Below are 144,179 nucleotides of genomic sequence, written 5' to 3'. Positions count from 1 at the left end.
TGGCCTGTGAACTGAGGTGCGCTGAAATTCAGTGTTCAGGAACTAACTTTCATATTAATGCTGCATGACTGGACGCTTTCCACGTATCGGCAGTTTAACGTGCTGTGGGTCAGGGTGGTGAGTCTCCAGAGTCAAGGCAGCAATGAAGGCGCTCTCCACTTCACGGGTCAAACGCCACCCCAAAAGTTGTTGTGAAGTTCAGGGGAAGAGAAGGGACTCATCTCCTTTCTGGTCGGGTAAAGTAGTTGCTTTAGACTATTTGGTACAGCGCCGGCCTCCAGACCAGAAGGTCCCCAGCTGGAATCTCATCACCGCCACTGTTTCTAGATTAAATTCTAAATTGTGTACTGTCATTTGGAGGCCTTCTGTGCAGGGTCTCACTGAGTCACCAGTTATTAGGAATGCCTCCTATTATTGCAGCCCTAAAAGCTATTTGAACAGAAGCCTAATGCGGCTGTGATTTCCAAGGTCCATTTGCTGTTATTGCAGCTCTGCTTTGCTGTGAGTGAGAGAAACAAACCAAAGTTGCTTTCAGATCACATGAAAAGGAGGGACAGGGAAGCAGTGGAGCTGGAGTGACATTCAGCTGCCAAGAAATGTAAATTCACCAAAAATAAACAATCCTTTTATTAACTAGAGCAGGGTCATTTTGACTGCGAGAAAGCAAACAGGTTAATTTTCTTCAAGCAGATATATTTCCAGGATTTTGTAATTCTTCTCGTTTTTCTAAGTGGCTGCAAAAAGTAGCTGCTGAAGAAGTAGGCAGAGCTTACGCACTGCTCTACCCTGTGGGCCGGAGGGACCTTCTCCTCCGCAGAAGAGGAGGACATAGCAGAAAGGCAAATGTCTGCTCTCTGGGAGAGGAAGGCGGTAACTTGTGTGTACAAAATGGGAAACCACAAACATAAACATTATTCTGAAGGCACACAGATATATGTGAGAAGTCCATATAATGTGGGAGAGTTTGGAGTCTGAATAATATAATTTAGGGGCTGGATTTCAGAGCAGTCCTGATTCTACTTTATTGCTGACTTTATATGACTTCCTAGTCCTAAGTTCCCTCCATAAAATGAAAGCAGAATTTTGCCTGAAGAAGGGCCAATTAAGGTACTAGGAAAATAGGTCTTTCATAAGGGATTTTAGAAGTTCTCCTGTATCTACAGCTAAACGTGCTGTGAACAGCTTGCTCCTGTTTAGGAGGACTGATGTGAAATGGCATTGGTCCATTACAGCTAGTGGTGCTAGGTTCAACGCTGGTTGAATACATGACCAAATATTTGTATTAGTCCCGGGTAATAGTCGTATACACAATTCGGCCCTGGCTCTCCCTTATCTAGCGTAGTGCTGGGGTGTTTGGCAAGGATAAGGGGCTACATCAGAGAGCCTATTTAGAGCATGAGGTGCCAGACATCTTCCTATCAGATGGTCTGCAGCCAGCCACGCTTGCAGAAGAAGGACAGACGGCTGGCGAGGGAGAAGACAACTGAAAGCTAGGACCATTAGAGGAAGGCAGTGGTGCTGCCAGCTATTTGCCTTCCCTGTTCCCAGCTGGATATATCCCATGCTGCTGTACTGTCTCTAGCAAACAGATTAGCAAACTGGGAAGGGATTACAGCTAGCTGTGGGGTAATGAATAGGTGGCCAGGCAGAAGAGAGAGCAAACATGTTTATTTGTCCATGTTATGTGCCTAAGTGCTCACAGCACTTCAGCATGGCTGAAGCACAGGGATGCTTTCAGGGCTGGCTTGCCCTGAAATCTCTGAAACTTAAGGCTGACATTTCAAAGATTTCTAAGTTGCAAAAATCCCACCTATTGCAGCAGAGGTCACAGCTTCTGGCCGGCCCGAGCTGCAAAGAGGCCATTCCTGCCATGATTGTCCCCTGGGACCTAAGAGCAGCAACAGATCCAATTCTGTTGAGAATTAACAAACCAGCCTGGAAGAAGCCAGGCCTGCACGAGCAACGGAGCTGCCTGGGCACCAGCTATGTTATGTGTTTTAAACCACCTGCGGGCCTTGCTGTTACTTAACTGAGGTCGAGCCTGGAGCAATTTGCTCCTACCCACACAAGGAGGTGGATCTCATGGCTTGGGGGTGCAGGTGGGGTGGTCGCCCCCATATTGATGATGAAGCAGACCTACCAGCCTTATGGGTTGTGTCCATGGTCAGGGCCAGCGTTCTGAGTGAACGTGGTGGCAAGCTGGAAGACTTCTGGGGCAACTGCTTTCCTCCTGGAGAAAGGTATGGCCACTGGTAACACCCCTCAGGGGCTGCTGGTAAATGAAGAAGTGCTGTGACTAAAGCTGTGATTAAAGCTAATGAGTGTCTCAGTCATCCTGAAATTCTTAAAATAAGTTTGCTCAGCAAGCGATTCAAAGGCGCCTACTGGCATTATCAAAAACTTCTGAGTGCCCAATTCAGGAGGATCTGAATACGGGCACTTTTGGAGATTGCTGCCTGTTATCATTCTGCTGTCTGCATCTTTAGGTGTGTAAACAGTCTGATGTGTCGCTGTGTTTAGAGTGTGTTAAAGATGGGACTTGAACAGCCCATCGCCCTTTCTGAGAGGTCTCATCATTCAATTTCTCATCATTGCAGCAGCTTCTTTCCTCCTTTTATGAGATTGTGAGGTACTGCCTCCCGCCGAGGTACACTTGTGTGGCTTTCAGCAGAGCTGGTTTAGACTGAGGTCCTCCCGAAATGCAAGTAGTAAACAGGAATAAGTGCATGAGATATGTATGCAACGACAAAAGTGAGATGCTCACAGCTGGCAAGTTGTGTATCAGAGGTTTGAAATGCCACTTATTTCTTGATTGTTTGTCTCAGTGCACTGACTTTGTTCCCATGCCAGGTGTTGCGTTTGGCCTTTGGCATCAGCCTGTGCAACCATCACTGACTTCATCCGAAGCTGTGCTAAAGTGCTGCGCTGCATCATCTTTTCTTTCCCCAGGGTTTAAGTTGTTTGAATCGCTGTGTGTGTGATACTTCTCCCACCCAATGACATGTGGTGGTTGCACTTTTTCTTTTGTCATCTTGGAGTTTTCCTTTAGTCAGGTACAGCTGTGAGCTGCTTTTGAGCCCTGGTGTTTGTCCAGAGACGGGCGACGAAGCTGGTGAGGGGTCTGGAGCACAAGTCTTGTGAGGAGCGGCTGAGGGAGCTGGGGTTGTTTAGTCTGGAGAAGAGGAGGCTGAGGGGAGACCTCATCGCTCTCTACAACTGCCTGAAAGGAGGTTGTGGTGAGGTGGGTGTTGGTCTCTTCTCCCAAGTGACAAGCGACAGGACAAGAGGAAACGGCCTCAAGTTGCACCAGGGGAGGTTCAGGCTGGATATTAGGAAAAGTTTCTTTGCTAAGAGAGTGGTGAAGCACTGGAACAGGCTGCCCAGGGAGGTGGTGGAGTCACCATCACTGGAGGTGTTCAAGGAATGTGTGGATGTGGCATTGTGGGACATGGTTTAGTGGGCATGGTGGTGTTGGCTTGATGGTTGGACTTGATGATCTTACAGGTCTTTTCCAACCTTAATGATTCTGTGATTCTGTGAATGATTCTGATTCTGTTTTTTTTTCACTAGTCCCATAAAAATCTGTTGCCATTGCTGGAGAGGACACATTTGGGAGCGCAGAGCACTCAGGATAGAATTTAAGCTCTGATCTGCATTTGAGGTGCTTGTTATGTCCTGCTTCTCTGTGACACCGGCTCAGGAAACCCTACAAACCCGCTGCCTACAGGAGTGGGCTGAAGGGGCCGATGGCATGCTCCATGCCAGGCTGCTCCTGCCGCACTCCATCTGCCTTGCTTAGCTGGAGCATTTATTGTCGAAAGCCCTCCTGACAGGAAACATTCTGGCTGTAATGAAGTATCCAAAGAGATTAATATGGTATTTGTTACCAAAACGTCTCCCAAAACCGCAGTACTGACTTCTGTGTCCTAATTGTCCCGCATCTGTTTCCAGCCCCAGAATATTACTTTTAGGTAGCAGGGCTGATGTAACCAAACTGTCTCTTGGCGTCCATTGCTTACTAATGTGGCTTCTGCATTGTTCATGAGCTGAGGAAATAAGAGTGCTCTAAGGATGCTAGGAAACTCAGGACAGTCTGGGTTCTTTATATGACTAGATGTCTTCAGAAAGCATTTGAAATCCTTGTACTATTCTCCTGATATAAAACCCATTTCTTGAGAGCACTTATTTTATGGCTCACACTTTTTTGTCTCTGAATATAAATACGTGTATATACGTATGCATTTGTCTGGGTTTGTGCATGACATATATGAGAGATTTTTGTCCCTAAATAGGGAAAATGTTGGTTGGTCTGTGTTTTCATGAGCCTGTGTGTCCCATCCACAGTATCAGCTCTTACCCTAATGAGCTGAAGCTACATTAACAAAATTCCAGGCAGATAAATTGACTTTAAACCTTGGTTTGATGATCCTACTAAGACATTCAATTAATTCTATTTTGCTACAAGCTAATTTATGACTTTGTGTTTATTCCAAAAAAAATGTTGAATGTACAAATCAGTAGGAGACAAGGTAATGAATTATTCTACCTTCCTTCATGCTCATGTTTTCACACTTCACTACTACAAGAATGGAAGAGGAAATATGAAAGAAATGTCTTTTGATGTATGAAATGTGGGTATTTTCTCATACTGAGCTCTATCTAACTGGTGTAAACACATAATCAAGCCCTCTAGGAGATGCTAATTAGTGCAGTAAACGTTAGTTTATTAATTGCCATTACGTTTCTCTTTGTTTCACCAGTGAATGTGTCTTTTCAGGAGAACAGATTTGATATGGTGTGTCTGTAGAATTTGTTTGTGTTCACGGCAAATGAAGACAAGTAGCCTAGCAAAGCTGTGATGAATTAACAGCAGTCCGTGCGATCAACGTTTCTGTAACGGAGTCCACAAAGTGCATGGGCTTCTGTGTGATCTGAGAAGAAAAACAACACCAAACAAAAAGCCCCAGAGGATTTGATAACAATTTTATGCTCCATCTCTCTACTTGGTGTGTTTTTAATGAGCCCTCCAAAAGCACAGGTAGTAAAACTTTCCCTTTTTGATGTGGCAGAATACGCTGCCAAGACATACTGCAGGAGAGGTACTTCAAAGGCAAACAGCCAGCGAATACAATTACATTAGGTGAGGCTGCTGGGTGTAATTGAGTTCCTCCCATCCTTGGAAAGTGATAGAAGATGGTTCCTTAACAATTCCCTCTTCCTGCTCCTCCAGCTTGTTATTATAAATCAATACTTTCCCTGTGATGTTCACATTTGTAAACTATACCATTATCACATGCTGCGTCGCCTGTGTTGGGTACCGCGAGCCAAGATTATGCCTACTGGTAAAAAATAAAGGACCAAGTGAGCGGTTCCCCAGTACGCAGCAGCAGCATGGGCTGTGGAGAGGGCAGAAGCAGCACCCAGTGGTCTGCCAGCCTGGAAGCCATCCCTTCCCCGCTGCGGAGGCTGCCAATAGTTGCTGGAAATGCCCGTGCAGGGAGGTGCTGGTGCTTCTGGGAAGCAGCAGCGCGGGCTGTGCCTGTCAAAGCAGCTCGGTGGAGGTCCCAGGAGGACCAAGGTGGGAAGTGACTTTGCTGGGGGTGGATCTAGGGTATGACTTGACCAAGCTCTCAGGACCTACTTTCAGTCTTGGTATGGGGAGAAGGGCTTTGCATAGGAGAAGGAGGCTTTTTTCCTTCTGTGTGGAACATGAGCTTTTGTTGTGTTTTCATGGACTATGGTTAGAACACACCAAAACCCAGATATCTCTTCATACTCTTTCCCCTGTAGAATCAGCTCTACAAAGCCTTACAATACAAAACAATGAATATCTTTCACCCAGACACTTGGAAATGCTTTTTCATTGTTTTCTTCAATTATTTGCCTAGATAAGTTTTAGTAGGCCACTGAAAATCTGAGGCTAGAATGCTCGTTTGATCTTTATCCTTGAGAGCAAGGTTGTTTTGCAATGTCTTTGAATAGCCTGCATCCCTAATCCTGTTCAGGGCAGCTTCTAGTTTACATTCTTATACAAATAACAAGAATCCCATGTCAGAAACTTCTAGCTTGGACTTCTCTGGATGTCTGTTCAAGACACAGGATCCTTCTTGCTTCTTTCCGCTAAGGCAGACATCTTCCCTCTGCGCTTCTTTCTTTTCTTCCCTCTTCAGACGTCAAAGGCAAGCATGGCTGACTCCCTTCTGGGACTCTGCATGGCAACAGTGGGTGTTGCTGCTGCAGGTCTTAATTAGCATTAAGTCATTGATTTATTTTCTGGTGATAAATAATCATAGCTAGCATATAAATACGTAGTTCTGCTCCGATTGGAGGACTGAATTAGAAGGTTCTGCCCAAATGTTTGCATGATGAGTGAAAAGAAAAAAAGTATCGGAGAACCTTTTATTTTCCAGACTGGGAAGATTTAAAAAAACCTGCAAATGTTGTGTTCAGTGTATTGCTTCAGCACAGCTTAAGCAAAATTCCACCTTATTAGTGAGGGGGCTTTTTGCTGGGCTCCAGTAGCAGAAGCATGATGGAGGATGGACTTAGCTTAGAAATTTGCTAGAAATCTGGAGACAGAAACTGGCTTGTCCTCCGAGACACGCTCCATATATGCAGAATCTATCTGAATAAATAAGCCCCTTAACTGGGAACGTACTGTATATTCCATCTGCAGACTGAATGATTGCTCCATTTCAAGCCTCCTGACTCCCATGGAGCCATCTGGTACACGCTAGTTTGTACGAATAGGTGAGGATTCCTGCTAACACAACAGCCTTCAACTAGGCAGAGTGCTGATATTTAGCACTCCGCTTCACATCTGCGCACAAAGCCGTAACAAAAACCCCAACACTTTCCGTGTTTAATATTTAAATGAACCTTCCTTTTTCTCCTGGAAAACCAGTTGGGACAGGAACAATTAATGCCATTACATCAGAAAATGGGTTGAGCTATTAATACATCCAACTAAGCAGAGATTTCGTGTTATGTGGGATTGTGCATATTTTCACCCATTGCTTGCTTAGGGCTGAGCGGGGAGGAGGGTGGGAAAGGGGGAGAAGGTATGTGTCATATAGATATTTTTATATCACTTTGAGATATTGTCAGAAAACTAAGCTAATGGATATAATTCACGTCTGTAAGCGGCAGAGGGCTGAACATAGGACTTATCAATAGGTATGTAAAGTTTGTGTCGTTTTTGGCTGCCCTGCTATGTCTGAGATGTCCGTATGGGATTGGCAGTCTGTGGCACGGCAGCACGAAGAAAGTGCCTCGGTGGTAGCTGAAAAAAAAGCTCCAAAGGGTTTTGGTGAAAGCGGACAGAACAAGGTCAATAGGGGAGAAAGAGAAGTGGGCTAAAAACCAAAGGCTGCCTGCGTACTCACACTGTTTTATTCTCTGGCACCCAGATCCACAGGTATATTTAAGACACCTAACACGTAGCCGGAGAGACCCGTGTGCTCTTTGGCAATTTAAAAAGAATAAAATGACATTAGATCCCCCTTTCCCCCCAGACACTGCTCAGGAGCCCAAAGGGGAAGGAGATCAGGAGGACTTTCCAGCTGCTGCCTGGGATGTGCTGCTGCCCTGGGCTGGACAGTGGTGGCCCTCGTGCCTCTGGAGCTTGTAGGGAGCTCTCAGCTAGAAAAGTCCCACCAGGTCTTGCTGTCCCCGGATGTTTTGCAGAGTATAGGTTACTTAGGACTTCTGCTTAGTCCGGGATGAGACTTGCATCTGTAGCAGACACTTGGCTGGTTGTTGTTTGACTGTTTGTTTGTTTATTTGTGCATCAGAAATAGTGGTGGATCTTTCCAATAAAAGTATCTTTTTTTCAGCCATTCAAGCTAGGTCTAGCTTCTGACGCGTCCTGACTAAATGGGGATCAGTGTGAACGGTGCAAAAACTTGCGTCTCGTTGTTTCGTAACATGGTGAGTACATGGTTTACCAGTGCAGGATTAGGTCTGTGCAGATTCTTGCGATTCACGTCAGTGCAATCTCACTTTGTTTTAGTAAATGTTGCCCCTCAGACATAGGATCGCTTACAAACTGGGATCTGTGCTCACATGTCTATTGCGAAATACAGCCTGCTAAAAACAGCTGTAAGGAGCTCCCTTTGTCTGGTTGGGGTTCTTCACTTAAGTGCTTGTGGTGCCTGATTAAATTAGTAATCAGAGATATAGTCATGCTATTTTGTGACTCTGAGAGCCTTGATTGTGGATTATATTTACACACTGCAATTTCTTTCTAAATGGAGCTCTTTGTATTCAAGGACTTTAAGAGTCTTTCACCCTGCGATAAAATCCAGTTTGCTACATAGACTAGTTCTTGCAGTGGTGCCAAGCTCTTGGTCAGGCCTGCTGCGTAAAACAGTTTTTCATTTGCACAATAAGTACGGCTATGTAAAAGTTCATGTGTGGTGCAGTGGTTTTGCTGACCCTTTACACTGAAAAACTGCACAATGGCACACTGGCAGATGCATTGAATGCCTTCATGTCGTGTTGCCTCAAAACGACGGTTTCCCTTCTTGTCAAAAAAGGGGATGGCTTGAACCAAAGCCACATAAATGGTAACAACAAACTTTGTGGTCTTTAAAATGCCTGGGCGGATCCAAACCCTGTGGCCTGTCCCTGGTCAAAACAATAGGGCTGGAGAGTCAGCCAGCCCTCACGGCGTATTTTGTTGTGTTTAAAACCCATGATGTGTGCTAAGCCGGTGGCTCTGTCCCATGCATACAGGTAGCAGAGGTAGGCAGGAGACCTGACTCCGCTGCTGATTTTGAGACTCCAGAGCCCTTCGGATAATCCCTATGGGGGAACCCTTTTGGTGGGGAAGCCCCTATTTAAAGTTTGTGCTTGTCCTGTTCAGAACAGGGACAGGAAACCTGATCTCCTGCATCAGCCCAGCTGCATTCGCTTGCAAAAGGGTGCAGGGAAAATGAGAAGGACTTGGCCCACCATGGTGAGGTGCTCCAAAATGGGGGAAACCTTGGGCCAGCCTGTGCTCTGAATCAGGTCAGAGTGGGCTTTAGCCCCTTAGGGCTTTCTCTAGGCTTGGCCAGAAGATTTACCCTGGTTTGGAGAAAACTCTCCCAGGAAGGGTTTTTCTTGTTCGTTTGGTTTTTTGTTTGTTTGTTTTGCTTTTTCGTTTCTGCTGGAAACTGATGGTTCTTAAGGAAAAAAATCTTACTACTTTCTCTGGCGACATTTGATTCAAGCTCTCTGGAAAGTTTTTGACCAACTTTAGTGAGCACAATTTATTTCAGTATCTTACACTGACACTAACATGGAAGTCCTGTTTATAAATGTATTAGTGGGACTTAAAACATGTAATTCTATTCCTTGCTCTCCTACCCTCCTGCAGCAGCACTTCAAGTCTCTGTGCCTCAATTTCCCTTCCACCCATTACTCACCTTCTCCGTAAAAATTCTTTGCAACTAGATTTTTATTACTTCCTTGTGCTAGAAAATGGAACTCTGATCTCACTTGGGTCTTTGTATTGTTGTAATGTAAAAATATTCAATTAATGGAGTACCTTTAATGAATATTTTGAGGTATCCTACCAGCTGCAGTAGCCATTGAGCCTATTTGGGTGGTGAAGCCTTTGGATGAATTAACACACCAGATGAACAGATACAACTCACACACTTATAACAAAATTAATTCTTTCCAGAAAATGATAGCACCATCTTGCAGACTGTTGGAATGATGCTGCTGACTGGCATTTTCCTTCTGCCACAGATAGCTGCAAATCACCCCCCAGTGAACTGAAGAGTACTACAGGATAGCAAACGGATCAGGAATGCCCCTGGAGTGAACCCTCTTTGTGTTCAGGGGGTTTCCGTTCAAACAGCTGGAACTGTGTTTGCCTCTTGTATTTTTCTCTTCCAGCCTAGATGCAGCTACAAGCTTTTTGAAGCAACCTGCCAGGAAAAAAAGTCTGAACTGGTGGGGAAAAAACCCAAACCACTCTTGCACGATAGCAGCTATACTCACTGTAACATCATGTCTCTAACGAGGCTCTTATCCCCATCCCTGGCCAACAGCAGATGCTTGGTGAAGAGCATGAGAAGGGTGACATGAGTATGGTCATACATGTCCAAACACCCTCCTGTGGCTCCGTGGCTCTTGACCATGGCTGGTCACGGCTCAAGCTGGTGCAGGGACCTGCCAGCATGAAGGCAGCCATCGGTGGGATCCCAGAGCCAAACCTGAGGGGTAGAAGGGAGGGCAAGGAGGCCCATACAAACATGGAGAAGGGGTGTCCCCCAGGCAGGCTGGAGCTTGCCTGGGGCATTATTTAACAGCCGGCTCCATGTAACTGCAACGTGCTGTCCCCAGTACAGTCCTGCCTGATCACACTCAAACCAGCCTTCGTTCTTCAACAGCTATTTAAATACACTGGTTATCATATCTGGTTTTGCTAGTGGTTCTTTTTGGTAAGTGGTGTTTAGGGATCTCACCCTTCGTAGGAGAAACGTGACTTTTAGGATTTGGTCTCCTTTAGGTGTTTGATCTGGGCTCTCCCTGAGCACGGCTCAATGTCCCCTGTATGGCAGGAGCCACAGGCTACCCTCCAGCCTAATTTAGGTACAGAAAGGTATGGCCCACAGGTGCGATCCCACCCAGATCTTTTCTTGGTACGTTCAGCCTAGCTGTGATCTTGAAGAAACCTGTTCCCAGGGGCTCTGTGTGTTGTTCAGTGTTAATGGTAAGTCATAAAATCCTAGCCCAGGCTTCCTCCTGAGCCTGGGTGCCTCCGCTGGCAGCCTGCTGCTCTTGCTCCAGGCTTCTCCGCTTCACGCATCCAAATGCTCTTATTTTCTGTGGTTGGATGTAATGGGACTCACCTGGTTCAACTGCCAATCTAAGTCAGCAAAATAATCTTGAATCTCTACAAAGATTTCTCCTACTCTGCTGTAATGACTGGTTTAGTGCTCCCCTCCCTGAAATGTTAACATCTCCTCCCCTGCACCAGAGAAACCCTAAAGCCCTCCAAACCACCAGTGCAGGAACTAAAACTGTCACGGTTGTTGCAGTTTCCATAGGTAGCATCTTTCGTGTTGGTTAATGAGCTTTTTGAGGGCCTTATTAGTATGGCAGTAGAACTGCTTGGTGGCTTGCGTGGCACAAATAAAGCAGGACTAAAATTGTGACTGCAAAAGTTGAAAGGAATACAGTTACTGGGTGTTTGTTAATTCCATCTTTGCAGGGGGATAGCAGCTGCTTTTCTTTTCTTTTTTAACAGATGGAGTGATTTCTCATGTAGTGTTACAGTAATGACCAACGTGACACAGAAGGAAAATTCTGTGACAATATGGTGAGCAAGATCTTATTGACAGCTCCACTTGGTTGTAATTTGTAAGCTCTATATTGTTGCTCTATTCTTTTTTTCCTCCCCCCCCACCTCCCAAATGCTGCCTGTCTTTTCTGCCATATAGAATTAGATTTCAAGTTGAATGAAACACTTTAATTTTAAGGACTTTTAACTAAAACCTGATCAAAATCTTTACCAGGATTTACACCCCATCGTAAGTTTAAGAAAAATAAAAAATCACTACATTATGAAGTGATGGTGCTCAAATTATCCCCTATTTCATTTCTCTGTTGAGATGGCTGCCTTGATTTCTCCTGTAGCAGGTGATACCCTCTCAAGGACAGGACTTACCCGCTTTGCACAAGGCAGCCTAGCCCTAGCATGAAGGCGGTGCAGCTAAGGACCAGCCCAACACGAGGGCACAGCCCAAGTGCGTGGACCATCAATGACCAGGGAGGAGTGCTTGTACCCTTCCCTATGACTAACCAGTGTGCAGGGCCTGGAAATAAGCTCAGAGGACATGATTATCAACCAAAATCTGGGGCCTCTGCCATGCGTAGAGGTGCTCAGAGCAAATGCCACCATCCATTTGTAGAGGAGCTGAAAATCCAGCTGGAGACACCCACCCGTAACCCCTCTTTTGCCAGCACAGTTAGCTCTGTGTCACTATGTGCATTTAGCATAAGGTAGAGGGCTCTTAATGTCCTCATAAGCTTCTCAGTCTGGGGAATAAGTCCCAAGGCAATATATCTATGGGATAGCTGGGATGTTGTTCTACTCTTCCTTTGACTCCAAGTTTGAAACTTGAAAACAAAAAGTGAATATTTGTTAGCTTGATGCTGTAAAAAGTACACCAGAAATGTTGTGGTTTTTTTTAAAAAAGGGAACATTACGAAATAACAAAGATGCTATTTGTCTGTGGGTGATAAGGAAGACAGACAGAATAATCCAGTGGATTCAGCAACAGCATAAAGCAGAACTGCAGAGGGTACCGTGCCAGCAGGAGGACAGGTGGAGCTTGTATGTGCTGCAATCCTGACCTTCTCCGCTCCTGTCATGGGGGGTCTATAGTCATTCTTGCTCCTGAGAAGTGTGGGCTGGCAAATTCTGCTCTTGGAAACAATTTCCTAAGAAATAGTCCCAAGGGTTGTTTTTCATGCTTGCCAGTGACTCTTACAGTCGTGTTATACACTGCGTACAGTGCAAACACAGCCGTTTCTTGATAACAGGGAGAAATACCCCTAAGAGAGACATTTTCCTTTAGAGTCCATAAGTGAAACTTACTTTTTGTGTGTCCTGCGCACACAAAATGAGGCTGTTTTAATCTCTGTAGCAGATTTGTCTTTAATTTCTGGAACTGGTGGAAACTTGTGATATTGTTTTTCAGAAGGTTAGTTAGAATAGGGGGAGATTAGGCTGATTCTGTACTCCTCATTAACTGCCTTTTAAAATTTCTCCAAGTGAAGGGCTACCAGCCTGCTGCTCAGTGACTAATAAATTTGATTCATCCTCACTCCCCACAGGGTTATCCTCCTTCTTACTAATGTTTGACATTTTACGTTTTAATTAAAATCACCCTCCAAGCAGCAAACCACTAGGAGAATGACAGATATTCTTACTGCAACCAGATACAAGCAAAAGGGCAATTCACTAGCTGTATCTTCGATTGCACCTCTCACTTATCCTCCACATGACCACCTAATGTTTGTGTGTGTGTGTGAAAGACAAGGCAACACCCACCTTAACATCCAGGGTATTTCCAGTGTCCCAAGATGCTGTCATTTAATGTCTGCATTTCAGTAGGAACAACTGGGACTCAGGAGTAGTGGTGCTTGGTTGGTGCTATACAAACGCAGATATAAAGTTGTGTAGCCTAAGAGAAGGGAAGGAGGACAAAGAGGAGCGAAGTAATTTGAAGCTGTGAAAGCAATTGCAATGAAAACACTGTAAATTGTGTGGTAGCTGGCTGCTGGCTGCCCCATCGCTAAGGGTCTGGTTGTATGGGATCTCCCTGCGGAGAGGAGCAGAATGAGAAGGACCGGTGGATAAACCCAGTGGACAAGCATAGAGAGGGTGTTTTTGCAAGGGCCCGTACTAATAAGCATGCTAAAAATATCATCACAAGAAGCTGAAGAGCAGGCAGCAAAGCTGGTGTCGGTGACAGCAGGGAGGAGATGGCTGGTGGGATCTGAAGCAAGAGGCTAGAGTGCAGAGGTGAAGGTGTGAGGCACGTGAAGCCAGACACCAGCGTTACAATGCGCTTGGAAGGAAGAGGAGGTGATGCTACCAAAAAGGATGGATACCCCTTGCAGGCATGAGTCTGTAGGCCTTGAGAAGGGAAGTGGCAAAGGCCTGGAAAAGCACTTTGATTATTTAAACAGAAAGAAGGAAAACCTGAAAATATAATGGCGGAATTTTTTTTAACTGGTGCATACAGAAGGCAGAGAAAAGATAATCCATTGAAGATGGCCTCTAGGGTACAGAGCTTGATAATAACAAGATGGTGAAGCCAAAGGGACAAGGATGGATGCAGGCAGAGGGACGGAGCAATGCTGTAAATACATTGGGGAATTGGTACCTGACTCTGTATGGAGAGACAGAAGAGAGAAAGGCATCGATCCCATGGCTTGGGAATGGCATTAAACCCAGAACGAGCCCTGCTGCTTATGAATCTTAATTACCTCCGACAGAGAGCTCTGGTGTCGCTCGTCCAGGTGCTCATGATAAGCCAAATTTTTTTCAGATGACAGTGACTGGATGTGTGCAATGTAAAAGACACCATCTTTCCTTTCGTCATGCAGTCCAAGAGCACGTGGCTGTGTTGTGAGAAGGCACTGACACAGTCTACACCTCACTTGTTTCTAACCTAATACAGCATCTTCTTATCTCTCACTGGCCTCTTTTCCTCTGTCTCAAACCCAGCAACAAAACATATTTTTCTCATATGTATTGTGTCTGCTGGTATTGAGGATTTTATTTCAAATGTCTTTAGAAAAGACAGCGTGTAGGAAAAACTTGCAAAATCCTGCAAGTTACAGGCTTGTCTGGGCCTTTCTGAATTATGATATGAACCCCAAAGGAATAGCAGAGAAATGACAGCTCCCTTTCATGTGATATTCTGGCTGCCCTTAGGAGATGAACAGTGAAATATGTGACTTCTGAAGAGAAACATACCTAAATAGAGACAAAGAAGGCTTAGGTATATTGGTATGAATATAAGGGGAAAGAGGGAAAGCTGTAAGACAGACAGCAAGGTTTTGTATTCAGAGCTCATTTCTCCTCCTTTCTGGGACAGAAAAGTCAGAGAAACATGATAGTTCCTCTTAAGAAGCTTAAATGATCCGCATTTCAATGTCACCAAAACCAGACAATCAAGTGGGACTAACTGGTCTCCTGTAAGTCCAGGGAGAGACCTGTTTTCGGTTTGCCAGAATAGCCGGTAGATAGCAACAACCCTGTGGCATGCCCTGTTGGTAACAACAGCTTCCTGAATAGAAGGTGTTATAAGAAATAGTGTGTATGTCTCCCCATGACTTGGTCCCTAGGAGGGAATCCACAAAAAATGGGAGAGCTGCCTCCTTCCATCCGGACATCTGAATTTTTCATGGAGGAGGCACTTGCGTCAACCCTGGTAGAACCACCTGGACTTCCTAAGGGCCATCACTGGGCATCTTTGTGCGGTTATGACGGAAAGGCTGTTTTCAGAAGCAAGTTTCTTTCAAAACTGTAAGGCCGTGCGGATGTTTTGCCAGGCTCTCTGAGTGCATACATGCACGTGAAAATAGGAAGTGGACACCGTCTTCCAGGAAAACAGGTACAATGCTGTACACCGTCTGCTGGCCATCCCTCAGATACGTTGAGTCAGGGGTTAGTCCACACAGGCACGTGGAAGGAAAGAAATCCAAACTAGCTAATCTATCTGAATTTTAAGTGGATTGATTAAATTGCATTAAATCCCTGTGTAGATGTTCTTGTTCAGAATTAAAGTGAGATAAGTCTCATAAAGGCCAAGTTAATTCTGAAGGAGAATACGTACATAGAGATTTAATGCATTTTTAACTAATCCATTTTAGAAGTTAATTCAGATTAACCGTACTCAGTGTTCCTCTCTGGGAAAGCCCTTCAAGGGAACACAACACGGAAAAACACCAGGCTCAGAAGCGCAATGTTTTTAAACATCCAGCACTGTCGATTACAAAGAGGATAATTACCACCATGGCGCTCCTGAATTGAATGGCCGGATGCAGCCAGACCTCCCCGTGCCGGTGCTGTCAGAGGGGGCAGCGGTCCTGGGAAGGACTTGCCAAGGGCATCCTTGCTTCTAGGAAGGTGCTTTGGGAAACGGCGCAGCACGCTGTTAAGGCCTTGGCTAACCTGCCGCTACGAGGAATTGTGATCGTTAATGAGATGCCTGTGCTAGCAAAATGCATCCTCCTCACAATGAGTGCGGAGTCGGCTGATACCTCTGCCTGCTCATTGTTTGTGTGCAGGAGAGGCAGGATGCGGCTTGAATCTTAATGGTTTCCCTCCTACCTGGAGTGATGTATTCCTGGGCCAAACCCTATCTTCACTCCTGTGTGTACACCAAACATTGCTTAGCCCTGTGCAGTCTCTTCTTTAGTTTAAAAAGTCAAAATCTGGAGTTTAAGCTTTATTATTGATTTAAAAAATTTATTGTGAACAATAACTTAAAGGGAAATGGGAGATTATGAATAAATAATAAGGTGCATAGGTGTCCAGGGAAAATAGAGGAGTCCATAAATATAGTTAGGAACTCAGTTGTACAGTAAAAATAAAGGGTATAAAAATGTCGATGACTAAAGCAATATGTGTGCAGAGGAATAATAATCTACCATGAGTTAAAATATGCAAGTATTGGGGACTAAATTGCTCTTAGTAGTCTATATATTTTTTTAAAGTACCTAGAGGCCTTCAGGTATGAGTGCTAAAACAAAAATATTATTATTATGGATTTTGGGGGGAAGATGAGTTGGAACTCAAGGATGTCCCCCGTGCCTTAGCTCTATTTCATGCGGTTAAATGCATTGGGCCAAATTTATCCCTGGTCTGCTGTATTTACTGCTGAAAGCACTTGAAAAAAGTGCATATTAAAGCTATATCTAAGGAAGCACTGAATTCTGAAAAGGCATTCAAAGCAAGGCAATAAAATCAAAGATGTTCTCTCAGGTCAGTTTAGTTTTGGGTGAGGGGAGTGATCGCTCAGTCACATCCGTCCAGTGAATTTGAAACAACAGTGCGTGAAAAATACTGTGGCAAAATAATGTCTCCATGTGGGAGAAGTGCTAATGCTAATCACTGGCTAGGCTGCTTCTCGGTTTTTACTCATGGATTTTATCTTGATTTTTTTCACTGATTATTATTCTCCCCCAGTGACCGCCGAGGTAACTTTTCTCCCTGTTTCGCGGGGAAATTGGAGGCCAACATTTTTGCTGCATGATGAAGTTTATGTAAGAAGATTCCTCATCGCACCCGCGTGCAGCAGCCTGCAAAGCACTCGTGCTTTTCATGCTGACTGTGAAGGAGGTGGGGACTGAGCCTTGGCAGAGAACACCTTGGCAGGGCTGCAGTACCTCCCATGGGCTTGCAGCCCAAGAGGCACCCTGTGCGCACACATAGCGGCAGGTATGTTTTGCCACTGTCACTGCCACAGCTGGCTTGGGTGATGCTTTGGTAATGAGGGCAGCGGTGCTGCCGGGGCACAGCTGCTAGTGTGACAAGTGCCAAACAGGCCAGATCTGTGACTTCTTCGTCTGTTTTAGATTAATCTCCCATTTGCTTCAGAGCTTTGGGCCCTTCAGGAAGAACCCGCATGACTTTAAGGAGATGCAACAAATATTCAGGAAAAGTACAAGGAAAGGAGGGGAAGAACTCAGTTTTCTATCATTTATTTTATCTGTATTCAAGCTGTTTTTACAGGGTTTGATAACTCCTGTGTCCAAAACAGCCGGTTAAAACTTGTGTGGAGGAGCTGATGTTCTAGGTAGCCCTACTTCTTGAGCAGCCGTTTGCCTACAGCATCCTGGTCCAGCTGTGTTGTCCTCCTTCCTCAGGTAATATCCAGAGCCTCCCGTGGCAGGGCTGCAGCTGCACGAAAGTGAGGATGGCTGCCCAGCAGGGTCACATTTGGAAGAAGAAAAAGAACCACCTGGGAAGCATGTGAAATACCTCCCCAAAGAAGGGAAAAGCTGCAGGTAGCGGGATGTGGAGAACATGCTGTCTCGCTTCTTGTCGTTATTCCACAGCGATGAGTTACAGGAGAGCTGCTGAATGGTTGATACTGAGGCTTCGTAACATCTAGATGCACCTTGTGTATTTTTGCAGCCACGTTTTCAACTTGTCATTGCAGAACCTGGCATGGCCACGTGTGCAAAGTCCCGGTTTACGAGAGGAGGAGGACAGGACTCACGCCAGTGGGTGACCAAGCTTCCAGCACTGTCTGCGGTGATTTTGTTTGCCTGCGTGAAGTATAATTACACCTGAATTGGTTCATTTTCAGTGCTGCAGCTGCAATTCAAAGGTTTAATCCTGCAGACTGGCTGATAGAAAGGAGCTGGCATACCAGGGCTCAGTGTGGCGTTCGCTCAGCATTCATGCAAGGGGCTTCTTTAGCGTGCACGAGCTGCACGGTGCAGCATTGTGGGTGTTGGTCTCTTCTCCCAAGCGACGAGTGATAGGACAAGAGGAAATGGCCTCGAGTTGCGCCAGGGAAGGTTTAGACTGGGCGTTAGGAAAAATTTCTTTGCTGAGAGAGTGGTGAATTGTTGGAACAGGCTGCCCAGGGAAGTGGTAGAGTCACCATCACTGGAGGTGTTCAAGGAACGTGTGGACGTGGCATTGTGGGACATGGTTTAGTGGGCATGGTGGTGTTGTCTTGATGGTTGGACTTGATGATCTTACAGGTCTTTTCCAACCTTAATGATTCGGTGATTCTGTGACAAACCTTCATACCTGAGGGGAAGAGGATGGGGTGCACGGGTGAGTCCATGGCACCAAAATCAGAACTGCTGAGTACCCAAAGGGAGAAATAGTCAGGGACAGAGCTGGAGAAAGGGTGACAGTAATGAAGTTACAGCATAAAAACTCCGTTAAGAGATGGAACTAGTCCATGGCAGGCAGCAGAGGAACAGGGAGCCTCGCACAGCCACTTTGATGATGCTTCTTATTTTTGTCCCCATTATTTAAGTGCCGTGCTCTGCAAAGAAAGAAAAGGCAGGGTTCAGTCTTGGCTGATCCTGGTTCACGTCCGTGCCATAGCAAGGCCGGTGTGTGAGTTAAGAGGCGTGTATGGAGTTAATGGGGAGTACGTGTAAGAAATAGTGTCAGTCTTTCCTGGATGCTCTTGGGTGCATTGGCATGTAGTACTTGTCTTTTACCTCTTGTTTCTATTTCTAGTAGTTAAAAATGTCCCTGCTACTAGTTGCTGTGCAAACAGCTTGTACCTCTTATGGCTTGGACAAGGTATCCCACACCTTTCTGCAGAGAGGGGGCCTTGACCTCAGCGGAGAGGCTGTGCTTGCATTGGCAAGACCGCTTCAACGTGCAAAAGGCGTGAGGAAATACGTGAGGGAAAGCTCAATTTTCTGTTTCCTTTAAAGTATAGGGATCACCCGGGCTGTTTTTAGAAGCTCACAAACATTTTCGGGGTGGCCCCTGTGCCTTCTGTGAGGTTTGAGTCCCATAGATGATGCCCCACTGCGCTGCTTCAACAGGAGACGCTTGCCAGTAGTTGGTTGGCTCCTAGTGAGATCAAGGCAGAGCTGCCACTGATTTTTTTAAGGCTGCATGTCTGCAGACTAGAGCAGGTGTGCAAATCATTCCTAGGGATCACGCTTTTTTTTGGTTACAAGTGTGAAAATGAGGCTATCCTCTCAGAAAGCCAACGTAAGCCCCCTTCATTCTTCAAGCCAAGAAAAGTAATTTTTTATATCCTTTTTTTTAATCACAGAAGCATGCCATTTCCTGAACAGAGGTAGCTGGGGGCAGGGGAGGGGGGCTGTCTGTATTTTGCCTGTGTAGCAACGCAATTTTATTAAAACTGTGAATCGAGCAGTTGGAACAAGAGAAGAAAAAATGACCTGAAGTTTCCGTGTAAAACTCAGTGACACAAAAAGAGCAATTCTCCATCAGATCAGGGCCTGAGCACGTTCTCTCTCCAGTGATGCAAAGAATATCATTACTTTGTCTCCTAGTGAAAGTGTTCCCAAAAGCAAGGAGAGGCAGACTGAGAGCACACTGCCCTGATGATGCACCCGGTTTGAGACCTGGCCTCGTCTAGGCAGCGGTGCCACGCTGACCAGTGCGAAGGAGGATTGGGTGGAAATGCAATGTTGCTGGCCATGCTGAGGGCTCTCGAGTGCCTCTGCTCTGCCACCCTGAGCGATGGAGGAGCCAGGACTGACCCCCTTCAACGTGGGGAGGACAGGGGCGGCTCAGGCCAGAAAGGCTCAGGCACACCGTGCCGTGGGCTTCAGAGAGGATTCTTGAAATAAACTCTGCAAACGGTTTACAGGGAACCCACTGCCTGTCCAGATGGACTCCCAGCCTGTGCAAGCCCTTCCCTGACATCCTCGTGGGCATGCCCTCCAACGACACGGCCATCAGGAGCTCACATCTGGGCTCAATAGTTCTTTCCCTTTGGTTGCTCCTGGCATTAAAGCCTGTCTTTCTACTCCTATTTCTGTTCTACAAAAGGGCAGGCGACATTTTGCCCATTGCACAGGTGGGTTGTGAAGAGGAGAAGGTAAAGCACCCCAGAAAATGTAAATCCTGAGGGCATCTTGTTTTGCAGAGCCTTGTGCTGGATTGGAAGCACCAAGAACTGCCAGCCACTTTTCCAAGTCAGGGCCCCGCGGCATCCGCGTGGAGAACCACAGTAGCGGGACTGACACAGCTCGGGCACAGCGCTAGGAGAGAGGTGTGAGAAAGAGCGAAGAAGCAGCAATATCACCTCATTTTTTCCCATCTCCTTTGTTTCAGACGGTAAGTTTTGCTACCTTCCTTGCGGCAGAGCTAATGGAGGGCGGCAGCGGTGTGCCCAGGCTGCCCTCCTGGGTCACGGCAGCCGCTGCGGACTGAAAGGGAGCGTGGTGGGCTGGCTGGATCAGGGAGTGGGCTTGCAGGAGAGAGCAAAAGTTTACATTTGTCAGAGCAAAGTGAAGAAGCATGGGATCGGAGAACACTGGGTGCTGCCATATAAGCACCATAGCCCCAAGTCTAATGGGTAATAGAGTCATTAATTCTGCTGATTAACTTGGCCTTGGGGTTCGTGGAAATGACATCTACCTCCTTTCTTTTTTTCTTTTTTTTTTCTTTTTTTTTTTTTTTAAGCTCAAATTGTGGAACGAGGGAGCATAAAAAAACAAGCTAATTAGAGAGAAATCAGGAGAAAAGAAGCAGGGAGAAAAGAGACAGTCTGAGCATTAATGAGACTGATTTGGGAAGAGGATGTGACAAGCTCTTCAAAAGCATTATTGTCAAATGTGTCACAGTTTCATAGATGGCTAGCGCTACCTTTGAGCTTCACGCTGATAGTTAATGATTTGAAACTATAAAAAGATTGAAAAGGTAAAAGGGAAAATGGCAGACTCGACTGGATTTTAATGAGAGCCCCCCCTCCCCACTTCTCTCTTTTTCCATATGAAGCAGCCTTGGAAAGTACCAAAAAAGTTCACTTTCCCCCTGCCCGCTTGCTCTCTCAAGGCAAAAATTGTTTACAAAGGAGAAGGGAGAGCACAGAGGTCCATCCCTCTCACTCTGACCGCCATCCATCTCCCCTTCACCAAAGCATCGTCTCCCCCATCCGCTGTCAAGCGGTGCTGGGGTTGTGGCTGCACAGGCAGAGGGCTGACAAAAATCAGCTGAGATTGATGGAAGAGACAGCTATAGCTCTTGTTTGTTTTTCTGTGACGTGCTGAGCAGAAGCAGTCTTCACACTGTGAAATGTAACAAAGAAATCTAAAGTGATTACGCAGGTTCATTTGTCAGTATCACTGCTCCAGCTATTGCTGTGTGCGACAATGAGATGACAAGGCATTTATTGCCGATGGTTGGTTATTAGCTGCATTATAGGAAGCATTAGCACAGTCTAGGATACATAGACCAGGGAGACAATAGCTTTCTGGGCTCCAAACTCAGCAGGGTAGCCTTGTCGTTAAATTTGGTAGTACCAATTTAATTTTTTTTTTAAAATAAATTGAAAGGAAACTTTGAAAACTAAATCTGTAACCCTGCATTTACCTTAAGACTGATCAGTGTGTTTTCTTTGGATGCTACATTTTCTATCACAGAGGCTATGCAGCCCAGCAGGCCAACAAATCTTCTACAAAGAGAGCAGCATCAGAAAAGCCTAATGACACATTGGCTCCTGGCCGATCCCATCGCTGCCTTCCAGCCCTGACCTCCACAGTGCCCCCGCTGCCGCCGGGATGGACCAGGTTCTTCTCAACCACGTCACCTGTGAACGTGCAAGGAGAAAAGGCAAGAGGCATCTGTAATCTTTTGTTACGATCTTTGTCCTGCTTTTCTTATCTTTCTCAGTCCCACCCATTTTTTGCTTGTCTTGCCTGGGTTCTTTAGGGTCAGATCTTGGTAGCTCTCCCATCCTTGCGAATGGCCCTGTAGAAGTCACTGGAAGTATTTGACAGCGAGGGCTAAGTGGGGAAAGTAAAGGTTTGGCATCCCTGGGACATGACTGGATGACTGCCATGTTTATTAAGCTGTAAAAGAACATGCCTGTCCTATGGCAAAAGCTGTATTTGCACAGCGGTGTGAAGTCAACCCTCAGTTCTGGGGTGAAGTGCCTACTATTTTGCAGCCTTTCAGTACTGAGTTTTGCAGTAAAAACAGAAATACTGGTGGCGGCTCCTTCTTTTCAAAGAAGGTTTCTGTTATCTAATTCATTTTCATATTAACTCAGTCAGTGAGAAATATATTCCTTGTTTCACTTTTTCTGACGCTCAGCTTCAGTTTATTTTGTGCTACCCTCAGATTTCCAGAATGCCCCAGATTTTGGCACTGACAGCACTTAGGACAACTGTTGCAGTTTATTTGGGAAAGTTGGAGGTTTTGACAGCTGTGTGAGGGATCATGGGACTTCAGCCCATAAAACACCAGTGCAAGGGGAATTACAATGTTTTAAAAAACACGATCGCTTGATAAGGTTGTAAATAGCAACAGGAGCTTGATTTGAACAAATTCAGGCCAAAACCAAGTATCTTTGAATTCAAAAGTGGAATTTTTGCTGGAATCTGTTCATCACCAGATTTGGGTGAATCAGATGGGGGGGGGGGGAGTTTTTTCTTTTTTTTCATGTTATGAAATTTGTCATATTCTTTGCCCAACATGCTGTTTGCCTAGCGGTGAATTTAATCTAAACTGTTTGTTCTGGATTCATCGACAATAGTGGTAACCTGAAAAGATTCGGTCAGACCCAGACTCTTAAGATTCATAAGTCAGGTTGTAAAATTGTAGCATTTTTGAGGTTAAAACCAAAAAATAATTAGTCATTTTTCTTCAAACTACATTTATCAAATGTGTGTGAGAAAAGAATTAGTATTGTCAGCTCTCTTACATATACTGAGCAAGGTGATTTTGCCCTCCACTAGACGCAGTCTAAGCCACATCATCTGCCTTTGCCCAGCAATTAGTTTTGCCCTGAACTACCAAAACATTTTCCCCAGTTTCTACATCACTGTGCCTTTCTCTCATTATTTCTGCTCTTTTGTTAATTTTGTCTTCTCCTAACTTCCAACTTCCTGCTGAAATCCTGCGATTTCGATGAAATCAGAAAATCGAGGCAGCTGACAGCACTGTGAATCACTTTGGTATCAATTAAAGAATGTGTGCCTGCTGACCTAGGGCCCCTTGAAAACAGAAATATCCTCCACAAAATGGACAGATAGCAACACCTGCGATCCAGCTTCCAGATTAGGATATTTTGTAAAAAAAAAAAAAAACAGAGCAAAGAATTTAGTTCAATAATGAAAAAATAGTAACAAAATAATATTAATGTTAGTAATGATGATAATAATAGTATCATCATCATCATGCTCCTCTGCCCCCAACACCATGAGAGGTTTTGGAAGGGTAGCTGATAGGTCTATATCTATGGTGGCAATCCAGAACCAAATAAGTATGAGGTATCTCTTGAGGCCACAAAGCTTGAAACTTGTCACAGAAGAGGCATCTAAACCCTCAGAAAAGAAAGCAATCTCTGTTCGAGAGCATACAAGCATTTCTGATGAGTGGGGTCTGATGAATCAGCATTTCAGCTAGTGAGTTAATGCAGCATTTGGCAGCTAAGCTAAAAAAAAAAAAAGAAAAAAGCCCTTTGGCATGAACTTTGTTTCTGAGATATATGCAGTGCATCTTTGAGAAGTGGGAAGGTTTTTGAAGTTGTAGCGGAGGCTGTTTTAATTTGGGGCAGGCTCATTAAGGAACATGGTTTAAAAACATTGATTTTGTTCCCTCTGGCTGTATGCTGTGCTTCACGCTAAACTTGGCAAAGCCAAAAAACAATCCAAGAGAAGGTATCTGTATTGGAAGATAAAATGCGGCAAAGGCAGCCTGCTCTATGGCTGGCTCAGATCAGATAAGGGCTGCATCTAGCATACCCACTGTTCGGTGTAAACTAGAGCTAAAGTTATTAGGGGGTATGCTAAGATGTCAAAATTTAATTTAAATCCTCCTGCAATCAAAAAGGCCAATCCTTTCAAATCGCTAGTTGTTAAATATCAATTGGTGTCAATGGAGTTTTGCTGTCCAAAACAGAAACGGTGGAGAATGACATAAAGCGGCAGTTAGCAACACTGCGTGTTGGTCCCACCTTTTATCCCAGCCTGGTTCACTCAGCCGGAGGCTCATCTTGGTCTTTGTAAAGACTGAGCCCTGCTTCTGCTCGCTCTTTCCATGGTTTTCATAAGGAATGTTAAGTCTGGCTTTCAATATATAAAGTATGCAGGAAGGGCAATGTCTGCATTTCAACCGAGACTAAAATGTTAGACTTCAGATCTACTAGAATTTATACACAAAGGAGTAGCAAGTAAGTGATGACACACTGACAGAAGATGGATTTTTTTAAAAAAATACTGTTCTTTCACCTGTATGATGCTATATTTGCAAATTTGCTAAATTTGTTGTCCATTATAAATAAGACACAAGCATTTCAGACAAAGGGGTTTTTTTTGGTTACTATTAATCATTATTTGTGTTGTGATCGAGCCTCTGAAGGCCTCCTAAAACCAGGTCACTGATCATGGAATCACTAAGGTTGGAAAACACCCATAAGATCATCAAGTCCAACCATCAACCAACACCACCATGCCCATTAAACCATGTCCCACAGTGCCATGTCCACACGTTCCTTGAACACCTCCAGTGATGGTGACTCCACCACCTCCCTGGGCAGCCTGTTCCAGTGTTTCACCACTCTCTCAGTAAAGAAACTTTTCCTAATATCCAGCCTAAACCTCCCCTGGTGCAACTTGAGGCCATTCCCTCTTGTCCTGTCGCTTGTCACTTGGGAGAAGAGACCAACACCCACCTCACCACAACCCCCTTTCAGGTAGTTGTGCAGAGCAATGAGGTCTCCCCTCAGCCTCCTCTTCTCCAGACTGAACAACCCCAGCTCCCTCAGCCTCTCCTCATAAGACTTGTGCTCCAGACCCCTCACCAGCTTCGTCGCCCTTCTCTGGACATGCTCCAGCACCTCAATGTCCTTCCTGTAGTGAGGGGCCCAGATCTGAACACAGTATTCGAGGTGTGGCCTCACCAGCGCTGAGTACAGGGGCACGATCACCTCCCTACTCCTGCTGGCCACACTATTTCTGATACAGGCCAGGATGCCGTTGGCCTTCTTGGCCACCTGGGCACACTGCTGGCTCATCTTCAGCCGGCTGTCAACCAGCATCCCCAGGTCCTTTTCTGCAGGACAGCTTTCCAGCCACTCGTCCCCAAGCCTGTAACGTTGCATGGGGTTGTTGTGACCCAAGTGCAGGACCCAGCACTTGGCCTTGTTGAACCTCATACAGTTGGGCTTGGCCCATCGATGAGCCAGGCACAACAAATACTAAGAATTCATAGCTTAAATTCACAAAAGAGCCACGAGAAAGAGCTGTCTCCTGAAGGGGACACAGCGAGCTGCTGCGGAGAACATCCAGCCTGAAACCTGCAACAGAGCCCCCGTGGCAGCCCTGTCCGAGCGGCGTGGCTGCTCCCCCCAGCTAAGCTTTGGTGAGGCTGCAGGACAGGGGTGAACTTCTCTGCTGGCACTGGGCTGGGAAACATGGCTGAGTGGCTTGGAGGTGGCACAGCAGCCTTTAGCGTGGTGCCGTGTATTCACGCACCCGCGGCACGTCCAGAGGTTGGCTCTGAAACACCCGCAGCCGACTGGACGCAGCAAGGTCTGCCTCCTTCCCCCGGGCTGCATCTACTTTCCTGTATGCATGTGCAAAAAACACCGAGGGAGAAAAATCAAAGTAACAAACAAACATTTGAAGCTGACCCTGAATGTCTGTCCGGTAGATGAGAGCAAAACTCATTGCAGCAACGTTTCTCGGGATGACCCGTGGAATTTTACTTTTAAAGGTTAGGTGGTAAAAAACACTGCTTTGTTGCTTGTGGGAAGGAGAGTTTAGCTGTAAGGTCACTTTGTTTTCACACTCTTGGAAACGTTACCTCCGCCCTTCACAGGGAATGTAAATCAAGTAAAAAACCACCCAGCAGGGTTATCAGGGTAACACTAAATCAACACCAGCTGCAACTGCTAAGGGTGGATGTAAAATTTACTGTGAGGCATATGTCTATGGCTACTGAGCGATTAACAGTCTTTTCAATTAAAACATGCAAAGACCAAGATGATTTTTTTTTTTCTTTTTTTTTTTAGTGGTCTAAAGAAAAGCAAACTTGGAGGCCAAACTCATCCAGGTTTTCTGTTCTGTGTTCAAGATGTCTCTAAATCAAGACTATATTGCAAGCTGGAAGAGGATAGGGAGGAGGGCAAACTTTCCTTTCAGCAGTTTTAAAAAACTGCTGACTAAAATCTGCATCTATCATCTTGTTATTGGAAAGTATAAGTAAAAGGTGAGAGAAAATTGTGTCTGATATGGGATGTTTAGTTGACAGACAGCTCATTGTAACAGATGTGGCTCCTTTTAAATAGCACCTTAAATGAGATCCCAGAAAGACAAGGACAAAGGCTAGGAGAGAGCACTTAGACTAATTAAACAGAGAAATCCATTTCCTTCTTAACTGAATGCTCCTCTAAATGTGCAGAGATTTCCAAGTTACAAAGCGCAAGCGAAGGATGGAGACTACAGCTATCAGTTCATAATCTGCAAGGCCCAGAATAACAATGGTCCTCATTTTTCAAGTCCTGATCTTCAGTAGTTTGTTAAGCCTGCACATCATCTCCTCACTAAAGTACCTGCAGATTAATGGCATGGCTAGAAAGCTTTTCATCCTCTGTGTGTGTGTGTAAATCGTAAAGGAAGGCAAAGAATGGCCTCAAAATTTGTCCTGTTTTAGCAATTCACTAAGTAAAGGACTGGTAGCCTAGATTTTTAATTACCCCAAACTTACAGGGGAAATAAGAATCAAGGTAAAAGACACAGAAATGATACTATGGTTTCTATAGCAATCAGCACTCCAGGCTCGATGTGTGCTTTATGTTGGCTGCAAGATATTAAAGGCAGGATCCCTCTCTCCTAGCTTTGGCTCTTTCACTGCCAGTCATTCATATATTATTACCCTTATAAATGCGCATAAACTGAAGTTTTACAGGATCCGCCTACGGTTAACTTTGAGAGAGAGAGAGGCATCTCCAAAGTTTGTTTTATCTTGTCCAAGGTATGTGTCTGAGATGGGCATTTCTGGAGGGTGAATCTGTCAGCCTATTGCCTCTCACTGACTACAGAGGACAACTGGTTCAGGTTAGCAGAGTTGCTTCTAGACAGAGTTAGGCAGCTATTTTATGAGAAGTGATTCTGCACTTATCACCAGAAATCTCAGAAAATTTTTTTGCCAGAGGTCTGCACACTTGCTTATTTTTTTATCTCTGTTCTAGCCAAGACCAAAGAAGGGGAATCGAGAAAGGGAAACTCAAGGAAATGGAGAACATGACTAATTTTTGTTGCTCCTTTTTAAGCTGAGTAGGCAGCCAAAATTTAGTGCCTTGAATGTTATGTGGAGTAACCAGTGATTGAGTTGGGCATCTTCGGTGCCACTTCTGTGTACGTTTTTGTAAACAAACAGTTCTGCTTTCTTGGAAGCTGGGGGAATCGGCCAAATGGAAAATGCTTCTCAGCTCCCACCTCTATACCTGTTCTGTCAGCATTTCCCTTGACCTCCTTGAGAGCCCTTATTTGCAGTCATGTCACAGTGTTTATGCAGACCACGTCTTTGCCAGTGGTTTTTGGTATGTTTTTCTGTATCGCGGCAATAAGTAGCACATGTTAGCAGGGCAGTAGCAGGGAAGACAGAGTAATGTGGTGTTCAGAGAGCCGCAGGAACCAGAGTGTGGACCCTACGGTCTGTGGGTCATCTCTAGTCTGGTTGCTGTTGGGTATTATAGCTTGGGCTGCAGTGCATTTTCACTGCTGTCGCCCGTGCCAGCTACACTGACTAGGAGGGATATAACAACATTAATGAAATACTAACTAAAAAGTCTGGCAAGAGAGTGAAGTGAGGGGAAATAAAAGTAATTGTTCTCTCCAAGGGAAAAAGCCTGAACTGTTCCTCATCTCCTTTTTCAGAGCCAGTTCCTCTATAGAAGAGTAGGAGTGGGAGCAGGGAACGATGAGCCCTGCTCCTTCCTACGTCTCCAAATATAGGAAGAACATGTAGGATAGGAACATCGTTTTAGGAAGGATTTGGTACTTCGGGCTGTGCTCCTTGGAAGCAAAGGAGCGTTTAATCCATTTGAGGGGGAAAGCAAAACCTTTTGCCAGTATGGCAACAGGCAGCTTTCTAGATAGTCTGAAGAATAATGCAGTGTCTTAGTAACATATGAGCCAAACAAATGTGTTTTTTTGAGCGTAAGATCTGCCAGACTCTTGCCAGTGGTGCTTAACAGGCAAATTGCTTAACAATTACAGGAGGGGTTCTGCAACTGGGATCTGTGCAGGTGCAGGCTCCTGGTTATAGGCCAGGCTGATTTTGCAATGCCACTGGCTAAAACTATTTTTAAAGGAAAACATGATGGAACTGTATTTGAGTTGTTTCTATGTCTGTGTGTACCCATATATTTATATAGACATGCCCATAAGTGTGTGGGGGTATGCGTGAACATAGATACAAGTGTGTTTGAGCTGTACATTGGCAGTGTTTGGAGCAGCATAAAAGTATTGCCAGGGTTGCTGGTGATGAATTAACCCCAGCAGACCGAGTTCAGTTTGATGACTCTGAAACAAAACAAAGCCATCCTCGGCACTGAAGATTAACAGCACGTGGCATGGTGAAATAATGGTCGTTAGAAACTCAACAAAGTTGTTTTGTGTTTTCAAACAGCATGGGATAACATGAGCACAAAAGCGTATTGCAAGCATAAACTGGGCATGGGTCACGATAACAATCTCGGCTGGATTTCTCCCTGCATCTGGACAGGATGTCGAGCGCACAGGGCAGTATTTTCCAGACTTAGCAGCTTGTGGACTTCATTTGCTTACACAGCCACAGAATAGGAAATGTACAAAGTTATTTATCTGTGATTTTTGTCGGAGACTGTCTTAATTGAGATACTAGGAGAACTGGCTGTGGACTAGATTTTGGTGACAGATGTCCTGTGCTTTGCTGTTATGTAAAAAGCCACCTTACTTTCCTTGTCAGCTGTAGTATCTGGCTATAATTAGAAGAAATAATATCTGTCAAATAATTGGTTATGCACATTTTGATTAATTTCCTGAGACAATTTCACTCTTGTGCCACTTCTCAATCTCTGTGTGATTTCTTCATTTTCTCATCTGGGGAGAACTTTCCATTAATTAGACTCCAAAATCTTGCAAACAGCTCTGTAAATATATGGTAAGGTTTATTTCTTTACACTTGTGAGATACCAGTGTAAGCAACACATGGTATTTTCAAAATGTGTCCCGTAAGTTATATAGCACCATTGGTACTGGAAGTGGAAAAAAAATATGGTAGAGCATCTTTCAAGAAGGTTTAGTTATGATATGAAGAAGGACTGTAGTAGTGCACGAGCGCTGTGAGCCTGCTTTGCTGGTTGGTCATGCTTCAGGCAGGTTAAGATTGTGAAAGATGATTTTGGTGAGATGAGACGTTTTGAAACGTGAAGTGTGTTCATCTCATTGTGGCTTTGTCAAATGCATTTAATTTTCTTTATAAAGAGTTAACCTGCAGAATTTTCAGAATTGTGAATTTGGTATTTCTGTCAGACAGGGATGAATATCCACTCCAAAATGTAAAATCAAAACAAGCAAAAAAAGAACCCAAACTTTAAAAAAGGTTTTGTTTGTTCCCAGGCATGGTACCAGCTGAAAGAGAGGAAAACCAAGGAAAGCAGTTCCCAGTCTTTCCTAGCTTTGACTGCACCTGTGCATGTTGCGTTGGCAGGCATGGTACCCGAGGGGCTGCAGTCACCTCCAGCGGATCCACAGGTGTGTGAGCGTGAGACTTGCTCCGGATCCATGCCAGGTGCTCTCGTGCCCTGCCTGGCTGTGCCGCGGGCACTGCTCGGGCAGGGGAGCGAGCGGTGGCGGTGGCAGCGGCTCACGGCGCCAGCCCTCTCGCTCCTGTGCCTGCTGCTAGCAACAGACACCAGCGTGCAATGATGGTGGTAGCCTAAAGAGCCTCCAGGCTCAGGGCAGAATTTAGAATGAAGAGATGATTTTCTGTGGCTTTGTATAGATAAGAAAATATTAAACATCCCATACTTCTCTGGAATAAGGACAACTGGAGAAAGAGCAGGGCTTCCCCCCGCCCTTTTCTTTCAGCAATCCCTTTGGGGCACATAGTGGTAATGGTAACCTATATCAAATGTTCTCCTATTTGAGCCCTAATGCAGTATTTTCCTGGAGCATATGTACTACTGATTATCTTTCCTTATAAAAATCTTGAAGGAGATCCACCAGCATTTTGGGAAATATACAGTAGAGTATGACACAAGTCAAACATCATAAACATTAGACCAAAATGTAGGATGAAGTCTCAGCCCTTTTGAAATCCTTTGGAGTTCTTTACTGATTCGAAAGAGGCCAAGGCTTTCCCATAATAAGTTATAAAAAAGGGCCAGACTTGACTTTGATCTCACCATCTGATATTGAGCATGGACTCTTCTCAATCCAATCTCCACTTATTTTCTATGTGAGTTCATCCTCCTCTGTGGAGAAGGCAGAGTTTTTACTTCAGAGCTGACCTGGGGATGAACGTACCATGACCAAACCGTGCTGGGTAGCAGGACTTCCCTGCCCGCCTGCGTATCCGTCAGGAGATGGGTCCTGCAGGGGAACCCTGGGATCGACCCAGAGGGCTGTAAGGTCTGAGGTTAAGCCTCCTTTACTGTTCCTGGGCTGATCAGTGGGGTGCATACCTGTGCATAGGAGGACACTGCACCAGGCACTCTTTTCCGTGCAGGCTCCCATGCAGGGAGTGGGCTGCGTCCCTCCCGGGAGGTCTGACAGTGCTCTTGCTATCCTGATCTTGCTTTGGGGAGCATGGATCTGTGGTGCTGCATTTCTTAGTCACTTCTCAGTTGTTGGAGATAGCACCAGGAGCAAAATATATCCCCCCTGCTCCTCCAGACCATTTTCAACCCCCCAGGCATTACTGTATTGAGCCATTCAATAGTGTGTGTTCCTCTACGCTCCATATAGCTTTCTTCTCTTCATTTTTCCTCCATGCCCCTGCACGTTGGCCTGTGTGTTGTATTCCTTGCAGTCTGTGATGAAATGCTTCTGATTTGGCCCCAATTCAGCTGCACGTTCAGCTTGTCGCCTTCCTGCCTATCTCCCACCCCAGATTTGCTGTCCCATCCATTTGGTGGGCTCAGCTGAGGGATGGTGTTGCCCACTGTGGAGAGGCCCTGGTGCCTTCACAGCAGCATGAAACAGCACCAGGAGCCCCGAGCGAGGCCAGTCCATCTGAGCATGCAGAAGGTTGAATTGCCACTGCCTCCCGCTGTCGCTGTGATAGATAGTGCCACGAAGTGGATGTGATGTGGTTATTAGGCTGTGATTCGGTTCATACTGAGCAGTATTGATTGGTGTTGGTTCAGTGCTTGCTACGTATTTTATCAATTGACCTTCCAGATCGTATTCCTGCTCTGCTTCTTTTACTTGTAATTCTGCTTTATCGCCAGTTTTTGTAGCTCCTAATCTTCCTGTGGTTGATTTCTCATAGTATTTCTTTAGTATTCTGTTACAAAGAAAGGCTATTTCTAGTGAAACTATGCTTTCCTTCCTTTGCTTCCCTTCCCCTTGTTTGTTTTTATAAATCTTTTTTTTTAGAAATCCACCTGCTCTTCCCTGATACATCAGTTCCATTAAGAGATTCAGCTTCTAAAGTATTTTTGCCCTCAGCAGAAGAAAGAAGTCTAAATGCAGGTGTTTTGCAGTAAAGCTCAAGGGTGCAGAAACTGGTTTTATAGCAGATCTTGTCAAATAGGATTTACAGAACCCGATAACATAATACAGTTCGATAACACAATGCCTTCACGAACTGTTCTCCTGGCCATCTGTGAGGCCTCACGGTTGCACGAGCTGAAGATCTGGTAGCCTATTTCCAAGATGTTGTTTGTAAATATGCACTGAAAATGTGAAAGAATAATTGTAGTTAAGTGCATTTAGCTGGGTGCAATCCACTGCAGGTATTAATTTTGGACTTTTACTGAAAACAAGGGAGACAACATGGTCTGATGTGTTGGTTTAGCACTGGCTGGTTGGAAAACAAGGTAGGGAGCTAAAATATTTGCCTGGATCTATGCAGCTGCCTATATGGCAAAATTAGGGTTGAAAGAGTTTCTGTCTCACAGCTCTGTGCTCTGCCCAGGAGCATGCTGCAGACCCCTGACATACTGATCTGCTGCATCAAATAAAGGGACTCTGATAGCAAGAAATTCAGCTCAGGAAAAAAAGGAAGTTTGTGCAAGTCCAAAAAGTAAAAGATAAATAATACACTGTTGATTCACAATGTGTGCAAACCTTACCTTCAGCAAGGAGATGCAGAGCATCAGAAAGGCGGCCATGGGATTTTCAAACCTTTTTGTTAGCTGGGATATAAAATGTCTAGTAGTAAACATGAATTCACGCAGATATGAATTAGGATAATTTAAAGATCTCGGATTCATATGCCTGGCTGAAGTTCAGAGTTCTCAATTAAAAAAATGCTTTCTAGGGTCTTATTACAGCTTTTGTGTAGGCGTGAATTTGAAACTCACAGCCCAGAAGAGTGGTGGTTGATGTCAAAAGGGGGACAGGAATTTCAAAATACATATCATGGAATTGTGATAAGGTGCCAGCTCTTTAGAAATCTCCCCTTGTCAATAGTGCGCAAGTGCCTGTTCGCTGTGCAGTTTCATCCAATGCTCTCTTTAATGACCTGGATCATGGGAGGTTTAGTAAGTGCAAAGATAAAACAAGTCTAAGAAAGACTGCGAGCACAATGGGGGAAAGAATTAGAATTAAAAGTGATTCTGACAAATTGGAGACATTCCCTAAAAATAGGATGAAATTCCACAGTGCCTCACGCAAGGTAACGGGCAAAAAAATTGTTAATTAAATATAGGATGAGAAACTGCTGGTTTCTTCCAGGAGGGGTCTTGGAACTATGTTGGATCACAAGCTGAGCAGGTGTGAACAATGTCAGCCTGTTGTGAAAAGGAGAAAGTCCATCCTGAGATGTGTAAACAACAAAGACATGAAATAATCCTTCCGCTGGTAAAGCTGTTTTATGTCCAGTATCCGGCACTGCACTTCAAGAAAGCCATAGATCACTTGGAGTAAAGCAAGATTAAGATATCTAGAAAATGTGACCTAAACACATAGTCTAAGAATAAAAAAGGCAAAGATTTGGGTTATTTACTCTGAGGGAGAGTAGACTGGGTGGGGGAAATGGGGCAGAATAACAGTTTTCAAGTGGAAAGAGGAGGGAATGATCTGTTCTCTATATCTGTGGCAAGCAAAGCAAGAAGTAGTGGTGATAAGCTGCAGAGAGAAGGACCTGGATGAGAAAGCAAGAAAAAACATGAGGATAGTGAAAAACTGGACAAGAACGTTTGTGGAGCTGGGGAGCCATCCTCCTCCATGAGCTGTCTTTCAGAGCAGGGGAAACAAGCATCTGCTAGAAATGGCATTGAGATACGGCTTGTCCTACCCTGGGACATCTCAAGGTGTTTTCTAGCTCTGCCTCCTGTGGTTCTATGATATCTATGTGGATGAAACCTGCAGGAACAATGCCATGCCTACAGAAAGCATGGGACAGTTAGATGATAAACTGGTCATGCAACACTATGTCTACATTAATGCTGGTGAGAGTTTTGCCACCAACAACCAGCAGGCACAGCACCCCAACATTTATCTTAGAAGTGCAGAAATGCAATTCGCTGGTGTTGTGTTTTGTGACGATTTAAAAAGAAAATAAATCCTGCAATCATAGATGTGCATTTTGAAAAGGTAGGAGAATTCAATCTCATGGACACGGGCTGTTCTCTGCCAGCTGGCCTCACTGCCCCAGGATGGTCCTGGTCATCCTTATTTTAGTAGTATTGATGTAACCTCTGTTGCCGGCAAATTACTCTAAAGCAATAGCTGCTACTGTAGGGAGACTTGCCATGAGGGCAGACTCTCCAAGCTGAACCCAACAATCAGCATGACTTCAGCTAAAAAATGGCAGTCCTAAAAAGATTCCCTCTAGTTCCCAGAACAGTAGCTCATCTCCTGAACAACGCAGGGTGATACGAGTGCTTTACCCAAGCTCCATCAGCTTCAATAGATTCTCAGCAAATTTCTAACCTGTACGGCCATTTCCAGACTATCTGACCCATATGAAGCCAAAACCAAACAGACAAAAGGAGATAAAGCCCCTTTGGTCTAAGCTCTGCATGCAACGTGGAAGCGTGAGGTCAGGTCTTCGTCTCAGCGTGGCACGGGCGGGTGCAAAGTGCCTTTTCAAACCCGTCTCTCCCTCTTGTACCAACACTGGAAGGGAATAACACACGTGTTTTAGAAATTGCCTCTCATTCAGTATGGTAATATTCAAGTGTGATTGTGAAACCACTTTAGAATTACATTTAAACAAAAGGAAAAAAAAATGCTACTTCAATTATCTCTGAACAGACCAGCCTGGCTGATAATGTTACAGTATGAGGGCAGCAAGACAAGTATTTTCACAGCCAAATCACTTGCCAGAAAAGTGTTATGGTCCATTTTCTTAAAACTACTGTAATACGATAAGCCTTTTTTTACATATATACACACATATATTTCCCAACGCATTAGAAACAAGGGAGCCATTGCCATTAACATCTTTGAGATTTGAAAGGAAATCATAATGGCCACCCCAGGGTTTTGTTGGGGTTTTTTTGTTTGTTTTGTTTTTTTTTAAATCTCCTTCATTCATTGAAACAATTTTCACACTTGTTGTTTCATACTGCAAGTATTTGACCAACTTTGGAGCCAAACCTGAGTACTTTCTCAGTTCAGATGTTTGTGTGTCTCAATTATATAAAAATTAAGGTCAGAAAGATGGTGAAGACTTAGTGAGACTTCAAGCAAAACCAATTTTATTACAAATGGAGAATGATGTTGAATATATCCACGTTGGTGTCCCTCTAGGATGCTCTCCCAGATTTTGTAGCTCAGCTTTCTTATTACCTCAGAAGCTGCAGGACTTCCCAGGGGGTCAGAAAGATGCAATGTGTTTCAAAGCATCTTGTAAGTGCCACAAAGTCCAGAGCCTCTGGAGGGGCAGGATAGCTGAAGAGTGTCTGGCCAGGGAGACTGATACCTGAGAGAGTATCTTGTAAGGCTGCTGTGAGGCGGACAGAGAAGAAAATTTGTAAGATGATGTTGAGAAGGAGTTCATGTGCACTAGGGAGATAAAAGAGCTGGTTAAGAGGGAAGGAAGAATGAAAGATGCAGAAAAATCATCTTCCAGAACAGGAGGGAAAAGAGAAGATGTGGGGGTAAGAGAAAAGGAAAATAATCTCTGTGGTTTTCTTTTTGGAGCAACAGTTTTTGGAGCCGGAGTCTCAGGATGTTTTAAGCTGTTTGGAAATTCTTTTTCATTGCAATATTGCTTCCTCAGAGTGAGGTGCCGTTCAACCTGAAAATGATGGATGATAGGTAGCCAAAGACCATTTCTAGCCACTGCCTTGTTTGATCACCAGCCACCAGAGTAGGTGAAGAGAAAATGAGAGAAGCTTTACACTTTTTTCCTTTGTCAACAGGAGCCATGAACAGCAGAAAACCATCTGCCTCCCATCTTAAAAATCAAGGGAAAGTTCCCCAGGGCAAGCCCTGGAGTGACTCCAGGACTGACCACACTGCTGACAAGCAAGAGACAAACCAACCTGTAATGGTACAGCCCCGGCAAACACATCCTCCGTTCTTTGAACCCATCACAGTACCTCCCCGCACCAGCAGTTACTAGCCTCAAGTGCTTGCGGGATGAGGATCGCATTTTGCTTTTTTTTTTTTTAATGATCTTTTCGAGCACTGATAAATTTCATTCAATCTTCTGCAATGTGAACAGAGTGTGAAATCCTACATTGCTACACAGTGGAAAGGGAACAGCGCTATCTTGTAATGTACTTATTTGTCTCAGTGAGGGATTGCCGCCAAGCTTCTGTGAATAGACTTTTTTTGGCCGTCCTCCCTTAAATGAGCAAAAATGCTGAAAATTTATTCCCACAAACCCCAAAAGTTCTTTCTGGTATTTTGTGACATTAAAACACACATACAAACATGTATACACACGTGCAAATCATTGCCAGGATTAAAACCGCTTTTTTGCGACCACAGCATCTTCTTTTCCAAAGCCTCAGAAAATGCTTGAAGGTATGTAAGTTATCAGTTTACTCAGACCTTTGGGATTTTTTGTAGCTCTGAAATCATTGCCATTCTGACAGACAAAATCAAACCTGAACAATACGATGCATATCCTGTGCAGCTATATTAAGGCTATTTCTGAGATGAAGGAAAAAGAGGGGAGAATAGTCGAGTCCAACATTTAAGAAGTAGGTAATAGTTTACATTCCGTAGCTGGAGTAGGTTTTTTTATTAAAAGAAAAGCAAATAAAAATGACTGATTAAATGTTCCTTGCATCTTTATAAATCTGATGTTCTTGAAAGAAGGCCAGGCACTTGCTTGGAGCGTGTGCACATGAGTAAGTGTGTGTGTGTCTGTGTGTGTGTTATATCTATTTCTATATACAGGACATATTTCCAGCAGTGGCAGGTAGTAGAACTGATGCGTACAAGATGGGAAAAGGCTTTGGTGATGAATGATCAAATTTTCAGAAACATCTCACCTCATTTGATTTGTTCATAAAATCCATTACAAGAATAAATAGTATTTTCCTACCTCAGGCATTCTGCGGTTCTTGGTCAGAGGATGATGGTTTTCTGCGGTATCTGAAGTTGGAGTTTTGTTGTTTTTTGTCTTTTGTTAAATAGTATGTCATCTGAAAAAATACCAGCATTTTTTCTGAAAGAACATTGGGAGGTTGACAGCATCATCAAACAGTCAATAGTGGCGTATAGGTAAGGAATTTATATGAAGAACTTCCTAGCTAGAGTGATCTATTTAATAGCTAGGGTTGGGAGAAGGAGGGCAAAAAAGCCAAAGGAATGATTGTGCTGATATAAATGTTTCTCTTGTCATTTTTCTTTCTCTGAAAACAAGAGCTTCTTGAACAGCCTGTGCTGTCCATTCCGATCAGCTTTGGTGGGGCTGCAGTGAAAGCTTGCACTCGCACCAAGGAAAAGTCTCTGCTGCTCACGGAGTCAGAACTAAATGTGTGGTTTTCTGCAAATATTGCTTTGCAGTTTAATCCCAGAAAGTACTGTCTACTGCTACTGCTGTTGTTGGCTTCTCCTTTTTAAATAGCTTTCAACCCTTGTGGAGCAGTAAAGAAAACGGGCTTTTATTCTCTTAACTGGCCACCACGGAAGGTGCTTCTGAGAGTCTGCCTTTCTGCATATGCTTGTAAGGCAGTTGGTGAGGTTTTCTGTCCTTACATACAGCACGTTACTGAATTGCAGCAGCACTTCTCAGTTCCTGAGCCTGGGTGTCATGTTTTCTTAGGATGAAACCCAAGCGCACGCTAACCTCTGCAGGTGAAACCCAGGCCCAGTGAGAGCTGCAGTGTACACCGCAATCCCCCACGTCCCCTAGACTCTGTGGTTCATGTATCTCAGTAGGTAGTATAGATGCAGTCATAGTGACTGGCATTTGCATTAATTATGATGCGTTAATAATTAGGCTTCGGAGACTCACAAATAGTTAAGCTTATTAATATATGGAAGGCTTTATAATGTTGGGAGCCTTTATCAGGGGCTCAAATACAGTTTTTGACATTCTAGTAGGGAAGTTCGTCTTGCTCTTAGATCACTCAGGTGCTGAGGCTCTTCCTTCTCAGTCGTGGCAAAGTTAACAATGAGCAACCTGGCCAGTGCTCTGCCACATGAATTTCTGTGCAACACAACTGGTGCAAATGGGTTCCTGCAAAATCTTCAGAAAGTTGTGCTTGTGTTTGTCTCCCTCCCCAGGGCCAACAGGACAAGGGCAATTCACAGCCGCACATTGTCCAAGGAGCCTCTGAGATGCTCTCTGCTGTGCTGTGGTCCAGAGGGTGTCCCCACAGATGAAATAGCATCCTGGCTGACACTTCGAGTCATATTGGAGCTCAGATTGCTCTCTCCCATCCAAGGTTGTGCCAAGGTGATGGGCAGAGGGCGGACTCTGCCTCCTCCCCATGGAATTTTGGGCAAACGTGGCCTTTGTGGAGATACAGTGTCCTGTGGCTTGTGCCTGCCTCTGGAAGCAACACCGTGGCTTGAAACCTTTCTCCTCACTGGCTACTTACGGTGCCACGTTCATGAAATGGTGAAAACTGCCAGGCCCTCTACACCCACTGCCTTGGTGCTGAGTGCCTCAGGTGCTTCCCATTAGGGGCATTGGACATTGCTGGAGGACTGCGAGTGCTGGTCCAGACCGGGCGGTCCTCTTTGCTTGGCAAACTCTCATCGCGGCCCCAAGAGTTCGTTCCCCGAGCAGGCTCTGACCGAGTGTTCTGCTACTGGTACCAATCACCCTCTGCTCCCCTAGCAAGGATGGATTAGCCCTCCCAACTTTTGATGGTCAACAACTCTGCCTTATGTGTATGACAAATTCTTCTGTAATTCCACAGCCTCTTCATATTCTCAGCTGCTTTAAAACAAAACCGTCTTCTGTTTGTTTTCCTATTTGCAGCGAAGCATAGTTCTAAACCTTTTCCAGTTACTCACAGGTTTCCAGAGAGTTTAAACTTTATTGTGGGTTTTACTGCTTCATTACCTTCTTGGGTACCTGCTTAATTCTTCTGACGGCTAGAACCATATGCTCTGTGGTAGTTACTGAGACAGGGAGTCTGAAAGAGGTTAAAAGTGCACATTAAAAATACAGTTTTCCACAGGTCTCATTGGGAAAAATGCTGTTGAACTTTTGTTGGCCATTTGGGCTTTTTATATGTTGTTCTGCTTAAAATGCCTTCAAGGAAGTGATTCGAGGATGAAATTTTAGGTCATGAAAGATGGAGAGGCTGAGAACTCTGGAAAAATAAACCCCTTTGTTTTTTAAGAGAACAGCACAGCCCTTGAACCAGGCTGGTGGCAATACATGTTCCCTCCCGCCGCTCCCATTGAGGTACTGAATTTGAAGGAGCTGCGCACTGCTTGGAAGGCATCGTGCCAAGGATTGGTCAAGCTCTCTCCTCCGTGGTAAGTGTATGAGAAAGGGCACTGGGGAGGGCTGGTCAGGCAGGACTGGGCTGCGGGATCAAGTTGTTTGGTAGCCTGAACCGCCAGGTTTATTTTGAGGAGGCAGTGGCAAAGTCTTTGAAGGAATCCTACTCCTGCAGTTTCTCAGGCTTGGCCCAGGGTAGGTCTTCTGGCTGTTCCCGTGTATCGCTTGTAGGTGATGGCAAAGGTACACGCCAGGAAGGCTGAACTCTGCTGCTGGTTCTCAATCGTTGTTCTGTAGGTGAGGTTAAAAATAATCAGCCACCGTCTCAGCCGCCTGGGTAAAATATTTTAAATTTTATTATGGGTGGGTAGACTTGGAGTATTTGGACACCAGGCTCTCCATGCTGAAGGAGCTGAACTTCCCTCTCCACTTCTCCCCCTTTCTTAACTTACTTTTTGGCAGTAGTTTGCAGAAAACACATCTGCTACCCTTGGCAACTAAAGGCACCTTCGTTTTCAGATAGATTCTGTGTAAATACCAAACAAAACATATATTGTAGACACTTGGCTTGGATCAAGTATAAATTTTCCTCCTAAGCTACCTTTTTCTCCTCTGGCTTGTGCAGATGTAAGGGTGTTTCTGCAGCTATGTATGACTTTCCATCTACATGATATGTTCCATATCTAATTGAGGTCTAGATGCTACCATCCCGCTGCCCCTGCTTCTAAGGGCATAGCCTGCAAAACGCTATCCGGAGTGAGCACCGCTGCTGTTCGTTTGCCAAAGAAACAGAAGGGAACAGACCCCATTTCACCAGCACCTCCGTGGAGCTGTGTCAGGCCCCGAGTGTGCTTCCCCCTTCAGCAAATGTGATGGGCGCACTGAGCAAATAATTGCCAGGAGTCCCTTGCTTCATAAATTTTTGTCCTTGCTCTCTTTCGTGTTTTGGTCTGCCCGTAAGCAAGTCGGGATTTTATCAGGCGACCCCAGCATCCCTCTGAAGGATTCTTTGTCTGCCGAGCTGCTGGGCGCCCGTCCGGCTGGCTGGAGACAGAGGTTATGTGGTATGTTTCTGTCCTTTGAGTGGACTTCTAGAATCCTTTTTCTGGGATAAATATTTGGGTTCGCAGTTTTGAAAATTGCTTACCACAAATATTTGCCTAAAATTTGCTGGTGCAGGGAAAGTTTCTTCAGTAAACACATTTGCCAGCATGTTTTCAGTCAGTAAACACCACAGAGGTGTGAACACAGTCGAAAGGAATTAATTTGTAATGTGAAATAATTTGGAGAAGGCTGGAATCAGCTTTTTGTCTTGTATTTTGGGGAACGCTCTTCAGTCCAAACCGGGATACACTCAGTGCAAGCCTGTACCTTTTAAGAAGGGGGGTGAAAAGAGGAGCGTGCTTTTAGAGCGCAAAATGCAGCGACGTGTGCCCCAGTTTGGAGGGAGCTGGTGGCATACCTGTGTGCGGTATGAACCAGCCCATTTAACTCAGCCGGGGATGAATGATGAATCGTTGCACTGTGAGGGTCCTCACAGCAGTCCTTGTGGCGAGTCTGTTTTGGGGCGTGAGAGGGGAGCGGGACATTGGAGCTCTTGCTGCGCTGAGCCTTGGTGGAGGTGGTGCTCAGTGGGGTCGAGTACCGAAGAACTGGTGGGACCCAACCTGTTCCTTCAGTGACATGGCCCAGGAAAGTCGGGCAGTCTGAGGAAGGGGAGGCCTGGTGTCCTTCCTGGTGGGGTGGCAGCCCCTGGCCAGGCTAGCGAGAGCAACTGCTCACGTTTCGGGTTGCCTCCTTGGTGACCTTCCCCTGCACCTTGAAGTCCTCTCCCATTTGGTGACGGGGCATCTTGTCCTATGAACGGTTTTTCATGGCAGGTTCTCCTGCCCTTCTTAGTGGGAGAAGTGCTGCACTGCTGTTGGTTCTCCGAGCCGGTTTAACTTTGGGAGGAGAAGACAGACTGTCTCCGACTCCATTTCTTGAGCTGGGGTCATCCCGTGATGGGGCAGAGCAGCTCGCTGTGCCCCGGCGTGGGGGCTTCGCCTGGCCTGGGACTGGTGAGAGTTCGCCCTTGGCGCTGGTGTGTGCAGTGTTGGCAAGCTGTACCAAGGATGTGGCTTGATTATTATGGATATCCGCTCCAGTTTAAAAGCTAATTTGCAGCCTCTAGAGAAGCGATGGCTTGGCAGAGGGGAGATGTCATTATTCTTATTAGCACCAGTAGTTTTAGACCCTATCCTTTGTCCTCACTCCCCCTGTGAGTTTGCTGATTTTCAATCAAGAAACGTTGTGACCCAAGTTGGGTAAAATGTTTATTTCTGGGCAGGGGAACGTCCTCTCTGAATGACATGGCCAGAAACATGAGCAAGAAATCTTGTTTTTGTTCCAGGGCTCTCTGAAGCTTGTCAGGGCTCCTGAAGGTAATAAAACCCCCATTTTATTAAAGATCTTTTTTTTCATTAGTATGTTGTCCACTGGCAAAGTGGGAGGCTCAGTCACTGGTGCCAGAGCAGACTGAGGGCTCATAAAGAAGCTAATTATATTTTGCTTTTTTTTTTCCTTCTTTCATTGCAGAGAGACAGAGTAGTTGTGAATAAATTGGGAAAGGGGAGGGTGAAGAGAACTGAGAGTTCATTAATATTCATATTTAGCCACAAGTACACAGAAAAGGTGACAAGGAGCTGGCTCCCTGGAAACCTATGCACCTTGGCAGTAGATGGAAAATTGCATTTAATTATAGCTACCTTTAGCTCAGCACCTAATGAGCATGTTTGAAACCATGCAGGGTTGCCATATACTAGAGGAAGATCCAAGACTCAAACAGAAAATGAAAACCTTCCCTCTTTCTTCCCTGCTCTGCTGAATTCAAAGTAATTCTGCCAAGGCCTGGGAGACCAAGTGGACTTTTACTCTTGATTTCCCAGTGATTATCAGAGAAACCCATCCAGAAGAAAAAATAAAAAAGATAAAATAAGGTGGTCAGTAGGAGGGAACAAGCACATTTTAATGGGGAGTAAAAGAATGGAGACTTATTCCATTTTCACTTTGCCTAGTGAGCACTGCTGGAGTCTTGAGGTATCTTTTTTATTTTTTTTCCCTCTCATTTCCCACTGATTTATCTATTCTTTGATAGCTTTTAGTGTTTTTTTCTTCTTTATTTTATTTTTGGGGAGACTGCTATCTGTGGATTTTACTACCTTGTAGCTAGGGAAGAGAAAAGCCAAGGAGATTTCCTTCACACACATTTCTTAGGGTTGCTTTAGTATGTTGGTTCCCGCAGCAACTTTAAAACCGTAGAACCAAATCCTTCTCTGTAGCACACAAGCACAGGCAGAGATTGAAGCTAGTGGAGATGCTCCGTATTAATTTACGTGCGTTTAGGAAAGCAGAATGTGGTCTATATTTGGCCTTTCATCTGGTAAACTTTGCCTTGCTGAAATATGTCTTGAACAAAACATTTGAAGCTGCTTTTAAACTTACAGCAAGGAACTGATGTTTGTAGCACAAGCCCAGCAAAAATTACTTTCATTTTGGTGGCCGAGGTAGCAAAGTGAGTATCCCGATTATCCCTTATATTTTTAACACATGCTGAAATTTGGCTTTTCTCACACAGTCTAGCCATGAGCTATAGACAATGACCTAACAGAGGATTGCATTTATCTTTAAGGGGAAGCTTCTTCCAACGTGACCAAACCTTAAAAGGTTTGGCAAATGAAATTCTGTGTTGACACAGGGGCACCTTAGAGCTCTGCGGTTACTGGGCTGTTTCTCAACCTCGTTGCTGCTGAGGGCAGATGGAGCAAGTCTGACAGTCAGCGATGCTGCTGGTTCCTTTACACCCCGACCTGCGAAAGCCTGGTCAGCTGTGGTTCGTCCCGTGAGGACGAGCCCGGAGGTGAACCCATGCAGGCTGGGAGGATGGAGGGCAGCTGGCATGGGTGCCAAGCTGTGAAAGAATGGTCACAACCTGGCCCTGAATCTCTCAATTTTAGGCCAGTTGTTTCTCAGCTTCTACTGTTTTTGAGAAAGAACCGTGCTTGCTTCTTTCCCTGCTCTGTCCCCCGGGGAATTTGGTAAACCTTGGGAGAAACAGAAAATCATACGGGTTTCCATTTGGTCTCTCACCTCTTAGTGTCTTTGTTTGGAGAGACCTTGCTAATGGTTCATGTTGCTTAAATATCCCTATGCTCCCAGCAGACAGATAACGCTGGTGCTTGAGAGATTCTTGAGATAAATTTCTTATGGACACACAACAGTTACTCCACCACATGTTTTCTCTCTCCTGCTTCTTTGGCATGCATTTAGTGATTTCTTGGTTTGCAGGAACTACTCTCAGCTTCAGAACCCATCCATGTCTTTTATTTCTTATTTCTTTACCTGGGGACGTTTTCTTCTGCTCATGCTCTTTCTGGATTCATATTGCTTTACTAGCAACATTACAGTTTATTTTGGGTGATTTAGAACAGGACAGATAGAAAGGCACAAATATTATTCTCTGGCAAATAAGCAAGTCTAGATATGCCTCAAACACATTTTAAAACATTTTAAACCCTTATTCACAGGCAATTTTTGTAGCTGACTATTGGGCAAACACAAATCCCTAAATCCTTCTTTTGCTTTATTTTGATCAGTGTTGCTTTGTCTTTCTTCTGCTTTTCTTGTCAGCTTATTTCTAAAGAGCAGTAGGTACCGATATGCTTTCAAAAATCCTGTTACTTTGCTTTTTTAGACACCTGCGTACCACAGCAAAATTTTACCTCAGTTATCACTTATTTTTTTGAGTGAAAATAGTCTTTAATTGTGATCAAGAAAGAAACCTTCTATGGGTGTCTGTCTTTAAAGGCATGATAGATACCTATGGTTGGATGCTGCTGCCACTGTGCTATCTTCTGTTTATGAGGGTCCAGCCCCTTACTAAGCTGTCAGCCCAGCAGAGGAGATGCAGTGACAGGCATTTCTGAGTAGATTTCGGGATGTGCCAGAGCCCCAAAGTGAGTCATGAGGTGTGACAGACATCCACAATTTTTTACCTGTATGTGGAGCTTAAAAAGCTGCAAGATGCCGTTGTTTGGGAAAAATAGCTGCTACCCAGAGAGCTGTGGTGCAGGTGCTGTGGGGAAGGAGATAGTGTTGTGCAGCTGGAAATGGTACGGCCCAGTTAGGAGAGAGTTATGGGAAAATTTCCTTTGACTTCGTGCTCTTTCATGTGTAACTGTCATGGCCGTTGTGATACCTCGTGATGCATAGTGTGCGTCGCTTCAGTTTGCTTGGGGAACGAGAAGGGATGTCCTTTGCTTGCTATCTGGCTTGCCAGTAAACGTGGTCTGAAGAAGTGTGGGGAAAGGGAAAAATACAGAGTTGGCACAAATGTGAGTGGTTTTTTCCTACACTCTTTTTGTTTCAAACTGTGGGAAAAATTAGAATTTTGAAGAACGCCCAGGATCAGATGAAGCAATTGAGCCAGAAGAGCAACTTCAACTCTGAAAGGCTGCCGTGGCACTTTAGTACGGGCACCTGAGGAACCTGTATGCTTCCTATAGCTGGCATTGTCTCATCCCGACAAATCTTCCCTCAGGAAATATCCTCCTTCAAAGAGCTGAGGTGCTGCAAAATGGGAGTCCTTCACCTTGCCATGCCATGCCATGGCATGGCAAATCTTGTTTGCCGCTTGGTGAAAAGGGAGTCAATGAATTAGTATATCTCTTGAGGCACTTCAGCAATATTTCCAGTCAAAACGTTTTGGTTTTCAATGAAATATGTGTGAGGTATTTTGTCTTTTTTGGCTTTCAGTGAAGTATGTGGCAAAAACACTTTGGTTTTTGAATTTTTATTTTTTTCCACTTGAAGATACACCAATTTGGGGGGGAAGAAATAGGCTTAGCTCTATTGGTGATACTATTCTCTGTCAAGAAACCAGTTCATCTTAACGGAAAAATTTTAATCAAGCGTGGAAAAAAAGCACTTTTCTAGGCAGTGATCATGTCACTTGTAGAGAAGAGATTTGGGATCTGGGGTGGTTTCCTTCTGGTTTTGAGCCTAAAAGCTTATGTTTTCAAACTCCTCACGTCAAGCCTCATGCCATGCAGGCGTGCACAGCTGGAGCATTATGAAAAAGAAATAAAAAGAGATTTCAAATAGAATAGCCAGCGTTGGTTAAATTGGCTTCTCCTGCTCTGCTGAGAGGTTCGTGAAGCGATGTGCCCCTGGGGCAACTGGCATGCACCCGCTCTTGCCGTCATCGGTATGACTTCCATGCGTTTCCTTTGAAATACAATTCCTTTGTGTCAGCTGTATCTTTATCAGTCAGGGCTGCACCATAAAGCCCTAACACTCAGATGATGAAGTGAATTTAGATTGTGGCTACCACTGATACCCACTGACGGATCCCCAACCATTGTGTAAGAGCCTGTAGGAGGATGCAGGGAGGTGTCCCTGCAACAGCAGAGGCAGAATATCAGATTGCATCAGGCATGAGAATAACTGTACGTACAGAATGTATTCAGCCCTCAGGCACATATCCATATGTTTGGATGCTGATGGGTGTTTTTTAAAGTTACTGTTTTAAAGATATCCACACAGGTGGCTAACAAGTGTTTGTTAGATGGCACAGCACGAATGGTGAAGCAATCTGACCGCTTGTGGGTGAGGAATAGAAGGCGAAGCAGTGCTGGGTGCCCAAGTTTTTCTGGATAATGGCTATTTGCCTTAGGAAGGAAAGGACTAGTTTTTCCCAGTTAGCTTTGGGGAAGTGCACAGGGCTGCGTGGAGGCTGACAGCAGGTTCTTGTTTCAGAGAAAACAAAAACCCCATCGAGTGGAGGCACTTTAGAAAAACAAACGCAGTTTTGACGATGTGATTTTTTTTTTTTTTTTTTTTTTTACAAACCATATTTCATGCCTGGGTGCAAAGTGCTATTTTCTTAGTCATTCAAAGGAAATTAAAAAAGGGCATAAGGTGTGAGGGGAAGGCCGTGTTTTGGTTTTGGAGTTGGGTTTTGGGTTTTTTTTTTGGATAATGGAAATACATGTTGAGGCCGGAGTGTGCCATTGCAGAACAACTCTGTGATGAGCAGCAGGAAGAAGCTGGGCAGACCCAGAGGTTGGGCAGTTGGTTTGCGAAGACCGCAGGCTCTCCAGAGAGGCACAGTCCTGCGCCACTTCCTCACGGGATGACGAGAGCTTTCCCCGGTGGCCAGCCACCTCCTCCGGCTTTTGTTTCCTCCCTCCATTTCCCAGTCACAGGAGCATCCCCTCCAGGAGGACGGTTGGTTGTACGGGCAGTCACTTAGAGGACAGCAGATGTTGCTGGTGCATTGTTCAGAAGCAGCTTTACTGAAGGGATTTTGAAGCCAGTTTCAATCCACAGCCTTCTCTAGGTCTAAGCTTGCTCAACGCAGAGAAAGCAATAAACACCAAATGAAGGTGGGTCACTAATTGTAAAGGAGATTTGCAAGGGACAAATCACTCTGAGGAACCTTTCCTTCTAAAGCAGTAAAGGCAGCCACTGAGCTGAAGGAGACCCATCCTTTATTTCTGGACAGTTGTTGAGAAGAAAAGGACTGTCAGCAAAAAAACCCCTAATTCCTTTCCCACCAGGCCTCTGGTCCAAATGCTGCTGAAGCCATGTAGAAAACAGAATTTCTTCAGACTATCCCATGACTTCTCCATCACATCTCCAGCAAGTACGCTCTCATCACAACTTTTTGTTTCATCTACAAGATTTGTGCCAGTGTTCACTGAGGAAAACAATCCTAACGTAGGTTTGCTGGCTCATTAGCTGTGAGTCTGTAAGGGCATGAGTGACATACGAGAGAAGTTAATTAAAAGAGCTATTGCTGCGAGGCGGGAGTGAATACCGGTGGTCATACAGGGTGGGAGTGGGACTCGGGTAATATTCATACTGAGCTATAACTGGGATATATAGATGCCTGAGCCAAGTATTAGCAGCAGAACCGCCCATATGCTAAGGGAGTTGTCAGCTGGTGAAGCCAGGAAAACAGAACAGGACCAAGACTTTGACTCAAAACATCAACCCGAATCCCTCACCGAGCTGACCTGCACAAAGCACATCTGTGCATTGTGAAGGGAGAGCTGTACAGACCGTAATATTTTAACCTGAAGCTATTTGGAAGCTGGTCTGGCCAGCACTTGGCTGTAAAGACAGCAATTGTCTATCACAATTTGCTTCAAATATAATTGAAACTCAAGGAAAACTAGTGCAGCTAGGCTGATACTATCAAAATGACTGCAAAAAGGTTAAAAAAACAGTAAAAAAAAACCCCTAAACAACACCTGGCTTTCTGTTGAAAAGCCGTGGTGCTCCATGTGAAGTCTTGGAAATGACTGAGAGATGCTGCGGGTCCTCCGTCCGCCAGCTCTCACAGCTGCCATATGGGGGGCTTCTGCGTGGGCTGTGCGAGGCAGAGCTGGTGCCCCTTAGGGGAACTTGCTATTTCCAAGCTTATGACCTCATGCTATCGAGCTGTAGTGTATGTGTGTGGTCTTTAATGTTCACTGAAACTTTAATGTTTACTGAAACAACACCTTATGCAGGCATACACACGCTCACCTGTGCACGCCATGGACTGTGCATCATTTTTCCATCCTGCGTTTTTGGTCATTTTGGGAATACCTTCCCTTGTGGGTCCTGACTCATTCTATTCTTTTGCCATCTCTGAGCAACGTTTACGCTGCATTATGCCAAGGAGCCCCTTAAATCTTCACATGCACCCTCACGCGTGCATGCAGACAGTCCGGCATTATCAAACTCCGTGGTGAGGATGTTCACATTTCTCCTCATTAGCGATGTGCAATGTAAAAGGCTTGCCTTGAGTTTCTTGAAGACGGCAGTAATGAAGCTCCGAAGAAATAGTCAGGGGACTGGAGCTAATTAAAATGCAGCAGGGTGTAGAAGTAAAGGTAGCAGCAGCTCGCTATGCCGTGTCTCTGGCAATCAGCAGTCCCTAGTTTACCCACACTAATTGACAGGAGACGCAGTGCTACTGAGTGTGCACACAGCCAGCGTTAATGGAGTCAGCACACGCTGCTCTTCCTGCCTGACTTGTCTCATTATCGACCTTGAACTGGCAAAGGTCAGTTGATGGTGCTGCTTTCATCAAGATGACAGGTGTCTGAAGATCTTCTCTTTGTAGTGTAATAATTTGGCAGTTGTCTTATCCTGTACGTGAATTAGTGATCTGATCCCGAAGAGATGACGGATAAAAAAGACTGGCTTACTGTGGTGAGGAGCTGGGCTGTTGTGCGTTTAAAAAAATAACAGGTACTGAAAGTCCTGGAGGAAGGAAATAAAACTATATCGCGTATTTCCCCTTGGAAAAGACAAAGCCTGAAGGAGCGAATAGGCAAATTTTCACAAGTGGAAATGCAGTCGGCCCGCTGTTAAAAATCGGCAGCTTGTTTGTGTTGATTATGAGCACCAGGTGCACCGCTGGCACTCGGCAAACATCTAATAATAATAATAACAATAGTCAGGGCACTTGACACCTGCAGTATGCTGTGAGTGACAGTGTTCTTGGGGAGACGTCTCATCCGAAGGCAACGCTGTCTTCAGGAGATGCATCGTTACAACATGCCGCACTAGGGCTGCATCTCCCGTGCCCTCCTTTTTTTACTCCTCTGTTACAGATGGTCTCAGCAAAGACAGTGGGGACTGACAGAAATAATTCTGCCAGGCTCCCCTTCAAATCTGCAAAAGCAGCATTTTTGAGCATTTTTAACAAATGTTTTGGCTTTTCGAAGAGACGACCAGCAGCCTCCTGTGTCTTGGGGTTCCTCTGGTTGGAAGTGGAGCTTGCGTCTCCTTTCCTCTCCCACCTTCACTTGTGCAAAGTGTGTGTGATGCTGCATGCTGCCATAGCGGCATTTGGCTGCTTGTTTGTGGGTACAAAACGGGGTAAATCAGGGCCTGGAGCTGGGAGTGCAGACAAAAAAAGAGCTTATTGCTGAAGAGCTGAGGGGAAGTCTTGGTGGCGACTGAGCTGGTGGCAGTACTAGACTGCATTTTTCTTGGCTAAAACAGGGAGGGAGAAAGTTGGAGGAGCCCAGATATGAAAAGCGGCACCTGCAAAGGGACTCCTTTGCAGAGGCTCGTGCTCCCTCATCTCGGTGCGGGGGGCTCTGGCCGTGCTGGCTGGCTCCTGGGCAGCTCTCGTGCCCAGCCCAGCGCTGGCTCCACTGGGGGCAATGGGAGACGCTGGTCCCCAGCCTGCAGTGCCTTTCTTGAGGAAGATGGGGCGGTTGCAACCCTCACCAGAGCTGGGGAGGGGAGAGCAAACCGAGCACAGCTTCTCTTTGCTTCACCTGCATTTTCCCAGGATCTTTTTATAATATCCATCTCTGAAAGCAACTGCTCTTTGCTAGTATGATTACCAGAATATTTCTTCATTTATCTGTGATTATGGGAAACTGAAGTATTGTCTGGGGAACAAAATACTCTGTAACTTGAAAACGATTTATAGCAGCTCTCTTTTTAAAGATGTTTGGAAAAAAAAAAAAGCTGCGGAAAACCAGATGTGTGATGTCTGTATGGCTGCAGTCCAGCTATAAAAGTAGAAGACCAGGAGCTTCTTACCAGGGCAAGCCTGAGGTGACTAATAGGATCATTCTTTAAACAGAAAAATGTTTTTGTTATTGAGCCTTCCCAGTCTGACAAGTTTTCTCAGCTGCCTCTGAGGTGACAGCCAAGTGTATGGGATGCTCCTGGTCTCTCATCCTCCCCGTACCTGTGCTGGTGCTGCAGAAACCCCAGGCTTCCACCTCCCCCGGCATCCGAGGGGCTGTGTGCCCTCAGCGCTCTGTCTTCTCAGGATGCGCTCTCCTTTGGGGATACGAGAGCAAGCCTCCGCCTTTTCTGCTGGGTTGTGAAAGCAATTGTCAAATAAGTGTTAAAAGAAAAAAAGCGTTGCCTAAGTGCATCCTGAGATCAATAAAATATGCAAGCACGGGCTCCCGCTGTTCAGGGCTGCCCCAGTCTCTAACCTAGAGCCGGGAGGCCTGGAGGAGCACGTCGGGGCTACTCTTAAGTGACAGCTGATAGGAATCCCACATTAATTCAACAGGTAGAGCTCATACCTTTGTACCCAGAGGTCTCGGGTTCAGGTGCCAGCTGTGAGGGGACTCTCAGGAGGTACCTGTATGCAGAAGCAGTGATAAAGGAAAGAAGTAGTGATAAAGGAAAGAAGTAGTGATAAAGGAAACTCCAGCAATTAAGGTTTTATGCCTGGGTTAACTCCTTCCAACATTGGGTCATTTTTTGTTTTGCAGAAGAGGATCTATCCCTTTCTTTCCCCAGCAAGGAGACAGTCAATAATAAAAGTGGTGAAAAATGAGGATAGTGACCATTTTTTCTCTTGCTGGGGGAAAAGAGATGCTCCCATCCAATCCAAAGACAAATGAGACGGATTCATGGATCATTTCTTCTTGAAATGAAAAGCTCAGCTTATGCTGCTGAAACCAGTAACATGGGGGGATGATACTTTCTCCTTCCTACCAATGGAAAGGTGGTGAATGGAGCAATAACATGCATGCGGGAAGTATAACATGACAACTATGACAAATGTATTGTTGTACTTGCCTGTCGAATCAACTTCAGTTCCTGTTAACCCCCAGATTATGTCTTTTCTTAGAGAAAAAAGAGAATAAGTAAGAGAAGAAGCACCACACAAGTATCGTAGTTGCTTCCTTCTTGTCCTTGATGGGAAGGATCGGCTAGGTCCCAAACCCTACATACTGTGGGAATGGCAGCTTGCAGTATTCCAGAATTAATGCACTAGAAATTTCCAAAGATGAAAGTATTTGATTTAAAGCAAAGGCATCTGGGAATATTTGTGGCTCATTGGAGTGTTTGTGTTAAGAACATTTGTGTCAGTGATTTGAAATCTTAAGTGTTTTGTCCCTGTCCTTTCTCCGTGCGTGTACATGCAGACAGGGAAGTCAGGACTGGAAAGCAACGTGGTCTCTGATGTGACAGCTTTTCTAAAGGGTGTTGGGTGAGGCGTCCTTAAAGATCTGGTGCCAGTTTGTCTCCTCGGAGGAGGGAGGAACAAGACCCATGAACAGGAAGGCAACTTGTGCAAAAGGAACCAGAGCTTCTGGGAGACACAAATGCAGCAGCTCTCCTACTGAATCAGGTACACACTTCAAGCAGAAACTGATTTTAAGGCTTAGGTGAAACTGAATTCAAAGCTGCGCTGGGACCTCCGTAGCTGACTTCAGCTGCTCTGAAGAGGGATCGGTGGGTGGGTGCGGGGCAGGATGGAGACAACCAGATGGGAGCAGTGGGAGTTGCTTGCACAGCCCTGGATGCTACTTCGTGGGACTCTAAAGTGGGAAGGGAGTCTGGAAGGGATCTGGGGTTGATTGACAAGGAGTTTTCTGGCAGAAGGAACAAATGTTTGCTTCAGGCGTTGGGATGTGGTAAGTGGGAGGGGGGTAGCAGGACGTGGCAAAGGAAAGGATGTCTTGCTGAGGACACAAACCTCAGAATTTGGAAAGGGAAAAGGAGTGCATTTTTTTTCTGTCATCCAACTAGTGTGTTGCATTAATGCCACAGAGACCTGAGCTGGGAGAAGCCTTTTGACTCCTACATAAGCTCCCAAGGAACCTGGGAAAGCGGACAAAGAGGAGAGGCCTGAAGAGGGGTAAAACCATCTTTTCTCCTTTTTTCTGGCTTGCAGCTGTCTGGGAAAATGACTTTTCTGTGTTTGGGGTTGGCCACTCCGGTTAAAAGTTTCTCTTGTCTCAGAACAGGTTTCTGGGGTAGATGCAGGAACTGGCAGATGCTTCTCTTTAGCCTGTGTTACACGGAAAGTCAGACCGCACGAGCATTCAGGTCCCTTCTAGCTTAAGTATGTTAAGCATTGTCCCTTCAGCTCTTTAGACAGGGAAAAAGGTTAAAGTAACCTTTGTCCTCATGTTCTCGTCTCCCTTAGTGATCCTGAGATTTTTCCCTCTTACCATGACCCCTCTGGATGTTGCCTTTGGCTGAGTGCTCGGAGTCACGCAGCTTTTGCCTAGCATCCATCTCCTGCCAGAGGCAAGAAGTTAGTTTCCCTGTTTCTGAGTGCAAATTGCAGAGAATTATTCCAGACACAGGAAGAGTGTCTCAAAACTGGGTTCAGCGCAAAAAAAAAAGGAGAGGTCAAAACAATATAAAAGAAAATAAATTGACATCAAAAGTCTTTGTAGGTCTAAGGGTTCCTGAAGGAGGCCAGGTGTCTTGAGGGTGCAGTTCAAATGGTGCTCCAACTTTCATCAGCTTTGTCTCCCAGCAGTTAAGACCTTTTGTTTTACAGCATCTCTTAGCTCCAGTTCAATATCAATGAAACATTTTACTCTGGAAGCCTGTTGCTTCTATCTCACAGCTACTCAGGTATGGCCAGATGTGATCTACTGCTACCATGCTAGTCATGGTGTTATTAACTGCTAACATCCAGGAAATTACATTTGTCCAGGTGCGCTGCCTTAGGATGTGAATCAATCTCTGTCTTTAGACCACTTCAGAAAGCCAGTTATCCCTACTCCAGAAGGATGATTCTTTTTCCAGCTCTTTCTGATACCCTTTCCCTAGAAAATCTTGAGTATGTACTTTGTTTTGCACTGACTGGGTGCGGCATGGAGGCTTGTCTGAATTTTCACACTGTCCTTCAAAAGAAGCGGCTGTGTCTTCACACTCTCCTGTTAGGCAAGAAACTCTCTCTTGCCTTTTAGTCATAGCTTGAAAATTCCTGTATCTTCAGAGATTATTGTCAATATTTCTCAATAATTTGATTCATATCATTTTTGATTCCATAACTGGAAATACCTAAGTCCTGAAAAACAATTTATTTTCTAATCTGGAAAGAGCTTAGAGAAAAATATGCTGAGAGGACAATGGGTACCATTCTTAATCTTGTCTGCTTTGGTGTCGAGTCCTCTATTAATCAGCATCAACACAGCATAGCAGAAATGTTTACCACAGCAGAAGACTATGAATTTAGTGGAAAACTTCTTTCTAAAATGTTATGCTTCACTTTACTCTGAGATTTTCATCTGATATGCACAACTTCTGTCACGTTGCTATGTCATCGGAAAGCCAAGAAACGTGTAAGGAAAAATAAATAAATAAAAGGAGACAGATAAAGCAATCTGCAACGTGCTCCAGTGGAGCTTACACTGCTTGGGTCTGTGCTTAGCTCCAGGAGCGTCGCTGCTGGGTATCTGCAGCAGTGCAGCGGGCGAGTGAGTGCTCAGCATTTACAGGAACCCCAGGCAAAGCCTTGATGAAGACCAGGCTGCAGCTGGGGAGGCATTGAGGAAACACCTTTCCAAGAACTTCACATGCAGAAACACCATTGAAGTTTTCTCAAAGTGGAGTTGTGGAGGGGGGTTTGTCATCCCTTACACTTAACCAGAGGGAGGGGACATATTAATATTAGAAGTTTAGAGAACAGACTTCCCTAATTCCATGCAAACCTGAATTCACAGGATGCCAACACAGCTTTGCAAATCCAAAGCATTTAGGCATTCTTATTGTCAGATAAGTATTAGAATGAGACTTTTTTCCTATTTGCCCATTGCTTAAAAGCTAATACCAAGAAAGTCATTTTAGCAATTGTTTTTTTAATCATTCCTGCACATATGCCTTTTTGTGGTCTGGATTTTCTTCTGCATTTCACATTTTCATGAGTTTTGGTCTGTTATATAATGGCATAATCAAGCCGAGGAAAAACGTAATGTTTCTTTTCTATATGCTGCATTTGAATAAAATTAAGGTCAAGACAGAAAAGCAGATGAGACCTAGGGAATACATAGATCATCTGAAAAAACTTTTAAGAAAAGTCATCACTGCAAATATTCACAGCATGAAAAGTCATTGAATATTTTTATATGGGTGGCTTATTTGTTTTCCAGATTCCAGACTTCTGGTTCTTGTGACTAGCCTTTGTGCTCATGTCAAAATCTCCTTTGCTTTGGATATGTATGTATACTGATCCATTTGGGTAATCCAAAGCCAAATGAAGTCAACAGTGGTATTTCCATTAATTTCAATCTGTAAAAGGCTATGTTTATATCATACTCAGTGATTTGGAATCTGATCTTCTGTATTTGCAATGGAAAAGATGCTTCTGTGCCTATATCCCATTTATACCGTGTGAAGCTTTTTTTGTTTTATCAGTTTTTTAAAAGAAGAAGCTATCTGCCTTTTGGTGTAATCACCGGTATACCTGGATGCCAGGAAAACAATGAGCATATTTTCTGTGATAAAAGCTTAAAGGAAATAGAATTAAGCATTAAAAGTGAACTGACTGGACTAAATAATTGCAAGGAGTGTCAAGAATTTTTTGCAGCATACAGCTAGACCCAATCTTTGAGATTGGAAGAGGATCATTCAGTTTCAAAATAAGACGATTTCTGGTTTTGCCCAGTTCTTCCCGTGCTCCATGCTTGCTGCTGGAACTACATGCAGAAGGATAGAAATACTGGGAGGGAAAAAGACACCTCTGGGAAGCACTTCTTGGCTAAGTATGAAGTACCAGGAAAATGTACTTGTGAGATTACATCCTGGGGGATTTGCACCCTTAATCTATTTAAATTACAGAAGAACGCTGAGACTTTGAGGGAGCTCATTGTGTCTCAGCCTATGAATTTCCCATATTCCCACTGCTACCAATAATCACATATGTAGGGAGTAGTTTTATTACGGCTACAGTCTGATCCGAAGTTCATATCTGGGCTTCGTTGTTCATTTGCAAAATAGCAGCCTGAGGTATCCTCCCCGCTTTCCTGTAAGATGCCTGAAATGATTCCTCTTTTACTGTTCAAGAGGGAAAACAGGCAGAGAGGAGGAGAAGATAGGGGAGGAGATGTTCAGCTTCTCTCCATTACCCAGTGGGAAACAATTGTATTTAGAAGTTTGGCTCTTTCCCCTTTTTCTCAGAAGGGGAGCTACCAGGAAGGGAGAGACACTTGTTCAGTCTGGTCTATGTCCTATGGAAATGTGTGACTGGATTAACTCTTCCCAACTATAAGCGAAGCAGAAAGCCAGGTGTTTTCATTTCTAGCCAGTCAGCCTGGCCACAGTTCAGTTCCAACAGAAATACATCTTCTGCCTTGTCATAAAGGAAGTTAATAGCGAAACACTGTGTTAAAAATATTACAGAGATAGCTCAAAACAGCCCTTATTAAAAGGACTACCTATTCCCAAATGGCAATTTCTTTGTCATTGTGGCAGACACCAAACGGCTGCTTCCTTTAACTAAACCAACACCAGAGAGACCGTGGCTTGGCCTTTTGGACCATGCTGGCCTAGCAAAGCTAGGTACCACCCAGCTAGCTATGGCGTGACCTTACCTCTGTGGGTTTTAGCATGCGCCTGGGTAGACTTTGATTTATTTCTGTCCACCAGGCATTCTCTTACAGCAATCCGGAGGAAAAAAGCCACATTACAAGAGCTCGTTTCTTGAAGCTCTTTCTGAAATCAGTAAGAACTGAAGGTAGATTTGTGTCTCCAAAATCCAGTCATAAAGAAACTGCTATTTAGCATCTATTTCTGCCATCCTGACCCCTATGTTATCTTCCTGTGCCTTTGCTAAGCCCTCTCATTAATTCCTGAGAGCCTAGTGTCTAATAGACACTCAATGCAAGCAATGATGGCAGAACTAACTTTAGAGAAGAGGATTGCAAGTGAAGGATTGAGAGAGACAGGGAGAGAAAAATAGAGAAGAAATACAGTTTTGCTGCGGGCATTGATGCATGTGTGGTGCAGTCTCTCTATTGTGGTAATGAAACCTCGAAGGTCTCACCACTGTGTTTAGACAAGACCTCAGAGACCAGCAGTAAATCTTTAGTGGGGGTGAACTGCAAACGGAGAGCCCCTTCCCATTTAATCTTTATCTTCTATATGGGATGGTTTGGGCAGAGAAGCCAACGAGGACAGATTTTGCTAGTATAATTTCCTTCGTGCCCAGGTGGAGGGTAACCCAGCCACTTCAGGCAGGTTGGACCTGTGCGGGGCTGAACGCTGAGCTGTTTGGCTCCTGCTTGCCCGACCTCCCTGGGCTGCTGAAGGCTTCTTGTCTCCGATCCACCAGGTTCCTTGCTGAAAGCTGTTCCTCCTTCTGCTGCTGAAGCGTCATCACACAGAGGGATCGTCAGGACATGTCCCGAGGTGAGTGAGATATTGCTGGGGAGGGCCTCGGATTTCAACTTCATTCCTGTGTTACGAATGCAACTTATTTTCTGCAGAAGATTTTGCAAAGTAGATCAGGCTGTCCTTTAAAAAGAGCTATTACAAGACTAAAAGAGTTCCAGCAAGGAAGATAGTAACATCACTCAGCGAAAATGGATCCTTACCAGACTCTCAATTACAACCTGCAACTTCACTAAAAGCAACGGAGCAGTATAGGCATAAGAAATGAACGCTGCTGTCCATTTAACTTCTCAGGCTGGCAGGAGCTGAGGCAAAGATTTACAATTGTTGATATCAAGTGTCAAGGGTTTGGATTAGACTCCTTGCTTTTTTCCATTGGGATGCTCAGGGAGCAGGTCATGACTTTCTTATGCTCGGTGATGCTTCACCCAAAAAAGACTGAAGATCCAGCCAATGTCAGAGCAGCTGTGAGGTGGATGGAGCCAGGCAGAAATTCTGCCCTTTTATCTTAACCTTTATCTATTTGGGGACTTTCCTCTTTGAAGAGGAATATCTTGCTTTTCCACTTGCTGTATGCTGATAAAGCTATGAATTGATTCCTTTGCTCTGAATTTTCAACAGTTCTGTTCTTTTAAAGATCATCTTTATTCTTTCCTTTCTGCTCCCACTTCCCCCAAAGTCCCCTGGCCATGATGAAATAGCATCGGGCATGACCCGGGAAGAAAGGAGCCGTGTTGTAGTGTATATGTGCTTTGTGGCTTTCCTGTGCTTTCATTTGGCATTGAACCATCCATGCAAGAAGAGAATTAAAATGACATGAACATCATTTTTTTTTTTTCCCCTCTTCAAAGTTTCCCTTCCTGAACTCCATGTAACAACTTTAGTTTTTTGCTGGAGTTGTCTCCCTCAGGACAAAGCCTATGGGCCGTATAGGACTGAGCGTTGCAGAACTGCAGCATGCGTTGAAAATCATCCTAGCACACACTTGGGGGCAGTTGTGTTTTTCTGCGATTCAGTCAAGCAGCTCTCTAAACTAGGAATCATTATCTTTGATTCTAATGGCTAACACGATGGCTAACGTGACAATTTGGGTGATAGTTACCTCTTGCAGCCCCGCGTAAATGCTAGATAGTTACCGCAAGTGTGTGCCTGCAAGAGCAATTGCCTATTTTTTTTCCCCTCTGGTGTTCGGTAAAGCTGTCGGAGACAGGGAAACAAGTTCATTGTAAAAAAAATGCGTAAACAGTTTGAATGTGAAACATTATCATCCCATAACTCAGAACAAAAGACCAAGTCCTAATTCAAAGCGTGTATGTTAGCTAATAGTGAAAACTGAAAGCCATCAAAGGAAAAAAAAATAAACAGAGGACCAAAAGAAACTCGGAAGAAGCAAAGAGAGCGGAAAATCAGCCAAAGTCAGCTTGCCTGTACGCGGCTCATTGTACTGCACAAACCCCACTCCTGCTGTCGCTGGCCCCGGTCGCTTGGCGGGGCAGCGCTGGGCACTCGTGTCTGGTGGGGTACCCCTGGCTGCCCACCCCCTTTCTGGGCACGGTGGTGATCTGCTGGGTGCTGGTTATCTCAGTGCCCTGTCCTCCGCAGCAGTGATGGTAACGGCAGGAAACTTTACGGGTAGAGGCTCGCTTTTAGGGAAGAGCTGGTACAGGCTGCCGGCCCGCAGTCGCATCGGCCGGTGCTCTCTGTGGCGGAGAGCTGCCCCGGGTGCGGTAGGAAATGTCCTGCAGGCCGTTTCTGTGTTAAATCACACCTCCTCCTACTTCTCTGAATTCAGTGGAGGGGCAGGGGTTATAAACTAGCAAAAAGCATTGGCCCCTTGTGTCTGCGCTTAGTCTGCTCAAGTTAATTCGTTTTTTGGCTCATTACATTTTCTGCCCCATTACTAATTGCCTCTTGGGCTCTACTCATTGCCAGGGTTTTCTGACCGTCAAAACATTACTAAACAAATGAACTAAATAAAAAGTAGGCCTTCTTCAAGAGCCTTCCCCCCAGCCCTCCCCTTGTGTTAATATTCCAACTGTGCCCAACAGGTAGGCGTCTGCACTCATGTTATCCGTATTAATTAGACTGTAATACCCTTGGCACAAGACAAGGACAGGGATGCAAGAGAGTCTCTCCTGCAGCTCTCTGATAATTTATACCAAAAGCCTGCTGCAACGTCTTTCTCTAGTGCCACATGTACCAATAGTGATGCATAAATAAGTTTCATTTTTATTAGGTGTTTTTCCTTTCCTTCCAACTAATTAGCCCCTTCTCCAAAATACCTGAGCCCTACGCAGTATTTAACGAACGTTTTGCAGCAAACTCCTGAGGCAGAAGTACTATTATCCCCAGACAGACTGGCTGCATTGCCCATGGTCATGGGAGAAGTCCTTGATAGAGTGAAACATGAACTCAAGTTTCTCAAGGTCTAGATTAGTGCTTAAACCACCGAACCCTCCTGCCCAGCAACTATCTCTAGTGGTTCTTTACTGCTCCCTGACTTTGCACACTCGTGTCTTATGCTGAACGTACCTAAATCCTTCAGGTGTAAAACCTGGCAGTTGAAGCAATCTGTCCTCTGTATTAGGTTTCTTATCCTCACAACATCAGCATTTCTTAAAATCAGAGGGAACAGGAGGGTAAACGTGACTGACTCAAGGGATAAGCTTGCCATGTTTTTCATTATGGCTGATTATTAATATAATCAGGTCAGTGGGAAAAGTACTACAGCAGATTGCTTAACCTTGGGCCTTGCTTGACCAGGCTCTGGAGGATCTTCATCCCATGTTCACGCTACTGTAACAGCGGGGCAGGTTTCATTACGCAGCCAGTAGTACTATGGTAATAAAAGAAGCACCAAAAGTGAGTTTGTTCATTACTGCCTGAATCCATGCTACCTGCTAAGGGCTGCATCCTACTCTTCTAGGGCTGGGGAGGGCTCTTCTCCCACAGAGCCAACGGGACTCAGCACATTACGGCAAAACAACAGGTAAGCATCTTCTGTTAGCAAGACAGTTTAGCACCAGGAGTTGTCCTGGGCTGCTCACCACTCCTCTTGCTGTCCCCTCCTCACACTCGCCCCAGCGGTTTCTGTCTCCTGCAGCCTTTGCAGAGCCGTAGCCCTCTTCCTCAGGAGCAAGAGCAGCTTGTAGCCCCAGGCACCCATTCAGCCCAAGTGGCCATGGCTCCTCTCACGCCTGTTGCGGTGCGAAGGTGAAGGTAGAGAGCAGCGCACCTACGCCCTGCGCTGCACTTTTTGAAGCATCTGCTGTCCTGCATCCAGAGGGGGAGAGAGGGGCAGCGCTGGAGCCCTGTGGTCCCAAGAGCAGTGGGCGGGTGGGAAGCCTTCGGCAGGAAGGTGACGCGCACCAGAGCTGCGGTGCATCGGGAGATGTAGCCCACGATGCAGGGAGCAGGTTTGTTCCGAGCAGGGCTTTTTGTCCCTGCTGCTCCCGTTGTACTGTTAAAATTGTGTTTTGAGACACTTTGGGAACTCACACCGTTGCCAAGGTCTTCGCTTTACCACATTCTTCTGGTTAATAGAAATATTTAGCTGAAGCATGAAGGCATTGTATTTCCAAAAGGAAAACACACAGAAAAAGGTCCGATCGTTTTTTTTTTTTTCTTTGGGCCTGATTGTCTCTGCTTGTTTATGGCTGCCACTAATTTGCTCGTTTGCTTGCTGGAAAATAGCTAATTAAAACCCACTTCAGCTAACAAGCTGACTGGGACCATGCAAATGTCACTCTCTGCTGTCTGCTATTTTCGTTTATACTTTACATTATTAGTGTTGTTTTTCCTCCCTCCATAGTAATAAACGCGAGGATAGATTTAGTACCCTCTTCACAGGTGTGTGCTTGTACATCAGCACATCATCCCGAGAAAAGTGCTGCTGTTTTACTGCACTTCAGTACTTTGAGTGTTATTACCCCTGACAGTTAATGGTTTCAGACTACACTGCTTGTTAGCACTAGATTCTGAACAGCTTCATCTATCTTTTTGTTTTTACACTGACTGGTCACATTAAGTATATGTGTCTGAGCTATTAGTCCCGTCTGTTCATTGCATGCATTTCATTTGGTGCGTTTTTTCGCTAAAATTAGTATGTATTGTCATCCATATACTTCAACACATCGACTTTTGTTATAATTATGCTGTCATCATTTTGCTTCCACACACTTGCTAATTTATTGTAGCTAAATTAGACCTAATATTAGCAATTTTGCAGCTGTTCCCATAGACCACGCTTAGCCATATATTTGTACATTGTTTGGTAATTGGATTTGAGGGCTCGGGAATGGACTATGGCAGTCTTTAGAAACAAGGGAAAGATTTGAGGAAATGGGAGAAAAATAAAAAATACAAGCCCCAGAAGAGGCTTCAGGGGTGAATTTCCAGAGCCAGCTTAAAAGGTTTTCACATGGCCAAACAAATCAGAGAGTTAGTGTACCAGATCAGAAAGTTTCCAAAAGGCATGTCGCATTCAAGCAGGGAATTAGTCATTCCCCCTCAATATGCTTTTTATTTTAACCAAGGTCGGACCATGAAAAATCCCTGGGGACTTATGGAGGGTCTTGGGAAATGGTTCTTACTGCAGCACATTAGAAATCACTAGGAAAGGATCTTGGCATCAGGGGAGGCTGCTCGGAGATGATTTCTTTGAATTGAACCGTGGGGAGAGATGGAGGAGGGAAAATGGTTTTGTTTTGGCGTGCGAGATCTTCATCCCTGGGTACTGACACCCACCTCTTGTTGCTTATCCAGCCCCGCTTCAGCTGATGTCTATACAAGCAGAGAAAAAAAGGGATGAGTTTTTAAAAATAAAAGAGCAAACAAGGAAGGCAGAATAGAGTGGCACAACTCTTATGTGTCCTTTCTGGGCACAAGTTATTTTATTGTCAAGTGGGGTACAGCTCCGGCAAAAGAAATTATGAGAGCCCACTATTGAATCTTATATGGCCTTTTTGTAAACAGTTTTCTGACATGACAGAAGACAAAATTGGGAGGGAGACTGTTCAGACTGATACCGCAGAATCAGTTTAATTCCCGATCCAACAAAAGAAATAGAAGTAACTTAATCACTAAAGAGCATACCCTTAGCTGAAATGGAACTGAACTCTCTCTGCTCACGATACATCCACCTGCTTAATAGGAGTATTATAACAAGATGCAGTGCTGCTGGCAGATGCACACGCAAGTTTAAAAATAAGACAGTGAAATTAACTAAAAAAAAAAAGGGTGTTTGCTCAGCTCTCATCTATAACACAGAGTTCTTTCCAACTTACTACAAGCTGTTGCAGCAGGCTGCATTCTGCTCTGCTTCTCTCTCGGCCAAAGCTTAATTTCTGTTTGGAAAAGAATAGAGCAAAGTGACCTGCCAAAAAGTAAGACGGCATAGGCCAAGTCATGTAAGAATTCAGGCCGTGCAAATGTCTTGTGCAGGAAAGGAAAGTGAAGGCTAAAAGCCAGGCCATTTAACACATTTTTAAATGATTGCAACTCATACAAAATATTTAAATTAACAAATCCAATTTAAAGCAACTCACCCGCCTCACATAACAATTGTTAATAACCAAATGATTGCCAGATGATATTCTCTTGTCCTGACAAAGCCTTCATTATCCTTCCGCTCTTCCCAAGTGCCAGGATGATAGATAGGTAGGTCTTGCAGTAGCCTGAACAGTTACTGGATGCAGCGATGGAGAAGACAGTCTCTCGGCAGTTGTTTCCAGTAGATGCTGTGACCGCGATCAGCATATCCTGCAGGGAACAGGGAAGTATGTGCTTTGCTCATTTACTCTGCTTTGCATTTTTGGGGGGCTTTTTTGTTTTCATTTCATGACAAACTTTCCTTTCAGCAATCTTCTCTTAGACTCGTGGAAGTGGGGACGCAACTAGGTCAACCTTTTCTTTGTGGCTGTCGCCAGTGCACCTTGCCCTGTTGCATGTCCCTAATTTTGGTATCATTTCTCAGCCTCTTGTCTTTACTTTCCGGGTGAGATTGTCTCTCAAGTGGAGGTAGACAATGGCATTTTTAGCTCTCCCCCTCCTCCCCACCCCCATAATTCATAGTTATGATTAATATTGCTGAGCAGCGTAGAAATACGCAATCAAAGAGCACTAGCAGCAGAGAACAGATATAATATATTATAATACATATTTCAAGGTGAGCATAAAAAGAGGAGGCTTGGCAACATTAAGTCTTAGCTTGCACATACTCTTTAAGTTCTTGTTTTTACTACTTCACTGTAACATCTTTTCTAGCAAGCTGCTAAAGACCTACTAAAAGGCTACAAATGAAGTCATTAGCAGAAACTTGTTTAAGGTCTCCACACACATATGTGCTCTTCAGGTAGCTGGCTGGGCAGTGCTGTGAGGCTCTTACTTGGAAGCTGGAGCAATAAATGTCATGTCAGGGGCCAACTGTCTGTAATCACAGTTAGCAGGTTGAACAGACTTGTGAAAATATTTTCTTTATGTGAAGGGAGACGCTGCACACTTTGCCGCAGCAGAAGTTGCTAAACCTAATGTAATATGACAAGTCCTTTGGCAGCAAAAGCCACATTTAATAGACACACTGCCTGGGAAATGGGAAAGAAACAAAAGCAGTTTTCTGCACAAATGTCATCTCCTCTCTTTTGTAGTATCTCTCACCTCATCCTGCTCCCACACCCTTTGCTATCCAGGTGACATCGGCCACGCGGTGTGGTCTCCTTCCACATCACCCTCAGCCGTCTTTTCCTTCAGGTGTGCTGGGACCTGGCCTTTCCCCACCCACAGCCTTCCTAGCGATGCCCACCTTACTACACCATCCTTGTGCCTAGAAATCCAGCTGGTGAGGGGGTGCCTTACTCCCCTGGGGGGAAACCTGGGCATGGAGGCGGACCTGGCACACCCCAGCAGCTCCCCAGGGCTGCAGCAGCAGGGAACCCCTGCCACCCCGCAAAGGCCCATGAAGAGGCTACACCTCCCATTCTGTGACAGCCTCACGTTACTCAAGTTGCGCCAGGGGAGGTTTAGGCTGGATTAGGAAAAATTTCTTTTTGAAATTTGGAACAGGCTGCCCAGGGAGGTGGTGGAGTCACCATCACTGGAGGTGTTCAAGGAACGTGTGGACGTGGCATTGTGGGACATGGTTTAGTGGGCATGGTGGGGTTGGGTTGATGGTTGGACTTGATGATCTTACAGGTCTTTTCCACCTATAGTGATTCTGCGATTCCATGATAGGTGACCTGGATAGAAAGGGAGCCACACCTGAATCTCCCCTGACCGGTGTTCAACCACAGCAGCATCCTCTCCCACCTTGCACAGCACTGAACACTAACATTGCTTTGCAGGCGTAAAGAGATTTCCCTACCAACTGGCCTGCAAGAAGGTATCCTTAAGTCAAAGGCGAAAAGGCGAACCAATGCTGTTTGTGTTATGCAAGCAAGAGCGGTGTGCATACGTACCCTCAGACCCTCTCTGAAGCTTTTCAATCTCATCCTCCACTGCTCTGTCTGGTGGAAGAGGGTGGTGAAACACAGCCTGAGTCAGACCTCTCTGCTTGCGGCCGTGTGATAGTGTTTTGCACTCGCTTTGCACTGATGTAAATGATTACATGAGGTGTGAGGCAGTGGAGAATCGGGCTCCTGAGGGCTTCTTACGAGATGGCAAATAATTAATGACAGTGTGCAATGCAAGTGCAATAGCAGTAATGGTGAAATCAAGACTTTTACTTGAAAAACAGTTGTTCTGTCACTGAACTAACAAACCACCAGTTTAAAAAGGAGATTCCCATAGAAAAGCTTCCAGTAGCACCCAGGTTAGTTTTCTTCAGTGGCCTTGCACAGAATCCAAAGTCAGTCTTTTGAGCCAAGAACATCTTCCGTACCGAGACATATTCAGGGAAGGAATAAAAGGAGCCCATCAAGAACTGGGGTTCTGAGATTTCCCCTTCCTAAGAATTATTGTCAAGCTTCGTGACAACTGGCAGCAATCCTTGAGGCCCTACAGGGAAGTACAGTGCTGGTCCACCTGCCATCCGGTTTTCCCTATCTCTGCAGGACTTCTCTTCCCCTTGGCAAGACGTTTTGTCAGCTCAAAGGGGACAGACACAGGGCTCGGAGTAATTTTCTGATCTTTTTTCCATTGAATGCCCAAGGACAAGCTCTTAAAGAAAAGCAACAAAGAAACAAGAATAAGTGAAGCATTTTAAAGCTACTGCTCCCTTTCACAGTTCTTTTCAGCAATTCGGCTTCTTAGTAAGACGATGCCATTAGGAGGATAGGAACAAAGCATGTGTGAGGGCGTATGAAGGGAGGGAGGTCAAGAAATATGCTGCAGCAGGATGCCAGGCTCACAGTTCTTATTCTTGACTCATTCCCCAAAACGTTAATCCACACGAAAGGATGCAGTGGCAGTGATTGGAAAAGCAAGTGTACCATCCCTTGAACTGCAGATCGTTTCCAAGTTGCACCAAGTGTGACAGATAGATGAGCTGATTTAGTGGTGAGGAGGGTGTATATGCTCCATTTCTTTAAAGCTGTAGCAGGGAAAAGCAAGGAATAAGTTAGAAAACACTCCAGGCACAAGCATTATAGATGATAAAAGTAACAGATTGGTACTTGAGGTAATAGTGTTTGTTTGACTTAAGAGAATGATTTAAGCATACTGAGGAATAAAATTGTGAGCAACGCACATTTTCCCTCAAGTTTTATCTGAGGTCAGCCTTTGCTGTCTTTGTTCTAAAATCAGGGTGCAGACCTTTCCACCTTCCACTCTTCTCTCCAGGTGTTCATCAGACTTCCAGGTTCATTTTGAGTAGGATCACAGCACATTGGTCCCCCACTGCCTTGCACCTATGCCACCATCTGTAGTTCATTTGAAGGCCAGTGGTCTACAGAGTTGGACAGTGACACAGGGCGAGGTGGGTATCAAAGTCTCTGCCAGCAGTCCCCCGGGAGTCTCAGTACACCAGTGCAAGCTGAAGCTAGGAATTGCAGGAAGAAATAAGTAAGTTTGAGCTGATTCATATTTAAATCAGCTTGCTTCATAGCATTATTTTCACCATCATGGCTTCTCAAGCAGCATTTAAACCTGTTTGTTCTCTTAGCCCAAGCTGCACGTTGGAAGTGCCACTTTCCAAGTCTCTTTCAATGTGCATATAGATTTATAGCCTGTGCTGCAGAGGAAGTATTTTTTGCTGACCCTGCTTTGCTTCTTAAAGCTCAAGTGGACCCTGAAAATATTTCATGTGCTGCACTGGCTAAAACAATAGCACTAATGTTGCCATCCTAGTATTTTAAAGAGCTGCAACTGTATTGTTTTTACCATAGGAGTGACATTCATTGTGGATAGAAATTCAGTACATAAATGTATAATAAATTGTTTAGTGATATTAGGGCAGTAACTTTTATTTTTTCTGAACAAGCCACCCAAATGACTGAACCAGTGTAGTTAATTAGAATCGATCTCACTTTTTAGCACCAGGAAGTGCATAATGGAAGATAAGATTGATTGTAACATTGGATCACTTCATTTAAAGACTGCTAATAGGCTAAAATGACAGAACCAATCTAAAATTATAATTTCAGAATCAATATAATTTTTATAACGTTGTCAAATCTAAAAAATTAATCTAAATTTATGCTGTGAAACTAGCAAATTCTTCATAGCTATTATAATGAAATGAACCAACATTCTATTATATTACTTCTTTAAATAGAAAAAAGCCTTCTTTATTGGCACGGCATTGCAGCAGGCTAGATAACCTGGCTTTCAGTTTGGGAGGTATCTGCTCATTTCTTGCTTAGGGCAAGAGTAGAAATGGATTTTAACCTTCCCTCTCTCCATCATAGACCCATTTTTCCACATTATTACAGCACCACAAAAATGTGACAGCAGGCTTCATTTCAGAAGAAGAGATCAGGACCGGTAGGAGAGTAGCACTTCCGGAGGGAATTCAAGTTTGCTAACAAAGCTGTAGTAGCAGCATGTGCCTTTTAGTTGGCCGTTGTTATCCCTACACCTTCTGAAGAAATGTAGACTCACCTTCTCCAGAAGAAAGAAAGGGACAATGGTGGTAGCTTAAAGAGAAATATTTTCCTTTCCTTGCGAATTTATTCTGGGAGTAGGGTCTGACTAAAAACCACATCGCCAGTTTTGATAATACCAAGGATTTTGGTGCGTTCTGTCCCCGCAGAAGCCAAAAAAATCTGCTAGCATGGCTTCAGCGCACATTGATGTTTCTTTGGATGTCAAGTGTTCAGGTTGTTCTCTCTTCTTTTTTTTCAGTAATAAATTCTTTGCAGAACTTGTAATGACTGACTTGCTGTAAGTTCATAACCACTCTTGGATCCTGAGCCATATGGCGTTGAGTGGGCTGAAGTGGTCCCCAGGTGCTTCCAGCTGCAGAGCTCACCCAGGGCTGTGGATCATGCCTCTTGCACTTGACCTCCTCCTCAGCAGCAGCAGATCTCTCAGCAGCTTTAGCAGCCACATGGTAAAGCAGCCCTGGCCATGGCAGATCAGGGCTGTTTGCACCCTTGAGTCCCTCCTGGAGCTCCTCATGTCCCTCCTGTGGAGAGCTGGAAGGGAAGACCAGAGCTACTGCTCTCCAATAACCTGTGAGTAATGAGACAAACCACACTTGGGGGAGCGCCTCGCTGTGAATTATCTCTGTGTGCTTTCTGACTGACATTGATGTGGTTGGCAATAGCCTTATCTTCAACTCTTTGCACTGGGCTGCCTCAGGATGAGGCTGTTCTTTCCAGCGGTGATAGCCCTATATAGCCTTCTTCCAGCTCAGGGTAAAGGCCAAGCTAAGGGCAGTGTTTCTTTCTGAAAGCACAAACAGTGTCAAACTGCTCCCCAGCACTGGCTGTTGTTGCTCAAGACTGCATAGGGGCGAGGGCCCCAGTCTCGCTGAAATCAGGGGAGCCTTGGCATAGATGTCAATGAGGCCAGGACTGTGATTCTACAGCCCTGCCTTTAGTAGAGGGAATTAAGATGTGTCCAGAGAAGTTGGCTGGAAGGCCACCATCCCTACTTCTCCAAAGAAGGTGCAGAAGCCCCTTTCTGCAAGAGGGGACTGAGCCTGGAAAAGTAGGACAGGGCATCCTTGCAGTCAAGGCAATTCCCTTGCTTCTGCACACAAAAGCAGAGGCAACGTGCAGGCAAACCCCATCCTGAATTCATTTTGCAGCGATGGGAGGTGAGGCTGAGCGTGTCTGAGTGGGACCTGCACGCAGGAGCTGACCCTCGATGGCAGTAATTATTGCAGGGAAGAGCGAGAGAACGCATTTATGGAGACCCCAAAGAGCACTTTGGAGAGCTTTGTGTTTCTTGGAGGTTTAATGTATTATAATCTGATTCGGCACAAGCCAGTCTGGGAATAAAAGAGAAATGCAGAAAGACTAATGATTTGAAGCGCAGGGGGAAGTGGAAAGAAAACAGCACTTTTAAGTGCATTTTTTCCCTTTTATGCAAGATCTGACTGGGGCCAGGCAGAGAGAGCAAAAAGCTTCTGTGAGTTAACACAAAAGTGAAACAGTACTTTAAAGAGGCTTTATTTGCTCCTTAGAGTCTTCTTTTGATTTTTAATATCGCTGAGACTTGTCAGGGAGAAAACAGACAAAGACATTAGATTCCAGGTCTTGAGCAAAGCTCGGGGACTTGAGACTTCCACAAAATGAAAGAAATCACAGCCTGAAAAAGTTAACGACCTTACCCTAAGTGCCACGCAACGTCGAACAGAAACAAGCTGGTCCGTCCGCTGTGGAAGTCTCTTGCGTTGGCTGGAGGAGTGCTTTAGGCTGATCCCAGCATGCCCCCAGATTTACAGTTGAGCTGTTTCAGCTGGATTGAGAAGGAAAGCAAGTTGGGGAGAAGCCCGGCACCAGACCGGAGCTGCTGCCTCCATTAACTCCAGCAGGTGGGAGCTGTCCCAGCGGTAAGCGCACACAAATTAGGCTGGCTTTTCCAAACCCGCTTCCTTACTGCCTGCCTGGGCCCACGGCCTGCGTCCAGGTCTCTGTGTCCAAACGCTGTTAGGGAAAGAGGATATCGAGGGATATCCTGGCTCCACCAGCTGTTACAAAAGACGTGCTTTTGGTTCAGTAGGCTCATAGCTAAAAGTCCTGAAGCCACTTCAGCTCACGAGCCAAGAAACCAAGCTTGGTTTACACTCAGGGTCAACTTGATTTGGTTATTGAGTCTGTTTTAACTACACAAAAGAAGTAATTTCAGCTTCATTGAGTGTCTGCTTTCTGACAGTTTCATGCATTTGTGACACTTGCCCGCCTTCCGCTGGTTTCAACCAGAAGAAAATAATGCTAACAGTAAAGACGCTATAAAAAATAAAGCCCGAGGTAAATTTTGCCAAAAGCCAATTAGAGATTTGAAAAACAGATAGATGTTTCAGGCCAACTTGAAGCTTGTCAAATTGAGCTTCTGGTGGTTCCAAAAGAGCGGAGAGACCGAACTGACTCCGAAACATCCAGCAGATGCAGACAGAGAGACGTGCAACTAGCTGAGACCCTCTGCTGAGAGAGCCTCAAGGTCTGCATGAAGCCTGCAGAACGCGGTGGCTGCAATGGGACAGAAAGTAAACAGCCGCCTCTTTGCGAAGTGGGTCCCCGACTACGGAGAAAGCTGTCAGTCTTAGGCAGCACAATGAGCTCCATTTGAAAGCAGCCAAGGGCTGCTGCAGAGCGTTTAAAAGATAGACGTCTATTTTCTGAACCAAGTGGAGTTTTCCAGTGGTAGCTTTATGAAGAATAGGCTGCATTACTCCAGCCTGGGGACTGCGAAAATTTTGGCTGTCTGAACAGCAAAGGACTTGATTTGAGTCAAGCATGGGAAAACTTGGGCTTTCATAATCATGCGTGGAATTCATTTGTGATAAAACATAAAAGCAGCATGTATTTCTAGGTTAAAAGTCACTAGAGCAAGTTGTGAATTTGTCCATATTTATTGCCCGACTTAGGATAAGGAAGTGACTGCCATGAAAAGAATGCACAGGGGATATGTTGGGAGGAGTAGCTATTTTTAAGCCATTGATTTCTGCTGAGTGTGAGTCCTATGGCCATTACTTAATCTGCAGGACTGCCACCATTCTTCTCAGAGAGGACTCCCACACATATCCTGTTTTTCACATTTCTGCGAGAACATCTGTTTGCGGTTCCTCCAGTGGATTTTGAAAATACGAAAGTCACTCATGATGGGACTTTCCATCATGACCTAAAACCTAGGATTGCCCATTCCAGGAGAAGGCTTTGACCATACAGAGCACTTGGATGTATCTACTAGAACTTACATTTCTGAAAGTGGAGACTGAAGCAAGGCTAAGGGAGAAATGACCCTTTGCTAATAATGAAAGAAAAGTGAGGACTTTTGAGACATCATGAAAAATACGCTGTCTTTTCCAGCAGATCTATCAGACGGAGAAAACATGTTGGTCTACTCCAGCCCACCTATCCTGCCACTAGCAGGATTTGGACTTGTGCTCATGCCCCGGCTGCTCACTCGCAGATGTGTGTGTTAGGAATATCAAGAACTGAAGCCAAAGTTTAAAACACTGTTATTCTTTCTCTTTTTCTTTTTTTTTTTCCCCCCCTGAAGAAATGCCCATGTTTTCCTTTAAAATGTGAGTGTATATGCATGGGAAGGAGAAACCAGGTTTATCAACAGTTATCAGAAGACAGCTGCAGTCCTCATTGTTCTTTGTGCCCGTCCATCAACTCTATCTAGGAAGACAACCCAGGGCTAAAAAGCATCATAGTCCCAAAGCTGTTATTGTGTACAATTGATGTAACCATCACTCATCTCTTGCATCTGTGGAAGAAAAAGGTTCAGTCTCCAGACCACCCACTTCAGAGGAAAAACCCACACTTCATGCTCCTGCATTCAGCAAGGAGTCCGTAAGGATTTGTGCCTCCAGTCTGAGTGCTAGACTGAACAATACTGGCAAGGTAGGAGCTGGCCCCAGCCCATGCATCTAAATCAGGGGTTCTCAACATCTGCTTTACAGCTATCCTCTGCTGCAAGAGAAATCGCTTCAGGATGCTACAAAGCCCCTAAGCAAGCAAGAGTGTTCATGGCCAGGAGTTTTCTCTTACAAAGCATTTAATTTGTGGGAAAAAAATATTTTTAAAACCTAAAACCTCCTGCATGTGTGTATGGATAGGCCTTCTCATCCAAACTAGAAAGAGAGCCTCTTTCACCCTGAATAATAGCTTGAGGTGTTCACTTGAAGCAGTGCTGTGAGTCTCACTCTTGTATGTTGGAAATACGTGTCTGAAGTGCCAAGTGGCTGGTTACTCTCAAGCGGGTATTTCCCCTCCTCTTCTGTGCATCCTAGATAACAGTTCTCCAATTTGGAATATTTTGAAATGGCAGGAGAGTCTCTAGTTGTTGCAAATGAAAGCTTTTACAAGGCATGGGTTGATTCTGCTGTGGAAGAAGGACTCCATCCTTTTTCTGTATTTTTTTTAAATCTCAAAATGTTTTTTTGGGATGGCTAAACTGTTCTCCCACAGCTCTTGTTTTGATAGTTTGAAATCTATTTGTAATCTTCAAATAGATGACTTGTTTCCTGAGGGCTTTCATTAACCATAAGAACGGAACAAGAACAAGTGGCTGGGCATGAAAGCCAGGTGTATTCAATTTAGAAGTGAGGTATTTATGTTTAATAGTGCCAGTGATGGGCAGAGACCTTCACCGGTAGAGATGACTTTCCTAAATCTTGATATTGCCCGTCCCAGGCTAAGTATCTAGCAGGAAGATAAACTTCAGTCAATCTGATATGAGCGTAATAATGCAAAAGCTCTCTGCTCTGTAACACCCAGAAGATGGGATCAGAGACGTCTGCATCCCTCAGCCTTGCCTTTGGGGAGGCAGGGTTCTCCATGCGTACACGGCAGGAAAAGGCAGGGATGTGCTGCTGATGCCCTGCACCGCTGATCTGTGAATGCAGGGTGTATCTGAGGCGGTGAGGACATGCCTGCACTGCTTCGTGAGCATCGGCTGGATTGTGTGCTTGCGTGCACACTAAGTAACAGCACAGCAGCTGTGCACCGCAGGACTAGATGATTGAACGCTCACCTTAAAATCTATGCAATGATACAAGTACATGGTTCATGCTACCCAGATTGGTGTTGAGCTAATTTTTTCCTCTCCGCACCTTCTCCTCTGTATGATACCATGGAGAGCTTCTTATCTGGATGATAAGGAAACGCAAGTAGGACATAAAACCAGAAGGAAATTCCTGGCTTAGTAAGATGATAGCTTTGTCCTCTCATCCCATTCATAAACATGCCAAGGAAAGAGTTAACCTATCCTGAAAATACTGCCAGGCATAGGTACTTGTGGAACTTAAACCGTGTTTAAGAAGGCAGGGGGTAATTAGGGCAGTTGGTTGTTAATTATCACTGAAGTCAGTCCTTGCAAGGCCCCCCAGCCGTATCCAAGTTAATGGTCAGCAGTGTATGCTGAGTCAGCAAAACCCTCACGCTCGCCTTCACCAGGGGCTCCCGATCGGCTGAGGCTAGCTCTTTTTGCTGGATGTGCTGAACTTCTCTCTGAAGCCAGGATGATTAAAAGAGAAAAGCAATCTGCAGCTTTAATCAAGCTCGCAGGAATACACCTCCCAGGTTTTGTGAGACGAGGTATTTGTTACCTCCAGTCCTCTGGCATAGTAGCAGTTTAATGAAAGGCTGCATATTTTTCTGTTAGTAGCTCAACCACTTAATTCTTAAGTTCCTTCAGAGCTCTCAGATGTATGCCATCTGGCCACAGTGACTTGTTGCTCTTTAATTTGTGAATTTGTTCCAGCACTTCCAGTTTTGACACCTCAATCTCTGACAGAGCCTCATCTTCATTACTTGAAAAGAATAGCTCAGAGGGCTGTCTCTCTCTCTCTCTTGCACGCATCTTCTTGTAGCTTCAATTTCATTAATACAATTTTAACTTAAAGCTGAATTTATAGCTTTTCCCAAATATGCCATCTCTCCACCTCCTCCCTGTCCTGCAATATTTTATTGTGCTATATTTTTATTAAACGAAAACACATCTGAAAATTATGTGGAACCCATGCAGACAGGCAACCAGTACCTTTTCTATCTTATAAAAAGGTCTGAAGGTGAGTTCAAAGAAACATCTATCACATCCAGCAAAGGGATATTATTAGTTCTAAGAAAACAGGGAACTGGACAGCCTATTTAAACACATCTAGAGTGCCTCTTCATGGCCCAATGTTATTTATTTATGTATCATAAATAATATCTGTTATTTACACTCTATTTGCATTTCAGGTTCTCAGGGAAGTTGAGTTTGCGTTGTAACATGCACTCTACAAGCGCATAGTTAGAGGCAATTCCTGTTCTGAGGAATTTACAAATAGAGAAGACAAACGGCTAAGAACAGACAACATGCAGAGAAATTGTCAAAGACAGATGTCTTTATAGTTACCTTTTTAATGGATTTTCCTTATATATACAATCTCCTCCACTCCCTCCCCGGTGTTTCTCCAGACACCTACCCCCACCTAGCCTCGCCAGCATTTCCTAATGTGTGTTATTCCCATCCTTTCCCCACTGCAGGAAGACGTGACAGCAAAACCCCTGGCAGTGTAGCACGCCAGCCCATGCCAGCCTTTTTTCCCTCTTCCTGGGAGACTGAAGCAGTTTTCCAGAGGTATCTTTGCTCATGGGCTTCCAGGAGGCTCACCTGGCTTGCTCCCTGCACGGGTGGCATGACGACCGCATTGCCCCAGCATCAGGGGCCACTGCTGAAAAGCATCCTTTGCCTTCAAATCGCGGAGGCGGAGAAGGGGGGGCTGCTCTGCTGCCCCTCTCTGCACTTTCAATTGGTGGGAGAATTTTCCACGATGCCCTTCGCAAAACTCGGCAACAGGCTGGCTGGAAGGAGCGATTACGGATGGGCACGGAAAGGGCAGAAACTTGAACCTGCTCTTCGCTTCTTGATTAAATCTAGGAAATGACAGAAGCACGCTCCCCTCCTGACAAAGTCTGAGGGTCTCTAGTGACATTTATGTCACTGGAAAGGCATATAATATGTACACTGTGGTTTAATTTTATCTTAATGAAACAATATACATATAAAACTATCCATTAAATATAAAACAGTGAAGTAATTTGCAAATTTTCCTACGGCATAATAAATTAAGCATGGAGAACACTAAGGAATGCAATTTGCAGTCATTTATAATGCAGTGTTTTATGTTAATAATTCAAAATCACATGCTATTTGGAGACACTTCTAATTAATGTATTTATGAAATTGTGAACTGTGACTGTTTTGGTTCCATTTAGCTAAACATTTCGACAGAATGCGCTTGCTGTTGTTTTGTGTTTGCTTAATGGCACCAGCAAGCATCAAATGTACAACTGGGGCAAGTTGGGGGTGGTATCTGTTGCAGCTTTTTTTATGGGTATGTGTTTGTGTCTGTGTACTGTATACATGCATGTGATTACACTCCTGATCTCACCGAGGAGAAGAAAGTTCTGCAATAATTTGAAGAGGAAATAAGGAAAGGAAAGTTTTACGGATGAATAATTAATTGCAAGAAAAGTTCAGTACCTTCCTAAAGAATTGCTAAAATATTCAGTACTCTTCACATAGCAGATCTGTATACACTGACATTTCTCCTGACTGGTTAATTATGACTGATACAGCTCGTAAATCTGTATTCATATTTTTATTTTGATATTCTTCAGCTTTTTCATCAGACTAAGTATTTGTCATGCTGCTGCTTTATCAGAACGCTATGAAGAGTGTCACGATTCCCCAGAAAGTTCTTCTTCTGAGAGGAGACTTGCAGGGATTTGGGGGTATTTTGGAATTTCAAGTACATTTGAAGGAAAAAACCATACATATCAGAATTTGTAGTGAATTATTACACATCAAGGCCCTGATTCTGAAAGCGGCTTGAAATGAATGGGCTTCTAGGCATATGCAGAACCAGATGCTAATAGTACTCTGTTGTAGCTCTGTACAGGAAAGCGAAGGGAAAGCTCTTGAAATAATTTTCTATGAACAATCTGTTTCACACAGGAAAGCAAAAAAAAAAAAGAAGACAGAAACCTGAAACTCCTCAAACCCACAGTAAAGAGGTCCGAGGTGCTGTATGTGGCCCCTTCCACCTTCCAAAACAGTTCTGAGAATTCAGCGGGATGCTAAATCAAAATCGTCATGTCTCCTGGTAATTTCAAAGCTCATTTTGCAGATCAGTAACTCCATGTTGAATGGTTTATTTCACCACTGTGCTTTCTGTATGGTTGTTGTTCTTTTTTCTTTCTTGGTTGCGTGCCTTTTTGCCTTTTTTTTTTTTTTTAGTGCTTGGGACAATATGTATATGGGTGGGAAAATATTTTAAAAGTTCTCATGGCCTTTAGCTGTGGTCTTGGAAATCGACCAATGTAATCATTAGACTGAGAATTAAAGCTGGATTTTTACCACTTTGTGTGATTTATATCTTAAACAATGTAGGAACTGTTATGATTTAGGAGGCAATATGGGTGTCTAGGACTTAGCTCCCTATTACTTGCCATTGTCCTAGTCGCTCTATTGAGTCTTTTATTTCCTTGGTATCAAATAACAAATATTGGCAATGCTTTAGATTAGCTGAATGATTATCTTTAATAAACTACTTCTTCCTAAAATGAAAAACATGACCATATCTTCTGCATTTCTTCAGCTTTGTCCAGTATGAATGCATTCAGAAAAAGTCGCATGTATTTATACATTTGTCTGCTTCTGTTTCTAGTCCCAGATTAAACTGGAATTGCCAGGAACTGGTGAACATAAGGGTTCAGAGCTGAGTCATATTTTAGGTGAGTTGCTCTATTTGAATGTCCTTTCTTGCTGGATTTTTAACTAGAATTTCACTAAATGAGATGGATTTGTGGGAGATGCCATAAATAAGGCATCAAATTTTTGGGTAAAAATTTTTATCCAAGATGCGTTCTTAAAGAATATCTCTTGTTTTAAAAAAAAGTTTTATACCAGTCACAGGGACCTAAGGTGTTAGAAATGTCTGTGGTGCATCAGTCCAGGATGTAAGGTGATGTAGTGTACCGGGAAATATACTGTGAGATATGGGGCATATGGAATAGATGTTCGGTGGACTTTCCTAACTCAGGAGTTATTACCTGTTTGCCAGCAACCATGGTGGTCTGGCTACAACGATCCAACTTTATTTCGAGACGTATGCTCCCAGGTTTATGTCTGAATCTGAGTTTTATGGTTTGTGCCTATCTCTAAAATTAATTTGCAGTAACACAGAAGAAAAATGCCTTTGCTATTTTTTTTTTCTTCCAGTTTGAACAGAACGTTTTCACTTTATTGTGAGGCACGGTGGTTGCTTACAGCTTCTGTTTCAACCCAGTGGTATTTCAGCATTTAAAAGATTATGGAAGACTTGTTTTAAAAATCCTTTCTCCAGTGGTGGGAAAATGGCAAAACTTGGGAACATGTGCACTTTTCTTTTTTCTTTTAATTATTTTGGCATGATTTATAGGACTAGATCTACAGCTGCCTGTGGTTAAATGCTATTCCTTGAAGGTACTGTAAAACAAAGAAAGCCCAAAACAGATTCTAACTGCTCTGCTCAAAGTGATATTGCCATTTTTGATGGCAAGTTTGTCTGAGAATTATGGTTTTCTTTTCTAACATATACAGGCATAAATCAAGAGTAACTGTATCAAAATCAGTTCAGTAACAATTGCAGGGTGGGATTAGACACCTATACGTTTTACAATTTGTAAATAATATCATGATGCTTTATCTCACATCTTATCAGAGGGTAGGAATCGTTGGTGTGCCTGAATGCAGGTACTTCAGCACATGTCAAACAAGAGTTAAATTAACCACCACGTTCTGAAAAGAATAACAAACCCAAGCAAATTTAACAAGGATGTCTTATGGAACTCCACCACGTGGCATTGAAGATTATCTTTCGAATGAACATTAGGGACCTTCAATGTAGATGTGATTATTAAATTGTACTGGTTGATCTGAAAAGTCAGCAGAGGAGCTGCCATTCCTTGGCATTCTAATTGTCTTACAGGATTTTTATTTGGTGATTTATGTAGAATTCTTGAATCAGAGTTATTTCTGTAGAAACAGTGTTCTCTTTCTGGGGAGCCCTGTTGCTTTACCTCCTTCTCCATTTGACATGGTTTTTCAAAATGGAGGGCTGTTTTTTTATTTAAATCTTCAAAGATACCAAACTAATGGGTTTGAAAAGGCACCGAAGAAAGACAGGAAAACAAAGACTGGCAGACCTCCTTGTGAAGGAAGAACTGCTATATTTCTATTTCTCTTTAACCAATATCTACTAACCTGTGTCCTGGGGATAAACGTACCTATGTATCAAACTGTAAATGGATACTAGTTAAGGTAAATACACCATTTCTTTTTTAGATTTCAAACAAAAACTTTACCTTTAACGTCCTTGTCCCTCCTCTTCCCCCTTGGGCTGTAAGAGGACATGCCTGTTACAGAACTGTAATTCAGATAAGCAAGATACTCTGGAGGAAGAATAAACATATAGGCATACTCCAGAGATGGAGCATGTGAAAAAAGAGTGAGAAATATTGCAAATCTCCTTGACTGGCACAGAGAACTCTTTGGTGCAGAACAAATCCTGGGAAAGCTAACGCTTTGGGGATCTGAACTGACTGGATACTGGAGAAGAAGCAGAAGGTCTCGGTCTCTTCTGTCGCAGGAGCGCGGAAAAACCCTACATAAGGGAAGAAATTTAGGGTATTTTGGTACATCGCTACCACAAAAGGATAAATTAACCAATCAGTAAAAGGAAATTCAGCACCTGCCGCAGCGGCAGCACGGTAAGAGGTAAAGGATTTTTCCACAGAGCTTAATCCAGCTCCCACTGAGTTCCCTGGGAACTGAATTCAGCTTTTTCAAGTCAGAGCAGAGGAAGTTTTCCAAGCTGTTCGGAATATTTTTATTGCCACGAACAAAGCTACTGGGTAAGGCGTAAGCAAACAAACAAAAAACCCAGATACAGTCATTACCAGCCGTGTACGAAGTTGTCTAGCAGCAGGCAACAACAAAAAAACCCACACGTTCTCTGCCGAATCGTTGAGCATTCGTCTCAGCAGTGTTTGCGACCCTGTTGCATCTGTTTGCCACATACATTGTGCGAAGGCGCTTGACTAGACCAAATGTTTTGGGAAAACGGATTTCAAGTGCTGCGTTTCTAATATTCTTGGGCAAAGAAGTCAGGAAATCTGAGAAGGAGTTTTATGGGCGAAATTTTCTGAGATGAATCCCCATGGGCCACAGTGAAGACGCCGGGACCTGACCTGCAATTACTCCTGCCAAGGAGCACAGGGAGAACTTAGCAAGACCCGCTTCATGGAGACCACACCATCTGAAGATAAAATCTTGAGTTAAATAACATTTTCCACATACCATTTAGCCACCAGTGCACTTGAGAAAATAATATCTTTGAGACCATTAAGCAAACTGAAAAATTGGGGAAAACCACTGAATAGGTGATCCGCTCTGGATGATGTCCCCAGCTCTTTCCCCCTCGCTTGGTTAAACTTGTAGTACCTGTTTTTAAAGCACCTCTCTCCCGCTTATGATTTTGTTCTGTTCTATTCTAACTTAGGTGGGATATGCCGGGAATTAACAGTAGTGCTGGCCGACACTTCTGCAACCTGAATTCAAGGGGCAGAGGAAAAGGCTTTTGGCGGCGGCACTTCTTTGGCAGTGCAGAGGGTTAACAGCCGCCAGAGACGCGAGTGAGATAATGGAATAATCTTGGGCAATCCTAAAGTACTGGGAGAAACCAGGCTGGACAGAAAAAAAAAAACAAACAACCCCAAAACAACCAACTTTCCTCTCTCCAGGGCATTTACGCTGCCAAGCAACTTATTTTACGTCCATCTATGATGTGAGTGTGTTGTGAAATGTAGCTCACTTGCTAAACATTGTTTTGACGTGTTGTTTGGGACATGGGGAAAGAGAAATGGACTGCATTCAATCTCTATTAAAGCAGAGAGATGTCTTCCACAGAATTTATTTTCAGAAGCTTTGCACTAACTTCATTTTCTTATTAGCTGAAATTGCTAGTGAGACAGTTTTAGCAATGACGCTAAATGCATTCGTGGAAAATATGCGTCTGTCTGTCTGTCTGTGCTCAGTGAATTGCCTACTGTTGTGTCAGCTCGGAGAGAACAGATCTTTACTATGGGATTTGGGGATCTGCGATTAGGTCCTAGTGATATTTCACATGGGAAAAATGTTATGTAATTACAGAAAAGCAAATATACGGGATGATAGTGAGAAAGTGTTACAGGTAGTTAGAGCTGCAGGAAAAAAGGTATTTATAACCTGCAAAAAAAATCTGATATTAATATTTGTCATTGTTGAAAATTGAGAACAAAAAAATGGGGAAACTGAGTATTTGGTGAGTCAAAAGTCCAAAAGAATTACCTTGGAAATGTGCTTTTTGGGGCATTTTTTATATCATCATGAAAGAAGCTGAGAGATAAATTAAACTGATCCAAAACACACTGGGTCACCAGAAAAGCATGTTTTCTGATCATGGGGCACTGAAGGTGAAGATGGGGAGCATTATGCTCCCACTTTCCCCACAAGGGCCTAATTCCCTGTCTGGGCTACATCTCTCATAATGTATCCATAGGGACACAGTGCCCATGGCAAATCCTCTCCCTGAGGGAGCAGGATCACAGCAGGCGTGGGCTCCTGGGAGGCAATGTGCCACTAAAAGGCAATTGGGTTTAAGCTGGAACTGCCGCAGAATGAATGGCTTAGGTCAATCCAACAATCTGAGGAATACTGATTTGGAATAAGTGTGAGCAAGAGAAAGTCTTTAATGATATCTGTGACTGAGGGGAAAAAAAAGAAAAATAAAAAAAGAGGGAAAATTTTGTGAAAAATAAGAACAACATAATCGTGAAAAATTTCAGCACTGTGGAAACAGCATTTTTCATGTGAAATTCACTCTGAGGAAGTGGACTAGATGATCATTGTAGGTCCCTTCCAACTGAAATATTCTATTATATTCTAAGTATTACCAAGCCACTGTCTTGATAGTCTTCAGGATGTTAAGCCATAACTTCCAGAAACTTGGCAGTTTCTCATGGAGATAGTCTTTTTTCCCCACTTACGTTCCTGTGTGTATTATATATTGCACAGGGTAAGGAAAGCTGTATCTTCGGAGGAGCGCTTGTTTGAAAGACTTGAGGAGTATGTGTAGAGAACCTGGGCATCACACAGACTGCACCATTTAGCCCGAAAAAAGTCCAGAGTTAAATCCTATCTTATCCTGCAGCCTTATCTCTGACACCTTCTCCTCAGAGGTGAAGCATGAGCTGTAAGTCGCAGAGTGGGGTCAATCGTTATTGGCAGGTCATACAGCTACAGGCTGGGGATTTCAGGTCAGCCCAGCCCTGCGGGAAGCATCGCTTCGGTTGCCCCCATCTCATTTGAAGAGTCTGCGATGAGGGTCATTTGGAGGGTGGGGAAGGTTGTCTTGGCTGTAGCCTACCAGAGAAAAACCTGCCATACCTTGTGCTCCCTTTCGGAGTGAGCTAAGAAGACAAGAACTGTGTGGGATGCTGAGCTGCCTCTAAAAGAAGTGTTGGCATCGATCAAGCTGTCACACTGGTGTGTATGGAAAGCCAGACTTGCGGCTGCCCAGCTGAATTTCTTTTACCAAGCCAGTGCCTTTCAGCAGCTCCACAATAACACTGGTTTTATGCACGTTTCTGTATAAACAGAATGTATAGGACCATGTTCCATCTGTGTATCTGTCTGTGCATCCCCATCTCCAATAACTTTTGCCCATTTCAAGCAAATTTGACATAGGAGTAGAAGTTTCCAGGTATTTCTAGGTATTTGCTAGTTTGTTTGTTAGATGTGACATATCAAACATGGAGCTACACAAAACATGATAGCTGGACATGTTGTGATGGCTCATTTGCAAGATTACACCTTTGTTGTTCACTCAGTATTACCCTCAATTTCCCATTCCTTACTGCTTTTAAAAGCAGAATGAAGAGCAGGAGCAGCTGCTGCCAGGAAAGGAAACTGCAGGAGCCGGAGGGACACACGTCAGGGAGTGCAAAGACGCAGGCTTTCACTGCTAATGACCTTGGCTTCTAGCACATCCCGTGATTGGCGTAACTGCTTCTAGAACTGGAAGGCATGGGGGCTGAATCTGTGCATCCCATTTAGGGCTCGGGGAAAGGAAAAAAAAATCTGCCCTACTTAACTATCTCAGTGAAAAATTGGTGAATTTCTACTTATGGTTACTGCAACCTTACGCCAGAAAAATACTTCCAGGAATTATTTTATTCCTTAAAAAAAGACCTACTGCTCCATAGCTATTAGAGGGACACAGGCCAGTACTTATTTTCTCTCCCTTTCTGCTCTCTGTGATTCCACACACTCTTGAAAGCGTTTTGCTCTGTGTCGTTGCTAATGGAGTGTTGCTCCTGTTTTTACTGCTCTGTAGGTGCAGCCCTTTTTCTCATGAGTGATATGACAGAATGATTTACCTTAGTGTGGTTTCCTCTCCAACCACCTCCTAGTCAAGAATGAGACCTGTTTAGGTAACTGGTGATGTTTCTGTTAGCTATGTAGTAGCGTAAAACTTTCCAGCTTCTTCGGAAACCTTACCCAGCAGGTGGAAGATATTGCCAAAAATGGAGAGTTGAAGTAAATAAATTAAGTCCTCAAAAAGTCCTGTCTGCCCTTTGGCGGTGATGATCTTCGCATAGACTCAGGAAAACCGTTCATAGTCAATTTTGTTCTTTGCTGCAGCTGCATAGAAACTGAGTTGGAAAACTACGAAATGAAAACGACAGGTATCGACTCTTCTGCTAACTGCGTTATGTGGTGACTGCGGTAGCGGGGAGGCGGTGAGGGATCGCGCCCCAGGAACGCCCTTGGGAGCTGCTCGTGTCTGAGGCTCGTATGTAAAATTCCACACGTCATTTCACAGGATGCTCCCTCAGCATCACCTTTTTTCCTTCTCTCCCTATTTATCTTCTTTTATCTGCTCATGCCTCCTTTCCATTTTTCATAATTTCTTTATTCTGTTTTTCTCCTGCCTACTTTTCTTTTTGTTTCCATTTTCACAACTGGAATGAGAATCCGATAACTTCCCATTTGAACACTTGCTGCATGATATTTGAATGCACTCGGAATTACAAAAATTAAATGTGTCCATTCCGTGATGCTTTTCATTTGGGTTCTTTCTGCACATCCCCAAGGACAATGAACACTAAATGCAGTATGGCCAAACTTAACTATTTAGGTTCATTCAAAGTCAATCAGAAATTGCCTATAAAGTTGTTTCCTAATGGAAATATTTCTGGGGGAAGGTTGTGGGGAATGATACTTCTTTAATGTGGTAGACATGTAACAGGTACAAAATTAAGTACTGGGTATATTTGGCCAGTTGATTTCAGTAAAGGACAATTCCTGCATGCTATGCTACACTTCTGTGTGAATTATTCATGATTATTGAATAGGTTTTGTAGAGGAAATATGTAAAAGCATGAAAATGACCATCACTTGACCTCTGCTCCAAGCTGAACCGTGCAGTTTAGGAAACAATGGGGAAAGGAAAGTTCTTTTCCAAGTAGAATTTGGTTGTGAAATAAATAAGAGGCTATTTCCATGCAAGTTTGTAAGCTAAAAGGAAGAGGAGAAACTTTACACGCGGAAGGAAACAGTTATTTTTAAAGCTTTTAATAACCTTTTGGCCAAGACTGAGCCTCTGCTTCCATTTCCATGGCCTGTATAGTCACAATGGTCACAATTGGCTACACTGGGTGTTTTGGTTCCAGTGAAAAAATTAAGGCAAGATATTTTTTTTCCCACCCTGGATTTTTTTTCCTAATCATAGACTCATTCCTAATCATGACTCACCATTATGAACTCTTATGTACTGTGTTGTTAGGATTTAACCTGCTAGAAAAATTTAGATAGTAACTGTGGTAAAGAGCAACTGCACCTCTCTTGCAGGTGCAGGTGCTCTGCAGTGTTCACAGGTGTGCGCTGGGGCACTGCCCTGCACAGCTGCCACTGATGCACCCCACTTCCCTTTGGAAGGAAATTCGGGACATAAGCAGAGAAAGAACTATGATACCCTCTACAAAGTCAGAGGCCGGGTCTGTGGGGAACACGGTGGGTCATACCTGTCCCGCAGTGCAGACACAGATATTTAGGTGGAGTACATTCCGAGTAAGTGCGTTGATGCCAGCTGATCCCGGTAAAGGATGCTGAAATACCTACATCTTCATGCCAGTGAAAGACCTGAACCAGGAGGAGGCAAGAACAAGGCATTCCTCTAGATGGAGTTCCCTCTGCCTCATCTATAAGTCTCTCTGAGGGAAAAAGTGGAAAAAGAACTAAGAAAAAACAAAAAATCAGCCTTTGCACAACGACGCGTAGCCTGGACTATGTGGAAGGTAAGTGAATGAGAGACTGAACTGTCTTCATTATCCAGAGTGAAACAAGCCCGGTATCTTTTGGTACCTGCTTTGGTGAAGAAAGGTTAGAGCTCGTTCACTCGATCTTGTTGCACACTGTACTCATTTCAACTGTCTCCAGCTGAAGCAAGGCATTTGAGTAATATGAATAGAGGCTCTTAACCTGTGAGCAATTATGTGGATTTAAAGTAGCTGTAAGGTTCTAATGGCCTTACAAAAAAATTTTGCTCAGTGTTCTCTGTTATAGCAGCTATTTTATAACAAGAATATTCTATATATGCATAAGGTGTAACCCCTTTTTAATATACACACAACTGTTTTCAAGGATTCTTGTTAAATAATATTACATAGGCTTGTTTCAGAATAACATCTTTGGCTTCTGACTGTACATATTTTTGTAAGGGATAGGGTTTTTTTTCCCCTACTGTTCTTTTCCTTTGGCTTTAATTTCATTTGCTTTATTCAGACCTTATGTCAAAGAATTTTTACATTTAGTGTATGTATCCTGATGGGCGCTTTATGCACATTCTTGAATCTGGGAATTTAGAAGGGTGCCTCTGTTTGATGTGTGGAGATGTACGCCTGCAAAGTCTCAGCCTGAATCGTTCAAACCTGCAGGCCTTATGCTTGTGATCACACATATTTGCTAATTTGTGTGTGTACCTATGAGTACCCTTTGAGTTCAGAAGCTGAGGGAATTTAATGTCTGAATATGCTGCCCAGGACCGAACTGGAGGAACCCAGGCTTTGCAAATGTTGCCCTTGGCTCACACAAAGTTATCAAATGGCGAAATGCAAGTGCCCTGTTCTTTTACTCTCTGTTGTAGGTGTCACTGTAACATAGTGATATCCCTCCCTTTTCTTGTAACAGCATCCTAACCCTGCCTTTGAAAGAGCTGAAGTCTTTTAGTCGAGTGAGCTGTGTCTTTATAATGCCCCGGGAGCAATAGCTCCTGTTCTTCAACCAAAAGCAAAACAAATGCCCCCTTGTAATTAGGTTGAACACACAGTCATTATTTCCACCCCTTCCGCGTTATAATATTATAAGGCAAGACGTCACTGTGTGCTTAATAGTGTTTCCCAAGCACAAATACTAGGATTGCCCAGCTCGTCTCCCCCCAGCACAGAGAGGCTAGGCTGTAGGCATCTCTCCCGGGCTATAACCGTGTTATGCCGTCTGGTGCAAAATGACTTCTGCCAGCAATGCTGCAAACCTGCTTTGTCTCGTAGAGAAGCATTTTTGTAAGAGGTTTGATAAATTGTCTTGTCACACTTGGATTAAACTATTGATTTACCAACACACTTTGTATGTTGACCCAAGAAAACACCGTGGATGCTATTTAGAATATTACAAACCCTCTGCCATATGCATGTTGTCTAGCCTATGCTTCAACCCTATCACCTTTCAGCAGATTGCTTTAGACAAGAGATCTCATGGGCAGGGAATCTGCAATGCATATAAGCTTACTTGCTCATTTAATACAAGAGAGTCCTAGACACTGACCTTGTCTATAGCTTCCAGCTTGGCAGGGCTGTAACACTGCAAAGACCTGCAAATCCCTTTTTAACAAGGCTACCTGAACCCAAACTGCCCAGGTCCAAATAGATGAAAACTTGAAGATGTCCAACAGATCGGTTGCCTATACCGTTAAGTAGAAATTTGTCTGACGCTGCACATACTGGTGTCTGCTTACACAGTTCAGTACCAACTCCTGGCGTAATAGCATGTCTGTTGTCAGTTCCTAAAACACTACTTATATTGTTATTTCATTAGTGGACTGTGGAAGGGTATTTTACATGGTAGATATGGACGTGCAAATGTTTATCCAAGGCCAAAAAACATATTCCATCAAAGTGGATTATTCGAAATAGACAACAGTTTGGCTTTGGGCTGGAGAGCCTAGAAAAAGCCTCTAGGTAAATGAGTATCTATCTGTGTGATTGCACCATGACATTTAAGGATGAAAAAAGTGTGTGAGTTGAGGTGTTTGGGGAGCACGTGGGGAAAGGAAGGTGTGGGGATTCCCGTATTCCCCCAAGCTTGTTTCCACAGCCGTTTCCATGAGCCTAGCAAAGAACAGAGGGGACCTGGATATGGAAGCGCACACGGTGAGGATTGGGAGCACCTGAGCGCAAGGTGGCATGCTGATTTCCCACAGGAATTTGCTGCTTCAAAATAGCGACCTTCTCTTAGCCGAGATCAACATTTCCAGTAGCTTCATTGTAAGCAGGGCTTGTCCCATAGTCGTTGATATTTCTGGGCTTTTAAATTGTTTTCATAACCATCGTATGAGCTGTTTCATGGAAGTGCTATTGTATGCCTCGCACCAGCAAGCAATATTAAATTGGAAAAAAAATATTAAAGACATGCATGTGGCCCCGGGGAGAAGATAGATAATGACTAAGCCTAAACTGCAGTTCAGCAAAACTGTTTCAATTAGGGGTTACAGTTTGATGGAAACAAACCCAAAAATCTTTCCCACTTCTGGTTTACCCAGATCAGCAAAGTTCAAGGTAGCGTCAGACATAGGTGCATGAGCAAAAAGGCTTCACTTTTGTCCTGCCTAGGAATAGCTTGTGTGTTACAAATTATACTGTGTTTTCTTTCACCAGTGATAAAGGAGGAATGATATGGCAAACTATATTATTTGCATTTTAAAGCAATAGCTGAGTAACTTGGCAAAATTGCTAGTCTATTACCTATCGTATACATATTTAAATACTTACAGGACGAGGGACCTCTGTGCTGCTCAGAATTTCCCATATAATTTTTTGTGCTGGCTCATGCATGATGCCACTCAGATTCTATGACATTAGGTCAAATGACATCATATCGTAGGACATGATATTCCCTGGTACTCTGGGCAATAAAACAACCTCTTCAGCTTTTAAACAGAAGGAGACAAGTACTCTTGAAACCTGGATATTTTACTGCATTGTTATTTAAAGATTTGGAGTGCTTGTTGACATAGCAGTTAGTCGCATATTAATACTTCACATAGAAGTAATAAAGCGCAAAAACTCACCACCCACAATGGATACAGTTAAAATTGCCAGCCTTTTGCTAGCTTTACGTTCAGATAAATTAAAAAAATAAAAAAAGCAACTGAAGTCCCTGCAGAATTGCCAAAATCTAAACTGAATAAACTCTTCTTAAATCACCCTCTGAAGCTTGTGGAATACATGCACCAATTGGCACACCAAAGGGAGGGTTTCCAGACAAAAGTCCTTGCAAAAGAAGTCACTGCCTCTGAGCCCGATAGCTCCGGGGACTGACAGTGAGAGCTATGCAACCGCACTTATCGGCGAAGGCTGGAGGGGGAAAGTGGCAGATGTATAGACAAAGGGGGTGTCCTTCCTACAGCAGGCCCTGAGAAATTCAGGGTTATCACTGACGTCTTGAGCAGTGATCAGCAAAGGACAGAATGTGAGAGTGGAAAATATGATACCTGTGTTTGCAGGAAGCCCCTGGCAGGCAGGAACAGTGGTTGTATATAGCTGCTGTATCACCGCTGCTGATCCAAAAACACTGCGTGTATCCCAGCCACATGTAACAAAAGCACCCAGATAAAAGGTGAGGTTTTGTTTGCGAATCCTGTCTCTCAGCTGCTTTGTAATATAACACATGCCCAGCGGTGTGGCCTCTAGGCACAAGAAATGGAACTCAAGAATGAAAACCACCAACCTGTGACCATGTGAGATTAGAAACACTGCCCAGAAATTATACCAAACATTACCAAAAGAAAAATAAAATGAGCCAATCAAACTGTTGCTGGGCAACTAGCAGATAACTCTCATCCTATAGAAGGGAATGATACCGCTCTTTTTGTCTGCAATCGCCAATATGATGATCGCCGAGCAGGCTCCACTCTGGCTTCAGCCTTGCAAATTCTTTTCATGCACAGCTATCCTGTACACGAGGACAGATGGGAAGAGTACCAGTAATGAAAAACAATGTCTGCTAAGTTTTCTAGAAACTAATGCAAGAGGATATTCAGAAGAGAAGTCTAATTAAAAGAGCTGCTTGCTGGCATGTAGCTTTCTGGGTCCTTGCTGTTCCCCATTTAGGCAGAAAATAAAATATTTCCCAATATAAGGAGGGAAACTATTTCTCATGAAGAAGGCTGTTTTTCATCTGGATTTCATTCTCTGGCTTTAAGAATAGGGCGGGGTAAATGATTTGATCTTTGTAGGCTGACAGCCAAATCAGAAAAACCCCACTAAATTCCAAATACCCATGCTGTACTTCCCAGAATCACTCGTGAAGTTTTTGGTAGTGATAATCTCTGTCTCTGACTGAATGGTTTATGTAAATATCCTTATCAATGGAGAACGCTATCAGGAGAAACAGAATTCCTTGTCTCAAAATATTCTTTAGTCAGACGTTGAAGATACTGCCTGAAAGATCATAGACCTTTTATTCAAGCATGCCCCGAGTGTACGTTTCCACCAGGCCTGTTCTTTTCTGGTTGAGAGGTCCTTATAGGTAATGTTGGATGTTCATCAACCTTCCCCTCGCTAAGGAACTCAAAGATTCTAGTCAGTATAAGTTCTTTTCTCTTATTTTACTTCTATATAATTTCTAGTGTTGTTCAAAATAATTGCTCCTTATCATTAATTTCATAGACAGTCTCTTTGTCTCCTCATCTTAACTTTTTGTACTGGTTAGGTTTGAGAACTGGTTAGGTTTATGAATCTTTCGCATCACTGGGATTTTTAGTGCATGCATTTTGCAGATATGTTCTCTTCCACCTTCCTTCTAGAACTCAATGTGAAAATAAAGACATGGTAGTTTTATTGTATTTTACCTCCTGTTCCTCCATGTGAGTGATTGGAGCAACATCTACTATAGAAGTGGCATCAATGCTATTCTGAAAGCCGTATGCCCATCTTTGCTTGTCCAAGTAGGAATGAAGTGAAGGTTTGTGTGGTTGAAGAGCACAGGCTAGACACTCATGTTCTTGCACCAGATTAATTCACATCCCTCTAGTGCAAATGGTGGCAGGTTTTATACAGCTTGAGCTCTGTTGCTCTAGGAGTTTTTCCAGTTGCATTGACAAATGGACCCTGCCACAAAGCCATTCAGGTCATGCTTGCACACCAGTTGTGACTGGTTTTGAACTCAAGCTGTTGGTATTTGAATGCTTCAACACTAATCCAGTTTTCACTTAAAAAAAAGAGAAAGAGAAAAAAATGCAATTTGTTCATGATCATAATAAAAATCTAAGGTTTGCTGGGTCTCTTACGGGATGATTTGGCTCAGGCAGATACAAACACACCAGAGAAGGTTAGCACAGATCCCACACTCCAGGCCCGCTGCTGCTGCCCTTTATTCAGTCACCCACAGCTGCAGTAATTGGATCTTTAGGTACAGGTTAATGGGATAATTAGCCAAACGAGATCAACACGGTGTAGAAATGGATGGTTGCTGTCTCACAGCTGCCTGTTGTAAGCCACCAGGGCAACCTGCATTTCATTTCAATGGGCAATAAAGTAGGAGATGAATTAGATGTGGGTGATTCTGCCTGCTCGTGGTGGTGAGGACAGCTTCATTGGTATTGCATTTTAAAGAGCAAATAATACAATTAGCAATTGCGTCTGGAAGCGTATTGGCAGGGAGGTCTTCTGCTCATTGCTCTCCTGAGGCAGGCCAAGCACTCAAGTCTCAACAGCTTCCATTCGAGGATGTTCCTAGGGAACGGCGCTGCCAAGAGAAGGGCTGTCTGCTAAATTGTCCTCATATAGAGGACCCTGAAGACTCTTCATTTTTGGTAATTTTATAATAGAACTGAAATAGACAGTTTCGATAGCCCGTGGAGCTTGCTTATAGACCCACATTTCTTCATAGTTTGTGGCTGACGTGGATCTGACCCATAGCTTGCCTCGCTAGATTGAGAGGGAACAGGCATATGTTCAGACCTAAACAATTCCAGGAATCTTTTCAGACGAAAAGATTTTAGATTTTAATTTGGGTTTTTAGGACCATTATGAATGGTTTTCATTCAGAGATCACTTTTTAGATCAGCTCTTAGAGACGTGAATGAACTAATATTCGTATAAAAGTGTTGGCAGAGACTTTATTCACCCCACACTGAGGGATGAGGAAGCCCACAGAGCAATTTTTAACTAATGCTGGAAACATATTCTGTGGTGGATTAGGAATGCCATCCCAGTCCTCAGACTTTTATTACTGGCTCAAGAGGCCATCTTCTGCAAAGTCAGTGATTCATGCAGACTGATTTGAAAGGAATGTGTTTGAATGAGCTTTCTGTGTATTTGTCACAGTTTGTGGCTTTTTAATAACAAAACATTATTACGGTGAATTATTAAGCCCAGAATCCTCCAAATTTTCAAACTAATCTCTATTTATAATCTGGGGAGGAACCTGTTCACTGTTTTTGTGCATTCCACTGTTGTTGATTCATGGATAATTATTAGATAGATTTTTAAAATGTAAAATGGAGTAGGAGAGACAATTTTGTTCACAAACTCATGATTTTTTTACCTTTTTGGCCATGACAGAGGGCCTGCTTGGTTTGCACCGCAGGCTCCACTACGGAGCACAGAGACTTACCACGGCCAGTGGGTTCCACCCAGGAGACCCCTGTCTGCCACGCAGCAGACATGACTCCAGTGCCATGCATCCAACTGGCTGCAAACCAGCCAAGGAAGGGGGCAAACCTGCTGACAGCAAGTCCAGCACAGTTGCAGCCAGCCTGCCTCCCAAATGAACTAACTTAAAATTAGATCAAATATCTCCACCCTACACCACAGTTGCATTTGAGATTACAGTGGAGACACAGGCAAGGTCCATTTTTCCCCCATTTGCTGCAATTAGAAGCAACAGTTGTCCATGAGCTAGAAATAATGTGATATCTAATGCAGATAAACACCCTGAAGTTTTGAGCTCACAACGTATATTTTGACTTTTCTTCCTTGCAAAATTCCCAGAGCGTCCTGTTGCAAGCTCAGTAATAACATGGATGTGTGAAAGTATATAGAAAGAAGGGATGAAGTGAACCCTTATTTAAACACTTTGAAAACTAAAAAATAAACCAAAAAGAAAAGAAAAAAGTGGGGTTGTGTTCGCTTCCAGTACATACACTGTGGTTTTTAGTCAGCTGGCACATTGGAGAGTTGGGGCTGAAAGCTGTTTTTTTTCTTAACTGGTTCAGCCTTTCCTATACGTGACCAGCATGGATCCTGAACCTGCAAGATACTGATAAATCTATAGGAGGGAAAGGCATTCATCATCTCATAGAAAGCGCTCATTGTCTAGTAGCATGAGGCCATGATGTTTGTACAGTCTTCTAAATTGGTGAAAGCATTAATTACACTGAATAATGGTAACCCTGGTATCTTGGCAGACATCTCAAACCTTGGATAATTATAGCTTCTGCTAAACAAATTTTAGTTCTTCTCTGAATTTTTATTTTAGGGGACAAACAATTTTCAGATAACCCAGTGCCTGAGAAATCAGGATGTGAAGAACTGGATTTTTACCTGTATGAAAATGACTGATGGACAGGAGTAAGAGACTTTTTCACTTCTGATGAGATCATGTATTTCTCTTAGCTCTGAGGAGATGGAAAGCATTGAAAATCAGTGCAAAAGCAAACCAAACAAACTCACAAACCACACTTTTAGCAAAAGAACACAACATAATGGAACATGAAATTAAAAGGAAAAATGGAGTCAGTCTTGACAAGGATTGGAAAATCTATATGTCAGCAAAAATAAACTTGTTATTTAATAAGGTTAATAATACATAAAGTCCCCTAAAGATAAATTGTTATCACAGTTGACGACCATTTTATTAAAATGTTAATGGCCTGAGGCAAAAGCAAACTGTTCCCTTAATCTGCCAGAAGAACTGCTTTCTCAGGAATTACATACGCCAGAGCACTTGGGTTCTGAGCTAACTTTCATAAGCATGTTTGAAAATCGGAGCATCCACAGCTTGTGAATTTGTGACTAAAAGGGAATGGATCTCACATGTCTCAAAATGGCTGTGCCCTTTTCTGCCAAACACAAGTTTCACTTGCATTTTCAAATGAAAAATCTGTTGGATTCAATTGCTGCAGCCAAAACAGCTGAGGCGTCAGTGACTGAAGAAAGGATTTTTTTCTTTGCCTTCTTCCATACTAACTGTGAAAAAGGTATAGCTTAATAAGGGCAATTGCTGTAATAGCAACAGAATGAAAATATGTTTTCATCAGCACCTCTAAGCATGGCAAAACTACGAAGCAACCTGGCAAGTATGCTAAGCATTCAGTGAATTGTGATAGATTGCAGTATGATTTGTCTGGGATGAGAATACCAACAAAAAAGCCTCTGCAAGATTTGATGAAAATTCATCCCGTACAGAGAGACTTCTTTCTACAAGCACAGTATCAGCTCAATACACAATGGAGCTGATGAAGTCTAGTTCGCGTCCTGCATTTCCTTGTGACATATGAAATGCTTATCCCTCAAAGCCCTCGGACACCCAAGCAATGAGAAAGAAAAGGTAAAGCAGAAAGCATTTGTGATGCTGAATGCTGCATTTCTTCTCAATTTATCTCAATGGCAAAGGTACAAAAAAATATATAAAAGCTACGCTATAAATACATGCCTAACACCCAAATCTCGTCTGCGTGAAATAAAAGGGAATGAATAAGACTAAACCGGTTTAGCACAGCTGAGGTTGTTTCCACCCTGGAGGAGGGAGGTATATCCTGATTCCCAAGTGGTTCCAGTGTGGGGGATCCAGGAATAGGGGACAGTCTGATGTAGCTCCGCCACTGAAGCTGGTTTGTGTGCACGGCAGAACTCAGACTCCACTAGGTCTGGTTTGGGGAGGAATATTACCAGACCTTATTTCTTTCCTTTCCTCTTTTACCCAAGGTCCATGGCAATGATGGCATAAGTTTTGCTGTAGGCTTTTGTGGGGGGGGGGGTGACAAGTGTGATGAGAGGAGCCCCATGTTGGGCCACAGCCAAGAGGGAGTCTGGGAAGAAGCATAAAAGGCTTCACCCTGACCCAGAAGACATTGCCTATGGGTGAAGTGTTTGTACACACTCTAGATCCCCTAGTAAGATAACACAAGGGGTTATGCCGTCTTCTTTTCAGTAGCATTTATTCTTATTTTAACCAGTTTTCTTATGTATAACCTATATGCAGTTTTTAACATGGGTTCTCCACTTTCACTCAAAGCGTTCAACTGTTTAAAATGAAGTTTCCTCCTGTCTCTTGCCTTTATAAAACAAAAGACAAAGGTTTCATGAATGTATATCTGATCATCAGTCTTTTGGGAGACACTTACTGTACTTTTTGTGGAATTTTCTGTGCCAGTTGAATCAGAGAGGGAGCATGGATATTTTGTTGCAGAGATATAAAAGAAGGTTTGTAAGACAGTCTTCTCTTTGTCACATGTATGCACCTATTTATTCTCCTTTAGTGCCTGTTTTCCAGGCCAACTATTAACCTTCCTTTAGAGAAACTGCAATTTTCTGGGCCCAATTTATTTAACTACCTTGCTACACCTGCAGTTCATTTAGTCATTTCCTTCCACAACAGGTATCAGTCTTACTCAGAAACTAGGACATGGCTGAGTATTAATCACTAGTAACACTCTCATGTTCTTCCATTCAGCTTTGGTATAACACAAACATGAGTAGCATTCTCGCCTCTGGATAACTTTTCTTTCATGTAAAAATTACCACCTAATTAGTGTAGTTAAGAAACCCAATAGGGCAAAAAAGATGGTATCTGCAGGTATATCTGCATACTGAAATGCACCTTTCCACCTGCAGTGATGGCACTTAATCCATCTGAGGTTTGTGCTGCGCTTGGGAGAGATGAAGTTCAGGATACCTACTCACAGACTACCCCGTGGTACACTCAACTGTGCCTGACTTGTCCATACTGCATCAAAATATTTGGTCTATGCTAAAGCCCTACACATGGTCTCTCCCATCAGGAGAGGCACCAGAGCTGAGTTCAGCTTTGTGCTTGAGAAAGCACCATGCTTTTGCAACAGGCCCACTCTGTGCTGAGGTGATAGGATACTCATTCACTACAAGAAGGACATTGAGGTGCTGGAGCGTGTCCAGAGAAGGGCGACGAAGCTGGTGAGGGGTCTGGAGCACAAGTCTTGTGAGGAGCGGCTGAGGGAGCTGGGGTTGTTCAGTCTGGAGAAGAGGAGGCTGAGGGGAGACCTCATCGCTCTCTACAATTACCTGAAAGGGGGTTGTAGAAAGGTGGGTGCTAGTCTCTTCTCCCAAGTGACAAGTGATAGGACAAGAGGGAATGGCCTCAAGTTGCACCAGGGGAGGTTTAGGCTGGATATTAGGAAAAGTTTCTTCACCGAAAGGGTTGTCAGACACTGGAACAGGCTGCCCAGGGAGGTGTTGGAGTCACCATCCCTGGAGGTATTTAAAAGACATGTGGATGAGGTGCTTGGGGACATGGTTTAGTGGTGGACTTGGCAGTGTTGGGTTAATGTTTGCACTTGATGGTCTTAATGGTCTTTTCCAACCTAAACGATTCTATGACTCTATGATAAATGTTTTCTGTGCATCTGCCTTCTTTCATCATTGTTTATTCTGTTTTTTTCCTCAGAGCAGCGCTGCATGTGTGTTGCCTGTTGAGGGTGGCCCCCTCAACGTGGGAGGTTGGAGGACAGCAGGAGGACAGCAGGTAAGCGGTAGCACGCTCCTTGACAGAAACCACCTAAGATGCCACTTTTTCAGATTAACGTAGATAGAGCTATTGTTTGAAGCACGAAACAAAGGCCAGGACACAGAAGTAAGCAAGCATTGCACAAATTTTAACAAACAAGTTCACATTTCTAGTGGGAGAAAAGCCTTTTACCACCTTTCCCTTCTTCTAACTTGGTGACTGATGTGTAATGTTGCAAGAAATTCAGAAGTGGTGCCTTTTGGTGCTAAGTGGAGATGAGGAGGTAGCTAAACTACTACACGGTTTTATTAGACTGGAGCACTTCTGTATTGTAGTGTCAAGAAATACAGTGCAGCAACACGGCCCCCAGTTTGGTACTTTTTCGTAGACAGCTGGGCAGCTGAGGCTGACACCACCCACATAAAAGGCACACACTGTCAAAAGCAGCATCTGGAAAGGGTGTTGGACGGCAGACCTTCGGGGGACCTCCCCAGTGAGCTCTGCAGTGAGGCTGGTGTGTGGTGGCTCGTCTGCCCCGGGAGCAGGGACGCAGCGAGGCGGGTGTGTTTTTCAGGCTGGAGTCGGCAGCCGCAAAAGCCGTTTGGGGTATGGCAGGGATTGCCATCCACGCAGCGGGGCCGGCCCGCCGGCTCTCCCAGAAGATGACAATCTCTTGCCTGGGAGTGCCGAGTCGGGGCTGATACAGCCAGATTTCTCGCAGAGCTTGGGATGAGCGCTGCACTCCTGCAGCTATATACAGCTGTCAAACCAGAGCTCTCTCAAACCCGGCCGGCTCAGGCTCTAGCAAGCAAACATGTGTTGGTCTATGCCCGGCCCAGAGTGTCCAGAAAGGCTTAGTGATGGAAATGAACAGCTTCCATTATAGCACTCTAACTTCCCCGTGTAGGCAAGCCTTCAGAAGCCACATTAACCCCAGTTTAGACCATAATTTGAACTCTCTGGCAAAGGTATTCCCTAACTAAATGCAGAAAAATCTCTGTGATGAGCAGTAACAGCGCATGTAAAATAAAATAACAGCAGGACTAGGGAATAGCAATGGCATATCTTTCCTTCCAAATTGAATTGTTCACTTTGCTGTGAGAAGGAGTAATTATCATGTTTATTGTGTTTGGCTCAATTAGGCTGGAATCTTAGGCCAGGAACCTTTCTTTTTACATTTCTGTAAATGTTGTCCGTGTATGGCAGTGTCAGCATTGATTTTGCTGTCATGAAGGTACCAAGGCTGTCTGTCTGAATTGGAATATGCAAACCAGAACTAATTCTTAAAGTCTCTCTTTTTCTAGTTTTAAACAGCTAAATTTGCTAGTAAACTGAAAGTAAAGCAAGCAGGCCTCTTGTATTATTTCTATAGAGTATTGCCTTTGAATGTGCTAGGGACAGAAGTATGGGCTGAAACTGTTTCCTTTTGTACGTGGTGCATATTTACTCGTGGACCTATCGCAACAAAATGCATTAAGACCACGCGCACAGGGAAGTTACAAAATGTGCATGACTTTCATCAAGTCACATATATTTAAATAAAAAAGACTGGTAAATAGCAAAATGAGACCAGAGTAGGAGACAGTGAGGCATGTCAGTCTGGAGAAGAGGAGGCTGAGGGGAGACCTCATCGCTCTCTACAACTACCTGAAAGGGGGTTGTGGTGAGGTGGGTGCTGGTCTCTTCTCCCACGTGACAAGTGATAGGACAAGAGGAAATGGCCTCAAGTTGCACCAGAGGAGGTTTAGGCTGGATATTAGGAAAAATTTCTCTACTGAGAGAGTGGTGAGACACTGGAATAAGCTGCCCAGGGAAGTGGTGGAGTCACCATCCCTGGAGGTGTTCAAGGAACTTGTGGACGAGGCATTGTGGGACATGGTTTAGTGGATATGGTGGTGTTGGTTGATGGTTGGATTTGATGATCTTACAGGTCTTTTCCAACCTTAATGATTCTGTGATGTGTAGAGTCCAGCATGGTGAGCAGAAGATAATTACCTGATGTGGAGAGCACAGGTACATACAGTTTAGTTAGCAGAGAGTCTGCTTGGGACTGCGTGTAGTAGTCCCCTCCTACTTTCCGTGGCAGGGGTGCATGTAAGAGCTATACATTTAAATGCAGAAAAAGAGGCACTCTCAAAGACTTCTGCCTTCAAGCTCCACTTGTAGAACTGTGGTGTCACAGCAGGAGAGGGCCAGGATCAAATATGCAAGAGGAGGAGGAACTCAACCACTCTTACAGGTCTAGGAAGTCCTTGAGTGAGGGAGTAGGTATATTTGCGTGAAATCACTCAAGAGTCTCTTAACTATGACTATGACTTAACTCTGACTATTTGAATGCTGGATACATCAGTGCCTGCAAATATTGCGAGTGTCAGAATGACCCAGCGAATTATCTGTTCAACTTCTACATTAAACCTTCTTCAGTTATGGAGGCATCTAATTCCACTGTCACTACCAGTGACTGGTGAGGATTAATAGAATAAACTAAATCTACATTTCTAGAAACTGATTTAGGTCCATTTCCTCTGATTCTTTGAAATTTCCTTTTCTATATGAACAGAAAGAGAAGTATAGAGAACTACAGATTATAAACGTGTAAATTATGCAAGGTGAAAAGTGAGGGATAATACTTATCTTGAGCACTGGGAAAAATTCCGGGAAAAGGCAGACTCTACCTTAGATAGAGAGAGATTGTATCTTTGGTAGAGAAGTCTATCAAGGGGTAGATTAGGGATGAAATGAAAGGTGCTGCCTTTTAAAAATTTTCATTTAGGATTCTTGATATTAGAAAACATTTCTATATCCAGTCAGAGACTAGACCAAAATCACAGCTGAAATGTATGTGGGACAGATTTTGGATTGGAAAAACAGTCTAGAAAGAGAAAGGTTTGTCTGACTAGTGAATGCAATAAGAAAAGGCACTTAAAACTTTGTTATGTCACTGTGAGAAGTTGAGGTGAAGCAGAATACATGACAGAGGAAGAGCATGTAAAGAAAACTGTCATGATTCAAATTTGTTAGAGTTGCAGAATAAGATGACCATGATGTCTGCCTGTTAGTTCAATTTGTCTTAATGTCCTAAGGTGTGGAAGGGGGAGAGGAGTAGCACAGAGAACTGTATCAAAAAGACAGCGTTCAGGGTGTTGTTTCCTCAATTCGTGCTGAAACTCACAAAACGCTTTATGATACCACAGCACATAGCTAAGACTTAAAGTCTAGCCTGAACCATAGTAAAAGGCCAGGCCAGACCTAGTGCTGTGCCCTAAGTGTCTGCAACACACAGGTTGAGTACATACAACATGTGTAGGTCAATATGCACCCCATGCAATGCTACAGGCTTGGGGACGAGTGGCTGGAAAGCTGCCTGGCAGAAAAGGACCTGGGGCTGTTGATGGACAGCCAGCTGAATATGAGCCGGCAGTGTGCCCAGGTGGCCAAGAAGGCCAACGGCATCCTGGCCTGTATCAGAAACAGTGTGGCCAGCAGGAGTAGGGAGGTGGTCATGCCCCTGTACTTGGCGCTGGTGAGGCCGCACCTCAAATACTGTGTTCAGTTTTGGGCCCCTCACTACAAGAAAGACATTGAGATGCTGGAGCATGTCCAGAGAAGGGCAATGAAGCTGGTGAGGGGTCTGGAGCACAAGTCTTGTGAGGAGCGGCTGAGGGAGCTGGGGTTGTTCAGTCTGGAGAAGAGGAGGCTGAGGGGAGACCTCATCGCTCTCTACAACTACCTGAAAGGAGGTTGTGGTGAGGTGGGTGTTGGTCTCTTCTCCCAAATGACAAGTGATAGGACAAGAGGGAAAGGCCTCAAGTTGCGCCAGGGGAGGTTTGGACTGGATATTAGGAAAAATTTCTTTCCTGAGGGAGTGATGAAGCACTGGAAGAGGCTGCCCAGGGAGGTGGTGGAGTCACCATCACTGGAGGTGTTCAAGGAATGTGTGGATGTGGCATTGTGGGACATGGTTTAGTGGGCATGGTGGTGTTGGTTGATGGTTGGACTTGATGATCTTACAGGTCTTTTTCAACCTTACTGATTCTGTAATATCTAAGTTCTTACATGTGTGCCGGTTTGCTTAAATAGCACTTTCAAGAAACATACAGTCTCTTGAATCTGCTATTTCAAAAAAACCAAAAAAGCGAAAACAAATCCCATTTTCCCCTAGTGATGGCTAGTTTCAGCGTCCAACTTCACTTTTGATTGCCCCAGGACTTGCTGTTTTTCCCTGCATCATCATGCAGGATTGCACACTAAACACAACTTGTGCCACTTCTCATATTCTGAGAGTTGCTGCTTTAAAGAAAACTGTGCTGCATATCTCTGTGCAGGTACGGAGGTAAGTCCTAAGAAGGGACTAATCGCCTCAAGAAGCCAGCAGAAGACTTCCCGCTGCCAGCAATGGTGCTGCGTGGTTTCAGTAGCGCAGAGTTGGGTGAAGTTTAAAGGCAGAGTGATTCCATGCCATCCTCACTGCCGGCATGTAGGGAGTTCTTGGCAGCTCAGCTGGTGGGTCATAAATTCTCCTGCACTAGTTTGGGGGCTTGATTATTCTTTTGTGCTCTGCTGGAAACATTACTTATGAGAATTGGGGCATTTTAATTTGGCTGTGCTACCACTTTATTAATATTTGAACATCTCACTGTTTTCTGTCTTGGCACAATGGGATCCACAAAAAGAGGCTAAAAGAGAAAATGCTCCCCTCCCTGGCACTGGATTCCTGCCCTTTTATTTTTAATTACTTTGAATTATTTCTGGAACTTTTTATGCCATTTTGAGAATACGAATTAAGTTTTGACTGTAAGAAAGAATACTACAGAAAGCAAGCAAATGTGGCCTTACAGGTTCATCCAGAGACTGCATCAAACAGGCAAGGGACAGACACTTGCCAATTTATCCATTATATCCTGGCATAACAATGATCCATTAGCCTGAGCAAGGCCTATGTGAACTGTATGCACATTTGGCTAAACCCACTCAGTTTATTTAGCCTCTGGTGTGCTCTGGATTGAAGCAGGCACTCATTAGAGAATAGCATTTCTTCCACAAATGCTGTTTTCCATCATCTGAGAGAAGTGACAGAGCATTTCAAAAGCCTTTGGTATTTAAGGACAAATGCTCCCTTCTTGTAAATGTTAATCCAAGATTCAATAGGTTCTAACCGTTAGTGTTTCTAAAAGAAAAAGTTGATCCTGAGGCTGAAAGAATAAGACCAGAATCGCGGAAGATTATTTACCTTTAGCTGGGATTTACCACTTGACCGCAACGTGTTTCTGTTTCCCAGCAGCTCACCATAAAAGGTTGAACCCCCAAAGCTCAACCCCCTGACATTTCTGAAGCATACCTTGAGATCCCAAAGTAAAAGTGACCTCATGCAGCAGGATAATTCTGTCCTGTGGCTTTCCAGGAGGATTCAATCACCAAATCAGGGGTTAGAAGGAAAAAGCACCCCAGAATATCCAGTAATTATCTGACTGTCAAAAGTAGGGGATGTGATTCTTAGTGGCACTGCAGCACCTTTACACCGATTATGAAAAAAGGCTTAGAGCAGCCATTTTAGGCCCATTTTAGTCCTCTTCAGGCATTCAGACTTCAGACCACTTTCCAGGAGAAGAGGGAACCTACTGTATGTGCCAGGGCAGCGTAGCATTTATTTTCTTTAAAATCACATTGGTGTATTTTTAGCAGATTCACTGGGAGAACTATTACTCATTATTGTAAAGTCATTTACGTACAACATGTATCTTTCAGTTAAGAAAAAACCCATGGGGTTAAACCCTGAATCTAATTAAAATCGATGTGAGTCCTCACATTTTTCCCCACTAGTTCATGATCCTTGACTGGAGAAGATGACATGTTCAGATGGACTTTGCTGCCTTATGCAGCAGTTGAATTAATAATTTCATGATAAATGTGTCAAATTCAGTCCAGATACAATTCTGTTATCCTGAACTGGCAGTTCTATTGCCATCCCATATGCGTAAAGCGTCACAGATTAACTTAGAATTCTAATTTCAGTGTTGAGAAGATTTCCATTTACTTTTATATTTTACTCTGAGTTTCAGTCATTTGCCATCAATTGCTTTGTGGCATGTGCAAAACCTACCCACTTTTGGAATGATATATATTGCAGATTCAGACACATAAATAATAATGCCTGATAAGATCAGGAATTAATTTAAAACAACTGTTCCCCAGGGCATAACTGATATTATACTTTCCTTCAATCTTTGGAGCACGAAGTCTACAAACTGTGTGCCATATTTTTTACTGTAGGAGGATAAAGGCATAGTAAGAGGTCCTGAAAAACACAGCTTGCCTATACACAATATTGTCATAGTTCAGTGTAATTCCCCCTTTCAGCTGGACCCCAGGGCTGCAGTTTCCGATAGTAAAGAATGACCACATGCAGCCTCTGCCTCCACCCCTGAGGAATTATTAGGCAATAGCAAATGAGACAGTTGAGGTAGCAGGGTCAAGGCCAGAAATAAATGACAGAGCTACATACCAATTAGTGAACAGGCTCTTTAAAACTCATTGGCTCATAGTATCAAAGCTTAAACTATCATAATGGTAAAAGATCTGATGGATCTTATTAAGATATTCTTTCACATTGATTTGGTGAAAGGTATTCATTCAATATTCTTGGCTCATGTATGAAGACATTTATTGATATAAAAAAAGAGAGTCTATTGCAGTTATGCAGATAGATATAAAAGAGAATATATGTTGACATTAAGAAAGATATTTAACAAAATGAAAAAGTGACCCGCTTTGTGGACAGGCTGGATCGATGGGCCGAGGCCATTGCACACGGTTCAACAAGGCCAAGTGCCGGGTCCTGCACTTGGGTCACAACAACCCCATGCAATGCTACAGGCTTGGGGACAGTGGCTGGAAAGCTGCCCTGCAGAAAAGGACCTGGGGATGCTGGTTGACAGCCGGCTGAAGATGAGCCAGCAGTGTGCCCAGGTGGCCAAGAAGGCCAACAGCATCCTGGCCTCTATCAGAAACAGTGTGGCAGCAGGAGTAGGGAGGTGATCGTGCCCCTGTACTCGGCACTGGTGAGGCCGCACCTCAAATACTGTGTTCAGTTTTGGGCCCCTCACTCCAAGAAGGACATTGAGGTGCTGGAGCGTGTCCAGAGAAGGGCGACGAAGCTGGTGAGGGGTCTGGAGCACAAGTCTTGTGAGGAGCGGCTGAGGGAGCTGGGGTTGTTCAGTCTGGAGAAGAGGAGGCTGAGGGGAGACCTCATCGCTCTCTACAACTACCTGAAAGGGGGTTGTGGTGAGGTGGGTGTTGGTCTCTTCTCCCAAGTGACTAGCAACAGGACAAGAGGAAATGGCCTCAAGTTGCGCCAGGGGAGGTTCAGGCTGGATATTAGGAAAAATTTCTTTCCTGAGAGAGTGGTGAAGCATTGGAACAGGCTGCCCAGGGAGGTGGTGGAGTCACCATCACTGGAGGTATTTAAAAGACTTATGGATGAGGTGCTTAGGGACGTGGTTTAGTGGTGGACTTGGCAGTGTTGGGTTAACGGTTGCACTTGATGATCTTAAAGGTCTTTTCCAACCTAAATGATTCTATGATTCTATGTAAAGGAACAATGTCCAGAAGTTGAAAGTTTCCCCATTCCTCCTTCCCCAAAACAAAGACCTAAATTCAGGCACCCTAAACTAAAACCTAAACCTAAACCTAGAGCAGGTGGCATGCAACCCGTGTGAATCTGCACACAGGCCGTGTCTCCTTATCTGTAAAGACCCTTTGGGAAGGGTTTTGTTTCAGTTTGTTTTGTTTTACAAAACAATTTGAGTGTGTGCAGAAGGGCCTGGGAGGAAGGACAGGTAGGAGGGTAAGTGAGCTGCCTGGCAGCAGCCTCCCACTGCAAACCATGAGAGAGCGAAGGGGATGCTGCTGTCAGCACCTTGGCTGGTCTCAGCCAGGGCCCTAGATAAACTCCGTGTGAGACTGCACGTGATAAACGAAAACGAGAAGCTAGAATTGAATCCGAGAGCAAAGAAATCAGTGTAGAGGACTAAATACATGTATGTCATCTCAGACGCGTCATGCCTAACCAGTCAGTTCATGGAGAGGAAGGTACTGGCGGAGGGCGTCTCTTCCCATCTGACATTTGCATAGTCTCTCGCCGTTCCTCCCAAGTCAGTGAAAGAGTTCAGTGCCCACAGGTGGGTGGGACGAATTCAGGCCACCATGCTCTCATTGCCAGCAGGGCTAGAAGCCTTTTTGAAATGCTGTGTCTGCTGTGGTGTGCCTAAGATAGCAGAACGGTAAATACATCTCCTGGCTGCTCCTGCTGCGTCCCATCCCTCCACATTCAGAAGTGGATGGGAGTCTGGCTGGAGCAAGCTCTGCTAGCTGACAGATCTGCATGAACCAACAGGTCTGTTCTGTGCACATTCCCTGAGCTGAGAGATCTTGCGCTCTTTCTTCCCTGGGTTACTTCCACCTATCCACCTAACGTCACCTCTGTCTGCTCCAGGTGAAATCAGCCCTCCAGCATCCCAGCCTGGGATCCAGCCAGCGTTAGCGGCAGTCAGTCCCAGCTAAGCAGGATTTGTAGACCGTGCTGTTGCGCTTTATTTCCTCTGCTGAACAGAAAGGGAACCAGCCCCCTGTTACCATCGGGAGAGACAACCCATCAGTCTTCCCAACCTGCTTAGTCCCCTCAGAGGGAAGAGGATGGGGCTGCTGAATGGCAATGTCATCTATTCCTGCTATGTCAGCAACACTTCACGGTATCCGAGGCAGCTGACGGATCGCAAAGGAGAGTAGTAACTTTATTAACCACTTCTCTTGTGTTGAGCAGCTTTAGTAGAAATCTGAATAACCGGCTCGTCCCCTGGGTTTATTGGACGTGGTTTGTTTTGCAAGTGGGAAAACAATTGTGAGTTTCATGCCTCCATGAGCTAACGTGTTTACACAACGCTGCTGACACAGCAGAAACAGGATACAGTATGTGTCAAATATTGCTTGGGCTGCAGGCAAAATAACTGTTTGAGCTGAAAGGCAGTGCTTAGGGCAGGATGCCTTTTGCCAGAGGCCGCTGTCAGGTGTGAGTGAGGGAGAGGGGAAGGGAGTGGGGCTCAGTGTTCAAATCCCTTGCTGCAACGCAGTTCTCAGAATGAGGAGAAGTTTTCCAAGGTTGCTACTACTCTTCTCCTGATAATGAATAATAGCTATTCCCATGAATTAATTTGTTTAAAGAGGAGCTTGAACGGTGCATAGACCTCAGCTTCACCCTTAGGATCTGACTCAAAACCATCTGAAGCCTGTGGGAGACTTTTCACTGACTTTGGTGTGAGGCTCGTTTCTGAGTTTGGGTTGTGAGGAGATGGATTTGCACAGCCTAATTTCTGCATCGGGATGTCTGCACAGCAAGGAGAGAGGGAGCTTTGCTCTTCCTGACACACCATAACGCAGAGCGCAGAAAGATGGGCATTTCAGATGATTGGCTTAAAAGAGCTATCCTATAATGGCAGCACAATTACAAGCCTGCAGGGAAAATTTCTGGGCTTTTGTATAAAAAGGAGCAAAGAAGTACACAAAAAGGTTTTACTGAGTTACAGTGCCAGGGTTTCAGTTACCAGTTCTGTCAGAAAGCCAGTAAGAGGGCTTAACTAAAGATGTTTCCAGCACCGAGCCGGTATATAAAATGGGTGGACGTGCAAGAGCAGGGCAGGAGGCAGAACGGGAAAGGAGAAGGGGGTGCGATACAGGGGCAACCTGCCTCGAACAAGAATCGCCACAGAAAGCAGCCAGACCAGTAAGGAGCAGAGAGACTTTCTGGACAGAGAAGGGTGGTCTGGTGCTCTCCAAATAAATGAAGATTTAAAAAAAAAAAGGAAAAGAAAGGGAAACAGAGAGAGTGAAATCAGCTGCCAAGGAGTGCTGGGGCCAGAAAAAGCAACAAAGCCCTATTTTTAATATAACTTTTTTTTTCTGCCAGTAAAAAATCAAATGATAGAATAGGCTAGAGAAAGGAAGCAATTGGGAATGGCTGAAGAGGATTCCCAGCTGTGCTTGCAATCAGTGCAATTCATGACTCACAACATGCTGGCCACATCACTTCCCAGGAGCAACATATTCTCATGAACAAGCAAAACAAGTTGGAGACAATCTTGAAAGGCTTTTTGGATCATTCATGGCTTAGTTGTGAAATCGCCCATGAAGCAGCTTGCTGGCTTTGAGGGTCAGGGTAATTGGAGGATTGGTCAGCTTTCCTTTTCTTTCTGCTTCAGCTGCCACCCCATCCACCAGCCCTTGGCGGCGTGGCTGAGGATGTCCGTTCTTTTCCGTCTTCTGACCAAAAGGAAGAGCTGGAAATGGAACTGCTTTACTGGCTTTCAAGCACTTCTTGTCCTTCCAGTTTCCCACAAGGACCTTCTGCTACCCTGCTGATGTCAAAGAGTGAAAAAAAAGCATCTGAAAATAATATTTAGATCTTTACGTGAAAACAAATGTCTCAGAATTGACTGCCTGTATCTAGGTCTTGCTAGTTCTCACCTGGCTGGTACGTAAAACAGCTGATTCAAGTGACAACACTGCAGGTCCCTCCAAATCTCAGCTTCAATTCAAGTGGGTCAGACTTCTGCTTTTACTGAGTAATATTTTTTAAAATAGAATTGTGCGCTTGCTCTACCACGCAGTGAAATGTTTAGCAATATATATAATTAACAGGTAGCTACACTGCTAAAATAAAGAAGAAACATTTAGCACTGCAGTAACCTTGAGTTTTTCTCATGGTTGGGGTTTATTTACTTATTTTCATGATTGAGTAATTTATTTTTTTTGCTCATTTCAGAAGTCTTGTCACTGATTAAAGGTTACACATCCCATTTATAATAGCGGTGAGGATCACACACTAACTGTTATGGTTAGAGTCCAGCTAAAGGTCCAAGCTTCTCTGAAGTGCTTGTTCCTGTCATCAGAGTTTTCTTACCCAGCTGTGAAATCTGCCTTGTGTTGGAGCTTTCTGTGCCGAGGTTACAGCTACGCCCACATGCAGCAGATAAGCTCTTTTCCTCAGGCAACTGCAACCTTTCCAAATTGGTCAGGACTCTGACTCTGAATCCCAAGTCAAAATTTTGAAATTTTCAAGGGAATGAATGCTGTGAAAATAGCAAATAGGAAACATCAAAGCATTGTGTTTCTACTTGATTGAGACACTGAATCTTTTCTTTTATAAGCTTAAAATATTTAATTTCTTAAATATTGCTTGATATATGTACATTTTCAATGAATAAGGAAAGTAACATATACTACGCACTAACACAGAGAGAAAAACAGAATAATCACAAAATGGAATAGTTTTATATTCTTGGAATAATGTGGTCTATCATAACTGAACACTTTCCCTCCACCCTCCCCCCCGTGAGAATGTCAAAATGTTTTCAACATTTTTCTTTTGGAAATGTAACTGGGTTTTTTGTGGATTTTTTTTTTAATAACATGCATTTTCTGATGGAAGGTCATGTCCCTGATGTCCTTCTAACCAGCTCAGTTATTAGTGCATCTTAGAAGAAAGCAACTTATGAGCTTTAACGGAGGGGGAGAGGACTTCTTTTAGGAAAAAAAGAAAAAAATTCAGCTGTAAGGATATAAAATATACAGGTGAGTTACTGTGTTTCAGTAACATTATGGTAAGCCAGGTGGTAAGAAACTCAAAGTGGTCATTATTTTAGGCACCATAGATGAATCACATCCTCTAAATATGTGCTATACAAATATAAATCTAATGGGCCAGTTAAGTCCAGGGATCTCTGCTCCAGAATGAATTTGATGAGGTGTGTACAAAAGAGGTGGCAAAGCCTCATGTTGGCCTTACATTGCATTACATTACATTACCTCTAGTAATTAATAAAACCTCTAGAAACAATGATATAAAGCCATTTTAACTTGCACAGAATCGCTGATGCTAACTTCTGCCCAACAAGACCTCTTGGGCCCAAGAGGTCTCTGATAGTCCTGCCCTCTTTTGGGACATTATCTTTGGGGTTGTCCTGGACTTCGTCTCAGCTTTCTAGCACGTAAAGTCTGAGAGCTGAATTTCAGAGTGAAAACAAGTGTGAAACTTCTGAGGTTTTTTGCTTTTCCTTTAGGGTCTAAATTTTAAGGAGGCAGAGCATTTCAAAGTCGCTGGGGAATTCAGAATTGAGCACATCAGTAAACAGACCGTCATCTTTAGCTTTTGATCTAAAATGGAGTCCTAAAATTGTGAATCAGGGGAATACAATAGCACCAGTTTGCCCTTGCAAAGGCCAGTTTCACTACAAGTAAGTCACATGTTCAAGATGTTGACCTTCTCTTGACCGACCCATCCATCCCTCTCAGCAAGTAAAAGGCCAGAGCCTGACCACAATAACAAAAAAAATAGTTTTTCTGTTGCTGAGAGATTTCATTAAAAAATCCATAAAGTATTGACATATCTATTGCTTCTTCTCTTTCAAATTCTTGCTAGACAAGATTTCACTGATTTTGTTTAGGCTCCAGGATTGGCTACCTGAAATAACTTTCACAGCAGCATTTATCTCCACACAGTTTGGAAATCTAGGGAAACTGTGAATTACTGTGAATTACTGAAATACTGTGAACAGTATTAAAATGCTGAGCCACAAGAGAAACAAGGAAAGAACGTTTCAATTTTCAGCATGAGAAAGGGGATGTCTCAGCCTAGGAATATTTATGAGCTGGTTAAAAGCTGTTTATGTCACAGTGGTCATATGTTCCTTAAATGTCAAGTCACAATCAATAACCTCGCTGAAATTTGACCCTGTTGGGCACAGCATAGGAGAATTGGATGCTCTCCAGGCTGTCGGTTGAAAGGCAAGAAACAGCCAGCAACTGATGAGACGCTATCAATAAAACCTCAGTATTGTTTTGAGTTCAATTTCAAGTAATTGCTAGACATCTGAGATTGAGTCTGACAGACATGAAGAGGGCTAATGTTGGTTCCTGATAATGAAAAGTAGGTTTCTTGTTCAAAATAGCACAATGGCATCTAATGGTGAAACGGCTTCCGCCTCGAAAAACAAGTTGCTCTATGACTGTAGGAATCAGTGAAGCCTGTGTTATTATGGATTTGTGCCCTGTGTCCTTACAGCCCTCTCCCTTTGTCTGTCCCTCTTCTCCCTCCGCTTCCCCAGCAGCTCCAGTTTCTCCCTTGTATCCTCTCTTCACTGCATAGAGCAACATGTGCCCCCTATTTGTTACTCCAGCATTCACCAAAAATTCCTGGTCAGGCATGGGTTTTCTTTTTTTTTTTGTCTTCTCTTACTTAATAATGGAAACTATGCTGGCACAAAATACGCCGTCTCAATTGTTTTTCAAGTGAATTCTCCGTAAGAGTGCCAGCTCTCTTTGCAAAATCGGGACTTACTTGACAGCCTAAGTTAAAGCAAAGGTTTAAATGGTACATTTTGCCTCGCCATTGTAGGCGGGTTAGGTGCATATGGGGAATTACAGTAGCAAGATTGAGAAAAGGTTACTCGTTAAGCTGCTCTTAACATAATTATCTATGATCATGTATTGGAATTCCCTTTATTATATTATTTAGCACGGTCTGCAAAATAATTTGTCATAAGGTTCTTCAGCGATGCATAATTCAGGAAATGAATCCTTAAAAGAAATGTCTTCCCCCATTCTCATACTGTTAGCTAGGAACTTGCCAGAACACAAACTTCTGGCAGAAATACTATTGAGCACATAATAGCACCAAAACCATTGAAGGAAATTACAGTCTTCAGAAGGCTTTCACTTCCCACACAGAGCTCCGCATCAGTTTTTCAGCTGAGTTCTCTTGTACTTTGACCCTACAGCATTTCAGGAGGAGTACTCGGGGGCAGTGGTGCTAGCAGGCACACGGGGTTCACCGCAAGCCTCAATCCTGAGGCTGAATCAGGATTTAGTGTTCAGACTGGCTAAAAGACCGGCTGAAACTACTGAGGCAGTTCCCTTACTATAGGCACATCCTCACCATCAAGTAGAAACCTGGTGACATGTTTTAATTTCCTTGGCCAAAGCCTCATGGAGGCAGGTAATCATATGAAATTAAAGATGTATTTGGAATCTGGTGGGGTTTTTTTTTTCCATTTTGCCTTCTTTGGGAGGATTCTTCTTAACTTTAGTCCATGGCTTGCCCTCTGCCCTGGCTGTGAGCTAGACTCCTGGAGAGCACACACATTGACTCCAGCAAGGGTTTGTGATTTATAAAGTGTGTACTGAGTCTCTGGCATGAAATAGTTCATTTGCAAGTGAGTTTTCCTGACTTTTACTAAATATTTTTTAGAAAGTTTCACTATGGAACAGCCTAACTGGACCTAACCTTGCTCTGATGGGTAGTCCCATCAACAGGGCTGGTGCTATGGATGTCTGATACTGCAGTAATGTGACTTATGTTCCCAAATCATCTCTCTAACTTTCTGCAGGTCCCTGCATGTGGCTCTCCTCCTAGCCCCAGAACTCCTGGGCTTGTTTCTCTTCCTCAACAGTGCTCAGGCCTCATTTTGAGCTCTCTGGAAAAGTTTTATTCCCTTTATTCCATTTTTCAGCTCCACTTACAAGGTTATTTTCATCCTTTGGATTTTTAGTTTTTTTCTTGTTATGGCCAAGACATTCTATTGTATTTAAAGAGACAGAGCAGGAATCACACAAAGGGTGAAAATGCAATCTGTAGCTTCTTTCTGGCAAACCAAGATTTACTACTCCAATAGCCAAGCACACTGCTTCATCTCTCTGCTGAGTTCTCACATGTGCTGGAGTCAAGCCCAGGCCTAAGTGTGAATAGGTGCAAATCTCAATATAAGTATTGCACATTTTCTTTGAGCTCTCAGCCCAGAAGTCCCATCAGATGCGAGTTCTTAATGAGGTTTATTCAGGATATCCTAGCGCCCTTGCAACTGAAGCTGCGTAACTGCTTCATTGGTGCTGTCATTGTATTTCTTTTTGTCTGTCCGCTTTGCCTGTTGGAGTTCACCTCTTTTGATGGGGGACAGGAATGGGAGATTCTGCTATTGCTCTTGATGGGGTTTTTTTTAATACTTTCATGAGCTTGACATTTGGAAATTCTAGTTCCTCTCTTTCTCTTGACATGAACGTGGGTAGATGCACGTATTTGCCTGTGGAAATCACTGTGCTAAAATTCACGGTTACTTTTAAGGTCAACTGACATATCCTCAAATTACACCTGCTTCAAGTCACTTCCTTCATGATCATGCTGTGCTAAAACATATAAAATGGCACAGCCTGAAGCCTTTTAAACTCAAAGAGTAGCTTGGTCAAGGAAAGATTTATGCTGTGAATATCACTCCAAACATGATAGAAAAACAGATTTCTATTGTGAAAGATTCTCAGTGCCTGTGATTTTACAGAGGAGAACTGGGTAGGAAAGGAGCTCTCAGTGCCCCCATCATAATGACCCAATTAGCCGCACTCTTGCCTTTGTGTTCAAGTCCCTCTCTGTGCCCCTGGGTACATGCTGTATTGCAGCACTATGTAAGATAGGGAGGCTGCATTACGAAGGAAATTAGCTTAATAGGAGAACTGGAGAGGCCTATCAAGCCAGGAATCACTAGTTTCAGGCTGGGATGTAGTGTTTTTCAGAGATGGTCAAGATCACCCTTGCTTCTTGGTAATGGCATGTGATAGTACCATGATTGTCTGCCTCCGCTCTGTACCAGCACCACCAACCTCAGTGTATAAAGTCCAACTCCTGGAGGAACTAGTTATGTGAATATTACTCTCAGGTATCTCTTACAAGGCTAATCTAAGTTGGATCCCTTTGAGTGGTGCAAGCAGAAAGTGAATTTTGCTTTTTAAATGCTTATTCAAAAGAAATCCAAGTCATTTGAACAGCTTGGGTCTGAGAAACTGGTTTCAATGTCACTTGTTGTCTATATTCCCAATTAACTCCAGGAAGTATTCTGATTTTTTAAAAAATTTATTTCCAGATGGAAATCAGGAGGACAAAAATGAGCAGATAGTGGTAAGAACCAACAGCCTCTTTTGAACTCCATTAATGGTTTGATTTGCACTCAGTTAAGTTTCAGTCTGAGATCTGGAGATGAGAGTTCTTCTCTATTCTCAGCTCCACAGGGTGTGAGGGAGCCAGGGTAAAATAAATGTCTCTGTGGTATATAATTTACTGAGGGCTGCCACTCTTTCTGTGGTTTATATGATCTGCATAGATGCAAGGGGAAAGACTGCAGCATCATTGGTTTGCTTTCTTTCTCCATCAAAAATATTTGCTGAGGAGTTCTGGATATAGTCTGCCCTCAAAGTCTTTTTTGTTTCTTCAGAATAGAGGAATTCTGATACACACCAAAAGCAAACCAGAAATTGATCTTTGAGCTACAGGGAAATGTGATCTGTGGCAAGGGCAATTCAGCTGCTGGAGGCTCTGCTTCACAGGGTGCTTTCTAATGGGCTCCTGCAACTCCTTACCACCATCACGCTGTGAGCACTGGGTTACAGTACTTAAAAAGGTCTGCTTCCAGGTACAAGTTGGTGAGGAGTCAGTCCCACCAGCAAGGGCCAAAACAGGCTGAGTGTAAAAATAATCACTGACATAGCAGAGCTGGCCTTTTTATTTCAAACTGTGTTTATTCTCTGCTTCTCTTTTTTCACTGAGGGATCTCAAAGTGGATATAAGTAGGACTGAGGGAAAAAGTCCCTGCTCTTCTCTGTTCTACAAGCATAGTCCATATAGTAAGCAAGCCCAACTTAGCTTTCTATGGGAAAAGAATAAAAACAAGAAAGTAGTATTAAAGAATATCTGTATGCAGCTTCCTCCTTCAAGAATGCTTATCCCAAACCTTAGAGCCCCTATTGCCATGAAGCTAATCTATACTGCTAATAGCCATGTGGAGCAACAAATTGACTTCTTGCCCAAGTGGATAAAGTGCGTTCAGTCTAATCACCATCCAGCTAAAAGTGTTCAAATTAATCTTGCCTGGCTGCTTTGTTTGTTGTTCATCTCCCCCCAACTCCCTGTCCCCAAGAGCACCCATCTCACCTTGATCTTCCTCTTTTTCTTACACTTAAATGAAATGCTGGCGTTTGCCCCGAGGATGGTGGGGAGGTTTTCATGCCTCCTTTCCTATGGAGGCAGTCAAACTGGTGTCAGGGAACCCCACAAACACCCTTTCCTGAGGATGCTCTGGCACATTTACTGTGGCACATTTGACAGAAACTCTGGGAAGGATCACAGCCTCAAAAGACCATTTCATTTAATCCCCCGTATTACCATGCAACTTCCCAGGGGGCCCAGAGATCTTTGCAGAGCTTCTGGAACAATAAAGGACATTGGGATGAGCTTAGTTTAATAGAACAAAGTCTGCTTATTATGGGAAGTTGCTTTCCCATTTTTACTACATTTTCTAGTGTTCCTAAAAGAAGGGATGAAGAAACATTTGAAATTCCACTGAGTGTTAGCTCCTGCGGTGGGACCTCTGTTGCCTCAGGAGCAATCCTCCCATGTGCAGCTGTGGGTGGTGGCCAGCCTGAACTACCCACTGATCCAGCCAGCATGGTCACTCTCTAACAATATATTTTACCAACAAATTGCAGAGCCTTGCATCTATGGTGATTTTCTTTGATCAACAGTTGTTAATCTCATTACTTTAAAGACTTGTCTTCTTGGGATTGGTGAGTCAGTAATTTGAGTCTACTTTATAATCCAATCTAATAGAAGTCAATTATGAAAAATAAGAAATGAGAAAGGAAGCAAGCTCACTAGGTTCATTCCTCTTTGGATTTGTCATGAGCTGATCTTCTAAAGAATGCAGAGAACTACTTCCTTCCAGCCAGCTTTGTGAATACAACGCAGGTTTCAGAAATTCAGCCTCTATCAGCTGGCTACACTTGCATGTGAATTCTGATGAGGTCTTTTTTTGTTTTTATTGTTTGTTTCCTTTTTTAAGATGTTACTTTGCTTCAGAGATTTAAAAGTTTGGGTTATACTAAGAGCCTCATTGGTCAAATGTGCAGAGTATAAATTTAAATAATCTTTTTGCTCTTTGTAAATTTTAAAAGATCCGTAGGATCCACAGCAAAAAAAAGGTTACATTTTGACAACATATAAATACCTAGTGCATTAGAAGATGAGTATACTGTAGCATTGGTAACTGTCATTGAAGCAGCAGGTATTCGGTAAGACTCCATTTTCTTTACTTGTCTCCATAAGGGCACCCGCATTTAGAAATTGGAGAAAGAGTATGTACCATCCCCTCCTATTGCTTGCAACATGGAATTAAGTGAATCTCACAAATGGATGTTGTCTCCAGGTCAGATGCTGGATATTACTGAGTTTTGCTTCTGTAAGATTTTTTTGGGCTTTTTCTTCCAAAGATGACTTGCTGAACATAGTGCTCTAATATAAAGGTTTATGTTTAACATTGGGGCTATTTGCAAGGCTATTTGTAGAAGGACCTGTAGTGTGGAATCGGTGATCAGATATCATACCCTCGGAGTGTCATTAAAACTCAACCTTTTTTGTAGTGCACTGTTGTGAACATTTATGATCAGGCTATAACAAGAGAAGGGAGATAATTTTAATGAAGCCAAAGCCATTTAGTATGGTACCATCTACTTAGACATTATGCAAAAGAGACTTTACTTCCAAAAGGGGACTGAAAACAGAGCATCCTAATCTTTGCAGATTCAATACTTGACCTTCAATTAAGGTGCAGGTTTGGGGTAGAGAGGGGTTGATAAAGGAGAGAGCAAATTGTGGAAGCAGCTAAGCCCTAACCTGGGCTCAGAGCAGCTTTCCTCCTTGATGCAAATTTAATGTCAAAATGTCCTAAGGAACTTAGTGTATTATCAAAACAGTATTCAGATTTTCAACTTCACAACTTTGATGTATGTGACTGGGAATATTAGCGTAGTATTGTGAACATTGCGCACTGTTGAGCTACTGCTGCCCTCCATATCAAGAAACATCAAGCCTTCAGTTGCAAGTGAAATCACAGCAGGACACATTATTTAGGGACAAAGCTCTTACTCTCTGTGCCTGAATAATATGGGTATACTGTTACTTGCTCCGAAATCCTGTTGGACGAAGTTTTACTTACTTATTGTCCTAGAAGTTGTTAAGCTGCAACTCAATGCACCTCCTGAGAAACAGTTTGAGAAACATCCCTTTTATTAAGCCGCAACAGTTTTTTCCATGGGTATCATTGATAGTTGGATTTTTTTGAAATAGCAAAAACTAGCTGCATGTGAGCTCCACCACTTTAGTTTTACCTGAATTGTAGGTTGATGTGATAGTTTGAACTACTGCAAACATAAGAAACCTGGAAGTACAGCTGCAAGGAAAAGTTTAAATTAGATCCAGTCAGAACTTTGAATTATTACTAACATAGAAAATGATTTTATATTTGCTGTGAAATTTTTAGTAAAACTGTGATGACTTCTAAGCTAAAAGAGATAAGGTTTTGTCTTCACAAGAATGTAAGTGCAATGTCATTTACTTCACCTACTGGCAGCTTAAAAGAAAATTCAGCATTCAATGGGAGGAAAGATACATTCTTAGCATGCTTCTAGCACAAAATCACTAGTAATTTCCCTCTCTTGGCCTTCAACTTGCATATCCTAGTGCACTGCTGAGGGGCTAATATGAATTGTGGTGTATGTCACCAATAAAGTTAAGCACATCGGTTTAATTCAGTAAGAATGTGTTTCCATTCAGACGACAAGGTGGCATAGCAAGGTTAAGCACTTTTTTTGAATTATTTTATTAAATCCCATTGGCTGCGTTGACTTCTCCCCTGTAAACAGCAGCCCATCACCCTGTTGATTGCCTCTGAACTAGGCTCATTTGTACTGAATTACAGAACTATAATTCCCACCACTGTTTATATCTCATGGGTATGTTAGTCACATCTTACCCTTTCTAGGAAATATTAAATATTGCAAACCGGGAGATGCTGAAGTCAAAAAGGATTATGCTTTCTTTACATGCATATCTACTTTTCTTATGCCTTCTTTAGTGAAAAATAAATATGTGGGTAATTGTTTGATATTGCATTTAGAATCAAATGTAGCTATTGTGCTAGTCTAGTGTTTATTTTGCTTTACTATTTGGTGATTTTTTTTTTTTTTTTTTTTTGTTTCTAAGACCAGACTGGGCCAGAGAGATTATGTATTGACCCGTGCATGCAAAGAGAGACAAAAAAGCTGCTGGTGCAGGGTAAATGTTGCTGGTGCAGGGTCTAAAACTTGATGTCATTAACTTACCTCTCCTGAAATGAAGGCATATTGCCAGTGGTTTATCAGCCACTGTTGACATTTGCTGTTGCTAATGAGCATTGCTAGTGAGAGTGTCACCCACAGAAACCTGGTCTGAGTTCTGTCCAGCGCAAACAAACTGGCCCCTAAGGTGAATGTGATGAATCTCAGCTCTGGCTGCTCAGTCCCTACCTCACCCCACCTTCAGAACTCCAGAAAGCAGACATATTCCTGTGTAATATACAGGAGTAGCAGCTTGCATGAGAGGGCCACTGTTTTGAATGCAAAGATATACCAGCTTTCTGCTCCTAGGGCCTTATGGTTCTAGCACACAGATTGTTGAGAGCTGCATGTTGTGGTCATGGCTCCATCATGTAATCTCATGTGCCACATGTCCTGTGGTGGGTGTGCCCTCACCACATATGACTTCTTGATGATGTCTAGAAAGCTTTATTTAAAAAGACGACAAAAACAGTTCAAGCCCTTGCTTAAAAAATGGGAAAATAAATGACACTGTCTATAAGCTCAATGAGCCATATTTCTTGACTTACAAGCAATGAATTAACTGCTAAATAAATGGGTTGACACAATCAGAATGTAAATTGTAGGGAGGGGAAAGGAGAAGAAGGGAAACAATTTGGAAAACTTTAATTGTTCACAGTAGGCTAAGTTCTTACCCTATGGCACATTAACAATAGCCCCTTACAAAGCCTTCTTGTAGCAGTCAGTGGGTGTACCACATTAGCATTTGAGTTTAGATCAGGCATGCATTTCTGCAGTAAATCTCCTGACTGCCCCCACACTCCTACTATGCTTTGGTTCATACTGTGGAGTGGTCTTGGAGCCTGCAAAGGGGATTCCTTTTGGATGAAACTCAATTGCAGTATGTGCTCCAGCAGTGCACTTAGTGTGAGCCAACTGCCAGTAGTATTCATATCCTTTGGAGCAAACTAAAGCTAGTTTAAATTAACTGCCAGTCAAACATATACAGTGCAGATATGGGACCCTCAGCACCATTTATTCCTCTCTATGGATGCTCTTTTGGCCACAATACTTGCTACTGCCACGCTAGCTGAGGTGCTTGCTACTACTTTTTCTCTGTTTTCGCACCTCTCAGAGACTGCTGTTCAGGCGTAGAAAGTTCAACTCAACGAAGGTGTCTGAAGCATGTTCCAGCCAAGGTGAAACCTGCGTTAGTCACTAGGAACACGCACACTGGCAATACAGCAGCTGATGCATACAGATCAGTAATAATCAGAGCTTAAAATCAGAAGGCATCAAAAAGGAGAGCTCAATTGCTGTTAAAAGATCTCAAATGTGTGAGGGCTTAATTCTGATGATGTTTTTGTGTCTGAGCTTTGCAGACTGGGTTTTCCAGGCTCACAGCAACTTTGGGTTATGGTTTCCAGAGAAGAATATAAGGCCAGAACGAGGATCCAACAAGTGCAATATTGTGTCTCTGACTGTGGCTGGTTGTGAATACTTAGAGAAAGAATAAGGAATGTACACGGTGGTTCTAGTTTCAGAAAATCTGAGACTCTTCCTGACATGCAAGTTGCATCTATGTTATCAGGTTTAACCATCATGGACCTTTCTTCCATTAATTTGTATAATTTCTTTTTGAACTCATTTATGGCCTCGGCCTTGCAAGCATCCTGTGTAATGTGTTCTACAATTTCATTATGCAGTGTGTGAAAAAGTACTTCCTTTTGCTTTAAGCCTGCTGCCTGATAATTTCATTTGGTATCTTTACTTCTTATGTTAGAAGAAAGAGGGAATCGTTGTTCCTTGTTTACCTTTCCCAAGTAATCTTCAATTTTATAGACCTTTATTATAGCCCTTTCCAACCACCTTTCTTCTGCTTTGAACAAGTAAATCCTGTGTAATTAAAAAAAAACCCCACACCCAAACAAAAATCCAACTACTCTATGTCTGCATTAGCATTTTTGTTCAATGTGAGGTCTGAAGCAAATCTTCCACTTACCTTCATTTTTACTGTTCATTGCTTGGTTGCTTCTGGCTGTACTGTGCAGGTTCCTTTCATATCTAAACTAAAAGCTCTGCTCCAGGGTTGCTGTAAACATGCTCCAAGTCCTACCAGAAACAGAAGGGTCCAAACCAATGACTGGTCTCACAGCCAGCTTTGGACCCCATGTGTGGTGAGGACATTCGGTGCAGGTGACTGAACTAAATCTAGCCTGAAATGACTTCCCTTCAGGTGTAGAGCTCTCAGCATCAATTGCTTTGATCTGCCAGTCCACCCTTCAGCACCCAACTACTTTCTGATATAGATGTGACCTTGTTCTTCCTCAAGTTGCGCCAGGGGAGTTTTAGGCTGGATATTAGGAAATTTTTTTTTACTGAGAGAGTGGTGAAACACTGGAACAGGCTGCCCAGGGAGGTGGTGGAGTCACCATCACTGGAGGTGTTCAAGGAATGTGTGGATGTGGCATTGTGGGACATGGTGGGGTTGGGTTGATGGTTGGACTTGATGATCTTACAGGTCTTTTCCAACCTTAGTGATTCTGTGATTCTGTGATTCCTGTATGGAAGCTTTATCTAACTTTCAGTCATCCCAGTTGCTTGCTCTGCACTTTATCTCAGTCTAGTAATTCCTCTTTGTCGTGGTGAGAGCAATACAAAACATTTATACAACACCATAATGATGTTTTCTCTTTTGCCCTTGATTTCTTTCCTACTAATTCCTAACAGTTTATATGCCACTTTAGCAGATGGTAGGCACTGAACTGATGTTTTCAGAGTCTTGTCCATGTGACACATCTCTTTCCTGAGTGGCAAGAGCTCAACCAGAACACACTGTGTATATTTGTACACACACAGATGTTGTTTTCTTAATGTATGTTATTTTGCAACTGTCAGAATCAAATTTACTTTGCCCCATTATTTTCCAGTCACTCAATATCATGACATATTTCTGAATGCTTTGCAGACAAACTGCATTTTTGCTGCCTTGAATTATTTAGTATCATCAACATACTTCATTATTTACCCAGTTTTTCACCTTATTTTATGAATATAGTCCCAGTACACATCACTGTGTGATTCCACTAGACCTCCCTCCACTGTGAAAACTGGTCATATATTCCTCTGCTTCCTATCTTTTAAAAATTTACCATTCCATGTGAGACTCTTATCTTTTGCTATAAGACATCATCAAAAACTTTTTGGATATGCAAGTAAACTGTATCAGTGAGATGACCCTTTTCCATCTGTTCCCCCCTCTGATGACCTTCATAAATTTTGGTGTTGTGACTTCTCTCCTCAAAAGCTTTGTTGACCATGCCATTATATTGAATTTATCCACGTATAAACTCATTATTTTCTTTTTCATAGCTGCAAGTAGTTTATCTGGTGTGGAAAGCAGACAAATTGTCTCTAGTTTTCCAGACCACATCCCCTTCAGAGACTTTTTTTAAATAGTGGCATTACTACTGCCACTTTCTGTACCTCTGAGATGGAGACCAGTTTCCAACATTTGAGTTTCTTCAGAACTTTTGGGTAACAACACATGAACATAGGGATTTGCTATTAATTCTGATGATGTATTTTAAAACCTCTTCTACTGACATTTTGATATTAAACAGTTGCTTGGAGTCATTCCTTCAGGTTCCACCATGGGAAATTCCCTAAGCTTTCCTGTAATGAAATTTGATACAAAAAATTAATTTGGGTTCTTGTGATTCTGGCTAAACTCCCCTAGGTTTTCATTCACAGAACTGTCTTAGATCTCCATTAATATAAAGCCCCGTTCATTCCCACTGAAGTGTTATGGATCATCGGGAGTTAAAGAAGTTTCAGAGAGAAGAGCCCTATTAGTTCAATTGTTTATTCTCCTTGTCTGCTCTGACATCACTGTGGTGACTATGCCAGATAAAGTTATCTGTGGAAACTAGGCATTCTCTTATCTCTGCTACACCCATCAGTGAAAACCAAGATATCTAGGAGACATTAAAAAGTAGAGATAAGTTAATATATTTTTTTCTGCTTCTCACTTCTTTTGCCATTTCTTTTCTAGAAATCTTGTCAGAACTCCTCTTACTGACAGAATATGTGGGGTAATTAAAAAAAAAAATCAATATCTATACTCCCGGTCAAGAAGGATTAATTGACTTTTATGGTTCCTTTGCATTAAGACCATTGCTATCTACTCATAGGACTTTCAAGCCTTTTGTTTTCAACTTCCTTCAATGATTCTGGGCTCTGACTTCTCATGTTGTAGATCTTTAATCATGAATTACCAGCCAGCTGGAACAGCAGGAGAAGGATAGTTCATACATGACCTGTGCTCCAGTTAGTCTCTGTGAGAACTGCACAGAAGCTCCACTGTTTCCTGTCTAAATCCGGCAGAGAAATTACCAGCAGCTTATCATGCCAGCAAGTTTTAAGGTAAGCTTTGCAGCTAAGTGTTGATAGTGGAATATTTGTCATCAGCACTCAGGGGATCAATTCACACCTTGGATTTCTATAAACTTTACATCTTAATGTGAAAAACCATATGCATCCAACACATGTAAAGCTGCATTTGAATTCAAATGAGATTAAGAAGTGGTTCCCTGACAGTCTAGCTTTTAGAAAACTGTACTAATGCCTTGCTGCTGAGATAGCTTTTCTTTTTGGTCCCCAGTGATGCTGAATGTCATTTACTATGAACTGCTGAACCTACAACAACAAAAGCAATAACAAGCCGTGGTTCCAGTGGTAGGGGCCACTTCTGGCCATCATGAATTGCTATTCACATACATTTTTGCCATCATTGTTTCTTAGGGTTAAGTCCAACAAACGGCCCTTTGTGATACTGATATGAATCAATGGAGACACATGTAAGTGGGAGATGACAATAATTGGAGAACCTTGATGACTAAGGAGTTGCTAGCTCAGGGACTCCCAAATAACAACCCAGCCATCTGGCCAGCCTTTCAGCTGCTTGCTGTGAAGGCTCGGCATTTAAAAATTGTGTTATCAACTTTACAATAAAGAAGCAGCCACTTGAGCATCAGCTTGCAGAGCAGACAGGACTAAGGGATCCGTTATTTAAATATAATCCTTTTAGGCAGACAGGAGTAGGAGGAAAAAACAAGAACTCCTCCTTATCACTCAACCACCCAAGCAGCAAGAAACGAACAGAGACAGAGAGGAGTTGGAAGTTGCTTCTAGTGCTTCATGTTGCTGGATGAAAAGCAAATTGGTGGTGTTGTGTCCTTTCCATCTGTTCCACACTACCTTCTCCTCCTTCTAGAAGAACTGCAGAAAGTATTGTTTCACACAAAAACCAGACAAGATGAAAGGCACTGCCAAAACCCATACCTTTAAAAAAAAATAAATAGACTACTGAGTGCTTGTGTAGGTGATGAAACAGATGTAGGTGATGACAGAAAAAAACAGCCTCTGGTAGTAATTAGATAGACAAAGGTCTATCTTGGCCTGAAGAATCACCGTAAATGATTTTGTGCAAAGGTGGATGCTAAAATGGATGCTTTCCTCCTGGGTAAGCTAGTACAGCAATTAAGACAGCTTTTTTCTCTTCATAAATTGGAACAGTTGACACACAATTGCCAGAGAGAATAAACTCCTCCCAGCACCATCTTTACAAGCAAGAACTTTATTTACTGTGTAGAAGATTCACTGGACATTTGGTAAGAAAGCAGCACCCTTCTGGTGTTGTGAATACATGATCTGCTCAATGCAGATAATCCAAGAGCTCTTCTTTCAGGCATTTCGCCTTACTAATAACTCAGATCTTCTTGGGCAGAGACTGTAAATGTCAGATTGAAGCAGCTCACCAAAGTAATTTTTCTTGATATTCTGGGAGCTAGGTACTGGTTACGGTCTTCACTCATTATATGAACTAATCATTAGCTGTAAGCAGTGTATTTGTAAGGAAAGAATAACTAGTATACAAGTATTGCAGGACTTGGCAGTTTTCACGGAACTGTGCGATAACATGCTGTGGGGAAAAGCTGGGAGGTAGGAGACTTGCCCATGTGATGTCAGTGATTCAGAATGTATCATTACACACAGAAACATGCATGTGTGTATGCACATGCCTACCATCAAATGCTGTTTATAATGGCCAAACAAAACATTAGCCATGAATGTGCCCTTCTCGTTCTTGAGAAAAAAAAGATTTTTTTTAGTCTCATAACTCATTTGTGTGATTTTTGATATTTACGATTAAAACATATATACATTACTGTGCAGGTATTATGCTCAAGTGCTGTCCTACAACTGGTTTAGGGCACAGTTTTACTTCTGTTGAAACTAATAACAAAATCTCAATGTCCTCTATTATAGGAATGGGCTTATAGCTTTTTAGTGGGCTTGAAGGTAGTGCACAACTATTTATTGTGCAATGCATACTAAAAAGCTCGTCAGTGGCTAAACTTAACGTCAAGGTTTAGATCCTTAGATATGCCTAACTGTAAAGTGAATAGGAAACACACTTTGCTTTAAATGTAGTTACTTGCTGACTGCATATCTGCCTCTCTGTGATACCATAAAGTAAAACAGTAGTTTGGGATCTCTGAACGCACACAGGGCCTTGTTCAGTGAACAGGTTTCCTAAGGGAAAGGGACTGAAGCACCTCAAGTGCTGTCCTGGAGCCATCATTTCATACGGCAGTGGGTACAATCCAAACATCCCTGGGTATGACAACTCTCAAAAAGTGAGAAAGAAAGGTCCCAGATCAAGACTGATGGTGTTTCTTATTTCTAATTTCATCCTCAGGATCTCTGAGTCAGCAGTAATTGTCAGTTATAAAAAGGAGGCACACAGTTTAAGTTTGAAAAATCTGCTAGCGCTCTCAGGATGGCTGCGTTTCGAGCCTTATAGAGTGGTTGCTCCCTCACACCTTGTTGAATCCAGCTGATTTTCTTCACCAGTGCTTCACGAAAATTCAAGGTCCCGTTTTGGATGGCCAATTCTGCAATAAGAAAGGAAGACATCTGGTTATCTTCTTTTCTCTCCAGGTGACCTCTCTGGTGTTCTGTTTCTTTGGAAACCTATTTCTCATTCAGAGAAAAGTGAAGAGAGAGAGTGGGTGAACAGACACTGGGAAATGCAGATGCTTACCAGACATCATCTCTTCTTTTCTCAGCAAGGTATCATCTGTTCCTCAAAGTACTTTATTTTCTCTTCTGATTGCATGGAAACATAGTCCAAACAAGGATCAGATGTTTTTTGTCAGCTCCAGGCTGGATTATTGAGTTGTGTCACATCTGAAGCTGAATGTGAACACGGTGTGCAAGTTCTGGCTGGTATAGAAATTGGCTGTGCACTTTCTGGAGGGTTCAAGCCTGTGCTTGAATCTATCCCTAACTGATTCCCAGAGAGCTTACAGTTTCTCTTCATTTCCAGAAGAACAAAACGTTCAAGCCTTTGCTGCATGGGACACCCCAGTTTGGTCTAGGAGCTATCTTTCTTCTGGTCAGTGCAGATGTCAAAGCCCGAGATGAGGTGTGAGAGGACTAGGAGTCCCTCATTCCCTGCCACTGGGGGCCCGGCTATGTAGGGGAGCACCCTCCAGAGGAGATCAAGTGAATTGTGAGTCTGCCTGCTTTCATAAAGCACTGAAAAAACATCTTTGAGGAGCATCTTTTTTTTATGCTACCAGATCAAAGAGCCCTTTTATTCCCATGAATTCCTCAATCCCAAACACAGTTTTGACTTTCTAAATGCCAAAGTGCTAGATACCACAAAGACTATTGCTGTTGTGATTTTATGCTGATGGGGTTATGTTGATGATGGACAGTCTTATACTTAAGACTCATCTTAATATCAAACATTGATACCAAGTCTCCTTATGTAATCTTCTTTTGCCTAATTTTGGTCTCCTGTGGAAACAGGCATTGCAAAGACTCAGAAAGAGGATAGGGAATTGATATGCTTAAGGACGGAAAACCCTTTTACTCCTAGCTTCAAAGCTTAAAAGAAAAATACAGAGAATAAAAGAGAGTCTTCAGAGTCTATCTTCTGGCCTAAGGCACTGGAACAACCCTATAATAGGCTCTTTTTTTTTCTCAGGCACCCTGGTAACATAAATTACTTCTGTTCTGTCACAAGATCACATTAGGGATGTGTCATGTAGGATCCCACAATCTCAAGGCATGACTCTGAATGGCAACAGAAAACCACGTGAGGCCTCACAGAGTTATTAATTCAACTTGTGTCATACTCGGACACAGCCAGATATAGAACATGCCATGGCAAATTATAGCCATGAGGAGCTTTGGCAAAAATGCTACTTGACAAGTGAGCTCTTTGTCTCGACAATCCCTCTAAAACTACCCATCAAAGAGGAACAGGTTTGCTTTTTCATATTGCTACCAGGATACTTACGAATCTCAGTGGCTGAGGGCTTTTAGGTCTTGTTAGTCAGTAGTAGCTACCAAGGGTTTAGGACACCCAGCTGACACAGTCAAAGTACTGTGGTTTACCAGTTATTTTACCAGGTGTAGCAGACTGTTGTATGACCCATTTAAATACCTACGCAAGCACACTCCTGATTGAAGACATACTCATAGGAACTGCATTAGAGCTGTCCTTGGTGGGCCCGCATTGCCACGCTGACGATTTGGGTCGCCTGCTCCTCTTCCTGCCACGTCGTGCATAACATTTGGGATGTCTGCTTCTCTTCCAGTGCTCACTTTTCCTTCAGAGTTGCATACGCCCTTGAAACAAGCAGTACGTGGACGTTTATGTGTGGGAGGGGGCAGGGAGGCATTGGGGATGAAGTGGGACACCTTCATGGAGTACTGTATGTTAAATAACAGACTGAGAGAGGGAGTGATGAGTCTCTCAAGGAAGCATAAACACTATGTACTCATTAGAAGACTCATTATAAATAAAGTACAGGGAAGGTGCTCTGAGAGCAAGCTTTTTCGTTGGTATTTATTAGGACAAAGATCTCCTTTAACAGGGCAACTGAAAAGCACTCTGCTGCAATCATTAATAGGCATTACCACTTTTACTGACTTCTTGGGAACAGTTTTGCCCTTCTCACTGCCTCTGCATTAAAGGGACAGGCTCTTTATTCCATATTTATTCCAAAAGTACGAACCAGGCCAAGACTGGGGGAAGGAGAGCAAAACCCCCAGAACTTTTGCATCTCAGCCCAGAGGCAAAGCTTCGTTGATGGAGTGAAACACAGCAGGTGGCTGATAGACTTGGATAGGCTCTTCTGCCTGGATTTCCTCTATTTTGGGAGATCCAACTGGGTACCTCAACCCACCCGAGGAAAAATCTAGCAAAAAAGGGGAGTAGGAGAGAAAGAGAGGAGCTCACTCTCTGAAGTTCCACTATGTATTTCATCATTTCTGCCAGGCTGGAGCAGAGTTGTCTGCTTTAACGAAGCACTGTGGTTCTGGCTTTCAAACCACAAGGACGGTTGTAATTTGGCACCTGGAAATGATAGCCATTTTCTCTTTCAGGTTAACACACCGTTCTTGAAGCTGTGGGAACTACGAGCCTGCTGGAACACAGCCGTGGTGAATGAGAAGGTTTGTTGTTTGTACTTTTTAGGGCTTTTTCCCTCTCCCCAGTGGAATTTTAAGGTATGAAAACACTATTTATTTCTCAGATTTCTTTTCTGCTCATCGTTGGATGTTACCAGACTGTGCTTGATAAATGTGCGTGGAAGGCTGAGCACTGCGATCAATTTGCAATTTTTGCATTATGTGAACTTGAGCCAGCACATGCGACGAGCAATTGGAAAGGAAAATATTAAAAACAATTGTAAAGAGAAGTGAACTTTGTTATTTTCCTTGAAAAAACATACACATGTGACTGAATTGGCTGGCTTTCCCATCTGCACAAGCACATGCATGTAGCAGTCCTTCTGGTTTTCAGAAGGAAATGAAACAGGTGAAATGTTTTTTGCTGAAAGCCGGTGCCTGCAATTGCAAATGCTGCATCCCCCAGAGGATATAGCCCCTGTAGGACTGACTGCACAGTCACCACAGCAAGGTGCAGTGGAGAACTAGGCTTGGAGTAATCTGTCTCCTCTACCAGCTAGATGAATAATGTGGTGCTGAAGCCAAGCTGACTTGGCTACATTGCTTCTGGGCCAGAGGTGCTTGCCTCAGGCTTTCCCAAAATGTGGAAGGAGTGGACACGTGGCAGCCTATGCCCAGAAAGGTCTGTGTCAGGCACTGCCTAAACACTGGCAAACAAGCACTGCTCAGAAGGTGAACTTCTGTGCACCACAGCTTTTGGTCCTTGTTATTTCCCAACTGCTTTTCTCCCAAGGCAAGTGCATCAGCTGCTAATCAAACCCTTGAGAAGACTTTATCTGCAGTCTCACTGTCTTGGTCCTCTGTGTTTCTATATCCTCTTTGCTTACTTTTTCCTTCTCTCCTCTAGTTCCATTTGTACAGTTCAACACTGCATGGTTCCCTCAGTCCCAGATGCGTGACGGTGCTGGGTGAGACCAATGGTCTGTTCTGCTCAGCACCTTTTTTCTGAAAGGACCCAGAACTGGGTGCTCTACAGAGTTTAAGAACAGTGCAAAAATGTGGGTAGAAATGTCTTTGCCTGTTCATGTAGCATTAGGCTTACTTTGGTGTTAATTTTGTCTATGGAGAAGCCTTCTGAGAATGAAGAAAGTAATCTAGATGAATTCTCTGGCCCATTATTTCTCATTCTTATTGCTGTCACACAAAATAAGTATCTCCTTCTACGTTGTCTGTGCTATATATTTACTTAGGCAAAGTATTGACCATTCCGCTCCCCAAACAACTTTCCTCAGCTGTCTGTAGTGAAGGTTAATGAGAGAACTGTCAAAATCAGTATTGAGCTGTGAGTTTTGTCTTTGTGAGAAACCTGCAGCCTTTTGTTCAAAGGTTTTCTTTTAAATTCATGAACTTAAACAAGTGCCTAATGCTCTTCACACAGCCTTAGTTCATTTGAAATCAGGTTTATATCAATTTAGATTAGACAGACAAGAATCAATGCAAGCTGTCATCCATGCCAGCCAATGTTAAATTGAACTGAGAGTGACCACACAGTGGTTTACACTAGTCCAATCACTGGTTTAAAAAAGAACTTACATTGAACTGCTGTGACCACCTTGTAAAGAAAGGGCTTTGCTTTACCCCCAATCATGTTGCCTGCGGGCTTTAACTGAAGCAACAGGACCAACGATGAGCATTTCTTAGCTTTCTCCTTCTGCAGGCATCTCTGTCACATCTTTCTATTTTATAGGGTAGAGACCCCAGGAGGTTTTAAGGAAGGGCACGCCCAGGTGATACAACACAGCACCGTGTAGCAGCACTTGCTCCAAGCAAGGCAGCTCAGGCACTGTATCAAGTGTGATGCCTCCTGCAGCAACATGTCCAACCTAAGTAAGCTGGGCTATACCTGACTTAAAAGGTACAGCTAGGTAGGACTGTGGGCTGCATGGCAGCTGAGAGGTACATGGCGTGAGGAAATGTGGGTGAGCACTTAACCCCATTCTTGCTAACCTCCCATTTTCTGCTCCTGACTGCTGGACTCCGGGTAGGAACCACAGGACACCTGCTGCCATTCCCTGTAGCACAGGCTGAACTCAGAGCCTCCTGAAGCAGGTGGAAAATCCCCTCAAAGCTTCCTCCCTAATGCAGACAGACTTCTGGAGGAGGTCTCTTTCTCTTCTGAATGGTGTAGGGGGGGTTGAGTGTTTGGTTATTTTACAAAATCTCTTTGAATTTCATTTTGCAGAGCAGACCTAAAAAGCAAAATGAGGACAGGTTTGCCTATTAATAAATTACATTCAGGTCCCCAAAATTTGCAGTCATGGAAGAATCGGTGGAACTTGAGCTATGTCTAATGTCCCAACTGCCTATGACACTGTTAGAAACAAACAACACCTCCCTCCCGCAAAAAAACCAAGGGGGAAGAAAAAAAACCAAAACCCCAACAACCTTACTTACAGCAGGCCTGTGCTGAGTATCTAACTTCCTTGGAAATGAATCTGGACAACTTCCCAGAGAACATATCTGTCCCTCTAATTCCTATCTCAAGGATGAAGTTGATCAGAGAAGTACTGTAGAGGACTGGTGAGTTATTCTCAGTGTTTATCAGGGTAGCATCTGGAGGTGATCTGATCTTCCCGCCTCCTCAAAAAAATAAATCTGTCTTCCCTTGGCTAGCTCACAAATCTGCACTCAAACCCTTCTGTGCCAAACATGTGCAGGTGTACAGTATGTGTGTTACTACTGAGCCATCTGCAGCCTCCCCTGCATGGCAGTTGTTTTACTTCGGAGTTCCTTTCCCAACCAAATGGAAGTCCGCAGAACAGTTTCAATAGCACAAATTAAGAAGCTAATGCTTTCTCACAGTGAGATCAGCTTTGCCTGAGCTCACGTTGCAGGAACAGGAGATTTTTGCTCTCATCCTGCTTGTCTCACTAAAGAAAATATATGACAGGCAAAGAAATAGATATTGTAGGGTCCACCTTTATCCCCCACACAGGGCATTTGTTGCACAGACAGTCCCACTGAAGGGAAACAAATCCTAGGATTAATTTTCACCTTAAGGGTCTTTGCTCAGCTGGTCAAAGCATCATGGTCTGACAGCACTGAGGAGGTGTCCAGCCCCAGACGTGGCCCCCTCAGCAGAACCACCCTTGATCTCAAGATCACACTGAGCATCCACTGTCAGATGTATGAGGCATCCCACCCTCTCTCCCAAAAAGCACTGACTTCTCCCCAAACTAAGCCATTCCCTGTCTCTAGCCCCCTCAGATCATCACCTGCTCGGCATTACTGTGAGAAAACAGTGCAGCCCCTGTGTTTGTAAAGGAAGGAAGGCAGCAGTGTGTCCGTGAAGCTGGGAATGTCACCATTTCCAGTTCTTGTTCCAGTTGGTGCAACAGAAAGCATCCATGTGCCATCCTGTTTTTCGTAAACCTCGAGGAGCTGCCAGCCAACATGCTGAGCTGGTGAAATTGATGGCTGACTAGATGAACAAAAGTGCACTTTGGGGACCTCCCCATAGTCTGTCATTCACTAATGTTGTCCTCCCCTTGACTTCTGTGGGCTTCCCGGGGAGCCAGCTGTTCTCCATACGTAGGTCGGCGGCTATGTTGTGTTTGTAAGCGTAGGCACAGCTGTGAGTGGTGAACCAGAAACGGGTAGAGAACTTGTCCTACTGCCAGCAGGAGGTAGTATGGATGACATGTCATCTGGAGGCTTCCCGAAGCATCTAGGCACTTCTGCCTAATGTGGCTTCGGACCCCCAAAGCTACACCCAGCTGACCACAGGGAGCCTACAAATAATACGTTCTTTAAAAAAACAAAAGAATCACCCATAAGCCTTCAGCCCTACTGAGCAGATTCATTGTGTAACATTTTCAGAGATCACTTTTCAAGAAAAGGCAAGTAGGAACTTTCCTCTGTTTATAGTTCCTCCTATTTCTCCAGCCCCACTATTTAAGCCAGCATCTCTGCAGAAGGATACTCTGCCTATGTCCACACCTCTCCAGGCCCACAAAGAGAGGTGGAAATTGTGACTGGATGAACAAATAGGTCTAACTGCTTCAAAAGAAGTGTTGCTGAACATAGTCCATTTCTGCTCCTCATGATTTCAAGAGTTTTACTTGAGTGTTTTCCATGCCCCTGTATGGCTCTGTATTTTAGCAGGAGGGACAAAAGGATGGGTTAGACTATATCATTTGATGAAAAGGAAGAAGTCTGGGACATGGAACACTGTGTATCAGTGGCAGAAACATGTCAGCTCAGACTTTTCTGGACTGAAGTCAGAATGTTTAAAATTTAAAAGTGAGTCACACAGCAAAGGTGTGCTTTCTCAAAGAGTCTAAAACTGAGAAAAAAAATTACTCCGATGCTCCCTTATTTGTGTCATTTACATAATCTAGAGAGCATAACATTTAATGTAAGGAGTCAAGCTGTTTACATAAGGTTGAGTTGCATCAAACCGTATACTGCACTGGTAGAAATACTGCCTGTGTTTGCTGAAACAATAGAGAGAGCCTCAGCCATTGCCTCTGGTAAGTGGAGGAATTAGGCCTTTGCTTCTCCTGATGCCTACAAAGTACTGAGTGTCTGCATCTCTTATAAAGTCACCGGTGTCTCCAATTCTGAGAAGGCAATTCAGATTGCTTCAGTTCTAGTTTGCATTCTCTTTGCTTTTTTGCTTTTTCTCCCTCCTCTCCCCCCGCCCCGAGCTTCCTTTTGCATGTTAGTGCCAAAACAGAACAAGAAAAAGGAGAAAAGTAGCCCCAAACTGGCATTCAATTATTATAGAAAGTTTTTGTAAATGCATTTTACAAGTTTTGGTGTGTGTTCCTTTTACTAAAAAGATTTACTAATCCCTCTGGAATGAAAATGATTCAGAAACGGGCAGTTCAAAGTTATTCAGAAAAATAATTAGCAACCTTAGCCAGCTCTTAGAAATATCTGTTTAGGCCAAATCCTTTTCCACAAAACTTTCTAGTGACTTATTGTGTCTGCAGCTCAGACACATCCTGACCTTGGACAGATATTCTGGTCACCATTCGTCTCTACAGGCAAGCAGCCATTAATCTAGTGTAAACATCAATATTTTTGTAAAATATAATCTCCCCCAGCATCACCTTATGACTCTGTGATTTACAAAGTCTTAAACTTAGTTAAAATGACCGCATACATTGTTTATGGCTTAATTACATAGCTCTTTTCCTGCAACAATCGGCTGTTTTTCACACAGAACTTCTCAACTGTCCTTGGCTCTGCCTCGAAAGGGAACACACCCTCTACGAGGCAGAGATGCAAGAGTAAACATTTGGCAGGGGTACATTCCTTTCTGACCTGCTCCCTCTGTGCACGGTCAAGGATTTTATTTTAGCAAAGGTATTGTATTCCTTCCAATGAACCTGAACATTCTGCTGTCTTACTGACATCAATCTGGCACTTTCCGTGTGAATGATATCAGTGTCATTCCCACCTAGAGGAACTGTCCGTAAAAGTGAGCAGTGGCATCAGTTTCCAAACAGACTGAACACAACGGCTTGTCTTACATATAAAGCACTTTCCAACCTGACATTTGTCAAAGTGCCTATCTTCCAGTGTCTAGCGTGCGTTTTGTTTTCATTTTTAAGTGAACTCCAGTCAAAGCATTGATATGCATGCACACTGTATATGAAATCACCTATGAAAAGGAGCCTTTCCTTCCAGCCTCCCCAGGTATCACGGAAGCTGATCTCAGGTGCATGTACAGAAGAAAGCAGACTGGGCTCAACAATTTTATCTTTATCCCAGAAGTTTTCTCTTTTTAACTCCTGAGGGTGGAAGATAGCCATTCCTTTTTTCAGGGCTACATTTCTGTGTTTTGCAAAAGGCAAGGACTGAGAGTTTAGCAACATTTGAGAAGCTAAAGCATGACTTTAATGGAAGAAGCGCTCAAATCAGCCAAAGAAACCTAACTATGACAGATGCCACCTCGATTGAGCAGTTTACAATTTACTACCACAGAAAGAGCGCAGGGGAAGGTGAATACTGACAAAAGAGCATTCTTTTGCAAGCTAACTGCTTTTGAGATGAATGCCAGCTCCTTACCTTATAATGAGACATATCTATAAATCCTTTAAGCAAGAGGTTAATAGGAGCTGGCAGTCTCTGACTCGTGAGGTTCGTTCAGTGCTACAAGGAAAGAACCACAGGTGGCAAGTCGCCAGAAACGAGCTTAAGTGCCAGGAGTCAAAACTGGTATCCCCCCGCAGTGACTAGCTGGCACATTTGATATGTGCTAGAGCAGGACGACTGACAGATAGCTATGCGGAGGTGGCAAGATCTTATATATAGTAACCACTTCGGCTCTCTAGAACCGAGCTATCCCAATAGCTGCATATGTTTTTTAAGAAGTCATGGAAACCTACAGCCAACCACTGTAATGAATTCAGAGGGTAGTTTAATGGAAATCTCAAGAAGGAATGTAATTAGATGAAGTCAATTAGGCTGCTTGGGGATTTCTAGCTGCTGCTGTTGCTATCTGGGAACCCTAATAGGACGATTAGGATTAACTGAAATCAGCCTGATTGATTAGGGCATATAAACCTACATATGCCAAATTCCAGGGGGACAGTGTGCTGGAGCTTGAATCCATCTGGAGCTATGAGTCAGGAGGATAAGTTTACCCTGCTGGCCTTGGAGAAAGCGACAGATCAAGACTAGATACAGACAAAATAAGCAAAACCAAGCGGTGACACAAAAAGGCTGCTAGGGAAAGGACTGATTTTATCTGTTATGGCACTGTGTGTGAAGGCCATCCAGTCTATCCTGAGGAAGTGACAGTAATACTAAGCAGATCTTTTCCTTTAAAAAAAATGTAATGTGTATGTTACAAAATACATCCACATCTCCTTTGTACAGCTTTTTAGGCTCAAGTCCTTATTCAGTAAGGCTGTGAAATTTCCCAGGATGTCGGAATCTTCTCGTTACTGCAGTTCTGTTAGTTCCAGAGCCAAATTTGCAAATGTGAATTTAAAAGTGCATGAAAAAACTGTCAGTGAGTAAATCCTGATGCTTCTGTGTCATGGGGTCAAGCACACAAATGCTTATTTGCATACATTTAAAATCCAATCTATGCTGTGCATGGGAACCCCACCTGCAACCTGCTTAGAGGACAACTGAGTTATCTTGACTGTATTTGATGCGGAGAAAGATCCTTATGGCCACTGAAGACTTTCAGGAATAAAGGCCAGGGTGTGCGGGGGCAAGTGGAGGGGAAAGGGGGGTGACAGACCAGCTCTCTGTTATTCAAAGAAGCTGCTCTAAAGCAAGGTAAATCAGTCCAGGCAGGAGCCTGAGGGATCTGATCCCTCAGTCATTACCACTCGTGCGAGGGAGAGGATATGTCAAGGGTAGGGAACGTCTTGGGGGACCTGCAATATGGTAACTCACTTTCAGCTAAGTGGAGAACAACAGCTTTAGCTGTACGGTTTAATAACAGGCTAGGCCACTTTGTGTACCGGCAGGGCTGTTAATGTACAGTAGTCTGCCTTGCATTGTTAGGAGAGGAACCCCGCAGTTCCCATTTGACAGCCAGGAGTAAAATTATTTTGCTGCTAACATTTCTCTTCGGCATGAGACAGTGGGGTTGTGCATGGCACTCATCCTGCCTGCAGCCCCCTGCACCTGCAGCTCCCTCCTCACAATACAGGAAGGTTCCCATGCGCTTGGAAGCAAGGGATTTTGCTTTCCTCCCGTGGCTCCTGTGCTATTCAGCTCTATTTGGGTGGTATACCCGCCTGTGTACCATGGCTGCCAGCTGTGGAGTGCTGTGCAGCATCCTGGAGTGCCTCCAATGGCATTTTGAACAATTAGTAACCAGCCTGGCATGATCATATCCTAATGAATTACTGAACTGTTTTCTTCTGGTTGAATACTGGGCTAAATCCTGAAAGAAAGTGGACACCTGCAGATTGTATTGGCCAAGATCTGTCAGTGAGAATTTGCCTGAGTTAGGACCACAGGACTTGCCTCAGCCCTTCCCAAATATGTCCTATATTGACCTTAATATTGTTAATTTCTCTTGCCGTTTTAGAAAGCATGCTTCACACAAGCATCACGCAGCAATTCAAAGAAACAGAGGCCCTATCATAACATCAAATGCCACAATCACTAAATGGCACTTTCCTTAGTTACCTGTTGACCCGTGAAAGCATTTTTCTTCCATTAACTGGGCTTTATTAGGAAATGACGGGGAGCAGACGATTTTTCCCAGTACTGCCACCTTGCCCACATTATTAATAATCCAGCTCATGTAGTCACAAAGCCAGTGTAAATCTTCCAAGAGAAAAGCCATTATCAAAAATAGATTACTCTGAGAAAAATGTCTGAATTTATCCAATATTTTTTGCATCCCTTGCTCTACTTTGCAACATCTTTATCAACACATTAATTTGAATGGTTATAAAAATGCTACTGATCACTCTTGAAATTATTTTAATCAAAGCACTTGCTTCACTGAAAAATATTGTATAATATTTTCAGTAACAATCTTAATGTAAAATTTAGTAAAAGTTATGAAAAGAAATCACCTTTGAATTCTGCTCAGTAGAAATTATTTTGCTATTCCCCCCCAACAAGTCAAGGATATTTTTTCCCTTTCATAAACGTTTGATATCTATGGCTCTGACTTTGTGGTAGGTGTAATCATACAGGCAATTCTTTCCGCAAAACAGATCCCCTCTGACAGCAGATACTAGTGTGTTTTCTCTTCTATAACAAACCAGTTATAATTGACTGGGGCATCTGGTAACAGAGGTGTTCTTTTTTGTGCTGATTTTTTTGTGTGCTATAATCCTTTTCATAATTTATTTTTCGTCAAATTGTTTTATTGCACCTGGCTCGCAGGAAGATTTCATCTGTATCAGAAATGGTTTGACCGTTCATTTTTTTATTCTAGTTTAAAAAACTAAAATCACCATATTTCATGTAGTTAATGTTATTTTTTCTTCACAATGAATTGCAGTATCCAGACAATCCTGGATAAGCAAGACATACTGCAGCTAGCACTTGCTTCTACCGCTAGACCATTTCACAGCTTATTTCATTTGCTGTAAGTTTTCACAAGATTTGATAGAAAGTCTGTGAGACTTGGGGGAAAAATACAGGATTGTTTTTAACACGGTGGCATTTGACCAAACAGGAGGGAGGAGGAGGGGGAACATGAAAGTCAAAAGTGTAATAGAGGCTGGAAATTCTTGAACAGATGTAGCAGGTGTAAACATGTTTCCTTATTTTGGTTCCTGGATTTAACATCCTCCTACAAGACTTCCATGTGCTCAGAAAAAAGGTTATATGTGCAGATGGTAAACTGCTAAAATGCCCAGAAGGTTCAAACTCATCTGTGCTTGTGAAGACAGGGAGAATTTCCCATCGTCTGACTCACAGGTGTTTGGAGCACTCCGAGTTAGAGGCAGGTTCGGCAGTGCCACTTTGCTTGAGCAGATGCCTTAGGTCGTGTGTTGGAAGGAAACACGCAGGGTCTTTTTCTCGTGGTGTCCAAGCGGTTAAGAACATTAGGAGAGCTCCCTGGAGCAAGGAGGTGGGGAGAGACTTTTTGGCATGTGGTCCACACAGTCATTACAAATTGAGGCTCTGGGCTGTTGCTGTCCCTGGGCTGCTGCTCTCTCTTCCTGACACATTGCGCTGCCTCGGGTCACTGCCTCGCTGCTTGCCTGCCCATTGTAGTTTTGATCATACATTCCCTTTTGGCACAGGACGATTATTTTCTGCATTCTGCTAGGTCCTCTTCCCGTTTGTCCCTATTAGTCCATGGCCAGCGCAGGAGCGAAAAGAAGCAGGTGTCTTAAACGCTTGGCTGACACGCTGGAATGGGGACGCACCGGGGACAGCTCTGACTGTGCAAATACCGCTCATAGTGCGCTCTGCCCGGCCTTGCTTAGCGCTGAGAAGCAGCAAGAAAGCACAGGGCCTCCAAAAGCCTTGCTCGTTATTAATAATAAATGTCTCTCAGCCCACGGCTGTGCTGTGGACTCCACTCAGGCCACCCCACTTGCCTCCACCGCAGCATCCAGCTGAGGCCTCCGCACCTCTATGTCAGATGTCCCCATCCCCATGACAGGCTGACGAGGACTTGTGACTCCATGTCTTCGGCCAGATCCTTGGCTGGTGTAAATCGGTTATGTCAGCTGAACAGCTGGCCTTACACACGCTGGCTGGCCTTCGCCAGCATCCCTCCAAATACGCTGCAGGGTCAAAAAGAGCCTGCCAGCACCTCCCTGAGGAGCAGCTGGCTCAATCCAAATCTAGGCAAGATATAAACTGTGCTGATGGAAAGAGGAGAAAAAGTCAAGGTACCCACTATTTCCTTCTCCCAGAGCCCCTCCGGTTTTGCCACTGTCTTAAGTGGGTATCGAATCCATCTGCTGGACTTGCACACTAGGAAAGGGATGAACAGCAAGGTGGCAAACTTGTGGGTGACACAACGTTATTTATGGTAGTAAAAACATGACACATGACAAAACCACAATCTCATGATACTGAGTAATCGGGTGATAAAACAAAGTAGGAAATGCAGCATAGGTACATGTATTTGTAATGCCAGCGGGTAAAGCAGACAACTTTACGTACAGAGCTGGGGGTGCTGGACTAGCTGTTACTGCTCAGAGAACAGATCCCTGAAGTGCTGTGAAATCTAGATATATTGGTGAAAATGCCAGATCCATCCTCAGCAGCATTCAGAAAAGCGAATCAAATTTTAGCACTTAGTATGGAAGGAACAAAACTGAAAACACTGCTATGCCCTGGTATAAATACATCCGACATGCCAGCATCCTGAACACAGTGTCGTTCAAGCCCACTAGCTCAAAAATGGTAATGCTGGAGCCAGAGGAAGGTCCAGGCTGTGGGACGGCTTCTGTATTAGGATTTCAAAATAGATTAGAGGTATCTGTCTGGAAAATGAAAAAGTGAGAGGGATGTGAGAGAAGTCTATAAACCCACGAATGGCACCGAGCAGGCAAATGGGGAATGATTGTAATTGACTCTCATACTACGAGAACTAGGAGCATCAAATGAAATTATTAGGTGGCCTGTTCAAAACAAACAAAGGCTCTTCTTTACACCCTGCTTTTTTGGAGCGTGCCACTAATTGTCACAGGATGCTGCAATGTCAAAAATTGATATGGGTTCAAAAAGCAATTACACAAATTCATGGAAGCAAAAATCCATCAAGGGCTATTAAATTTAAAGATACCACATCTGTCTCAGGGAAGTCCCTGAGCCACAGCTTGCTGGAGTTTGGGACGGCATGCCAGGGAACGATCACTGTGTGCTTAACCCTCTCTTATGCTGTTCCCCAGGCATCAGCTGTTGTTTATGTTTGAGACAGGCTACTGGGCTGGATGGACTTGTCTCAACCAGCATGGCTGTTCTTATGTTTGGATGCCAGGAAATTAATTTTTCCGCATCCAGGCTGTTGGAAATGATGCCCTTTCCTTCATACAAGGACTTGGGTAGGATAATTAATGAATTTGTTATCTCTCGATTATTGTAAACACCTGAAATGGGATTTGAAGTCTGAGGCAACGCAGACGTTGCTCCGAGCAGGACATGGTAGTATATCTCCAAAGCATGAGAAAAAGCAGGGGATATACATTTCACCAGCTCTTAGGCCCACCCCCCCCCAGCTACTTCAAGACCTAGCGCTCAATCTTCAAGGCCTAATTAGATGGGGCTTCACTGATAACCAGAAATTCACCCATCAGAAATCTCGGAGTCATGCTTTCAGGTCCCATTTTTTTGGGACCAGAGCAAACTGCAGAGGCTTATGAGAGCCTATGCAAAACCTCTCGCCAGCAGTCCGCGTCAGACAACCAATCTTTTCTTCTTTATTTACTTACAACATAGGTATGTTCTAAGATGAAGCCTACACTTGATTTTAAGCTTTTCAGCACCCGCCGATGCGTCTGACTGTGACTGTTTCCTACGGTCAGCAGCTTCCCACCGCTCTGAAACACGTGAACGACCGATCGCAGATACCCTTCTCCGCAAAGGCACACGTCTCCTTTGCTTTGCGCCGGCTGAGGAGAAGCTCGAGAGCAGCGGCACGCCTCCAGCGCTTGTCGAGTCACCACAGTACAGGCACCAGAAGGTCAGCCTCTTCTGCCCATTACCTTTAACAGCAGCACGGCCGCAGAGCCCCAACCCCGCGCTTCACGGGTGCGCAAAGCTCACGCAGATCTCAGTTTCCCTGCAGGAGGACTGTATTAATCAGCTTTTCAGGGGAAAGCGTATTTGAGCTAATGGGCCCCGCGTGTTGGTAGCTATCGTTTGTGGTAGTTATCGTTATTCCAGAGCCTTCTGCCTTTTAAAGGGGGATGTCCATGCAATGATTACTGATTAATTTCTTCATTATTATTATTATTATTATTATTACGGATGCTGAATCAGGGAGTGACCATCCTGGCCTGAGAGAGCAGCCGTGAGGCTCGCGTACCGCCGGCAGCTTTGCCGATGCGGCTCAGCGCTTGCCTCCCCGCTTTCCTGGTGGCCGCTAAGCCGCCATCCCTGGCCGGCTGCTGCGCGCCGCCCGCAGCCACCTCCAGGCGGGAGGGACGGAGCCCTCCCCTGAAGACCAGCCCCTGGAAAGATCATTAATTCACCGCGGCGGAAGAGCGGCCCCCGGGCTGCGCCGCAGAGGGGCTGCCGGGCCGCGGCGAGGCAGCCGGCCCTGAGGCGCCCCTCACGCCTCCCGCCGCGCCGGTCTCCCGGCAACGCCGCCGCCCGCGCCCCGCCGCCCCTAGGGGGAGCCCGGCGGCCGTTGGCCGCTCAGCCGCCGCCTGCGGGCGCGGGGCGGGGGGGCGGCGCGAGCCGCCCAGCGCCATTAGCGCGGGCCCGGGGAGCGGCGGGTCTTTAGAGGCAGATCGCTGAGGAGGGCGGGCAGGATAACTCACCCCCCCGCTCCGTTCTTTAAGGCGGGAGGTCTGCGGAGAAAGCTGCGCTTCGGCCTCCTTGTCCCAAACATCCCTCCTTGCCAGCGATTTCAAGTACGCGACACGTTTTTGCGGTGATCATGTGTGTTGAGCTGTTTATTGGGGGGGGTGTGGGGGGTGTGACACTAGGGAATCTGCAGAACATTTCGTTCAGTTTCCTGAGGGGGTGTGGGTTGTTCCCCCTGTGGAAAGAGGTTCCAGAGTCAATGGCTTCACCTCTTCAGTCAGTTCTTGCCACACCGTTGTGGGGCGGATGGGTAAGTGTTGTAGGGAGAGTCAATTGTTAAGTGTTAGTAGCTGAGGTGATACGCGGTAAAAGTACTAGGAAAGAACGAGTATTACGAGACGATGAGGTTTGCTCAGGTAGCTGGGTTAGGGTATCTGGGCCTATTTTACCACTGGGAAAGCTGGGGTGGGAGAGATTTGCCCAAGGTCAAGGAGGGAGCCGGGGCAGAGCCGTGCCTGGAGCCAGCCCGTGTCTGATCCTGATTCCTGGGGGCTTGAGGGCTGAGCTTTGCTGTCATGAACGTATTGCCCGTGGGGTTTGTTGTGGGTAGGGCCTGGGTGGGCAAAGGAGCCCGCTGCCAGCAGCTCTGAGGTTATATAGCCAGCACAACCCCAGGACAGAAATGACAAGTGATTTAAAAGATAGAGTTGATTTTATTCTTAGGTGACTGCACACCAGTGCTTGGCTCTGGGGAGAACAGATTAAGTGGGGTTTATTAAAAAAATGTAATCTGTCAGTTTGTTTTCCCAGAAGTTATATAGGGACTGTCAGCTCTTAGAGCCAAATCTTGTGTTTGGCACATTCAAGGGCATGGAGGTATTCTGGAAACGGGGGTGCGGGGGTGCAGGCACAGGACAGCTACACATAAAGGCTCTGTTTTGCTGTGGCACAAGTGTTTCAGTCCTCCTGCTTGACTCTGGTGACTCTGCTCACAGTCAGTGTTGGGAAAGGGATTTTTTCCCATGGATGATAGACAGACATCCCAGAGAGCACTGGCGCAAAGCACACATACAGAGCAGCTCCAGACTGGCATTATGAAAATGCAGAGGCAAAGAAATCCCTCCTCCAGCTGTTTCACTTCCCTGCAAGAAACTTCAGCATGCAGATGTGACGAATTCATGCAACGGCTGTGTTGACATTTTGATCGGTCTGCTCTAATCCAGCCTGTTCCTGCATCTCACCCTGGCTGTCTTGATCTGGCGGTGCTGTCTCCCTTATCAAGAAGTACATCTCACTGACTTGAGGGCTGTTTGCAGGGAGGTGCTCAGGCCCTGGCAGAGTGTGTGGCAGGGCGTTCGTGCCATCCAGGAAGCTGTGCCCCTGCAAGGAGGCTTCTTCCGCTACAGGAGCTTCTCAAGCATATGCAACTATGGATGAAATAGCAAAATAAGCTAGCTGAGACTGTCACTGGTGGTTTCTTGATTCAGCAGGCTGTATTATGTAATCTGGAGAGCATTCAGCTGAGGAGCCGTATCTTCTACCTGAAAGATGGTATTTTCTTAAAGGTGCTAATTTGATTAAATATGTCCCTGCCTTAACCCTGGGAAAAAGTGATCCCTCCCGCAACACTATATCCTTTCTGTCACACAGCTACATGTACAGTGACAATAGAAAGATACGAATGTCCCCTACCTTTGGCAAAGGGTGCCAATGACGATCACGCTAGTGTTCTTTCATAACAAACTCCAATCATCGGCAGACAAGTTACAATCAAGGTTTTCTTTCCATCCTCGGCCCCGCTGCTGGTTTGAGTAGTGTATCATTAGAATGATTGGATAACAGATTCACGCACAATGCTGAAATTAAACTTGACCTGTCTAATGATATCATAAATAGCAATTGGAGGTTGGGATTTTTTCAGCTGTCAACCACAGATCCCATCTAAAATGTGTTGGCATTGGGGAAACAGTTGTAGTTGGTGAGAGGAGGAAATACTAGCCAAAAAGGCTTGCAGAACATCAAGATACACCAGTGAGTTATCTTGTACCTGAATGGTGTGCTTGTTCAGGAAAATACCTGGGGAAAAAAATTGGCATTTGACATCTGGGAGGCTGAAGATGAGTGCTTCATATGGGGCTTCTGCAATTGGTTTGGCATAACTTTGCAAAAGGTTAACTGGTTAGGCCTGCTCTTGTCAGTGTTTCCCAACAGTCGCAACAGTTGCTGAGAGAGAATTCCCCCCTCCATACGTGGAATAAGATATACCTGTCCCATCTCACACACCACTCTTGAGTGGTAAGTATTGTACAAGGTCAAACAACCCTCTGCGGAGCTTTAGGAAAGAAAAGACATGGGAAAGTGCAATAATTTAATAAAGTGTCAGAACAAATAACATAACCTATGCACAACATAAAAGTGTGATAGAAACCAAAACAAGATACAACTTCTTCTCAGCTTCTTCTAAAACTTAACCAAATCCTCTGGCATGGAGTGTGATAGAAATGATCCATCTTGGTGCTTTGCAAGGGAGTTCACTAGAGGTCTGTAACGACACATTTTATTGTTGAAGTCTTTGCCCAGTAGTTTAGATGTGAGAAAAGTGAAAAAACAAGTGCAAGTTCACCATATTGTAGTGTTTTTTAAGGTGATTCTTTTAATGTAAGTAAGTCATGAAAAAAAGGGAAGGTAGGATGAAACAGAGATAGGACACTGCAAAATCTGTCCCAATTTTATGATGTATAGTATCCCAAAAATTCCTGTGAGTTAGCATAAGTGCACGATTTGGTCTGGTATGTTATTCCAAAAGGAAATGTTAAGAATATAACCTATTATTCCAGGTAGCACCAAAAAAACCCAAACAGAAAATATGGTTAGTAGTAAGGTCAGCAATGTGCTACTGAAAGTCTTTGTTATCTTCATAGTTGGAGAAAGTTCAGAGTTAATATTTCACTGGAAATAGTTAAGGAAAATACATTTTTTAAAATTTAGGAAAAAGAAAAAAATGTAAGAATTTTGAAAGTATAGTTCAGAGATGAAAAGGATTTTTTTTTTAATTTCAGAATTCTTTTAAAAAAATATTAAGGGTAATTTCTATTTAAGGATTCCTAGTAGTGACAGATAGATAAAGATAATGACATCCATTTAGGATAGCTGTCTTCTTCCCTAGTACAGAGTGTCTCCCATTTATATTGTAATGCTCAGATTGTCAATATTATTTCATTACAGCACAAATAGGAGAGAGAGAGATATATATATATGAGAGTATTACAGTTGTTTTGGTACCACATAGCAGGAGTCCTTAGTGGTATGACAGTAAAATTAAACCATTTTTCAACTGTCTTATTATCACATAGGTAATAATAGTGCATATGCCATGAACTATATATGAACATGTGACATAGTTGAAACGGTTTGTATAAAACTTAGCCATTAAAATAACATTTTAAATTAGCCTTTAAAATAACATTCAGATTTTAAAAACATGTGTAATATGTGCATTTAGAAATAGGAAATTTTGTGGAAAATTGATCCCCCCCCCCAATGTGTATCACTAGCAATCTTTGATAAAAAGAGATCCCGCTAGTTCTTGCCATGTGTGGGTTTTAAAAGGAATGGATGATCTGCCTGACTTTCCAGGCTGCTGTCTCTGGTTACTAGTTTGCGGACCGTGCAGGATGGTCTGGTTGTCCCAGCAGACAGCCTTCCATTTGCATACTTGCAGGTGCACCTATGGAAGAAGGCTGAGGAAAAGACATATGCCTAGCACAGATTTTAGGCTTCTCCTGGGCATCAGGTAAGCCTCAGTGAGGCCTAGGAAAGAATCAATAGGTTCCCATTCCTCTGTTTGCCCAAGTTCAAGCACTGTTATGCAGAACCAAAAATCAGACCCTACCTGTGCCCACCATTTTTGCTTGACTTCTAAGACTAGAGAACCATGGAGTCTGCTTTTAAACCTGTCTGTGCTCTGGACCATTGTTGTTAGGTACTCTCAATCACTTGTTGTTTTTGGTTATTTCACACAGAGTATCGAGAATATTTTAAAGTTATTACTTCCATAAAGACAGTGTGTCCAGTTTTTAAAGTAGTGGTTTTCCACCTTTTTTTTTTAAATTTGTGGCTAAAGTGAGTATAAAACCTTGTGTTGCCAGTTTACACCCACAGGTTGAGAGTGGGCTTGCCTGTTGTGGTCGCCTTTGACAGACCTCCCTTAGAAGTAAGCCGTAGAGCAGGAATCTGCAAAGCGAAGGTAGAAAAAAAGTCTCACCATAATGAGAAATTACTGGAGACAAAAGATACACGGGGCTTCCCATCTTAGACCGAGAAAAACTACATTGCTGGCAAGCTACATTCAGCAAATAATTTTTTCTTCTCCCATTAATTATTTAGAGTACATACTGCCTTTTCAGTATAGATATGCACATAGCCAAACTAAATAGAGCTTCAGTCACTAGGGCCTCCAAGAAATACCACGATGCAAATGTTTTAAGCAGTAATAATAAGGCCCTAACTCCAGCTGGTTTCCCATTTGCTAGATGCAAATATTCAAACCTTCTATTCCCAGTGAACACACTGGGCACAACACAGAGCAAATGATGAGCCCAGATTTGTTAGGTATGTAATGAACGAGGGTAACACACTGAAGTGGATGAATTTCAAGTGCGACCAATAAAAATAAGTTTCTTCTGTAAATATTTTGAATATACTCGATGCTAGCAAGACAAGAAATCACATAAATCAAAAGTTAGCCATTGCAGAACGAAACCTGCTGTGGACAGAGGAAGTGTAATTTTATAGGCAACATTGAATTCAGTTCCAGGAAAAATGTACACCAAACATAGCTGTCTTGACAACCCCATTCAAAGAGCTGCTCAAGATGGAAGCTGTGTGAATAAAAAGCCTTCTGAAACCATAAAAGCAGCACTCTGAATCTAAGGTGAAAAAGCTCTAAATTACTGGGACGTGTCAGAACCTGTCAATTTATTAACAGATGCTTCTAAATCAGGATAAAGAACAAAATACTGAAACCTTCAAAAGTGGCATAATGGAACTGTTCTGAAAAGGGAGAGAAAATATGTGCCACAGGACTGGGGTTTCTAGGAGTTTTGCTAATGATCTTTAGAAGATGTAGACAACAAAGCAGGTTGCAAGCAGCTGATGTCAGTTTTCCAAAACAGTAACTGATTTTAGGCATATGGGGCCTGAAAAACTTTTGCAGTGACTTTCTGAGGAAACTTTTTAGTCAGGAAGAAAAGAACAAGGAACTGATTCTGTTCTACCTTGCCTTTTGTTTAGAAAGTGTAAAATGCTATCATCAGATCTGAATTTTGCCTTTCCACAGGGATGTATTAGTGTTTTACTTCCGAGGATAGGTATGACTATAGCTAGTGACAACAGCCAGCCTGTGCAGTCTAACCTAACGCTAAGCGGTCACAGCCGTTGATTCAGAAGCTGTTGATTTTGGCCTATCGGTTAAATAAGATGTAGCTTTAGCTGAGTATTGATAGTACTGATTCTCAGCAAAAAGCTGCTTGTGATGTCTGAATTACCAGATCGGCAAGAGCAAAACTGAGAATAGATCGCTGAATAAAAACCTGGGACCAGATCACTCCTAACAAAGCTGAGGGTAGGATTGCTTGCATGGGATGATGGAAGTACTGAGGCAAGTCCCAGGTCTGTTTGTTGAGAAAAAGGATGCTTAACTGCTGCAAACATTAGTTCAGCAGCAAAAGGTGTGCCTGACAAAGGGAGGAGGGTGTAAGGGTGAAGGAAGGAATAAACCACCTATCGGGCCTCTTTAAACATGGTAGAGCTTTAAACTGATGCTGACAGCTTGTTTGCTGATGGCGCAAAGGAGATCCTGACCTGGTGCATGAATTCTGTCCATCAAGTGCTACCAGTTAGGTTGGGATTAGGGGAAACTGCCTGCCAAGGTACATGGCAGCCTCAAGCCAGGTGCCAAAATCAGAGTGAAACAGTTATGGAGGAAGAACGTAGGCAGGAGGCAGGCAGCAGGCAGGAGGGCGCAGCGAGCTGTGCGGCAACAGTAGCACTGCAGACTGTAACCTCGCTGTGGGGTTGCTGCACGAGCCCAGGGCCACAGACCTCTTGCCGCTCCCGCAGGAAGAGAGCTGGACACACGCAGTGGCTGGGTAGGAAAGGATAGGATAGGACAGTACCTGTCTCCCACATGGGCAGTTGTCACAGCTAGAGCTAGATATGGGGATATCGATTACCCAAATGCCCTGTCTGTCCTCCTGAGATGATGTGTGACTTTGGCTAAGCAGGCCAGCGAGTACTATGGGGCTGGAGGCAGCGTGTTGCTTCTGACGACACTGTTCCACTTTGCTGAAGCACTTCAGTCCGTACTGGAACCCATGTGTTGCCCCTCTCCAGCAAGTGCCCTCAGCCCTTCGGTAAAGAGTTATTCTCATGCTCTCTGACTCAGTGAATGTGCAAGCATTGCAAGCAAAGTGGAACAGATCCAAAAGGAGAGATTGAGGCAAAATGGCCTCATAAGGCAATCTCCTTGCATTTAGGGCACACTGCTGAGGCTGTGGTTCAATGATGCAGTAAGTCTAGTTCCAGTGCTCCTCCTATGCAATCAAACACATCCCAGCCAGATTTGTATTGCAAGTGCTGACACTGGGTTCACACTGGTTCCAAAAATGTTGATGAGTTATCTTCAATACCCAGCTTTATGCTGACTGAGACTGGCTGTTGTCTTGCAGCCAGCAAAAGGTCAGGGTAAGGATAAAGGCAGCATAAAGACCAGTCACATGGCAGGTTCAAGATAAATAAACTTGAGTGCTCCCCTCTGGCCTGGATCAGATTGGTACTGCTGGTGTATGTACCGACTTGTACAAATCTAGGATTGATCCATAGATTCAGGGGTGGGAGATGTGTTCTCAAATCCTTTCTCTGAGAGTGATTGGGACAGACAACTATTATTGTAGAGTGGATTATTGAAGATACTTGCTCGAGAGAGGAGATCTTTTGATCAGGCACTGATCAAGTCACTGTCACTTTATTGAAAATGGAAGAAATTAACAATACGTGAACCTGAGAATACCTATTATCTCTTATGTGGCAATCTTACTAGAGCTTGTTGAACTGTTTCTTTCAAAGTTTCAAAAGGAAAATGGATTTCCCCCCTGCTGCCCACCCCCAATCCATTTTCCTCTTGTTCAGAATGCTTGTGGTTTTCAGCAGAAATAGAAGAAAATTGGCAATCCCAAACTCCATCTTCTGCTGAGGACTCAGCAGAATCAAGCACATACCATGTGCCCATAACTGGATGCTGCATGCAAAGAGCTGCTTATCCTCTCCAGTGCTTGGAGAAAACTCACCCCCTTTCTCAAAGGCTAAACCAAATATATACTGTTCACTGTATATTAATTAAGAAATAATGGTCTCAGCAAAGGCCATTTCCTGGGGATTAATGACTGGCTGGGTGAGTGGATGGCCTGAGATTTTTAATTAAAGGTGCAAGCTTCCTCTGTTCTGGCATGTGAACTTCCATTTAAATTAAGTTCTGTTGAATGCAGAGGTTTTTCATGGCATGAAGTTCACCAGTGCTGACAGGCCCGTGCCCCCCCAGTTTAGTGGGTGGCAATGCACTCTAGAAAGAGAGCTTTCAACTCTCTTATCAAAGCCAATGTATTAGTGCTGTGAGTGTGGCCAAAGACACCCATTTTTTCTGCTGGGGCCTTCAGAAAATTTTAACTGGTTCATCTGCAGTAGTGAAGAAGCTGTTTTCAAAGTTGTAGGTCATACCAGAGGATCTTTTCCATTCAGAGTTTACACTGGACCCCATCACAGCCCATCACCTGCATGAAGATGGAGGTGGGGAGTGGTAGGGGGTGGGTTTATGGAAGGACTGATAAAAAGAAAGTATGTGGAAAGCAGAGATGTGTCTTGCCTGAGAACAACTAGAAGAAGCTTCCTTATGTGTTGAGTGGGACATGGTAATAGCTGTGGCATAAACCCAAGATAAATTAAAACTCCT

Source organism: Gavia stellata, chromosome 3 (genome assembly GCF_030936135.1).
Source record: "Gavia stellata isolate bGavSte3 chromosome 3, bGavSte3.hap2, whole genome shotgun sequence".
In the NCBI taxonomy this organism is placed as follows: Eukaryota; Metazoa; Chordata; class Aves; order Gaviiformes; family Gaviidae; genus Gavia; species Gavia stellata.
The sequence above is the reverse complement of the archived record's forward strand: the minus strand, read 5'-3'. Positions refer to the sequence as shown.